Genomic DNA, 144,179 nt, shown 5'->3' on the forward strand with positions numbered 1-144,179 from the left:
ACGATAGCTTTTGACGACTGCTAATCTTTACGCCATGTGTGACATACGTTCGGTCGACTTATATCAGAGGCGCGGCCATCTTTTGTGTGTATGTCTGTAGCCTGGGCCGGGCTGGTTGTCTCTGTTCCCAGAAGGGAAGACGGTTGACACAAGCCGTGTCAAGAACGCTTACGTCAACGTCAACAACGACCCATTCTCCTCATCTTCTGTAATGACCGCCGCAAATTACCTGTCTTAAGTCACAAACGTCCTCTCAGTCTGTCCATCGGTAGATACTCTGTAAGAAAGACCGTGAACATGTGGATGTAAGATATTAATCTAAGTAAACATTCGGTGACCAGTTGGTTGAGGCGCGATACCATCGCCACCTCATTACAGAGTAAATTGAGTTCTGATCCAAGGGTGTGAGAACCACCGTGACCATGGCCCTGACTCGTGACCCAAGGGCAGAAGTCAAGGTTAAGTGGTTCCGAGGCAGTTGAGGCGTCAAATAACTAATACCCGTGAAAGTGAAACTCGTTACTAGAGGTATCGATTAAACATGCACTATAATTACGAGAATCATTTTGATGACATGTTGCGGGTCTCCTACCGAGGCAGACAAACAGATGTAAACTGGCCAATCTCGCGAGCAGGTAATTACTATGCCTGGCGTGGATCTGTTGACGTGCGCGCGCCGTATGTCCTGGATATGTTTGACCCGTAGCACCACCGGGGGATGGGGTTAATACAGGTACTCCACCATGCCGTAACTTAACAATTGACTTAATTCCCTCGGAACTAAACAGGAAACCACTGCAACAGAACCTATCATTTGTCAACAAGTAATTAAGGTAAATCTACCGGTATTAAGGAACGAATGTGTGTCGTACTTAACCTACCTTTCAGAAGGTCACAGTAATTACCTGACCTATGGAATGTTCTGTTCTGATTCATTTGTAAAGTAATTTTCTTCCAAATGAACCCTTTTTCCCAGTGGCGTTTCATTAATGTCTAAAATGGATAAACCAAGTGACGGATAAACTGTTAAGAACAATTTTACGCCACGCATCAAGTCCCCGAAACTAAATGCTTACAGACAGGCAATAGTCAGCAATATTTAATGAACGCCTGCCGGGAAATACATATGGTGGTGATAATGATGGGGACGAGGATCCTGAGTTTGAAGTAAACTACCCTAGTAATCTGAACGTACACACCAATACGGCTAAAAATAACAAACAAAAACTGCAATGCTGACAAATGTTATGGATACGAACTTTATATCGTAAGTGCGACGTTAAGATACAGATTCTACGAGTTAATGCTTACAGACTGATTACAACTACAACAACAACAAAACAACACAAAACAACAACGGCAACGACACATACACCCCCCAAAAACCCTATAAAAAACAAAACCAAAAATACCCCCATCCCCCAAAAAAAACAACAAACAAAAAAAACAAAACAACAACAATATACCCCCCCAAAAAAACAAACAAACCCCCCCCCCCCCAAACCCCCCCCCCAAAAAAAAAAAAAAAAAAAAAAAAACAAAAAGAAGAAAAAAAGAGAAAAAAACCCCAAAAACCCAAAGAAATTGAAACAAAACAAAAAAGTATGACTATACGGAATATACGACTGCTCACTAGCGGGATAGATGATAACTGAGTCAAGAAATTGATCAAACAGATTTATATATAAGTCAAGAGATTTCGTTTTGTTTTTGGGATTCGAGTCCGCGAGATATCAAGATTCGATATTTCCTTCTCTCATAGTATATCTCGAATAAACGTTCCTTTGTTTTTGTTTCCCGATATGAGAACACATACTCATCCACACAAGAATGCGTATTTCAAGAAATATATTGAATGCTATTTTTCTTTCCAGTTAATCATTGTCAACCTAAACATACTGACTTGTGCATTGCTCTGTGTGACTTCAATCTCTTTACGCAAAATGGTAATTGTGGGTTTGTTATTTCGGAGTTATTTATTATTATCATCAGATAAACCTTGGTGCAATAGAAAATCCATTTTGATGGTTGATAAAATGAAACAAATGAGATATCGTTGCTTTATGGTGATACATTTTATACGGGAATCAAAGAAGTGTTTTTGACCTACTGCCTTTCCTCTAAAGCCAGCAACAAGGTCTAAATCATCACTAGGAAACACACCTTACTCCTTACACTCACTAGTGTTGGGAATCTCATAATTGATGAATTACAACCAATCATCGAAAATAATTGGTTACAGTCATTTATCAAATGTTCCTGGTTATGTTTGGTAATGCACGAAACGACAAAAAAAAACAAAACCCGTACAGATCTTTGGGTTTTTTTCAAATTGCACGAAATGCTTTGCAAATTTAACATCTTTGACTGGTATGTTGAGAACATAAATATGTTTCGAACATATATTTATAATTACTGACGTCTTTAAGATTAATTAAATCATTACTTGGAATGTGCGTGTAGCGCTTATGAAATTTTCAAGACAAAACCAACCTTGTGGAAAACATTGTTATTTCATGATCAAACAAGTGATCCAAAATGGTCTATGTTTAATAATGAGAAAACACGACCGATTGCTTGGCTGTTCAGTCACCATGGACGATCAGTAACATTTGCAAGCCAAGGACTGTTCGGTAATGGAATAAACCAAACTCACACTAGATGCTTGACTGGCATTTTAGATGATGCTATTTGATGAACATAAAGAATGTTCTGGGTTTCATGTTCTTGTTATTCCTTGAATATAACGTTTCTGACGCCATCATCAGGTAAAAATGTTACATGTAGTCCTTTTTGCACAAAAACTCGAAAACTAATAAACATGAAATATTCAATGAATCATAATAAAACATCATGCAAGGTCTGTGTTTTTGTCTTCAGAATTTATGCCCTAAAAGTAAAAAAAAGTTGTTTAACAATCTATCGTTAACATATTGACTAGGTTCACTATCTGGCCCAACTCAAATCAACTCACTATTTGGAGGAGGGAGGAGTGCAGACAAAGGGACTGCCAAATGTGCGAGAAAGGGTGGAGCCAGTACTGTTATCATTGAAAGTGCTTCTCGAACACCTGGCTGTCCCTTTCTCTGCACTCCCCCCTCGTAACAAACAGTAATATTAGTTTGCTAAACAACTTTTTCTTACTTTTAGGAAGAAGAATCTGCAAAAACCTCACAGAGTCGGTATGATGTGCTGATTATGATCAGCGTTTCATTGGGTATTCGAAGTTCATCAGTTTTCGCGTTAGGTTGCAACTCATTGGTCCGCTTTTGATCCAAACGGACTGTAGTTACTGATGTCTGGGCCAGAACAAGCCATGGAACGCTGTATTCAAAGAATAAAAAGAAGATGAAATCAAGAAAATCCCATGTGTTCTTCAAACTCATACGGAATGTCAATTTAATGTTGAGTTTAGATGTTTTTGCAGATACAGTATCTATCAATGAATTGACCGCTTAGGGTGAGGTGCAGGGTGAGGTGAGTTGATATGAAGCGAATTATTGCACTTTTTGTGTCTATGTGTTAGTGAATTAAGACATCATCCTATTGGCGGCTGAATTACTGCAAGTAAAACTACTATTTCAGCTAAGCTAAGCTATTTATGATATCAGTCATAGAGCATTTTTAAGTCCGGCGAGTGTTTCAGTGGGACGCGTCACACTGCGTTTTACGTGACAGTTCGTCAGCTTTGCTATTTTGTTTAATTTTTTGCACTTCGGAATAAATATTTCTCTAATTTCACAGCAGAAAGACAGTGAAATGTGAAACTGATTGGTAAAACAAGAGACAACGAAAACAACAAAAACACCAATAATTAAAAAACCCAAAATTTAATTACATTTCTAACCACTTGCGTCAACTGATAATAGAAGTTGCTAAAATATTTAACCTATACTTTATTTCATCTTTCTTTTAAACAATCAACTAATCACACTCGGACATATAACATAAAAGAGATGTAGATCAGTGATGTCTGACAAAGAGCCTGGGGGTGCACTACCATCTGTCCACACCGTCCCGAATCTTGATGCTTACAGCTATGTTCTTGAAACCGATTTGATGGTACAGATAGCACCGCTGGCTACTTCGTAGACCGTTGTTGAATGTTGTAAACATGAAACTAATTAGCCAATATATAATGCTGAATAGAGGCATGTCATCGGTATTTGTAGACGTAAATTAGAATGCATTGCGACTTTACGCTTTTGATTAAATCTAATGCGTTAACCTGATGGAAGTCTCCTTGTCTTCGGTGACACAGAGTGTTTAGCAAGCAGTTACTATTTTTTTTTGCCAGGTGAGCTAAGGTGATGATGAAGACCGCTTCTGATTTATTCCTGCTTTTTGTCAAAACCTTGCTTTAAACTTTCATGTGTAAAACCCATTTTGAACATTATTGTACCTCACCCCGTTCTATCGCTAACAACACAGATATTTGAATTTAAAACTCAAAAGAAGTCACCGACATACGGTTCCCTTATGGAAATTAAACGATGTAAAAATTGTATTTTTAATCACTTGCTTGTATGGAAATATTTATTGTTTTAGTCTGTTGAGCTAAATTGTTGTTATACACGTCTAGGTGTATGACTAATTCATGAATTTAAATCTTCATAGTAAATGTTGAGTTATTCTAGCTCCACATATTATGAGGACGGTGGGGTAGCACAGTGGTTAAAGCGTCCTCTCGTCACACCAAAGACCCGGGTTTGATCTCCCACATGAGTACAATGAGTGAAGCCCATTTCTGATGTCCCCATCGTGATATTGCTGGAATATTGTTAAAAGAGGCGTAAAACTATACTCACTCACTCCACACCAAAACATCGCCATTACAATACACTGGAATTGTTATCGAAACAATTGTACATTGTCCCTCATTTCAGTCAAGCGTTGCAAAACAATACAAAAGAACTCGCCGTATTTCTTCAAATACTTTGTGGAATGTTTCATATTACAATGCAATTAAACCCGTACCTCCATCACTTTCGGCATAAAGTGAATTAAACTTCTTCTGTCTGCATGATCGCTAGTTCAGACTGTGATTTTATAAATAGGTGTGTTTAGTCTCATTATGTTCGATTCCTTGTATTTTTAAAGTACTTTTCCTGTTTCCATCGCTGAGTTCAGAAAATGAAAAACAGTCCCATCAAAGCATGCGCGTATGGTTGCCCGAGAGTACTGGTTGCACTATTCCAGAAATATCAGAAGTGCTGACTAAAGGAGACGTATGTCATATCCATGACAGTTTAATTCCATAGCCCTATTTTTAAAAGATAACGTACCAAAAATATATGTTTTCATTTAGTTTGCCATTTTGACCACTTTCGGTATGGTTTTGAAATGAGTATGCATAGAAAATAAAGTAATGACGATTCATATTTATCGCAAATTCATCAGTTCATATATCAAACATCTGTCACTCAAAACTTTTTATCTAAAAAAGACAATATTGATATTTGAGTCTATAAAAAGTGTAAAATGACACTATCCCGGAAAGTAATGAAATTGATTGCCTCGGGAGTTGCTCTTCAAATCCTGCCAAGCTTCCCAAGCCGTGCTGTTAATCGTTCTGTTCCCAAGTTGTCAGTCAGTTTTGTGGTATGAATTTCTTAAGTTCATTTGTGGCTTGGTCTGAAGCTAGTCGTTATTTTTCTCTCTTGTTCCGATACAAATAATTCGATATTAACCGCCTCCTGATTGATATTTAGATCTGACGCGGGACATTTTTGACGCTAGGCCACCCAGGCTCAAATTTGCCTGACTATGAATATTGGTTATAATTAATGCCAATTTTCGATGTGATATGTACAGACTTTATCAATATTGTCTAGTTATTCCGCGGGAGAAGTATCGCTGTTCTCACGGGGGAGGTGTTCTTGGATCATGTTGCCTCCCAGAAGGCACCGGGGAGCGCCTATTGTGCAGGTTTGTTTGCAGCCTCGGGGAGAAGCAATTATCTGCGATTGACAGGTATTATGATACGAGTTTTAAAAGGCGCGTTGGCGCATCAGATCAAGAGACCGTGAAGAAGTCAGAATCGAGAGGTGCATCACGGGATACTATTGTTCCGGTCATTAGGAGGCTTCGTATGAGGAGATAAGAGCAGTCTCAGACTGTTTCCCCCTCAGAACACTGCTAGAGATCCCACAGAACACATCTTGAGCATGTCTTCTGCTAAGGTTGTTGCTCAGTCGGTTGACAGGTTCGAATCCAGTGAAGATAGATCCAGTGATATCTCTGACTCCATAGACGTGGGGTTTGATGAAACAGATATGAAAACGGAAAAGACTGACAGATCGGTGTACGATCAGAATATCACTTTGGAGATGCTGGAAACGAGGGCGGAAAATTTGACGTCAAGAACGTCGAATAACGTAAACACTTCCAAGTCACGTGTTCCTGAGGAAATCCGACTCCGTATCAACAGCAGGGAACGTGAGCGGATGCACGACCTTAACTCCGCTTTAGACAGTCTCCGACAGGTAATGCCTTATTCGCACGGTCCCACGGTGAAAAAGTTGTCGAAGATGTCGACGTTGTTGCTCGCAAGGAACTACATCGTGATGTTGACGCGTTCACTGGAAGAGATGAGAAAACTCGTTCAAGACCTGTCTATGCAGAGAAGTACCGCAACCATCGGGATTCCTCCTCACTTTACCCCCACGGTGGACCCAGCCCGGCACGTGTTACCATCACCCTACCACCACCCACACCTTACTCTGCCTACAGCCGCCTTCCAGGCCCCGGGGGCCCCTGGATTCCCTTGTGCGTGTCCCGAGTGTCAAGTGAAGCCTCATCCTCATCCACAGCCCCATCGTCAGACCAAGGAGGGTTGGAAGTCGTGAGATTGGAGCACGTTCATTAGACTATATTTCAATCAGACTGAAAGGTCGTAAAGCGATACCGTTAACAACACCCAAGGACGTTGTTTACGGACCGTGCATGATGCACCTCTCAAGTACGTTGTGCTGTTCGATGAGCCACTGTCGTCGTAGACGTCGACGTTCCGTCACGTAATGAACACTACAAAGTGATAAACAGTACAAGTTTCAAACTAGTGTCCTGATCGACCACCTCTTCATGACGTGAAAGAGGAAATGTGTTCCATGATAGTCTGCCATTTGTGAATGTATATATTGGTATGTATTTTGTGCCTGGTTGTTAAATGTTATTGTTATTTGATACTGTGCTGAATAAACAGTATTTTTGTTAAATCTGTGCTTTTTGTATATCTCATTTATCGATTATAGTGGACATGTTACTCCACAGACCATGACTATCGACTCCATGTTGATTGTCATCATTCGGACGCATACAGAAAACTTGCATGAGAGACAACAAAGATGTTCAGTTCTGTTTGGAAACTTTGTTATTCTGAGTGAAAGGAATATGTCTGTGGCCGCACTTTCCCCTTACAGCTTTAAAGATGAAACGTTTTGTTTAACGCACCACACGGATTGAAAGAACTATGTTGTTTTAGTAAGGCATTGGAACACACGTTATTTATAGGTTTTGTTTAATGCACCACACGGATTGAAAGAACTATGTTGTTTTAGTACGGCATTGGAACACACGTTATTTATAGGTTTTGTTTAATGCACCACACGGATTGAAAGAACAATATCCTTTTGTAAGGAATTGGAAACAAGCTGACATGTTTATTTGCAGATGTCGTTAATATTGTTTTGACATTTGTCATAACCCTGTCGACTCAAAATTAATATACATTATGAAATGACCTCAACAAATTGTGTCTCTTTCAATAAGAAAGGCCATGCAAGCAACGCGTTACTCTTCCCAATTCATTTCAATGTAAACAATAAATATTTGAAAGATAGACAATGATTTTGTTTTCACTTTACGCTCTTTTTTGTTTAGGCTCTGATCCTACGTCTTTATTATGCTAATTAACTCCTCAAATCTGTGGTATTCCTTTCAAGTTTTGCTGCATCCCCTACACGTGCAACAATGCTGTAATAATGTATTCGTCATAAGGATTTCGACAGATGATTACAGTGTCAAGCTGGGTCGTAGTTGTTTGGGCTGCCACGATAGGGTAAATGTTTTTTGTCTTACCTCTATTCTCCATGAAGAAAGAAACGACTGAACCATTGTTTGCAATAAATGAGAGGCAATAGTATGTTCCAATAACAACATGCAATACAATATGTATTAGTGGTACGTTTGGCGAAATTAAAATGTCGGGAGAAAGAAAGTTTATATTTTAGGATACAAATTATATTAAGAACTTACGGAAAACGTTTCCAGGAGCAAAGCAGTCGATGAAACTCGCGTGGCATCTTCAAATGTGATTGTGTGTTTCATGGTCTTCTCATGCAAAAGCGCTAGTTGTGATGGGTGGTAGAGCACATGCATTTAAGAAGCCCATTCTGATCAAACAACATTATACACATATGTGAGATGATCACCTTTCATGTATTTTATTGATATCATATTTATTCTATGATTTTTTAAGTGTTACGATAACGTTATTTCGAATGAAATAGGGAGACGTATTCGCTACGAATCGTATTAATATCATCCACTGCTTCAGGCCTAACCCGAAATCTATCAAATATTAAGACTTGATCAATATTTTACTGCAAGCAGTGATGTTAAGTAAAGTTCCACACGCGCTTTTGAATGAAAAGGGGAGACGTGTTCGCTACGAAATGTATTAATATCACCCACCGCGTCAGGCCCAGTCTTCATTTTGTCATCACAAACTGCTGCTAAAGACAGTCTAGGCTCTACAATTAGAACTGACAATCAGACATCGATGTGCTCCTGCTGATTTTGTGTTTTTGTTTTGAAACTCTTCACACATAATACATATCCCTTGGAAAGTTAATTTTGGTGATTTGGGGGTTGATGATCGATTCTTAAACTCTCTCCCCCTCCCCCCATTCTGCTCCTGTGATCAACCCCATGAGGATACTCTACATTACTTCCTCACTTGTCCTAATTATTACAATATCAGATATCACATGTATTTTATGTTTATGGATATAATTCAAATTCTGTCTTAAATGGAAATTCAAATGAAACCGAACTTATAAACCCAATTATACTAAAATCTGTCTATACCTTTATAGTAAAGTCGCATAGGTTTGATAAATAATTAATGATGTTCAGTACTCAGGCTTCCCTATCATGCTGCATATCGTTTAGGATTTGTTGTGTTCATATTTTAATGGAGAGGTATTCAAATAAGCCATTGCGATTTGTTTACCAGCCCTTATTCAAGTGATGTTCAACAAAGATACACTACATCCAATACAATACATGCCGTTTCCTCAATGCGATGTTATGTGCTTTGCGTCCCACTGATCACAGATCTAAATGTCAAGATAACCTTGCCTTTCACAGCTAGAAAAATAATTTACTTATCATTTGAGCAGATGTTCTTTCACATATAAGAAAACCTCATACAATAGAAAGTCAATCATATCATGCTAAATACAAATATACAAGCTTTATACAGATGAATCCCGGGTACTCCGCCTTCCGTGTATTATTGGTACACTTATATGTTATGATGATTCACTGTCATCACTGTTGACTGATGATATATTCGATATACAGTAGAACACGGATATAACGAACTCCAAGGGACCAAGGGATTTAATTCGCTATATCCGTTGTTCGTTATTCACGTTTGACCGCCATATTGGCTTATAGAGATGAAGAGACACGTATATACATGGGCTACATATTTTTATTCTTGTACATTGACATTAAAATTCTGATTTCATTGTTCAAATACATTATCTAGAACATGTTTAACAATCATAACAATTTCAACAATATAACACTTAACTGCGTTTAACATAGTCCACAATTTTGCTCTGCACGCCACGACTAACAGCGTAAGTTTTTCACTTCCAGTCATGTTTGCCGCTACCAACAATGTTATGTACGTGCATGAAAAAAATCACCTTTTGCTTGTTTGATTCAGTTATTCGGGCGTCTCGCTATCCGGACGATTTTCGAGTGAAACCAAAACGTCCGGATAAACGGAGTTCGACTGTACTTTTTTCCTGTACGAGGTTCAGGGGCATGATGACACGCGAAGTACGAAACTGATGATCAGCTGAGGTGATATCTATATGTTCCATGGCAGTCGATGAGTTCATCATTGTCTTCATTAAACTGCACCAGTATCATGAAATGTGATTCAGTACTAGCAACATCTGGAGGAAAATTGAGAAATTTGGCAAATCTGCGTACCTTAGTTACTGGAACCGACTTAATGCTGTCATAAGATGTTTCCGTAGAAGACAAAAAATATCCTGACCCTTTGTTCACCATGACAGAAATGGTGTATGTGTAAAAAACCTTGTAACAATGATGAGATGAAAAGACGTCTTCAGACGGTACATTGACACAGTAAAGTATTTTGAAGTGTTTTTTTTGCAAATACGTTCAAAGACAAGGTTATCAGTTTCAGTACTGTTATTTCTTCCTGTGAATATGGCACGTGTTTATATTTTTGCCTTCAAACGAATTCCTCGCATGAATTACACGTAATTGCAAAACGATTTTATCAAACCAAACAGCATTAAATAAAAGACAAGTATTCAGATTTCTTGGAACATTAATGGCCATAGCTTAAGGCTGAAGCGCCATCTGTCGGGAGAGATGAAGACATGGCCGGCAGATACTATCTCCGTCAGAACACACAGAGGACATTAATCCGAGGACATCACTCTTGTCCTCGAAGCGCCGGGAGGGGTGCCTCAATTCTAGATACACATGGCTAACGCTAGTGGATGTTAATTTAACAGTGTTAACAAAAGGTAGAAGCGCATGTTCATCAATAATGACAAAAGGAGTAACAAAAGCCCGAGATGTAGACTTGTAGGGATGACTTATAAGTATAATAGACACAGATGAAGATCTGCTGCTGGATATATTAACCCCATCCCTGCTGAAGGCGAGATACAACGACAACAGTCGTGATTACGTATTACTATACTCTCATTACGTAAGCTATGCACTGGTTGAATTGGCGATGTTTAGAAAATCGGGTTTCGATTATAATAAAAGGGATTTGTTCACTGAAAATGCAGTTTCACGCTAGGTATGGTGAACGTTATCGGTATAGATTTGCATCTCCTAAAAATCGACCCGTGAAGGTCCCGGGGTAGAATAGGCCTTCAGCACCCCATGCTTGCCATAAAAGGCAACTATGCTTGTCGTAAGAGGCGACTAACGGGATTAGGTGGTCAGGCTAGCTGAATAGGTTGACACATGGCATCGGCTCCCAACTGCGCAGATCGATGCTCATGTTATTGATCACTGGATTATCTGGTCCAGACTCGATTATTTACAGACCGCCACCGTATAGCTGTAACATTGCTGAGTGCGGCGTAAAACTTAACTCACTTACTCTCCTAAAAATCAGCTGTAGTTTGATTATAAATAGGGGTACATTTCTGTAATCCTGGAAAATGCTTTACACAACGCCTTTCCATTTTTACTTTCAACGCTATGTTTGAGAAACATTTTTGCATATAAAATTGATCTCATTTCATACCTCAAAATATTGCTGAATATACAGCGAGTGAATATGTTGCTTTCACTTTGATTACACGTACTGATGCTGAACACTGATGCTGAACACTGATGCTGAACACTGATGCTGAACACTGATGCTGAACACTGATGCTGAAAGAATAAATGATTTCAGTTTTACCGCTTTCTGCCACATTTGAGGAAATGCGGTGACGGACACCAGGAATGGTGTCACACACTGTATCCATATCGGGAATCGAACCTGGATATTCGGCATGGCGAGTGCTTTAAGCACGAGGCTCACTACTCCTCAGCCCCTGAAGCAACTGAGGAATTGCCAATGCCTGCTCTCCTGGAACATTTACAAACTAAATAATTACATATGAATAAGGAGGTTATGTTTCAGAAGGTGTGTGCTACTTTTCTTTGTGTACTTAAAGAAAAAGCAAACGGATGACCTTTCGTACTTGCTTTTTTAGGTCATAATCTTTTCAAGCCATGTAAATTATGAGATGATTTGGTTGCAGTATACATAATTTTGGGTTGGTAGGTCGTTTAACACAGCACTTAGCAATATGCAAGCTATCGGGCAGTGCTCTGCAAATAATCGAGTTTGGACCAATCAACCCAGTGATTAACAACATGGGCATCATTTACCCAACTGGGATACGATGTTTTAATTTCAAGACGAGGCACCAGCCTGTTCAAGTCTTAATATAGTCTATGTTGTGTTGTGTTGTGTTGTGTTATGATGACATGTGTCAACCAAGTCAGAGACCCTGACCATCCAATTCCGTTAATCACATTTTACAATGCCAGTATATTTCGTGTAGTGAAATACTTTCAGCCAGAAATTCTGCAGAAATACACTTTCTGACCCCGTCTGTGTGTGGCCTTGCAGCTTTGATCCTAAGCTGTATCGCCTGGCCTTTCATGGTTTCAAGTACATGCTATGCTATGCTAATATAGAATATGCTGTGGCGGGGTGCGTTGGCGTTGTGCTAGTGGCATGGTGTGTGTGTGTGTGTGTGTGTGTGTGTGTGTGTGTGTGTGTGTGTGTGTGTGTGTGTGTGTGTGTGTGAGTGAGAGAGAGAGAGAGAGAGAGAGAGTGTGTGTGTGTGTGAGTGTGTGTGCCAGTGAAAGAGACTTTGAGTGAATTAGTGTGTATTAAAATACTATTCGTATGAACAGTAGCAACTTTTTCACTTTAGATAACACATGTTCTGCTTCGAAGCAAGTAACTTGGGGAAATACTTCGCAACTCAGTGCACAGTGCACACCATCCACTGCTATTTAGGCTGTCGGGATATCGTGCACGCTAAAAGCTACTCGACATACTGGTAAAAATAAAATACAAAATCATCTTAGTTTTCCATAAATATAATGCCAGTGAATAGTGATTAATCACGAAAGTTCCTGTGTGTATCAAAGTTAGCACTGCTATTTCTTGGTGAATATGGCACGTGTTTATGCTATTACCTTCAAATGAATTCCACGAAATTTCTAAACGATTGTAGTGATAGAGGAATAGTGCGAGGGTACATACAGTTACGCTGGTAATAATGCAAAGAAAAAACATCACTTTAGCTTTTCATAAATGGTTCTAGTAAGCATGGACTAATGGCTAATATATTAAATACAAACAATAATGGCACTTTACGGGTCCTGGTCATGTTTTTTTTTAAAAAATAGATTCTGCTGATATGCAGATGTACGCCAACACTAACCCCCCCCCCCCCCCCCCCCCCACCCCTACACACCACACACGTAAGTAAGTGAGTGGGTGAATGAGTGAGTGAGTGAGTAAGTGAGTGAGTGAGTGAGTGAGTGAGTGAGTGAGTGAGTGAGTGAGTGAGTGAGTGAGTGAGTGAGTGAGTGAGTGAGTAAACAGACAGACAGACAGATAAATATAAAAAATAACCAAAAACAAACATAAAAAACCCCAAACAAAACAAGAAAACAAAAAAAAAACAAACAAAAAAACGAAAGAAAACAAACAAAGCCTGCATCGGTAATGCCCAGCATGTTACGTCTGCATATACAGTATGCAGGGTCAAAAGAAACATCTATAACATATGTTTCCCAATAATTTCTACATCTTATTCATCATCAGTACTATCCTTTGGGCGTCAGGTTATTTTTGGATTGAACTCAAACCACATGCAAAAGGTTATTTATAAATATTAGAACGCACTAAGTAGGTATTTTCATACAGTCGAAAATAGAAAATGTCTAAATAGTTGCTTCGCTAATCTTTCTTTACCTTCACAATAGATATATCTCCCTGGGCTTTACAAGTGTGAGTGGAAGTTCTGATCGGCCAATATTTACCTGACTTATCTGTAGATTTACCTCCGTAAATAGGAAGTGGGCGGGATTGGGATCAGGATTGAATGTGGAACACATCATCACTTTTGTGTTGGAACAAATCACGTGTAGCCTCAAGTACTAATTGTGGAAGAGAAACAAATGTAAATACATTAGTTGGATTGTCACCTCCCTGAGATGTTAACAAGAAGCTGCGAACTGCCCGGGGCTGGGAGAGGGAGGGGACAACCAGCACTTACACTTGGGCGGGACAGTCAGTTACGCGGACGACAGTATCACCACCACCGCCCCCGGCGAGCGACACGGGATCAAGATTGTATCTGTTTATGTTGTTCCCTTAATGCGATCAGCACATCATCGTCCTCTTGTCGCCGTATTCAACGCTGCCTGACCACAACGATTGTCTTCAGAGTGTGTCTTCAGGCGACACGTAGACAATGAAACCGTCAGGCCATTTTCTGCATCAGTTCACACCCAAGGGGAGATAACTCGTTCTACTGTTATCCCGCAGTGTCACGCCCTGTATTACACGCGTGTATTGAGGGTGGTGACACTTGTTACACGAAGATTAAAGTTTGCAATAATTACGGGGCCAGTGAGATAATGAGTGGTGACTGGAATCGGGTAATTTGTGTGTTACTCGGAGATGATACCGAGATGAGGATATCGTCTGCTGGAGTGTCAGCCATCATGTCGGTCGTCTGCTGTCTCCTGCAGCGATACAGACAGTCTGTCAGCGTATTAGATTCAATGACACTCAGGCACATTGAGCAGGACCGTAACGTGTAACGTAACAAACGTCAGCTGCCGTAACGGCTTCATGGACTGGGCTGCAATGTCAGATATACGACACTTCTCAGACAGGTATCTGTATGGGAGTCTGACTGATTTGAAGAGCAGAAACTGGTTTTGCAAAATGAACACAGTCTAAAGCGTTTTCACCCTCACTTACAAACAAAGAATCTTTACACTTGTACATTGCAGATTGCAGATTTACAGGTGTAAATTGACGTATACTATTTATTTTTAGCAAAATACTTAAATGCACTATCATGACCTTGAATTTTCTGGATAATCAACGATCTTGTTTCTTTACAAGTCACCTTCGCTATAAATTGACTCTTTTTATGCAGATTGCATTGTGTGTCATTAAAGATGTGATTGCTCTTTTCGTTACGACATGAAGTCATCATCGATTTCAGTTATAGATCCACATATATTTCACAGTAATTTTACTTTTATGTCCAACGGAGATGTTTTGGGGGATCATTGGGAGCGGCTATTCTTTGGCTTTTGACATTTATAGGTTAATACCAATTTATCAGAATTTTTTAAAGCATATTATTAGCGCTGTTTGGTCTGCACCACCGCTGTTAAAACTGTTTCCTTATTTCGGCGATTATTTATTCAAAACAAACGTTACAAAACAAACATCACATCCCACATACAAAGCACATTCACACCTTGCTCTGCCCACATATGCTATCCTAGCACACCCTACCCCTCACCCCCATCCACAACACACACCAAGATCTCCATGACCATTACACAGACCCTTAACTCCCCCCCTACTACACACCCGACTACATGCCCACCAAACACCACCTTTCACCACCCATGCTCTTGCATATTTGCCCATTTCACTAAACTCACTATCATATGCATGCACTCATCGCATTTCATGAATTTATCATGAATCATTCATTTACCCATTCATGCAGAAATACCTATATAAAATGTTACAAAACCATAAATATAATTGACATTATGCATGTACAGTTGTACACACTATTAAAAGCAATTAAAATAAAATTGAATCAGTAGATTACAGATTAATGTATAAGATCTCTTCTGGAAAACATTGCTAAAGGGGCATCTCCTGACTTTTTGGAGCTTCGCACATCTGCATTGAGAAGTTAACGTTTTTTCGGGTGAAGCGAGGTTTGTAAAATATAGCATCACCGAATTATCGTTGAAAAGTTCATATCTGATATGGTGGTAAGAGGGAGAGTGTTTCGTCGTCAGTCCCTCAGTCCCATTACAGAACTGCAGGAGGCGCTCGTGCAGTGGGGTTACAGATGTGCTATAGCGTTCAGTTTATATAGGGAGACGTAGAGTCCAACATATGAATTTATCTAATACAATTCTTGTATATCTTGGCATTGATCAGCCAGTACATCCCTCTGGTACTACATCTGACGTAAATGTGCGAGATTTCCACAATTTATTACCATCTGTAAGACTTTTATCTGTCCACAGTTCTTTAAACCACATTTCATTATCAATTTTGGCTGGATGACGTTTAATTATTTTGTTGGAATCTTTGACACTATACCCACTGATCAAGTCCATGTTGAAGGGACGTAGTGAACAGGGGAGATAACTCGTGACACCCAGGACGAGACCAGGAAAGAACTCAATTTCGTAGATTCCTATTCTATTGCGTAATGCTTGAATAAAATCTGAATGTTTCAGTTCTTTGCTTATTAGGTCAATTATTCCATCCAATTTCACCTCTCAAGGTGTCATCCAGATGTAGATTTAGCTACACCGAGAAAGAAGAGACAGGCTCGGTTTTGTACTGAGTTAATGCAGCTATGCTCTGTCAGTCCCGAGATGGCTGCTCCATAAAGAAGAACAGATTGTACCCTCATACACCCTCATACAGTCTTGTAAATGTATCCATCGGCCTCTATACACTTAGACTGAATGCATGACAGGACCCTGCTTGCTGACTGAGAACAGCGATGTCCAGGTAAAGATATTCATAAAAATTTGTATTTGTCTGTTACACGGATGGTATATGCGCGTGTGTTTGTACGCGCGTGTACATGTCCGGACGAAGTGGTGATATAGAGAATGCCAACGCTATCCCACTCAGACATGACATACACATCGATGTAGTATCAAATATAAGTTAGTGTTAATTTCCATTATTACATGGTCTGTAGTGTAGTGGACAGAAACTGACCACATCTATTCTCACAGTCTGGCTTTCCGCAGACCTTTCTCATGAACGAATATTACATGAAATAGATTCATTACATGCACAGACATGTCAAATATCCATACATAATTTTGTGTAAATAAATGTTTAGCACATACCATGTGTGTGTATGCTTTTAGAACTTAGTATGATGTTTGGATTAACAAACAAAGTAAAATAAATTAAACAAATCACACCTACAAGAAACATTAATCAATGTCATGCACATTCCCGTGATATCTACATAAACAAAATAAACACCAGCTTATCAATTCCAGTTCACCGTTAAAACACAAACGTGTGTGAGTGTTTTCTTTAATACAGTTGTGTTGTGTTATGTTCGGAAATGCGTTTCAAACGTTTCCTACAAGCAGATATACATAATATTGTCTGCGGCGACCGACAGGTTCGGCGGTTTTCGTATGTGCCATGTCAATTACATTGCCAGTGAGTCAGCGCGAGAACAGGCGAGTGACGCCGAGTGTTTCCGCCTAGACTTGCACAACAACATGGCTGCCACTGACAATGACATATATAGTTTAAGCTTGTCGCTATTTGCTGGGTGAGCCGTGGCATGGTGGGTTGATAACGAATCTTTCCTGTGAGCCTAAAGCATTGGATCTATCCTCGTTGGGGAGACCTCGGTCGAGCCGCGGGGATACCACCATGCTAACTCGATACTCACCTTTTTGTTTTTGTGATACTTTTTCAATACTTTTCAGAAAGAAATTGTATATACATACTTTAATAAACAACAGGAATAATAGAAATCGATTTAATTTTCTTCATTTGATATAATAGTATGATTCAAACTGGCTGTCAACACAAAATCAGTAGCTAATATTTGTGAATTGTTCTCTCAGTGACATGTTTTACTGACTACGGAGTGGCAAATCAACCAACCTAAAATATATCCGTAAATGAACGATGTTTATCATCATCATCATCATCACTGGCATTTAAAGACTAATACCCTTCAACTTAGTTTACATACACTCATTTACTCCTACAAGTATACTACTTTCTGTTCACATGGATGTTTAACCAACAGGAGTATATTTTATTTGCATACCATCCAGACAGCTGGTTTTGAAGACTTTAATGCTCAGACTCAAAATGAGTGCCTTGTAAAGGCACCTTTATAATTGTATCTTTACAGTGGTATTTGTATTTGTAATTTTATGGCTAACGTCTCTCTAGAAACATCTTCAACACAATGGTGTGGTGTCCTACACACCAAAGACCCAAGTTTGATACCTGTTGAGTCACCCAGCCAGGAATATTTGTGTGGTACCCATGAACAATGTACTAAATTCCACAATGTCTCAGTCCCCCAGCTCTGAAATGAATACCCACGAGGATGTGCTGACAAAGTGAACCATTAGCTCCATAAAGAAGAACAGATTGTACCCTCATACACCCTCATACAGTCTTGTAAATGTGTCCACCGGCCTCCATACGCCTAGACTGAATGCATGACAGGACCCTGCTTGCTGACTGAGAACAGCGATGTTCAGGTGAAGATATTCATTAAATATTTGTACACTGTATTTGTCTGCTACACGGATGGTATATGCGCGTGCGTTTGTACGCACGTGTACATGTCCGGACGAAGTGGTGATATAGAGAATGCCAACACTATCCCACTCAGACATGACATACACATCGATGTAGTATCAAATATGAGGATAAGTTAGTGTTAATTTCCATTATACATAGTCTGTAGTGTAGTGGACAGAAACTGACCACATCTATTCTCACAGTCTGGCTTTCCGCAGACCTTTCTCGTGAACGAATATTACATAAAATAGATTCATTACATGCACAGACATGTCAAATATCCATACATAATTTTGTGTAAATAAATGTTTAGCACATACCATGTGTGTGTATGCTTTTAGAACTTAGTATGATGTTTGGATTAACAAACAAAGTAAAATAAATTAAACAAATCACACCTACAAGAAACATTAATCAATGTCATGCACATTCCCGTGATATCTACATAAACAAAACAAACACCACCTATCAATTCCAGTTCACCGTTAAAACACAAACGTGTGTGAGTGTTTTCTTTAATACAGTTGTGTTGTGTTATGTTCGGAAATGCGTTTCAAACGTTTCCTACAAGCAGATATACATAATATTGTCTGCGGCGACCGACAGGTTCGGCGGTTTTCGTATGTGCCATGTCAATTACATTGCCAGTGAGTCAGCGCGAGAACAGGCGAGTGACGCCGAGTGTTTCCGCCTAGACTTGCACAACAACATGGCTGCCACTGACAATGACATATATAGTTTAAGCTTGTCGCTATTCGCTGGGTGAGCCGTGGCATGGTGGGTTGATAACGAATCTTTCCTGTGAGCCTAAAGCATTGGATCTATCCTCGTTGGGGAGACCTCGGTCGAGCCGCGGGGATACCACCATGCTAACTCGATACTCACCTTTTTGTTTTTGTGATACTTTTTCAATACTTTTCAGAAAGAAATTGTATATACATACTTTAATAAACAACAGGAATAATAGAAATCGATTTAATTTTCTTCATTTGATATAATAGTATGATTCAAACTGGCTGTCAACACAAAATCAGTAGCTAATATTTGTGAATTGTTCTCTCAGTGACATGTTTTACTGACTACGGAGTGGCAAATCAACCAACCTAAAATATATCCGTAAATGAACGATGTTTATCATCATCATCATCATCACTGGCATTTAAAGACTAATACCCTTCAACTTAGTTTACATACACTCATTTACTCCTACAAGTATACTACTTTCTGTTCACATGGATGTTTAACCAACAGGAGTATATTTTATTTGCATACCATCCAGACAGCTTGTTTTGAAGACTTTAATGCTCAGACTCAAAATGAGTGCCTTGTAAAGGCACCTTTATAATTGTATCTTTACAGTGGTATTTGTATTTGTAATTTTATGGCTAACGTCTCTCTAGAAACATCTTCAACACAATGGTGTGGTGTCCTACACACCAAAGACCCAAGTTTGATACCTGTTGAGTCACCCAGCCAGGAATATTTGTGTGGTACCCATGAACAATGTACTAAATTCCACAATGTCTCAGTCCCCCAGCTCTGAAATGAATACCCACGAGGATGTGCTGACAAAGTGAACCATTAGCTCCATAAAGAAGAACAGATTGTACCCTCATACACCCTCATACAGTCTTGTAAATGTGTCCACCGGCCTCCATACGCCTAGACTGAATGCATGACAGGACCCTGCTTGCTGACTGAGAACAGCGATGTTCAGGTGAAGATATTCATTAAATATTTGTACACTGTATTTGTCTGCTACACGGATGGTATATGCGCGTGCGTTTGTACGCACGTGTACATGTCCGGACGAAGTGGTGATATAGAGAATGCCAACACTATCCCACTCAGACATGACATACACATCGATGTAGTATCAAATATGAGGATAAGTTAGTGTTAATTTCCATTATACATAGTCTGTAGTGTAGTGGACAGAAACTGACCACATCTATTCTCACAGTCTGGCTTTCCGCAGACCTTTCTCATGAACGAATATTACATAAAATAGATTCATTACATGCACAGACATGTCAAATATCCATACATAATTTTGTGTAAATAAATGTTTAGCACATACCATGTGTGTGTATGCTTTTAGAACTTAGTATGAAGTTTGGATTAACAAACAAAGTAAAATAAATTAAACAAATCACACCTACAAGAAACATTAATCAATGTCATGCACATTCCCGTGATATCTACATAAACAAAACAAACACCAGCTTATCAATTCCAGTTCACCGTTAAAACACAAACGTGTGTGAGTGTTTTCTTTAATACAGTTGTGTTGTGTTATGTTCGGAAATGCGTTTCAAACGTTTCCTACAAGCAGATATACATAATATTGTCTGCGGCGACCGACAGGTTCGGCGGTTTCCGTATGTGCCATGTCAATTACATTGCCAGTGAGTCAGCGCGAGAACAGGCGAGTGACGCCGAGTGTTTCCGCCTAGACTTGCACAACAACATGGCTGCCACTGACAATGACATATATAGTTTAAGCTTGTCGCTATTTGCTGGGTGAGCCGTGGCATGGTGGGTTGATAACGAATCTTTCCTGTGAGCCTAAAGCATTGGATCTATCCTCGTTGGGGAGACCTCGGTCGAGCCGCGGGGATACCACCATGCTAACTCGATACTCACCTTTTTGTTTTTGTGATATTTTTTCAATACTTTTCAGAAAGAAATTGTATATACATACTTTAATAAACAACAGGAATAATAGAAATCGATTTAATTTTCTTCATTTGATATAATAGTATGATTCAAACTGGCTGTCAACACAAAATCAGTAGCTAATATTTGTGAATTGTTCTCTCAGTGACATGTTTTACTGACTACGGAGTGGCAAATCAACCAACCTAAAATATATCCGTAAATGAACGATGTTTATCATCATCATCATCATCACTGGCATTTAAAGACTAATACCCTTCAACTTAGTTTACATACACTCATTTACTCCTACAAGTATACTACTTTCTGTTCACATGGATGTTTAACCAACAGGAGTATATTTTATTTGCATACCATCCAGACAGCTGGTTTTGAAGACTTTAATGCTCAGACTCAAAATGAGTGCCTTGTAAAGGCACCTTTATAATTGTATCTTTACAGTGGTATTTGTATTTGTAATTTTATGGCTAACGTCTCTCTAGAAACATCTTCAACACAATGGTGTGGTGTCCTACACACCAAAGACCCAAGTTTGATACCTGTTGAGTCACCCAGCCAGGAATATTTGTGTGGTACCCATGAACAATGTACTAAATTCCACAATGTCTCAGTCCCCCAGCTCTGAAATGAATACCCACGAGGATGTGCTGACAAAGTGAACCATTAGCTCCATAAAGAAGAACAGATTGTACCCTCATACACCCTCATACAGTCTTGTAAATGTGTCCACCGGCCTCCATACGCCTAGACTGAATGCATGACAGGACCCTGCTTGCTGACTGAGAACAGCGATGTTCAGGTGAAGATATTCATTAAATATTTGTACACTGTATTTGTCTGCTACACGGATGGTATATGCGCGTGCGTTTGTACGCACGTGTACATGTCCGGACGAAGTGGTGATATAGAGAATGCCAACACTATCCCACTCAGACATGACATACACATCGATGTAGTATCAAATATGAGGATAAGTTAGTGTTAATTTCCATTATACATAGTCTGTAGTGTAGTGGACAGAAACTGACCACATCTATTCTCACAGTCTGGCTTTCCGCAGACCTTTCTCATGAACGAATATTACATGAAATAGATTCATTACATGCACAGACATGTCAAATATCCATACATAATTTTGTGTAAATAAATGTTTAGCACATACCATGTGTGTGTATGCTTTTAGAACTTAGTATGATGTTTGGATTAACAAACAAAGTAAAATAAATTAAACAAATCACACCTACAAGAAACATTAATCAATGTCATGCACATTCCCGTGATATCTACATAAACAAAACAAACACCAGCTTATCAATTCCAGTTCACCGTTAAAACACAAACGTGTGTGAGTGTTTTCTTTAATACAGTTGTGTTGTGTTATGTTCGGAAATGCGTTTCAAACGTTTCCTACAAGCAGATATACATAATATTGTCTGCGGCGACCGACAGGTTCGGCGGTTTTCGTATGTGCCATGTCAATTACATTGCCAGTGAGTCAGCGCGAGAACAGGCGAGTGACGCCGAGTGTTTCCGCCTAGACTTGCACAACAACATGGCTGCCACTGACAATGACATATATAGTTTAAGCTTGTCGCTATTTGCTGGGTGAGCCGTGGCATGGTGGGTTGATAACGAATCTTTCCTGTGAGCCTAAAGCATTGGATCTATCCTCGTTGGGGAGACCTCGGTCGAGCCGCGGGGATACCACCATGCTAACTCGATACTCACCTTTTTGTTTTTGTGATACTTTTTCAATACTTTTCAGAAAGAAATTGTATATACATACTTTAATAAACAACAGGAATAATAGAAATCGATTCAATTTTCTTCATTTGATATAATAGTATGATTCAAACTGGCTGTCAACACAAAATCAGTAGCTAATATTTGTGAATTGTTCTCTCAGTGACATGTTTTACTGACTACGGAGTGGCAAATCAACCAACCTAAAATATATCCGTAAATGAACGATGTTTATCATCATCATCATCATCACTGGCATTTAAAGACTAATACCCTTCAACTTAGTTTACATACACTCATTTACTCCTACAAGTATACTACTTTCTGTTCACATGGATGTTTAACCAACAGGAGTATATTTTATTTGCATACCATCCAGACAGCTGGTTTTGAAGACTTTAATGCTCAGACTCAAAATGAGTGCCTTGTAAAGGCACCTTTATAATTGTATCTTTACAGTGGTATTTGTATTTGTAATTTTATGGCTAACGTCTCTCTAGAAACATCTTCAACACAATGGTGTGGTGTCCTACACACCAAAGACCCAAGTTTGATACCTGTTGAGTCACCCAGCCAGGAATATTTGTGTGGTACCCATGAACAATGTACTAAATTCCACAATGTCTCAGTCCCCCAGCTCTGAAATGAATACCCACGAGGATGTGCTGACAAAGTGAACCATTAGCTCCATAAAGAAGAACAGATTGTACCCTCATACACCCTCATACAGTCTTGTAAATGTGTCCACCGGCCTCCATACGCCTAGACTGAATGCATGACAGGACCCTGCTTGCTGACTGAGAACAGCGATGTTCAGGTGAAGATATTCATTAAATATTTGTACACTGTATTTGTCTGCTACACGGATGGTATATGCGCGTGCGTTTGTACGCACGTGTACATGTCCGGACGAAGTGGTGATATAGAGAATGCCAACACTATCCCACTCAGACATGACATACACATCGATGTAGTATCAAATATGAGGATAAGTTAGTGTTAATTTCCATTATACATAGTCTGTAGTGTAGTGGACAGAAACTGACCACATCTATTCTCACAGTCTGGCTTTCCGCAGACCTTTCTCATGAACGAATATTACATAAAATAGATTCATTACATGCACAGACATGTCAAATATCCATACATAATTTTGTGTAAATAAATGTTTAGCACATACCATGTGTGTGTATGCTTTTAGAACTTAGTATGATGTTTGGATTAACAAACAAAGTAAAATAAATTAAACAAATCACACCTACAAGAAACATTAATCAATGTCATGCACATTCCCGTGATATCTACATAAACAAAACAAACACCACTTATCAATTCCAGTTCACCGTTAAAACACAAACGTGTGTGAGTGTTTTCTTTAATACAGTTGTGTTGTGTTATGTTCGGAAATGCGTTTCAAACGTTTCCTACAAGCAGATATACATAATATTGTCTGCGGCGACCGACAGGTTCGGCGGTTTTCGTATGTGCCATGTCAATTACATTGCCAGTGAGTCAGCGCGAGAACAGGCGAGTGACGCCGAGTGTTTCCGCCTAGACTTGCACAACAACATGGCTGCCACTGACAATGACATATATAGTTTAAGCTTGTCGCTATTCGCTGGGTGAGCCGTGGCATGGTGGGTTGATAACGAATCTTTCCTGTGAGCCTAAAGCATTGGATCTATCCTCGTTGGGGAGACCTCGGTCGAGCCGCGGGGATACCACCATGCTAACTCGATACTCACCTTTTTGTTTTTGTGATACTTTTTCAATACTTTTCAGAAAGAAATTGTATATACATACTTTAATAAACAACAGGAATAATAGAAATCGATTTAATTTTCTTCATTTGATATAATAGTCTGATTCAAACTGGCTGTCAACACAAAATCAGTAGCTAATATTTGTGAATTGTTCTCTCAGTGACATGTTTTACTGACTACGGAGTGGCAAATCAACCAACCTAAAATATATCCGTAAATGAACGATGTTTATCATCATCATCATCATCACTGGCATTTAAAGACTAATACCCTTCAACTTAGTTTACATACACTCATTTACTCCTACAAGTATACTACTTTCTGTTCACATGGATGTTTAACCAACAGGAGTATATTTTATTTGCATACCATCCAGACAGCTGGTTTTGAAGACTTTAATGCTCAGACTCAAAATGAGTGCCTTGTAAAGGCACCTTTATAATTGTATCTTTACAGTGGTATTTGTATTTGTAATTTTATGGCTAACGTCTCTCTAGAAACATCTTCAACACAATGGTGTGGTGTCCTACACACCAAAGACCCAAGTTTGATACCTGTTGAGTCACCCAGCCAGGAATATTTGTGTGGTACCCATGAACAATGTACTAAATTCCACAATGTCTCAGTCCCCCAGCTCTGAAATGAATACCCACGAGGATGTGCTGACAAAGTGAACCATTAGCTCCATAAAGAAGAACAGATTGTACCCTCATACACCCTCATACAGTCTTGTAAATGTGTCCACCGGCCTCCATACGCCTAGACTGAATGCATGACAGGACCCTGCTTGCTGACTGAGAACAGCGATGTTCAGGTGAAGATATTCATTAAATATTTGTATTTGTCTGCTACACGGATGGTATATGCGCGTGCGTTTGTACGCACGTGTACATGTCCGGACGAAGTGGTGATATAGAGAATGCCAACACTATCCCACTCAGACATGACATACACATCGATGTAGTATCAAATATGAGGATAAGTTAGTGTTAATTTCCATTATACATAGTCTGTAGTGTAGTGGACAGAAACTGACCACATCTATTCTCACAGTCTGGCTTTCCGCAGACCTTTCTCATGAACGAATATTACATGAAATAGATTCATTACATGCACAGACATGTCAAATATCCATACATAATTTTGTGTAAATAAATGTTTAGCACATACCATGTGTGTGTATGCTTTTAGAACTTAGTATGATGTTTGGATTAACAAACAAAGTAAAATAAATTAAACAAATCACACCTACAAGAAACATTAATCAATGTCATGCACATTCCCGTGATATCTACATAAACAAAACAAACACCAGCTTATCAATTCCAGTTCACCGTTAAAACACAAACGTGTGTGAGTGTTTTCTTTAATACAGTTGTGTTGTGTTATGTTCGGAAATGCGTTTCAAACGTTTCCTACAAGCAGATATACATAATATTGTCTGCGGCGACCGACAGGTTCGGCGGTTTTCGTATGTGCCATGTCAATTACATTGCCAGTGAGTCAGCGCGAGAACAGGCGAGTGACGCCGAGTGTTTCCGCCTAGACTTGCACAACAACATGGCTGCCACTGACAATGACATATATAGTTTAAGCTTGTCGCTATTTGCTGGGTGAGCCGTGGCATGGTGGGTTGATAACGAATCTTTCCTGTGAGCCTAAAGCATTGGATCTATCCTCGTTGGGGAGACCTCGGTCGAGCCGCGGGGATACCACCATGCTAACTCGATACTCACCTTTTTGTTTTTGTGATACTTTTTCAATACTTTTCAGAAAGAAATTGTATATACATACTTTAATAAACAACAGGAATAATAGAAATCGATTTAATTTTCTTCATTTGATATAATAGTATGATTCAAACTGGCTGTCAACACAAAATCAGTAGCTAATATATGTGAATTGTTCTCTCAGTGACATGTTTTACTGACTACGGAGTGGCAAATCAACCAACCTAAAATATATCCGTAAATGAACGATGTTTATCATCATCATCATCATCACTGGCATTTAAAGACTAATACCCTTCAACTTAGTTTACATACACTCATTTACTCCTACAAGTATACTACTTTCTGTTCACATGGATGTTTAACCAACAGGAGTATATTTTATTTGCATACCATCCAGACAGCTGGTTTTGAAGACTTTAATGCTCAGACTCAAAATGAGTGCCTTGTAAAGGCACCTTTATAATTGTATCTTTACAGTGGTATTTGTATTTGTAATTTTATGGCTAACGTCTCTCTAGAAACATCTTCAACACAATGGTGTGGTGTCCTACACACCAAAGACCCAAGTTTGATACCTGTTGAGTCACCCAGCCAGGAATATTTGTGTGGTACCCATGAACAATGTACTAAATTCCACAATGTCTCAGTCCCCCAGCTCTGAAATGAATACCCACGAGGATGTGCTGACAAAGTGAACCATTAGCTCCATGAAGAAGAACAGATTGTACCCTCATACACCCTCATACAGTCTTGTAAATGTGTCCACCGGCCTCCATACGCCTAGACTGAATGCATGACAGGACCCTGCTTGCTGACTGAGAACAGCGATGTTCAGGTGAAGATATTCATTAAATATTTGTATTTGTCTGCTACACGGATGGTATATGCGCGTGCGTTTGTACGCACGTGTACATGTCCGGACGAAGTGGTGATATAGAGAATGCCAACACTATCCCACTCAGACATGACACACACATCGATGTAGTATCAAATATGAGGATAAGTTAGTGTTAATTTCCATTATACATAGTCTGTAGTGTAGTGGACAGAAACTGACCACATCTATTCTCACAGTCTGGCTTTCCGCAGACCTTTCTCATGAACGAATATTACATAAAATAGATTCATTACATGCACAGACATGTCAAATATCCATACATAATTTTGTGTAAATAAATGTTTAGCACATACCATGTGTGTGTATGCTTTTAGAACTTAGTATGAAGTTTGGATTAACAAACAAAGTAAAATAAATTAAACAAATCACACCTACAAGAAACATTAATCAATGTCATGCACATTCCCGTGATATCTACATAAACAAAACAAACACCAGCTTATCAATTCCAGTTCACCGTTAAAACACAAACGTGTGTGAGTGTTTTCTTTAATACAGTTGTGTTGTGTTATGTTCGGAAATGCGTTTCAAACGTTTCCTACAAGCAGATATACATAATATTGTCTGCGGCGACCGACAGGTTCGGCGGTTTCCGTATGTGCCATGTCAATTACATTGCCAGTGAGTCAGCGCGAGAACAGGCGAGTGACGCCGAGTGTTTCCGCCTAGACTTGCACAACAACATGGCTGCCACTGACAATGACATATATAGTTTAAGCTTGTCGCTATTTGCTGGGTGAGCCGTGGCATGGTGGGTTGATAACGAATCTTTCCTGTGAGCCTAAAGCATTGGATCTATCCTCGTTGGGGAGACCTCGGTCGAGCCGCGGGGATACCACCATGCTAACTCGATACTCACCTTTTTGTTTTTGTGATACTTTTTCAATACTTTTCAGAAAGAAATTGTATATACATACTTTAATAAACAACAGGAATAATAGAAATCGATTTAATTTTCTTCATTTGATATAATAGTATGATTCAAACTGGCTGTCAACACAAAATCAGTAGCTAATATTTGTGAATTGTTCTCTCAGTGACATGTTTTACTGACTACGGAGTGGCAAATCAACCAACCTAAAATATATCCGTAAATGAACGATGTTTATCATCATCATCATCATCACTGGCATTTAAAGACTAATACCCTTCAACTTAGTTTACATACACTCATTTACTCCTACAAGTATACTACTTTCTGTTCACATGGATGTTTAACCAACAGGAGTATATTTTATTTGCATACCATCCAGACAGCTTGTTTTGAAGACTTTAACGCTCAGACTCAAAATGAGTGCCTTGTAAAGGCACCTTTATAATTGTATCTTTACAGTGGTATTTGTATTTGTAATTTTATGGCTAACGTCTCTCTAGAAACATCTTCAACACAATGGTGTGGTGTCCTACACACCAAAGACCCAAGTTTGATACCTGTTGAGTCACCCAGCCAGGAATATTTGTGTGGTACCCATGAACAATGTACTAAATTCCACAATGTCTCAGTCCCCCAGCTCTGAAATGAATACCCACGAGGATGTGCTGACAAAGTGAACCATTAGCTCCATAAAGAAGAACAGATTGTACCCTCATACACCCTCATACAGTCTTGTAAATGTGTCCACCGGCCTCCATACGCCTAGACTGAATGCATGACAGGACCCTGCTTGCTGACTGAGAACAGCGATGTTCAGGTGAAGATATTCATTAAATATTTGTATTTGTCTGCTACACGGATGGTATATGCGCGTGCGTTTGTACGCACGTGTACATGTCCGGACGAAGTGGTGATATAGAGAATGCCAACACTATCCCACTCAGACATGACATACACATCGATGTAGTATCAAATATGAGGATAAGTTAGTGTTAATTTCCATTATACATAGTCTGTAGTGTAGTGGACAGAAACTGACCACATCTATTCTCACAGTCTGGCTTTCCGCAGACCTTTCTCATGAACGAATATTACATAAAATAGATTCATTACATGCACAGACATGTCAAATATCCATACATAATTTTGTGTAAATAAATGTTTAGCACATACCATGTGTGTGTATGCTTTTAGAACCTAGTATGAAGTTTGGATTAACAAACAAAGTAAAATAAATTAAACAAATCACACCTACAAGAAACATTAATCAATGTCATGCACATTCCCGTGATATCTACATAAACAAAACAAACACCAGCTTATCAATTCCAGTTCACCGTTAAAACACAAACGTGTGTGAGTGTTTTCTTTAATACGGTTGTGTTGTGTTATGTTCGGAAATGCGTTTCAAACGTTTCCTACAAGCAGATATACATAATATTGTCTGCGGCGACCGACAGGTTCGGCGGTTTCCGTATGTGCCATGTCAATTACATTGCCAGTGAGTCAGCGCGAGAACAGGCGAGTGACGCCGAGTGTTTCCGCCTAGACTTGCACAACAACATGGCTGCCACTGACAATGACATATATAGTTTAAGCTTGTCGCTATTTGCTGGGTGAGCCGTGGCATGGTGGGTTGATAACGAATCTTTCCTGTGAGCCTAAAGCATTGGATCTATCCTCGTTGGGGAGACCTCGGTCGAGCCGCGGGGATACCACCATGCTAACTCGATACTCACCTTTTTGTTTTTGTGATATTTTTTCAATACTTTTCAGAAAGAAATTGTATATACATACTTTAATAAACAACAGGAATAATAGAAATCGATTTAATTTTCTTCATTTGATATAATAGTATGATTCAAACTGGCTGTCAACACAAAATCAGTAGCTAATATTTGTGAATTGTTCTCTCAGTGACATGTTTTACTGACTACGGAGTGGCAAATCAACCAACCTAAAATATATCCGTAAATGAACGATGTTTATCATCATCATCATCATCACTGGCATTTAAAGACTAATACCCTTCAACTTAGTTTACATACACTCATTTACTCCTACAAGTATACTACTTTCTGTTCACATGGATGTTTAACCAACAGGAGTATATTTTATTTGCATACCATCCAGACATCTTGTTTTGAAGACTTTAATGCTCAGACTCAAAATGAGTGCCTTGTAAAGGCACCTTTATAATTGTATCTTTACAGTGGTATTTGTATTTGTAATTTTATGGCTAACGTCTCTCTAGAAACATCTTCAACACAATGGTGTGGTGTCCTACACACCAAAGACCCAAGTTTGATACCTGTTGAGTCACCCAGCCAGGAATATTTGTGTGGTACCCATGAACAATGTACTAAATTCCACAATGTCTCAGTCCCCCAGCTCTGAAATGAATACCCACGAGGATGTGCTGACAAAGTGAACCATTAGCTCCATAAAGAAGAACAGATTGTACCCTCATACACCCTCATACAGTCTTGTAAATGTGTCCACCGGCCTCCATACGCCTAGACTGAATGCATGACAGGACCCTGCTTGCTGACTGAGAACAGCGATGTTCAGGTGAAGATATTCATTAAATATTTGTTTTTGTCTGCTACACGGATGGTATATGCGCGTGCGTTTGTACGCACGTGTACATGTCCGGACGAAGTGGTGATATAGAGAATGCCAACACTATCCCACTCAGACATGACATACACATCGATGTAGTATCAAATATGAGGATAAGTTAGTGTTAATTTCCATTATACATAGTCTGTAGTGTAGTGGACAGAAACTGACCACATCTATTCTCACAGTCTGGCTTTCCGCAGACCTTTCTCATGAACGAATATTACATAAAATAGATTCATTACATGCACAGACATGTCAAATATCCATACATAATTTTGTGTAAATAAATGTTTAGCACATACCATGTGTGTGTATGCTTTTAGAACTTAGTATGAAGTTTGGATTAACAAACAAAGTAAAATAAATTAAACAAATCACACCTACAAGAAACATTAATCAATGTCATGCACATTCCCGTGATATCTACATAAACAAAACAAACACCAGCTTATCAATTCCAGTTCACCGTTAAAACACAAACGTGTGTGAGTGTTTTCTTTAATACAGTTGTGTTGTGTTATGTTCGGAAATGCGTTTCAAACGTTTCCTACAAGCAGATATACATAATATTGTCTGCGGCGACCGACAGGTTCGGCGGTTTCCGTATGTGCCATGTCAATTACATTGCCAGTGAGTCAGCGCGAGAACAGGCGAGTGACGCCGAGTGTTTCCGCCTAGACTTGCACAACAACATGGCTGCCACTGACAATGACATATATAGTTTAAGCTTGTCGCTATTTGCTGGGTGAGCCGTGGCATGGTGGGTTGATAACGAATCTTTCCTGTGAGCCTAAAGCATTGGATCTATCCTCGTTGGGGAGACCTCGGTCGAGCCGCGGGGATACCACCATGTTAACTCGATACTCACCTTTTTGTTTTTGTGATATTTTTTCAATACTTTTCAGAAAGAAATTGTATACACATACTTTAATAAACAACAGGAATAATAGAAATCGATTTAATTTTCTTCATTTGATATAATAGTATGATTCAAACTGGCTGTCAACACAAAATCAGTAGCTAATATTTGTGAATTGTTCTCTCAGTGACATGTTTTACTGACTACGGAGTGGCAAATCAACCAACCTAAAATATATCCGTAAATGAACGATGTTTATCATCATCATCATCATCATCATCATCATCATCATCATCATCATCATCATCATCATCATCATCATCATCATCATCATCATCACCATCACCATCATCACCACCACCACCACCACCATCATCATCATCATCATCATCATCATCATCACTGGCATTTAAAGACGAATACCCTTTAACTTAGTTTACATACACTCATTTACTCCTACAAGTATACTACTTTCTGTTCACATGGATGTTTAACCAACAGGAGTGTTTTTTATTTGCATACCATCCAGACAGCTGGTTTTGAAGACTTTAATGCTCAGACTCAAAATGAGTGCCTTGTAAAGGCACCTTTATAATTGTATCTTTACAGTAGTATTTGTATTTGTAATTTTATGGCTAACGTCTCTCTAGAAACATCTTCAACACAATGGTGTGGTGTCCTACACACCAAAGACCCAAGTTTGATACCTGTTGAGTCACCCAGCCAGGAATATTTGTGTGGTACCCATGAACAATGTACTAAATTCCACAATGTCTCAGTCCCCCAGCTCTGAAATGAATACCCACGAGGATGTGCTGACAAAGTGAACCATTAGCTCCATAAAGAAGAACAGATTGTACCCTCATACACCCTCATACAGTCTTGTAAATGTGTCCACCGGCCTCCATACGCCTAGACTGAATGCGTGACAGGACCCTGCTTGCTGACTGAGAACAGCGATGTTCAGGTGAAGATATTCATTAAATATTTGTACACTGTATTTGTCTGCTACACGGATGGTATATGCGCGTGCGTTTGTACGCACGTGTACATGTCCGGACGAAGTGGTGATATAGAGAATGCCAACACTATCCCACTCAGACATGACATACACATCGATGTAGTATCAAATATGAGGATAAGTTAGTGTTAATTTCCATTATACATAGTCTGTAGTGTAGTGGACAGAAACTGACCACATCTATTCTCACAGTCTGGCTTTCCGCAGACCTTTCTCATGAACGAATATTACATAAAATAGATTCATTACATGCACAGACATGTCAAATATCCATACATAATTTTGTGTAAATAAATGTTTAGCACATACCATGTGTGTGTATGCTTTTAGAACTTAGTATGAAGTTTGGATTAACAAACAAAGTAAAATAAATTAAACAAATCACACCTACAAGAAACATTAATCAATGTCATGCACATTCCCGTGATATCTACATAAACAAAACAAACACCAGCTTATCAATTCCAGTTCACCGTTAAAACACAAACGTGTGTGAGTGTTTTCTTTAATACAGTTGTGTTGTGTTATGTTCGGAAATGCGTTTCAAACGTTTCCTACAAGCAGATATACATAATATTGTCTGCGGCGACCGACAGGTTCGGCGGTTTCCGTATGTGCCATGTCAATTACATTGCCAGTGAGTCAGCGCGAGAACAGGCGAGTGACGCCGAGTGTTTCCGCCTAGACTTGCACAACAACATGGCTGCCACTGACAATGACATATATAGTTTAAGCTTGTCGCTATTTGCTGGGTGAGCCGTGGCATGGTGGGTTGATAACGAATCTTTCCTGTGAGCCTAAAGCATTGGATCTATCCTCGTTGGGGAGACCTCGGTCGAGCCGCGGGGATACCACCATGCTAACTCGATACTCACCTTTTTGTTTTTGTGATATTTTTTCAATACTTTTCAGAAAGAAATTGTATATACATACTTTAATAAACAACAGGAATAATAGAAATCGATTTAATTTTCTTCATTTGATATAATAGTATGATTCAAACTGGCTGTCAACACAAAATCAGTAGCTAATATTTGTGAATTGTTCTCTCAGTGACATGTTTTACTGACTACGGAGTGGCAAATCAACCAACCTAAAATATATCCGTAAATGAACGATGTTTATCATCATCATCATCATCACTGGCATTTAAAGACTAATACCCTTCAACTTAGTTTACATACACTCATTTACTCCTACAAGTATACTACTTTCTGTTCACATGGATGTTTAACCAACAGGAGTATATTTTATTTGCATACCATCCAGACAGCTTGTTTTGAAGACTTTAATGCTCAGACTCAAAATGAGTGCCTTGTAAAGGCACCTTTATAATTGTATCTTTACAGTGGTATTTGTATTTGTAATTTTATGGCTAACGTCTCTCTAGAAACATCTTCAACACAATGGTGTGGTGTCCTACACACCAAAGACCCAAGTTTGATACCTGTTGAGTCACCCAGCCAGGAATATTTGTGTGGTACCCATGAACAATGTACTAAATTCCACAATGTCTCAGTCCCCCAGCTCTGAAATGAATACCCACGAGGATGTGCTGACAAAGTGAACCATTAGCTCCATAAAGAAGAACAGATTGTACCCTCATACACCCTCATACAGTCTTGTAAATGTGTCCACCGGCCTCCATACGCCTAGACTGAATGCATGACAGGACCCTGCTTGCTGACTGAGAACAGCGATGTTCAGGTGAAGATATTCATTAAATATTTGTATTTGTCTGCTACACGGATGGTATATGCGCGTGCGTTTGTACGCACGTGTACATGTCCGGACGAAGTGGTGATATAGAGAATGCCAACACTATCCCACTCAGACATGACATACACATCGATGTAGTATCAAATATGAGGATAAGTTAGTGTTAATTTCCATTATACATAGTCTGTAGTGTAGTGGACAGAAACTGACCACATCTATTCTCACAGTCTGGCTTTCCGCAGACCTTTCTCATGAACGAATATTACATAAAATAGATTCATTACATGCACAGACATGTCAAATATCCATACATAATTTTGTGTAAATAAATGTTTAGCACATACCATGTGTGTGTATGCTTTTAGAACTTAGTATGAAGTTTGGATTAACAAACAAAGTAAAATAAATTAAACAAATCACACCTACAAGAAACATTAATCAATGTCATGCACATTCCCGTGATATCTACATAAACAAAACAAACACCAGCTTATCAATTCCAGTTCACCGTTAAAACACAAACGTGTGTGAGTGTTTTCTTTAATACAGTTGTGTTGTGTTATGTTCGGAAATGCGTTTCAAACGTTTCCTACAAGCAGATATACATAATATTGTCTGCGGCGACCGACAGGTTCGGCGGTTTCCGTATGTGCCATGTCAGTTACATTGCCAGTGAGTCAGCGCGAGAACAGGCGAGTGACGCCGAGTGTTTCCGCCTAGACTTGCACAACAACATGGCTGCCACTGACAATGACATATATAGTTTAAGCTTGTCGCTATTTGCTGGGTGAGCCGTGGCATGGTGGGTTGATAACGAATCTTTCCTGTGAGCCTAAAGCATTGGATCTATCCTCGTTGGGGAGACCTCGGTCGAGCCGCGGGGATACCACCATGCTAACTCGATACTCACCTTTTTGTTTTTGTGATATTTTTTCAATACTTTTCAGAAAGAAATTGTATATACATACTTTAATAAACAACAGGAATAATAGAAATCGATTTAATTTTCTTCATTTGATATAATAGTATGATTCAAACTGGCTGTCAACACAAAATCAGTAGCTAATATTTGTGAATTGTTCTCTCAGTGACATGTTTTACTGACTACGGAGTGGCAAATCAACCAACCTAAAATATATCCGTAAATGAACGATGTTTATCATCATCATCATCATCACTGGCATTTAAAGACTAATACCCTTCAACTTAGTTTACATACACTCATTTACTCCTACAAGTATACTACTTTCTGTTCACATGGATGTTTAACCAACAGGAGTATATTTTATTTGCATACCATCCAGACAGCTTGTTTTGAAGACTTTAATGCTCAGACTCAAAATGAGTGCCTTGTAAAGGCACCTTTATAATTGTATCTTTACAGTGGTATTTGTATTTGTAATTTTATGGCTAACGTCTCTCTAGAAACATCTTCAACACAATGGTGTGGTGTCCTACACACCAAAGACCCAAGTTTGATACCTGTTGAGTCACCCAGCCAGGAATATTTGTGTGGTACCCATGAACAATGTACTAAATTCCACAATGTCTCAGTCCCCCAGCTCTGAAATGAATACCCACGAGGATGTGCTGACAAAGTGAACCATTAGCTCCATAAAGAAGAACAGATTGTACCCTCATACACCCTCATACAGTCTTGTAAATGTGTCCACCGGCCTCCATACGCCTAGACTGAATGCATGACAGGACCCTGCTTGCTGACTGAGAACAGCGATGTTCAGGTAAAGATATTCATTAAATATTTGTTTTTGTCTGCTACACGGATGGTATATGCGCGTGCGTTTGTACGCACGTGTACATGTCCGGACGAAGTGGTGATATAGAGAATGCCAACACTATCCCACTCAGACATGACATACACATCGATGTAGTATCAAATATGAGGATAAGTTAGTGTTAATTTCCATTATACATAGTCTGTAGTGTAGTGGACAGAAACTGACCACATCTATTCTCACAGTCTGGCTTTCCGCAGACCTTTCTCATGAACGAATATTACATAAAATAGATTCATTACATGCACAGACATGTCAAATATCCATACATAATTTTGTGTAAATAAATGTTTAGCACATACCATGTGTGTGTATGCTTTTAGAACTTAGTATGAAGTTTGGATTAACAAACAAAGTAAAATAAATTAAACAAATCACACCTACAAGAAACATTAATCAATGTCATGCACATTCCCGTGATATCTACATAAACAAAACAAACACCAGCTTATCAATTCCAGTTCACCGTTAAAACACAAACGTGTGTGAGTGTTTTCTTTAATACAGTTGTGTTGTGTTATGTTCGGAAATGCGTTTCAAACGTTTCCTACAAGCAGATATACATAATATTGTCTGCGGCGACCGACAGGTTCGGCGGTTTCCGTATGTGCCATGTCAATTACATTGCCAGTGAGTCAGCGCGAGAACAGGCGAGTGACGCCGAGTGTTTCCGCCTAGACTTGCACAACAACATGGCTGCCACTGACAATGACATATATAGTTTAAGCTTGTCGCTATTTGCTGGGTGAGCCGTGGCATGGTGGGTTGATAACGAATCTTTCCTGTGAGCCTAAAGCATTGGATCTATCCTCGTTGGGGAGACCTCGGTCGAGCCGCGGGGATACCACCATGCTAACTCGATACTCACCTTTTTGTTTTTGTGATATTTTTTCAATACTTTTCAGAAAGAAATTGTATATACATACTTTAATAAACAACAGGATTAATAGAAATCGATTTAATTTTCTTCATTTGATATAATAGCATGATTCAAACTGGCTGTCAACACAAAATCAGTAGCTAATATTTGTGAATTGTTCTCTCAGTGACATGTTTTACTGACTACGGAGTGGCAAATCAACCAACCTAAAATACATCATCATCATCATCATCATCATCATCATCATCATCACCATCACCATCACCATCATCATCATAATCACTGGATTTTAAAGACTTATACCCTTCAACTTAGGTTACATACACTCATTTACTCCTACAAGTATACTACTTTCTGTTCACATGGATGTTTAACCAACAGGAGTATATTTTATTTGCATACCACCCAGACAGCTGATTTTGAAGACTTTAATGCTCAGACTCAAAATGAGTGCCTTGTAAAGGCACCTTTATAACTGTATCTTTACAGTGGTATTTGTATTTGTAATTTCATGGCTAACGTTGTTCTAGAAACATCTTCAACACAATGGTGTGGTGTCCTACACACCAAAGACCCAAGTTTGATACCTGTTGAGTCACCCAGCCAGGAATATTTATGTGGTACCCATGAACAATGTACTAAATTCCACAATGTCTCAGTCCCCCAGCTCTGAAATGAATACCCACGAGGATGTGCTGACAAAGTGAACCATTAGCTTTCTAAGTACCTTATAGGAAGAGAGGCTGATGATCCCCAGGAACTTGAAAAAAAGTATTGGAAGGTATAATGGTATCCGAGTACATGGACAGTAATGTGACGTCATGGAAATGACACGTGTCACGCAACATGGCCGGACAAAATGAACTTGAATAAAAGTAACAAAGACGGATTTTGGAAGCTGATCAATTCCAGTAAAACTTATGATGTCTTTTGACCCGGGACGATCCGGGGTAGAATAGGCCTTCAGCAACCCATGCTTGCCATAAAAGGTGACTATATTTGTCGTAAGAGGCGACTAACGTGATGGGGTAGTCACGCTCGCTCAAGCTGTTGATCACTGGATTGTCTTTTCCAGAGCTGATTATTTCCAGAGCCCCGCCATTTAGCTGGAATATTGCTGAGTACGGAGTAAAACTAAACTCACTCACTCACTCACTATGATGTATTTGATGAAACATTGATAAAGCATAATTACAATCATATGTTGCAATACATTGACTCACAGGAGCATATCAAATGTTTGCCCCTGGAATGAAATTCTCGGATAGTAAATAGAGAGTTACTTTTTCTCTGGAGCAAGTGTATAGTTATGCCAGGAATGTAAATACTTACGTGAGTAAATTCTTTTTGCGACGTTTACATAAGCAAATATACTCCTGTAAGTAAATATGTAAAGCGACCTTATTTTCACTGACTGCAACTAAGTAGTGTCTATTAACACTACTCTTTTCCAGCAGACGTTTACACCAGACAGCAAAAAACCTCGGTGACAGGCGATCAATGGAGCGAAGATCGATCGGCTGAAGTCGATTAGAGTCGAGAGTTGCCGAGTGATTCTTTCACAACAAGATGGCGGACCAGTGTATCGATAAAGGGCTGAACTTTCTGTCTACATATCGGGTGAGCCGTAGCATGGTGGGTAGATACAAGTATCTTTCTTATGAGCCAGAAGCATATGATCTATCCTCGTCGGGGAGGCCTCGGTCTAACCGCGGGGATACCACCATGTCAACTCGACACTCACCTTTTCATATTTTTACTTTAATTTTAAATGGTCTGTAGGACAGAAATGAATATCTCTGTCAGGTTTTACTATATGTGTCCTGTATCAAAACTGTTATTGTCGTCTATTTCCATCGGAGTGATTTTACCATCCCGGGCTTAACGTAACATCAGTTCAACGTTACGTTTTTACCAGAATATACCTTGTTACAAGGTGTGGACATACACTCAGATGTTAGACTTTAATATTTATTGACATGTGTTCATCATCACAGTTGAGATGTGACCACGTTACGCCAAATGTCCCATTTGTCGGATATCGCTGTACAGAGTTGCTTCCTTTGGACATGACAGAAAATGAAGTTTGTGTTTTAGATATCATGTTTGCCTGGATAAGTAAGGATTCAAACTTTCATTTCGGGCTGTTCCTGTCCCACAATCCAACACGCAGTGTGGTAACGGGAATAAACGAATGTTTGTAACTTGTAAGTCTTAATGAAAACATCATTCAAAACAATTGCGTTGTGCTTTTGCAAATATTCCCAAAACACTTGAAGTGTACTCTCTTTTGCACGTCATTTCCGTAACTTAAGTGTTTATATGCAAAAGAAGAACATGTGAACTCCCAGTGGCTGTATAAGCGACAGCATGTCTTTTTCATCGGTGAGAGAGTGTATACATTGATATCTGTTGGGTTTAAAATAAATGAAACATGAAATGGTGATGATATGCGATTCCCAGTTGTGTTTTGTTAATTTTGTCAATAATAAGGGTGTATTGATAATTAGCTTCATGGCCTCCGATCTTGTGTCATTTACTCATCAGGATGGATGCGGTGAAACCAAACAATGAATTGATCAACAGGAAAAATGTATACTAATGTATTTATGGATACATTGCTACAGTATACATGTTCACGTGTGCTGAGTAAATACCGTGATTCGATGAATGCATTGATTCAGTGAATGCATTGATTCAGTGAATGCATTGATTCAGTGAATGTGTTGTTTCAGTGGATGCATTGTTTCAGTAGATGCACTTGTACAATGAATACAGTTACACAATAAATAAAGTGATACATTGACGTAATATGAATACGTTGATATAGTGGTACAGCTTCAGTAATACATTGGATACAATGACTACATTTGCACAGTCACTATAGTTACCGGTATGCTGATATTATTGCAAGTGTCCCAGGTCAACATCCCTGTCAAAGATCAATCAGGTTATACGGAAGTTGTCGAGTGCTGAATCTATCATTGCTGGAGAGGCATCAACCGAGCCATGGGGATACACTATGTTAACCTGACATACAGACTATTCAGTTTTAATTTCAATATGCAGAAAAGTTTTGTTCTGAAATTATAATGCGTGCCTTAATTTTGAAGTGGATTATAAAGAATCCGTTTGCTATAAAGATTCAGTGCGTGGAGATAGTGCACTAGCGCTTTGGTTATTTTGGATATCGAATGAGCAATGTATTGCACAACAATGAAGTCTCGTCGAATTTGCCTTATGTAACCAAGTTCACTTATTATGCTAATATTAAGAAGACCCGCGTGGGATCACACAGCATGAAACAAGATCAACCATGTGAACCTTGTCCACTAGATATTGCTATTGAGATTGTGATTTACAAATACATTTGTACATTGAAAATGGCATCACTATGAAAACAGGGATACATCGATTCAGTAGACAAGATGATTCAGCGTTTCGGTGTTAAAGTCACCACAATGATTCAGTGAATACATTAGAAAAGTGAATATCGTTATACTAAATTTTGCTCCAAGTGGAACAAGTCAACTGACTGTGAATGTTCAATCGGCTATCTGTACCGAATGGCCTTGCACAACAACATGTCTGCAGTTCGCTCGTATTGACATTTATAGTTAAAGATTACATTCAGTGATCGGGTGAGCCGTGGCATTGTTGATATCGAATCTTTCCTGTGAGCCTAAAGCATTGGATCTATCCTCGTTGGGGAGACCTCGGTCGAGCCACGTGGATACCATCATGCTAACTCGATACTCTCCTTTTTATTATTTTGACTATTCTGTTTTGCTTTCAGTACACAAAAAAGTTCAGAAAAATAAAAAATATAACGTATCTGATGCGAATATCATTGTGATATAACAGGCGTTACACAAAGTTACACTGGGTCGGATATTTACTTTCCGCAGTAATGATCTCGAAGGGTGGATGTTCAATGTGTTTACTTTGATTTGCTTGGCGGTTCAGAAGGACATCACCTCAATAGAAACATATCGGAGTCTCTCCCTACTTCTGATGTAATCATATGATCTTCATTGTATTTCTGATGTGATTTCTCTCCGATTTGGAGGATAATAAAAGTATATATAATAGTATATATGTAGGGTTGACAGTGTTTAATATTTTGTAATCTCGTGTGAATGTTCTTATCATAATACTGATAGAGTGTCCACTTTCGTCATTGATATACGATACATTGGCCACTCGATACCCACGATCATCAAACTCAAAGGTAGTAGACAAGGATCACAGGGTTTTACGTTTTGTAATCCCGCGTATGTGTTGTTAGCATAATATTAGAAATGAGTTTGGCTACATAAAGGAAATTTAACTGTGTTACGTGTTAAGACCGGTTTGGTAGGGATTTTGTTTTCTTTCTCCGATATTTCACTACAAGGGACCCGAGAAGGTCCCTGGGAAGGATAGGCCTTCAGCAATCCATGCTTGCCATAAAAGGCGACTATGCTTGTCGTAAGAGGCGACTAACGAGATCTGGGTGGTCAGGCTAGCTGACTAGGTTGACTCAAGTCATCGGTTCCCAATTGCGCAGATCGATGCTCATGTTGTTGATCACTGGATTGTCTGGTCCAGACTCGGTTATATACAGACTGCCGCCATATAGCTGGAATATTGATGGGCGCGGCGTAAACCTAAACTCACTCACTCGCTCACTACAAGGCTTAGAATAGTGAACTAAGTGATCAGCAACAAGGTGTCATGTGTGCTTGATGACAACTTCAGTAGACACATACAATTCACTATTCAGCAAGCTTGTCAATGGGTTGATGAGCCATAACTACGATGATTAGGAAAATAATTAAAATATTGCAACGGCCAGTCAGCTTCCCAATAGCTCCAGGCCCATCAATGGACTGTGGCTTCGACCGACCTTGGACATGGGGCTTTCAACAGCCTCACCTTTAAAAAGGTTTTAGTTAGCAATTTGACTGTTTTAAATTTATTCATCTCGAGGTAACATGAATTCGAAGATGTCATTCTGGTTGATTCTGTTTAGGTTCACTGGCAGTGGGAATGGAATCTAACGTTTGTGGCCACAAATTGATGTCACATAACAGGAAAGACAGCGAGTGATAAATGTCATAACAGACTGCCGGGCAAACACATGTCTTGACCTAAAATTGAGTTTAGAATGATAAGTTGACATCTTAAATAGTCACTCCGACTCGAGCATTATAAAAGTGATGGGCTGATGCCCGCGAAACATTTCACTTTTTATTTAGCCTAAGAGAATAATATTTTAGCATATTCATTTAAATAAAACTTAGTTTAAAAACAAAATAAAAATAGTTTATTTCTTGCAGAAATCTGCCGCTGATTTTGAACTGCCGAACAATGAATGAATCCATGCGCACCTTTCAAGCTCATAACTGCGAACAGTGGAAATGCGGCCCCATTTTACTTTGTTAATACTATGTCTCTAACATCGCCAATGATGTTCCTGTCAGTTAGATACGTTTCACTAACGTTTTTTCTGGACGTTTCGGTGTGCCGAAAGTAAAACAGAATGGTCAAAATTAAAAAAAGGTTCTCAGCAATATTTCAACTATATGGCGGCGGTCTGGACAAGACAATCCAGTGATCAACAACATGAGCATCGTTCTGCGCAAATGAGATACAATGACATGTGTCAAGCCAGTTAGCGAGCCTGACCACCCTGTCCTGTTAGTCGCCTGTTACAAGCATGCGTTACTGAAGACCAATGTTCTAATCCGGACATTCACGGTAGCATGACGATCATCACCGCATTGTCGGGTTTCACTGTGTACATCCTGGTGTGACAATGACACAATAAATACTCATGAACATCCTTACATCATATCAGGTTAATGTATGATTAACCCACACATGCATGTAAGGTGAAGAAACTGTGTGGCGAACTCCGAGTTTCGTCTGTAAAATGAAGGTTTTCATACTTAGGATGTTTGCTGCTAGGAGAACTGCTGATTTGTGAACAATCCGTGACCTTTTCAATATATTTCGAATATTCACCTTTACACATACATTTTCAATGATCATTTATCTCGACTACATATGAACAGACATATGTTTGCGTGAAGAAAACGAAAAGGCTATGTCAAGATACCCTTTATTACCTAAATTCATTGACCTCCTACCCTTATAATTAGAACATCATTAACCAACTTAAGAAGTTAAAAGTGAGGCAAAAGGTGAGTGTCGATTTGACATGGTGGTATCCCCGAGGTTCGACCGAGGTCTCCCCAACGAGGATAGATCATATGCTTCTGGCTCATAAGAAAGATACTTGTATCTACCCACCATGCCACGGCTCACCTGCGAGACCTACATAATACTAAGCTTAATAGTTATGGGCTTGTCAGCCATCTTGTTGTGAAAGAACCACTCGGGAACACTTGGAAAGAGTCGTCACGGAAAGGGTTATACTCTTTCTACAGATGTGTAACGTATACATGAAAAACGTATACGTGATATTTTCCTATGCGCAAATCATACCAAAGTCTACGACTGTGTTAATGGCAGTCGCATGAGAGATGTGAATAACAAATTCAAGAGATGGTAGAGAGATAGTAGTCTATCTTTCTTTTTAACATTTTGTAATCCCATATGGTGTTATGAGGATAATATTAAAGTCAGTTTGTATATATTGCTGCACTTTAGAAGAGAGTCCTCTTTCTTCAGTATTGTGCAATACACGTGCTACTCAATATTCAAAATTAAAGAAGCGCACCTAGAATGACCATGATATAATTTCTTCAACCATGAAAGCGCGTCTCTATTCTGTCTAGTTGTCAATCAAGCGCACATTATAATATAAAAATTATGTAATTATAAATGTATATACAAAACCATTTTCTTCATATGTGTTCGACAGAAACATCAGTATAATGTCAAGGATCCTGAAGCGTGTGATCAGAAAGTTGGAATCATGTACATAATGGTGTTCTAATAAAATGATCGTGGTTGCTAGTGATCTCAGTACATTTAATGAAACTCGAGCTCACCATTGAATAGGTTTGAGTCAGCAATAAAGGAACTTCAGTTTGTTTTTAGCTGTTGAGCCATTTGAGTTACGACTCTCCCAGTTTTGAATCGATTCCCAAAACAGCCTTTCGATGCAACATGAAGATTGATATCTAGTTGATTGAAAATGTTTGTCAATAAATCTGATGCCTATATAATAAGAGGGATAATATATTATATGGATAAAGAAACCAATAAAGTGGTTGGCAAAATAATGTGCTCTTGAAAATTGAATTTGACCATAAATATACAAATGTTATCAAATTGCTACCAGACTAAAACAGTTGCTAAACAATACAAACAAAACAGAACTATGAACTGGATACCATGTCAATCTATTTCGAATATGCACCTTTACATATATATTTTCTATAATCATTTATCTCGACTACATATGAACAGACACAGGACTTGTGTGTGAAGAAATCGAAAAGAATATGTCAAGATAATGTTTGTTACATAAATTCATTGAATTCCTACATCACCGAAATTAGAACATCACTGAAAAAGTTAAAAGTAAGGGAAAAGGTGAGTGTCGAGTTGACATGGCGGTATCCTTGAGGTTCGACCGAGGCCTCCCCAACAAGGACAGATCATATGCTTCTGGCTCATAAGAAAGATACTTGTATCTACCCACCATGCTACGGCTCACCCGATATATCGACAGAAAGTTAAGCCCTTTATCGATAGGCTTGTCAGCCATCTTGTTGTGAAAGAACCACTTGGCAACTCCCGGCACAGATCGACCCCCAGCCGATCGATCTTTGTTCCACTGATCACCTTTTCCCGAGGTTTACTTTTGTCTGGAGCAAAAGAGTAACGTTGATAAATACTACTTAGTTGCAGTCAGGGAAACTACGGGCATAAGTCATTTTAAATGCCAGAGCTGACATCAACGCGAACATACTCATAGATGTAAAGGTTAGCCACAGTAGAGACAACTGGCGAAAAAAGGAGTTGTTACACATAGTTGAGGTGAGCATTGAAAATCCATGCACACCCCTCCAGTTCATTACTTGGAGTCGGTGGGGAAAGACTAAAGGTTTAACGCGTTCGCTGAACACGCTGAAGGCCGTGGATCGATTCTCCACATGGGTACAATGAGTGAATCTCAGTTTGGTGTTTCCTTGCGTGATATTGCTGGGATATGGCTCAAAGCGACGTAAAACTCAACTGACTCACCCACTCATTACTGCGAACACTGAAATGCGGCCCCAAGTTACTTTGAGTAATGCCTGTAATATGGGCAATGATGTTTTTCTAAATCGTTACATGAATCGAAAATAAAACAGTACAGTGCAAAAAAGGTGAGTATCGAGTTAGCATGATGGTATCCCCGTGGCTCGACCGAGGTCTCCCCAACGAGGATAGATCCAATGCTTTTGTCTCACAGGAAAGATTCGTTATCAACCCACCATGCCACGGCTCACCCGATCACTGAGAGCAAACCTTAACTATATATGTCACAATACGATCGGCAGACATGTTGCTGTGCAAGGCCATTCGGTATGGGTCGGCCGCACTCGCCAACCTCCGTTAGAAACCGATTGATCATTGATAGGAATGGTGGATTGGGCACTTGTAATAATATTAGTGTATCTGTATTTACAGTACGAACGTATTCATCGTATCACAGTTTTGACTCTACCGCTTTCCACTGTGTCAACATATTCACTGCACCAACGTATCCCAGCGACTTCATATATTGTGTAACTATATTCACTGTATAAGCGCATTTATGCCCTAATTAATGAAACAATGCATTAATTGAACCAAGGTATTTACTGAGTTGACGTGTATATAATATACTGAATCAATGTATTCCCGGCATGTATGTTTAATTTGAACTATTGTAGATATTTTTATTCTAAAGTAATTCCTCGTAATCTTATAAGAAAGAGCTCGTGTAATGGATAGTTTACACGTGTAAATATTTTACATATGTCATACCTGTATGAGGTGAAATTTGGGTATAACATCACTCTGTCTGAATCAATGTATTCGCTGTACCATTGTATCCACACATTCACAGTACGTAATACACAAACATATTTCCTGTATCACTGTATTCACGTTAGCATCACGTTAATCACTGCATTGATTGGTCTCACTGTATCCGTCCTGTTGAGATAATGACACAAAAGTAGCAGACTAGGGAAGTATTTGCTAATTTGTGGTAACTTAAGAAAAGACCCATGACCTTTTCTATCTATTTCGAATGTGCACCTTTATAGATATATATTCAATAATCATTTATCTCGACTACATATGAACATACATATCAGTTTACGTGAAGAAAGCGAAAAGAGTATATCAAGATAATGTTTATGACAAAATCCATTGGACTCCTAAGCCTGTAATTAGAACATGACTAAACCACCTTAGAAAAAGTTAAAAGTAAGCAAAAAGGTGAGTGTCGAGTTGACATGGTGGTATCCCCGCGGTTCGACCGAGGCCTCCCCGAGCGAGGATAGATCATATGCTTCTGGCTCATAAGAAAGATACTTGTATCTACCCACCATGTAACGGCTCACCCTAGATGCCTATACCAAACAAAGCTTAATAGTTATGGGCTGGTCAGCCATCTTGTTGTAAGAGAAACCAATCGGAAACACTCGGAAAGACTCGTCATAGAGAGGGTTATGCTCTTTCTACAGATGTGTAACGTATACACGAAAAACATACGAAATGTGATATTTTCCTATGCGCAAATCATACCAAAGTCTACGAATGTATTAATGACAGTCACATGAGAAATGTGAATAACAAATTCAGAAGATGGTAGGAAGATAGTAGTCTATCTTTCTTTTTAATATTTTGTAATCCCATATGGTGTGATGAGGATAATATTATAACTTAAAGTCAGTTTGTATAAATGGCTGCACCTTCGACGAGAGTCCTCTTTCTTCAGTATTGTGCAATACACGTGCTCCTCAATATCCAAAATTAGAGAAGCGCACCTAGAATGACCATTATTTAATTTCTTCAACCATAAAAGCGCGTCTCTATTCTGTCTAAATGTCAGTCAAGCGCACATTATAATATAAAAATTATGTAATTATAAATGTATATACAAAACCATTTTCTTCATATGTGTTCGACAGAAACATCAGTATAATGTCAAGGATCCTGAAGCGTGTGATCAGAAAGTTGGAATCATGTACATAATGGTGTTCTAATAAAATGATCGTGGTTGCTAGTGATCTCAGTACTTTGAATCTAGTTCGAGCTTACCACTGAATAGGTTTGAGTCAGCAATAAAGGAACTTCAGTTTGTTTTTAGCTGTTGAGCCATTTGAGTTACGACTCTCCCAGTTTTGAAACGATTCGCAAAACGGCGTTTCGATGCAACAGGAAGATTGATATCTAGTTGATTGAAAATGTTTGTCAATAAATCTGATGCCTATATAATAAGAGGGATAATATATTATATGGATAAAGAAAACACTAAACTGGTGGGCAAAATAATGTGCTCTTGAAAATTGAATTTGACCATAAATATATAAATGTTATCAAATTGCTACCAGGCTAAAACAGTTGCTAAAACACAATAAACAAATCAGAACTATAAACTGGATACCATTTCAATCTATTTCGAATATGCACCTTTACATATATATTTTCTATAATCATTTATCTCGACTACATATCAACAGACACAGGACTTGTGTGTGAAGAAATTGAAAAGAATATGTCAAGATAATGTTTGTTACATAAATTCATTGAATTCCTACATCACCGAAATTAGAACATCACTGAAAAAGTTAAAAGTAAGGGAAAAGGTGAGTGTCGAGTTGACATGGCGGTATCCCCGCGGTTAGACCGAGGCCTCCCCAACGAGGATAGATCATATGCTTCTGGCTCATAAGAAAGATACTTGTATCTACCCACCATGCTACGGCTCACCCGATGTATGGACAGAAAGTTAAGGCCTTTATCGACAGGCTGGTCCGCCATCTTGTTGTGAAAGAACCACTTGGCATCTCTCGGCACTAATCGACCCCCAGCCGATCGATCTTTGTTCCACTGATCACTTTTTCCCGAGGTTTACTGTTGTCTGGGGTAAACATCTGCTGGCAAAAGAGTAACGTAAATAGACACTACTTATTTTCAGTCAGTGAAACTGTGGGCATAAGTCATTTTAAACACCAGAGCTGGCATCAAGTCTAGTACATGAAGCCCTGAAATCAGCTTGTGATGGAAATTTGTTATTTGTTGCAAAAACACCCCACTCCCTGCTTTGAAACCGGCTGCTGAATATCTTGCTGTGAGATCAGTTTGAAGTGATACATGTTATCCACTATAGGCTTTTGTGCTCCAGAATTGAAAATATTCTCTGAAACCAGCTTGAATAGATGTACTGTTCATATTATGAAAACTCTGGAAGGATCTGGTCTTGTGTGCTGAAACCTGTTTGTTCTATACGACCATGTAGCAAGTATAATGGTAGTCAAAAAATGACTTACACACAGCGAGATAACTGATTTACGTTTTCAGTTTATACAGTGCGTGAATCTAGTTTTCCGCCGCTTCTAGCGGTATTCCAGTAGTATGACGACTGGGACACCAGAAATAGGTTCCCACATTGTACCCATGTGGGGGATCGAACCTGAGTCTTTAATATGACGAGCAAACGCTTTAACCACTAGGCTACCCCATCGCCCTCCTTTTATACATTGCAGAATCTGTCTTTTAATTATTTAAAAGCTACAACATAAAGTGAACGAGGATACAACTGTAGAAGAAGAGCTATTTAGAAATTTTCATTTGACAGTTTGTGTAAGAATCTAAGTTTTATTCATATGAGCTTTGACGTATGTAATTAATGTTTTCGTTTACTCGAAAATACACTTCTCTTAATTTGATTCGTTCGCGTCATGTCGTTAAAACCAGCATCACAAACAAACATAACATTGCGTGAGATTTCAGATCGATCCTCCAGTTGCCTACGATACCAACTGAAGGGATTGAGGGTAGTCATCAGTATGTATCAAGGTCCGTTAATTAACTGATTTCCCCTCACGCATAGCGCTTAATGTATTGCTGTAGACTTAAAAGAAGCAATCTACTATTTTCCTTAAACAGTATATCGGACAACGTTATGCGAGTTAAAGATTTACCTTCTACGTTATCACAATTTTAAGAAATGTTTATTAACTGGGGTATTAACTTGATTTTGTCTATCTACACGCACACGCACACACACAGACAGACAAACACACACACATAATATTTGTACAGCACTTTGTGTACAGAACGAATAAATGAGTAAACCTAATGAGAAGAAAAAGCATTAGTTTGTATTTCTAAGCCTACCTATGTACAGATAGATATTGAACATAATACGGAAAGTAAGTCAAAATAGTCAAAATAATGAAAAGGTGAGTGTCGAGTTAGCATGATGGTATCCCCGTGGCTCGACCGAGGTCTCTCCAACGAGGATAGATCCAATGCTTTTGTCTCACAGGAAAGATTCGTTATCAACCCACCATGCCACGGCTCACCCGATCATTGAATGTAAACCTGAACTATATATGTCAATACGATCGGCAGACATGTTGTTGTGCAAGGCCAATCTGTGTGGCTGGGCTGAAGTCAGTCTCAACAGCTAGTAGACAAGGATCACATGGGTTTACGTTTTGTAATCGATGTCCCTCCTTGATCTCACTGGGTGATATCAAAAGTGAGTTTGGCGACATAATGCACCTTCGACGAGAGTCCTCTTTCCTCATCGTTGTGCAATACACAGGCCACACGAGATCCAAATCACCAAAGCGCTCATATAATCTCATTGTACTGAACCATTGAAGTTTCTCTTCAGTGCAGTTGAATACAGAAGAAGTATTATAACTTCAGCAAAATATAGAAGTGGTTAAATCCACCATATGTTTTGTAAGGAAAGAGTAAATTTAACTGTAACCTTTAGCATAAGTGTATACATTATTTCAGGAATAAAATAAACAAAAGCAAAGAAATGTAACCTAAGAAAAGAAGTACACACACGGACCCTGGGAAACACTGTTCAGTGCGAAGATGGGTTTGATGGATATTTTGTCTTCTTTCTCACACATCTCAGTAAAAGCCCTAGGATCAACAACAAAGTATCAAGAACAAGGTGGTGATAGTGTGGCGTAATAACTACGTTGGTGGACAGAAGCAATATCGCATTTAGCGAGCTAGGCAATGGATTGACCAATCATGACTGCAATAATTAGGTAAATAAGTCAAATAATAGTTTGGTCAGTCAGACTACCAATACGATCGACCATGGATCACATATACAGTCGCACATTTTTTCTTAAAATAAGGTTTTAGTCAGCAGTTTGATATCGATGTTATTTATAGGTGTTGATCGTAAATTACACCTGTCCAGTCTTTACTTGCATTCCTTTCGATGTAACAGGACGACTGATATTTTTGACCAAAGATTTACAGACGTTATTAAAACGATACCAGACTGAAAACAGTCGCTAAAACCCAGCAAACAAAATTTCATATTGTTCATTTTACAAAAAAAAAAAAAAAAAAAAGAAAAAAAAGAAAAATATTGCACTTAAGTGAACAGACTGACCTTTAAAAGAAAATACACACCTGAAGTTTTAAAAGTATTTTCCAAAAATAAATACATACATAAAAGCATTCTCAAAGAGGACACATGGAATGTTTGTGGCACATGGTAAATATGTGTAGCAGCCATCTGGGGACTAACATAGCTGCATTAACTCAGTACAAACCCGAGTCTGTCGCTTCTTTCTTGGTGTTGCTAAATCTGACTGATGATGTCGCTATATTGCGGCATCGGATTCTTCCTCTGGCCACAGAATCTGGTTGCTTTATAGCAGACCTGTAACCCCACTGGACGAGCGCCTTTGTAAATTATGGGGTGTGACGGAGGACGAAACATATTTTCTGATAGACTGTCCCAAATAAGACTAAATGAAATATCAACGTTTAAAAGGTACTTACGTGATGCTATATATCACAAATCTCACTTCACTCGGAAAACCTGTCTACTTAATGCAAATGTGGGCGGGGTGCGAGATGAAGGATTGGGTATATTTGCAAGAAAGCGTCTGAATGTGTTTTATGTGTGAGATGAAAGATCGAAATGTCGTAGCCCGTTGTGTGGAGACATCACACACAACACACGTGCACACATACTCACAAATGTAAAGTTTAACTGCAGTAGAAGCAACTTGTGGAAAAAATGTTGCATTTAATTGGGGTGAGCAAATGAAAGTAAACTCATTGAAAATCCGAGGTCGTGGTTCGATCCCCACATTGGCACAATGTGTAAATCAGAGTGGGCTTAACAGTTTAGTATAATGTGTGACAGTGAGGTGATGAGTGCTGGGTTGTGAATACAGGGGTGAGGGTAGGACGTGGTTGTATGCGGAATGAGTGTGTGTGTGTACTAACGGCAGGAGTACAGTGATCAAATGGTTGCAGAGTTGTGTGTAAGAGATGTGTATAAGTGTGTGTGCTGGGGATGGGGGACGGGAGATTGTGGATAGGGTGGTATTATTTGCTAGAAGGTCTGTGAATGTGTTCCGTGTGTGAGATGAAAAATTGAAACCTCATGCACGGAGACATCTCACACGCGCACATACTCATAGATGTAAAGGTTAGTCACAGTAGAGACAACTGGCGAAAAAAGAGAGTTGTTACACTTAGTTGAGGTGAGCAAATACATTAAAGATCCATGCACACCCCTCCAGCTCATTACTGGGAATCGGTGGGGAAAGACTAAAGGTTTAACACGTTCGCTGAACACGCTGAAGGCCGTGGTTCGATTCTCCACATGGGTACAATGAGCGAATCTCAATTTTGGTGTTTCCTTGCGTGATATTGCTGCAATATGGCTCAAGGCGACGTAAAACTCAACTCACTAACCCACTCATCACTGCGAACACTGAAATGCGACCCCAAGTTACTTTGAATAATGCCTGTAATATCGGCAATGATGTTTTTCTAAATCTTTAAATGAATCGAAAATAAAACAGTACAGTGCAAAAAAAAGGTGAGTGTCGAGTTAGCATGATGGTATCCCCGTGGCTCGACCGAGGTCTCCCCAACGAGGATAGATCCAATGCTTTAGGCTCACAGGAAAGATTCGTTATCAACCCACCATGCCACGGCTCACCCGATCACTGAGAGCAAACCTTAACTATATATGTCACAATACGATCGGCAGACATGTTGTTGTGCAAGACCATTCGGTATGGGTCGGCCGCACTCGCCAACCTCCGTAAGAAACCGATTGATCATTGATAGGAATGGTGGATTGGGCATTTGCAATAATATTATGTAAATATCATCCAATCATGTGTAATGTAATCACCATTGGCTTCCATCCTTAATCCCCAATCATGTACGTCGTCCTTCATCCCCAATCTGTGTTATGTAAACATAATCCTATCATGTGTAATGTTATTACCATTGGCTTCCATCATTGTTATCATAACTGTCGGCTTCCTATCAGTGCTTGTTTATACTGGCTTCCAGCTTTCGTTAATTCATTCCACTTGTTACTTTGTTATTGTTTACCTGTACATATAAATATAGCTCTGTACCCCATTCTCAATCACCTGATGAAGGAGTAAGCATTAACTCTGAAACGTTGTGTTCCCATAATAAAGAAGTTGATATCCATAAAATCTTCATTCTTATGTATTTCACTTCTAAATGCCCTTTAAAGACTTGGTTATGTTTTTTCTACAGATGTGTAACGTATACACGAGAAACATACGAACATGCGATATTTTCCGATGCGCAAATCATATCGAAGTCTATGACAGTGAAAATGACAGTCACATGAGAGATGTGAATAACAAATTCAAAAAGAAAGATAATAGTCTATCTTTCTTTTAATATTTTGTAATCCCATATGGTGTTATGAGGATAGTATTATAGCTTAACGTCAGTTTGTATACGGTTACATCTTAGACGAGGGTCCTCTTTCTTCAGTATTGTGCAATACACGTGCTGCTCAATATCCAAAATTAGAGAAGCGCACCTGAAATAAGCATGATTTAATATCTTCAACCATAAAAGCGCGTCTCTATTCTGTCTAGTTGTCAGTCCATCGCACGTTACAATCTCAAAATTATATAATTATAAATGTATATATAAAACCATTTTCTTCAGATGTGTTCAACAGAAACATCACTATAATCCCAAGGATCCCAAAGCGTGTGATCAGAAAGTTGGAATCATGTACATAATAGTGTTCTAATAAAATGATCGTGGCTGCTAGTGATCTCAGTACATTTAATGAAACTCGAGCTCACCATTGAATAGGTTTGAGTCAGCAATAAAGGAACTTCAGTTTGGTTTTATCTGTTGAGCCATTTGAGTTACGACTCTCACAGTTCTGAACTGATTCTTGAAAGGCGTTTCGATGCAACAGGAAGACTGAAATCTAATTGATTGAAAATGTTTGTCAATAAATCTGATGCCTATAAAATATGAGTTATAATGTATTATGGGGATAAACAAAACACTAAACTGGTGGGCAAAGTAATGTGTTCTTGAAAATTGAATTTGACTGTATATTAACAAATGTTATCAAAATGCTACCAAGTTAAAACAGTTGCTAAAAGATAGTAAACAAAACAGAACTATAAACTGCGTATCATTTCAATCTATTTCGAATATGCACCTTCACATATATATTTTTTAGAATGATTTATCTCTACTACACATGAACAAACACAGCACTTGTGTGTGAAGAAATCGAAAAGAATATGTCAAGATAATGTTTGTTACATAAATTCATTGAATTCCTATATCACCGAAATTAGAACATCACTGAAAACGTTTAAAGTAAGGGAAAAGGTGAGTGTCGAGTTGACATGGTGGTACCCTCGAGGTTCGACCGAGGCCTCCCCAACGAGGATAGATCATATGCTTCTGGCTCATAAGAAAGATACTTGTATCTACCCACCATGCTACGGCTCACCAGATATATCGACAGAAAGTTAAGCCCTTTATCGATAGGCTGGTCAGCCATCTTGTTGTGAAAGAACCACTTGGCAACTCTCGGCACTAATCGACCCCCAGCCGATCGATCTTTGTTTCACTGATCACCTGTTCCCGAGGTTTGCTTTTGTCTGGGGTAAACCTCTGCTGTCAAAAGAGTAACGTAAATAAACACTACTTACTTTCAGTGAGTGAAACTACGGGCATAAGTCATTTTAAACACCAGACCTGTCATCAACTCTAGGACATGAAGCCCTGAAATCAACTTGTGATGGAAATTTGTTATTTGTTGCAAAAACACCCCTCTGCTTTGAAACCGGCTGCTGAATATCTTGCTGTGAAACCAGTTTGAAGTGATACATGCTATCCACTATGGACTATTGTGCTCTAGAATTGAATATATTTTCTGAAACCAGCTTGAATAGATGTAATGTTCATATTATGAAAACTCTGGAAGGATCTGGTCTTGTGTGCTGAAACCTGTTTGTTCTATACGACCATGTAGCAAGTATAATGGTAGTCGAAAATGACTTACACACAGCGAGATAACTGATTTACGTTTTCAGTTTATACAGTGCGTGAGTCTAGTTTTTTGCCGCTTCTAGCAGTATGCCAGCAGTATGACGACTGGGACACCAGAAATGGGTTCCCACATTGTACCCATGTGGGGGATTGAACCTGGGTCTTTAATGTGACGAGCAAACGCTTTAACTACTGGACTACCCCTCTGTCCTCCTTTTATACACCGCACGATCCGTCTTTTGATTATTTAAAAGCTACAACATAAAGTGAACGAGGATAGAGCTATAGTGTTGCGATCATATACTATTTTGAAACATTCATTTGATAGTTTGTATATGAATCTAAGTATTATCAATATAAGCTTTGACGTGTGCTGTAAATGTTTTAGTTTACTCGAAAATACACTTCTCTAGATTTGATTCGTTCGCGTCATGTCGTCAAAACCAGCATCACAAACAAACATAACATTGCGTGAGATTTCAGATCGATCCTCCAGTTGCCTACGATGCCAACTGAAGGGATTCAGGGTAGTCATCAGTATGTCTCAAAGTCAGTTAATTAACTGATTTCCCCTCACGCATAGCGGTTAATGTATTGCTGTAGCCTTAAAAGAAGCAATCTACTATTTTCCTTAAACAGTATATCGGACAACGTTATGCGAGTTAAAGATTTACCTTCTTCGTTATCACAATTTTTGAGAAATATTTATTAACTGGGGTATTAACGTGATTTTATCTATCTACACACACACGCACACACACACACACACACACACACGCACACACACACGCACATATAATATTTGTACAACACCTTGTGTACGGCAGGAATAATTGAGTAAACCTAATAAAAGAAAAGTAATTAGTTTGTATTTTATAGCTGTCTATGTATAGATAAATATTGAGCAAATTACTGAAAGTAAGTCAAAATAGTCAAAATAATAAAAAGGTGAGTATCGAGTTAGCATGATGGTATCCCCGTGGCTCGACCGAGGTCTCTCCAACGAGGATAGATCCAATGCTTTTGTCTCACAGGAAAGATTCGTTATCAACCCACCATGCCACGGCTCACCCGATCACTGAGAGCAAACCTTAACTATATATGTCACAATACGATCGGCAGACATGTTGTTGTGCAAGACCATTCGGTATGGGTCGGCCGCACTCGCCAACCTCCGTAAGAAACCGATTGATCATTAATAGGAATTTTGAATTGGGCACTTGTAATAATATTAGCGTAACTATATTTACAGTACAAAACGTATTCACCGTAACACTGGCTCTACCGCTTACTATTGTGTCAATGTATTCATTGCATCCATCACTACATCAGTATCAAAATATATCACTTTATGGAATCACTGACTGAAACAATGCATTCATCGATTTAAGGTATTTTCTCGGTCTCTTTTGTGTATGGCCACACCCGGACTTTGAGACATACTGATGACTACCCTGAATCCCTTCAGTTGGCATCGTAGGCAACTGGAGGATCGATCTGAAATCTCACGCAATGTTATGTTTGTGATGCTGGTTTTGACGACATGACGCGAACGAATCAAATTTAGAGAAGTGTATTTTCGAGTAAACTAAAACATTTACAGCACACGTCAAAGCTTATTGATAATACTTAGATTCATATACAAACTATCAAATGAATGTTTCAAAATAGTATATGATCGCAACACTATAGCTCTATCCTCGTTCACTTTATGTTGTAGCTTTTAAATAATCAAAAGACAGATCGTGCGGTGTATAAAAGGAGGACAGAGGGGTAGCCCAGTAGTTAAAGCGTTTGCTCGTCACATTAAAGACCCAGGTTCAATCCCCCACATGGGTACAATGTGGGAACCCATTTCTGGTGTCCCAGTCGTCATACTGCTGGCATACTGCTAGAAGCGGCAAAAAACTAGACTCACGCACTGTATAAACTGAAAACGTAAATCAGTTATCTCGCTGTGTGTAAGTCATTTTCGACTACCATTATACTTGCTACATGGTCGTATAGAACAAACAGGTTTCAGCACACAAGACCAGATCCTTCCAGAGTTTTCATAATATGAACATTACATCTATTCAAGCTGGTTTCAGAAAATATATTCAATTCTAGAGCACAATAGTCCATAGTGGATAACATGTATCACTTCAAACTGGTTTCACAGCAAGATATTCAGCAGCCGGTTTCAAAGCAGGGGGGTGTTTTTGCAACAAATAACAAATTTCCATCACAAGTTGATTTCAGGGCTTCATGTCCTAGAGTTGATGACAGGTCTGGTGTTTAAAATGACTTATGCCCGTAGTTTCACTCACTGAAAGTAAGTAGTGTTTATTTACGTTACTCTTTTGACAGCAGAAGTTTACCCCAGACAACAGTAAACCTCGGGAACAGGTGATCAGTGGAACAAAGATTGATCGGCTGGGGGTTGATTAGTGCCGAGAGTAGCAGACTTTGGAAGTAATTGCTAATTTGTGGTAACTTAAGAACAACCCGTGACCTTTTCTATCTACATGTATTTCGAATGTGCACCTTTATAGATATATATATTCAATAATCATTTATCTCAACTACATATGAACATACGTAACATTTTACGTGAAGAAAACCAGAAGTGTATGTCAAGGTAATGTTTATGACAAAATCCATTGAACTCCTACACCTGTAATTAGAACATCACTAAACCACTTTGAAAAAAGTTTAAAGTAAGCAAAAAGGTGAGTGTCGAGTTGACATGGTGGTATCCCCACGGTTCGACCGAGGTCTCCCAAACGAGGATAGATCATATGCTTCTGGCTCATAAGAAAGATACTTGTATCTACCCACCATGCCACGGCTCACCCGAGAGACCTACACCAAATTAAGCTAAATAGCTATGGGCTTGTCAGCCATCTTGTTGTGAAAGACCATTCTAGAACACTCGGAAAGACTCGTCATAGAAAGGGTTGTGCTCTTTCTACAGATGTGTAACGTATACACTATAAACGTACGAACATGCGATATTTTCCGATGCGCAAATGATATCAAAGTCTATGACTGTGTTAATGACAGTCACATGAGAGATGTGAATAACAAATTCAAAAAGAAAGATAGTTGTCTATCTTTCATTTTAATGTTTTGTAATCCCATATGGTGTGATGAAGATAATATTATAACTTAAAGTCAGTTTGTATATGGTTACACCTTAGACGAGAGTCCTCTTTCTTCAGTATTGTGGAATACACGTGCTGCTCAATATCCAAACTTAAAGAAGCGCACCTAGAATGACCATGAGTTTGTTTTTCAACCATGAAAGTGCGTCTCTATTTTGTCTAAATGTCAGTCAAGCGCACATTATAATCTAAAAGTTATATAATTATAAATATATAGAAAACCAGTTTCTTCAGATATGTTCAATGGCAACTTCAGCATAATGCCAATCCCGAAGCATGTGATCAGAAAGTTGGAATCATGTACATAATGGTGTTCTAATAAAATGATCGTGGTTGCAAGTGATCTCAGTACATTTAATGAAACTCGAGCTCACCACTGAATAGGTTTGTGTCAGCAATTAAGGAACTTTATTTTACTTTTATCTGTTGAGCCATTTGAGTTACGACTCTCCAAGTTTTGAATCGATTCGTGAAACGGCGTTTCGATGCAACATGAAGATTGATATCTGGTTGATTGAAAATGTTTGTCAATAAATCTAATGCCTATAAAATAAGAAGGATAATATATTATGGGGATAAACAAAACACTAAACTGGTGGGTAAAACAATGTGTTCTTGAAAATTGAATTTGACCATAAATATACAAATGTTATCAAAACGGTACCAGGCTATAAACATACGCTAAGACACAACAAGCAAAACAGATCTATGAATTGCGTATCATCTGACCATTTCATATTTCGTTCATTTTAACCGCCACCAGACATCACATCCTTTCTACCGACACGATCGTTTAGGAAAAAATCACATTGTCGCTTGTACAGCTTCTGTGAGTTTACAGTATATATTACGTTAGTTAAAAAACTGACTTACAAAAGAAAGTACACACCTGGTGTGTTTGGATTTTTGTAAGATAAAGCAATGCATTTGTGTTTATTATTATATTATGTTCTGATTGTGATTTACATGTGGTTAATAATTATGCAAATTATTGAGATTATTCCTTTTACAACATGTCGTACCAGCCTATGCGTCAGGAACAACATTTACTGATGGGAATCTAAGAAACATTGAATCCGTACTGTCCGGGCAAATATGCAATCCAAGACACAATCATAGTTTTCTGGCACGTTCAAGGGAGGCAGCTATGCATAGTGGACCGGGGCACCTTTGACCTAAGTTTTTTTCACCCTTCAAATATGAGGGTCAATATATGGCGACACATGGTAAAGACAGAGTAAGTCCATTGTGTAAGAAGGGATGTGGGGGAAAAAGACTATGTTGAGCTGATGTTACGTGACATTCGGAATAGTTCTTATATACAATTCAAAATATTAATCAAATATTTTATATCTGTAAGCCTGAGCGGTTTAAGATTAAGGGAAAAAATGAGAAGAGGTGAGTGTCGAGTTGACATGGAGGTATCCCCGAGGCTCGACCGAGGCCTCCCCGACGAGGACAGATCATATGCTTCTGGCTCATAAGAAAGATACTTGTATCTACCCACCATGCTACGGCTCACCCGATATATCTACAGAAAATTAAGACCTTCATCGATAGGCTGGTCAATCATCTTGTTGTGAAAGACCACTCGGCAACTCTCGGCACTAATCGCCTTCTGCCGATCGATCATCCTTCGATTGAGCGTGTGTCCACGAGGTTTGATGCTGTCTGGCGTAAACGTCTGCTGCCAAAGAATAATATCAGTAGACACTGTTTAGTTGCAGTCAGTGAAACTGTGGGTGAAAGTCCGACAGTGATGATGTTGATGCTGAACATCACACGGACAATTGATTAGCATTTTCAAATGATCTGACATCAGCGGTTGCGAATATAACACGTTATATTATATAACATGACATTATATTATGTTACATATTGTCCTGCTCCGAATCCAGATTTAAATCGCTCACCGAAAACCAGGGTTCGAATCGTATAAAGTGCGAAGCCCGTTTCTGGTGTCCCCCCATCGTGATATTCCTGGAATATTGGTGTATTTTTGTCATAGATATATTTTTCGATAATGTGCATATGACTGTGCCCACTGACGATAAAAACTGCTAATTTGACAGCTGGGCGTGTGTAAAAGTTGTGCCCGTTTACTCTTTAACAAAACGTCTCAAAACACGATTCGCAAACGTCATGTATAGTCAGTTTGGCTCAAAGGCGGACTGATGAATTGCAATGTTACTCGAAAACTAATAAACGTAACATACTCAATGAAACGCTGATGATAATCAAAACATAATACCAGCTCTGCAAGTTTCTTTTGCAGAATTTTTGTCTTAATGATAAAAAGGTTGTTTAAAGTTGCCATTAAAATTATTAAACTATTGACACAGTTCACTGTTCATTACGAGGGAGGAGTGCAGAGAAAGGCACAGCCAGGTGTTCGAGGAGCACGTGCACAAGTGCTGAGAAAGTTATTTGTTCATTAACCTGTGCTGTGCTGCCTCCATGCTTTCTCGCACTCCTGGCTGTCCCTTTCTCTGCACTCCTCTCTCGTAACTAATAGTGCACTGTGCCGATATTTCACTGATAGTTTGTTAAACAACTTCTTTTATTTTAAGGAAAATATTCTGCAATAACCTCACAGAGTTGGTACTGCAAAAAACTCACAGAGTTGGTATTATGTTCTGATTATGATCAGCGTTTCAAAGAGGATGTTATATTTATTAGCTTTCGAACTAGACTGCAATTCATCGGTCCGCTTTTGAGCCAAACGGACTATAGCCAAAACTAATTAATAGCTTTGCCACCATAGACTACATTCAAAGATTATCGGACCGCTTCGGTCATCTTCACTGACAAAGAACATAAGAGTCCTTTCTGTGATACAAAGAAATACATAAAACCCAGTAGAGAAACGAATCGTTTGGATTCTAAACTTATTTTTTGAGGAAATAAACTCTGCATTACTTCTGTCTTGTTACAGTTGTTAAAGTTGTGTTATGAGTAATCACACCTTACTTGTAACGTAAATCATGGCTGATGCTTCTTGTTTTTGCAGCTGACCCTTCTTATTTCAGGATTTCAATTTCACGAGACGTTATACCTCATGACAGAAATATATAATGGTTCTCAATTGTATCGGGGCTGCATGTTCTCGCGGTTGCTGCTGGTACACCGCCGTACAGTGCTTTGGCCACATGAAACATATTCCTTGAAAGCAATCGTTATTCAGTAGTAATTAGTGTGTCCAAATTATAGTATACCCTGGTTATAATGCCGTCGCGTGGAAATCCGTTCTGGAAAACCCATGGCATTATAACCAGGGTGTTATTATAAGCAGGGTGTTAATATGACCAGGGTGTAAACGTCTGTTTAGGACTTACATTGATTCGCTGTGCCAGTCTCGACATGCAGTCATGATATCACTGGCGAGACACCTTATCTATGTCCCGTGTTAATACCAGTTATCGATGTGATATGAGGGTATGTATCATAAGTGTGTGAATCACGGAAGCTTGCCGATGATGCCTTTCAAAAAGGATGACATATCGATGTCATTTGTCTCTCCTCTGGGTGTGCGTGTGCGTGTGCGTGTGCGTGTGCGTGTGCGTGTGCGTGTGCGTGTGCGTGAGTGCATATGTGTGTTGCGTTGTCCGGCAGTGAATTTGGCGTCTAATTGATCTTCACTTTCACAGATTCATGCGTGGAAAATAAATAATATTTTCATCATTTTTTTAATTTCATTTTTTCAGATCTTACAGCTTCAAATATATGTGACAGTCAGGCTGCGAAATCACTCATTTCGTGACGTGGCTAAAAATTTCAGTCCTTTTGAGAAATGGCAAAGAGGGTCAGCTATTTCGCGTCATCTTGTGTACTAACAATCCATACATTTCAGTCATTTCATGAAATTTCATTTCATCTATACGTGGTGGACAGGGGTTGGTGAGGTCTGGCTGTACTGGACACAGCAAATGTCAAACAGGTGTAAATGCTTCAGAGTCAAGCTGAAGTGCAACAGTCGCTGTCACAATAGTTTTAACTGTTAATGACAAAAAGTGATATTGAAATGATGATCCATTACATTTCAAAATAGTGATTCCTATTACACAAAATGACTGACATATATCTTCTCTCTTGGGGGAGATATATATCTGCAACAGATGCTATCTTGTCTTTATCCGATGTTATGATGTTTTAATGTTTCTTTGTTGCTCGGAGTGTCTCAATCCCACTCTTCTCCTGAATCCCCTCCTTTTTCTGTTTTACCCCCAAACCAGACCATTATCCTAACCCTAGAGTTCTTTGTCGCTACCATGTTTTCTCACTTGTTTGTATTCTTTCTTTCACTCGTCTCATTACTTCTATCCTCCCTTCCCCAGGTGCAGATTTTTTCGGCCATGTCTTCAGCCTCTTCCCCGTCCTACCCCTCTCTCTTTCTCTCCTACTTTCTCTGCCTTTATCGTTTGGTTTTCAGTGTCACCTTTCCATCGTCATATCCTTTCTCTTTCAAAATCACCCTCTTTCGAGAGATTTGTCCCCCTAAAATTGATTATAATTCCGAGCTCTAGTTCCAACCTCCTCCCCCTGTCCTCTTTGTACAATACTTCTCTCTCTTATCCCTCTGGCATCAACAGTCCGACCTTTGTCTTAAACCTGGTATTGTTGTCTCCCCTCTACCCCGTCTCCTTTCTCCTTCTCCCTCTCCCTGTGGGTGTGTAAGAGGTGTGTATGTGTGCTGGGGGTGGGGTAGGGGTGGGGAGAGGGGTCCAGGGTGTTACATATTGATTGGAAAGTGTGTGAATGCGTTCCATGTGTGAGTTGAAAGGTGTCTCATAACCCATGTAGGTGGCCGACATAATAAATAAAATCAAAAAAGCATTCTATTATGTATGGCATCGGTTGAGTCTTAAATAAATACCGCGCCCTCCCCCCTCTGTGTCTCTGTCTCTCTCTCTCTGTCCCTGTCTCTCTCTCTGTCTCTCTCTCTCTCTCTACCTATATCCATACTCCGAGTTCTTTCTCTCCCCATCTCTGCTCTATACTGAAAAAGGTAAGTCACTCACTCTCTTCTCTGTCGTGAACAGCCAGACCTTGGTCACCCCGGTGTACTGACAAGCACTTTGCTGTCTCCTCTCCATCCCGCTTCTCTCTCACTCTCTCTTTCCCTTTCTCTGCCTGATAACATTGATTTCCTTGTTCCATGTCGCTCGGGATACGCATCCCACCCACTGTTCTCATTCAAACCTTCGAAGAGACCACTTGAAAAAAATAACGGTCATTAAATAACTTTCACAAAAAGTGTTTTCGTGTCATTGTGCGACACGCATGGTATGCGACTGTCATGTAGCAGTGAACTGCCATGGTGCCTTCCCGAGATAAGCCATATTTTGCTGACATCTGACACAGTTACCAAGGCTGTCGTTGGTCGATCAGGTTAACGGTATCCTTATTTCCTACCAAATATTCAAAGCCATACGTTGATTGCAGATGACATAGTTACCAGTCTCGGTAACCTTACAAATCATAAAATATTCATACTGTTTTCTTCAAAGCATGTATTTGGAACCTTTCTTATTGATCACTTTTATTTTTAATAATAACTTATTATCTTTAATAATACTCTTATGTGTTTTGGTTTAGAAAGTAATCATAGACATTTGACTAATTGGTCGCAATTAGTGGTGAGTCAGTTTTAATTAGTAAACACGACGATGTATAAAATTAGTGGCTACATAAATTTCGGTGTTTATCACTTTCTCGATTATCACTGCTACTCTGGGATAACAGTTGCTTAGTAACGTATATGTAAAGTCTGCCGTCGTGATGATGAACTGTAAGTGTGTGAGTTGAAGTTTATACCGCTTTTAGCAACACTCCGGCACTTTCACCACGGGCGACAACAGAAAGGAGATTTCTACGTGAAAATTACTTCTACAGACCAATTATGCATTTCCATTTCAGTGCATCCTGTTACTGTGTTTGCACACTTTCATAAAGCTTATTGTATGCAGCTTAAAAAGTGCCTATGTATCTTAACCTGATTCGCCATCTGTGACGAGATTCACCCCACGAATCTAACCTAGGTTCATTGTTGTCATTTTAAAGCTGTAAATAGGGACAGTTGAAACGTTTTTATTCTTAAGTTTATTTCCTAATGTTTCCGTTCAATTTAGGTAATGGAGCTTGTTAATTAATTCAATCTTAACAGCAAAGTTATTTGATAACGTCGGTATTAAATCAGTGTAAATTGGGTATTCATGCTAAATCATTCGGCAAATAATTAATCCTAGTTAAAAATAGTCTTACAAAAGAAAATTAAATAAAAATATCTTTTGATTTCAGATAATGGCCGATAAGATCTTACTCGTCGTATTCACTCATGTTTTCTCTTTATTACTTTAAAGTAATTATTACACTAACGTTTTATGGGCGGTTTGATATCTCTTTTGACAATCACGAGAACCATTTCTGACAGCCAAGCCCAGTACGGCCGAATAAAGCTATTCACCCCGGGTAGGCGGCCGATCAATAACTCTCATTGTTAGGTCGCGTGCGGAGCTTGCCATAACAGATGGGTCCGGTCAGCGCATGCGCACTGTCGCTGTGTCCACTCTAATTTAGCACGGAAGATGAAGGGTGCTGTCCAGCTGCATTGTACTCGCGCGTGCCAGATGTTGAGGGGTGGGGTGGGGGGTAGACAGGGGTCGGGAGGGTCGGGCATTGTTTGGTTAATGATAAAAGCCGATGTGTTTGGTGCATCTGAACACCTACAGCAGAGTTTACGCGCTTACGTAACATATGTAAACCCACGCAGTTACACCTTGTTGGGTGAATACAATACCATGACTCCATCACACCTGTGTCCCCGACCAGGTAGATGCAAGTGAACTAATCAACGATAGTGGGAGACACATGCTGTAGACGAGGTGGATCCTTTTGTGTGCTGGTGTAACAGATGGTACGGCAACTTGTTTACAATTTGTTAAATCCTGTTTTCCAAATGTTGACACGACAGCGTATACTGTCACCCGTTTTTTTCAAAGGGGTGTCATTCGTACAAATTAAAGTAAGATGTTTTCTAGACTTACGCTTGGTCTCTGCATATTTTTGTATAGAAACAAGGAATTTCTTTTGAACGGAAAAGTAGCCCTATGTGGGATATTCAGAATCTGAGGACATCTAGAAACGCTTCATATAGTGTTTTGGAACCGTAGAATTGTAGAAAGGACCGGGCAGAAAGAAGGTGATGAGGTTTAGGGACAGTTACGCAGAATGGCTGTTCTCGTTAGGGTTGGTGTGGTGACATCTATGTGTGGATGTGTTTAAATTAGTGATGCGGATACTACACGGATACACTACACCACGAGTGGGAAGTTACCTGATTTTTTATCAGATCTGGGACTGGTCCGATTCAACCCGGAAACACAGTGGATGACACCACGTCGCCCACTCCATATTATCCTGTTCTCCGTAATGTCCATTAATTAACACCCGGTACCGAAACAACCCTATACAGTCTCAGCACTTACCAACATCGACAGCCAGTACAGTCATCCAACCACCACCCACGGGTCAGACTGAAATAACCCAGACGCAACCGACATATCTATCGAATCACCCACAGGTCCAGACACCATTCCCACCTCACCCACAGTCCAGACACCCTTCCACCTCATCCACAGTCCGGACACCGTTCCATCCTAACCCACAGTCCAGACACCCTTCCCGCCACCCACAATCCAGACACCCTTCCCACCACCCACAATCCAGACACCCTTCCCACCACTCACCGTCCAGACACCCTTCCCACCTCACCCACAGTCCAGACACCCTTCCCACCACCCACAGTCCAGACACCCTTCCCACCACCCACCGTCCAGACACCCTTCCCACCACTCACCGTCCAGACACCCTTCCCACCACCCACCGTCCAGACACCCTTCCCACCACCCACAGTCCAGACACCCTTCCCACCACCCACAATCCACACACCCTTCCCACCACTCACCGTCCTGACACCCTTCCCACCTCACCCACAGTCCAGACACCCTTCCCACCACCCACAGTCCAGACACCCTTCCCACCACTCACCGTCCAGACACCCTTCCCACCACCCACCGTCCAGACACCCTTCCCACCACCCACAGTCCAGACACCCTTCCCACCACCCATCGTCCAGACACCCTTCCCACCACCCACCGTCCAGACACCCTTCCCACCACCCACCGTCCAGACACCCTTCCCACCACCCACAGTCCAGACACCCTTCCCACCACCCACAATCCACACACCCTTCCCACCACTCACCGTCCTGACACCCTTCCCACCACCCACAGTCCAGACACCCTTCCCACCACTCACCGCCCAGACACCCTTCCCACCACCCACCGTCCAGACACCCTTCCCACCACCCACAGTCCAGACACCCTTCCCACCACCCACAGTCCAGACACCCTTCCCACCACTCACCGTCCAGACACCCTTCCCACCACCCACCGTCCAGACACTCTTCCCACCACCCACAGTCCAGACACCCTTTTCACCACCCACAATCCAGACACCCTTCCCACCACCCACAGTCCAGACACCCTTCCCACCACCCACAGTCCAGGCACCCTTCCCACCACTCAACAGCCCGAAATTACATGTGATGACAACCTTGAACACAAACAAGCAGGTACCCTGACAACACTCAGTAAATCTTCAGGTAACTGATTAATTCTGACCGCACATACAACTGAAGTCTCCCAGATATTAGAAATTAAATGATAAAGTAAGTCCTGCTAAAGTTTAGATAGACTGAGTGGTCTCGACTGCCTCAGCTCTCGTCTGACATTAGGAAATATTTCAGAGCTTCTATTAATATACATATTGTATACTGGACAAAAATAGTTAGGGATGTATTTAAATTTTGAAATTATAAATAACGGTCTATCAATCATAAAATGCCAATATCCCTAACCTTTTGTCCAGTATATTTGGTATCGTAATATATATTAAAAAGTACTATTACTTCCAGACTTAATGTTAGTCGAATAGTTGAATACAACTATACACCTAAAACCCGCGGACGGGTAAGGGCTAAAGCAAAACCACATCAAAATACCCCCGAGCATCCATCATGTGAGAAACAACGGCACACATTACGGAAACATTTCACCAGGAAGTAATTAATGTGAATTCACCCGTAATATTTGCCTATTACAGGTATATTCTAAACCTCAAAACTAGACGAACATGCTATTCACAGAGGATACGCAGTTAACATCATGCATGAACACGTGTGCAGCAACCAGGTGGGATGTGACAGCATCCTTCCTACAGAGCCCATACATCCGTGTGCATTAGCCACCCTTCAGGCCTCACCAGGGAGCACTTAGTGTACTCAGTGTGTTCAATACATCAAATATGAACATGCGTGTGAACAGATTTCTCGTTATAATGCGGAGCATGTCCAAGTCATGGACATTTCTGTGATGTATTCGGGAGAGGGATGACCGAATACATCAACCCAGAAACGATTTTGTAGAAAAACAGAACTACGTTGCTATAGTAACATTTTAGTCCTATCTCAACAAGTCGACTCTCTCTCGTATATATTCGGTGAAAACACTTTCGACACAAACTGGGTTTTTATTCCGTCGGGTGCTGTTTCACTATGACGATGTGAAGTGAGCATCTGATGATGAATTTGTATGAAATGGATTGCACTGTCGTTGAGGGAAATGATTTATTCCTTTTCAAGGGAACTGAACTTGTAAAGGTGTATTTATCATACGTGCAAACAGTCCTCTTGTGGTTAACGCATTTAACCTGATCATTCTAAGCACATACACACACACACACAGACAGACACACAGACAGACACATAAACACAAAGACACCGAATAGAAGAAGAGGAGAAGAATGAGGAGAAGGACGTGGGGCAGAAGGAGGAGTTAGGAAGGAGGGAGGGACGGAGGAGACGGAGAAGTGAATGGGAAAAGAAGACGGAGAAGGATGGGAAGGAGAGGAGAAGGAGAGAGGAGAGGAGAAAGAATAGAGGAACAGCAGAGGAGGAGGAGAGATGGGGAGGGAGGAGAAAGAGGGGAGAGAAGGAGATGTAGGAGGAGGAGAGAAGGGAGGAAAGAAGTAGAGAAGAATGAAGGAGATGTGAAGAAGAAGAAGAAGAAAAAGGGGAAGGCAGAAAAAGATAGTGGGGACATGGACGAAGGAGGGGTAGAATGAGAATGAGGAGTACTAGGAGGAAGGAAGGGAGAAAGAAGAAGGAAGAACAATGAGGAGGGGAGGGGGAAATCAGAAGGGGGTAAAGATGAAGAAAGGGAGAAGGAAGAAGGGGGACGAGAAAGATGGACGAAAAAGAAAAAAAGAGTAGGAGGAGGAAGAGAGGAGAGAATGAACAGGATGAGAAGATAACCTATAGCTTTCCACCACATCACAAGATATAAGATGACTTCGCTTGGCCGACTAGTACTACTAGTGGACAGCGATGTCCACCTAGAAATGCTAATAATACTAAACGCACTATCTTGCCAAACTCCACAAAACGTGCAGCAGCGGTGATGGCTGGTGTACGTAAATGTGCCCACCCCCATTGTGTTAGGGATAGGACCTCACCTTCAGTTCCTGCTACGACCGTGGAAACATAGTTTCAGTACTTACTTACTTACTTACTTACTTACTTACTTACTTACTTACTTACTTACTTACTTACTTACTTACTTACTTACTTACTTACTTACTTACTTACTTACTTACTTACTTACTTACTTACTATCGACTATCACTGTACATTATGGACAACGGTCAAACGCAAGTACAGTTACACCCTGTACAGGTCCATTGGTCACAAAATACTGCGACACTGTGTGTATGTTGTTTATTTGGCACAGTCGTGGATACAGTGCAGTGATATATCTTCTGACGGGAATACATACCGAGGGAAAGAAATGAGGGATCACATGAAAGCCCCAAGTGCTCCTTTATTTTTTTCCAGGTTTCTTCACAAGTTATGCGACACGAAGCTTGTGGAGAAACATGAAAAAAAATAAAAATAAAGGAATACTTGCCCTTTCATGTGATCCTTTTCCCACCTCAGTATATATTTCAACGTAATTGCATCTGTTCCTTTACACGTTGTTTATGACAGTTCATGCTAGGTGTGTATTCATTGGTTAGTTGTTAGTCCAATGAGCACGTACCGTTCTTACATTGTATTAGCTTGAGTAAAATACTGCTTATTGTGGATATGTGACTGGGGCCACAAAAATACACTTATGGTATAGTCTTGCAGTCCCTGAGCAGTGTTATTTCCCATCTGCCAGGTCACCGAAGCTCTTTTTCAATCTAAAAGGAATTATTTGTTTTTGCGAAACCGATATTTTCAGAGACTAAGTGTTAGTCTATTATAATGTTTTACAACACATTGTATACGTGACTTGAGTCACGCCCTGTATCGTGTTGTTGTATTAATCATAACCATGTATCCATTGTATTCGTACGTCATGACGGGGAACGAACGAACGAACGAACGAACGATTGAATGAATGTCCTCTTATGACAGATATACGTACCAACGTTGACTAACAAAGTAAACTGTATTGTTTGTATCTGCCTGCAAAATAAGGATAAACATGAGTTTTGATTTCGTTCCATTTCAAAATACGGGGGATGATCAAATGTCGATTGTCAGTCAAACAGTCCATGGAAATGAGCCTGCGTCTTAATTTTCCGTGATTATTGACCCAAATCTAAACTGTCAAATATAATTATGTCATAATGAGCGAGCTCGGTGAATTACTCAAGGCAGTGAATTCCTTCAATAATTGCATAACAGCAACATAATGAATCAATTATGCATTTGATTTATTCAGTAACATTGTGCATGAAAGGAAAGCCAGACCTCTTTTATCTCGTGCGCGTCTCATTTTAGAAAGGAAAATGAAAGTAGGAACGAATAAAATATTCAGAATGGAATATGCTGGATACTTGGGGTACTGGGGGAAGGATGAAGGAGGATAGGAGATGAAAATCGATGCGTTCCCCGCGGGGAGGGGCATGTGATGGAGTAAGAAGGGGGAGGGGGAGGGGGACAAAGCAGCTTTGCTAGTTGAGATGCGGGCAATCGATTTACGCGTTCCGTTTCAGGCAGACAGCGTCGACGGTGTATCGCAATATATACAATGTTTCCCGAGAAAATCTAACGCTGAAAGAGTCCATATCTTCAAAGAACGCTATGCTGAAAATGTTGTGTTTATATTTCAGGCATTTGTTTAAAAGTCCGCACATGTTTTGACAGTTCCGCTTGTGTGAGAGACCCCTTACCCCGATGTGCACGTGGGGTGAGGGTAGGGGGGGGGGGGGGGAGATCGGCGTCTGACCTGGCGTTGGCGCTGAAGCCCATTATCGTGCACGCGCTGTAATGCCGGCAGCGGGGTATGGAGAGTGGGCCTGGAACAAAGCAAGGCAGGGTTAGATCAGACCTTGGACACGGTTCACCTGGTTCTTTGTGTCCAGCGCTCTTCTCGCTTTCAACCAATCACAGCGCACTGAATAATTGATACTCGGCGCTGATTGGATGGAATCTGTAGTGGGCTTGCGACGTGAGTTGCGAACCTACTGTGTTCTGCGAGCTAACAACATTGAGATTTTCCAAGCGTATTGATAATAGAAGCCAGAGAGGGCTCGAGCCAGTAGAGAGAAGACCATTGTCAGCTTCAGTCTGAGAGCTTGTGTGAAAGACCTGACTTTAGGGAGCGGCTGAGGCAGTGTTTCTCTCAGTCATTTCTGTTGGGTAACCAGCTTGCAACCGGAATCTTTCCGTATTTTGACAGTTCCCGACGTATTTTCACAAAATCAATATGTCAGATACAGACATAGAACTGTTGACTCCCAGCCCTTTCAATCGCTACTGCGAGTACGGTTTCCGTGAAGACAGCATGGACAGCCTCCCGTCGACGTCCGACACCAGCAGCAACGCTTTGTCCTGCTTTCGTTGTGGAGGAGACATTGTGGATCATATCTACCTCCGCGTTCGCGGGCACGCGTGGCACGTGCAGTGTCTCCAGTGCTGCGTTTGCTTGACGTCACTAGCAGAGCAGACGTCGTGTTTCATCGACAACGACGACGTCTACTGCCGTGATGACTACGTCAGAGAGTGTGCAGCGTCGTGTGAGAAATGCCATGAACCAGTAATGCCGGATGACTGGGTCCGCCGGTCGCATGGATGTGTTTATCACATGGAGTGTCTGTCGTGTGATCTCTGTCAACATCAATTCGCTACAGGAGAGGAATTCTTAATTCACGGAAACAAACTCAAGTGCAAGACACACATCAGAGAGCTGTTCAACGGCAATGTGGGTGGTGTAAAGGTGGTTTCGTCTCCTTTCAACGGAACGTCTTCGCCAGGAGATATAGACGGCGACAAGTCCAAACGTCCTCGGACGGTATTCACGGAGGAACAGACAGCACTGCTGTCGAAGCTGTTCCAGGAAAACAACAGCCCCAGCACAAAGGAACTGGAGAATATCGCCATACTGGCTGGGCTTAGCAAGAAAGTAACGCAAGTGTGGTTCCAGAACGCGCGTGCGAAGAAAAAGAAGACAATGTATAAACATAATCTGAAACTGGCCGAGCTCTAGGGAGAAACGCAAACCTCCACCCCCGCGTCTCCCCCCTCCGTCTTCACCCCTCCCCTCCATTGCCTGGCTAGAGTTGAGTTTGTCCAGACAGTTTCCCTGATATGCATACCAGCCAGCTGTACCTCAACATCTTCAACACGGAAAGTTCAACTCTATCCACTCAAAGAAGTTGCCCTACATCTTCATCTTCACCTCCAGCTGAGTGCAGTATCCTGCGCTTTACGATCCTAGGATGAAGCGCGTGTGAGGTCACGGTGACCTGGCAGTGTTTGAATGGTGCTCTACGTGAAAAACTGAGATGTGACGAGACATATGCCATGTACTAATCAAAACCTACGAAGTCAGCATTTAGTGATATGAATTATTTTATATGTATATACAGCAGTATTTTAATAATATAAGACATTCATAAAAAGCCTAATCTTGTCATTTGTATGTAAAATGTTTAGTTTGCACACCAAAGCCGCTGTGTTCGGCGACAGTCGATGTTTGTGAACATTGTGTGACATTCCATGTGTTTTTACACTTCCTCAGTTCCAGTAGCGAGCTCTCTCGTTTCAAATGGGTATACGTTTTTGTTCATGTGATACTTTTAATTTATATAATTTATATTTACACTGTGGAAATGTTTATTAAAACGAGCTATTTTCAAAATTATATTTTGTCTTTCATTTTACCATGTGTATGGTGATGAACGGTTACTTTTCATGTCATTATTATATTCTGTTCGTGCAACTGTTTTCAAATGATGTGTCTAGTGCTACAAATGCATGAATCTTAAGCACTCGCCCATCTCTCGTACGTAAATGGCCGTATGCAACAATATACGCCAGGAACTCTCAGCAGCATCACGGAATCGATCTGAACTGGATATCACGTGAAACAAGTGGTCGACAGCATAAAAACACAATGCACATTGCCGGGGCAGATTGACCTTCAGAATCAGGCATGACGGGTATTGGATGGCCACAATGACAGGTGAGAATGGATTTAACATGTTTGAAAAGTGTTGCGTTTCACAAAGACTCTCAAATGCTAAAATACCGTCTGTGTTAAACTGCAGTAGCGCTTCGGTCGCTTATTGACGTGAAGGGGGGAAGCTGCTAAGAGTGCCTAAATTCATCTGTCCATTTTCGTTCGTCATTGTGGCCATCCAATAATCAGATAAGATGGCAGAATGATTTCATGTTGCAAAGTACAACGGTTGGAAATGAACGGGTTTATTGTTTTAACGGCCCGAGAAAAGGCAACATATTTTATAATTATTCGAACAGATACTCACATAGTTTATTTTGCATATTAGAGTGTTTTTTTCTTTTTGTTTTTTTTTAAAAAAAATAACAATTAAAGCTTTCTCACTGGCGAATACGTATGGCTCCAGCAATATCATCGCGGGGGACACTAGAAATGGGCTCCACCGTTTGTGAAACGTGGTAATAGAACTTGAAAGTACGCATAAACATTAGACCGCCTCGCCTCCCCGTTTGTGGTCAGTCAAATGAGGGGATCGGAGGGTCAGTCGGCTGACTTGTGTGACATATTTACCAACATCAATGCTCATGCTATTAACCACGGCATAAGTGAATTATGTAGCGGCAGTCGTGAGTGTTATTGTACACTGAAGGGTTAAACAAAAAAGACAACTAAATTTACATCACGGGTCATGTAATGATCGTTAACAGAGCATGTATCTCTCATGGGTCAAAGGACTAACAACATGGGCACAGTTCTTCTCTACGGGACAACTACGGTTTCAGCTAAGTGTATTCCGACTGAAAGTGAACTAGCTTTAAACGTCTGCGGACATTTCTATCATCCCCATTAATCCAGTCCGACTGGATCAACTGGACGTGCGCAACAAACCCCAAACTATTCTTTCAGACTACATAAAGACAGCAATTGTCCGGAACAGCCCCTAATCACTTATGCAATATGGGATTAGGGCAGTAGAAGTTTTTATTTGGATGCATTGTACTCAAGCAATTGAACCAGGATCTTTAGCGTGACGAGCGATTGCTTTAAATTGTCAATTTAGTCTATGTTTATATACATATGTTTGCGTTATCCGTAGGTACAACATGGGTGTCACGGTAACTGACGACGTCGATGTCGTCGTCGGTGAGTGAAACAATGACGATCTAACGTTGACGACGTCAAGGTTGTGATATAAACGGGGAACAATGCTACAGAAAGTAATGTAATGATGCAGAGGAGGTGATAACGTCATGGGGACAACGGGATCGGATGGCAGGCTCGCTGATTTAGTTGACACATACTGTCGTAATCCCAACTGATTAGGACGATGTTCATTCAATTGATCACTGGGTTGTCCAGATTCGATACAGACCTCCGTAATATAGCTGGAACTTTGCTGAGAGAGGCGTTAAACAACAAACATAACGATGGTAATTACACTTCTATCTAAAGGGTTGTGCTGTGATGTCATCGACACAGTGACGATACCTTAATACTGACATCACCAACACAGTGACGATAATCTTTATCATGCTCGAAGGAGACAACAGTGGCGACACCAACGCATTATTAGCTAACACCATAACCGGAGTACAACGCAAGGGTACAATCGCGACGACACCAACACGGTATCGATAGGTTGTCATTTTCCGAAGTGGTCGACAGTGTCGACACTGACGTATTGCCAAATATCTAAGTACTTTCCAAAGGTTCGCGGAGAAGACCCGGGTTCGATTCCCGACGTGGGTACAATGTGGGAGGCCCATTTCTGGTATTACTACAATGTAGCTTACAAGTGGCGTAAACTCACTCATTCACTCACTCACTCACTCACTCACTCACTCACTCACTCACTCACTCACTCACTCACTCACTCACTCACTCACTCACTCACTCACTCACTCACTCACTCACTCACTCACTCAAAGGGAAGAGCCTTGACGTAACAACCACGATGACGATAATCATACCGCTATCATGAAGAGAACAAAAGTGAAGACCTGCACACAGCGACCACATATAATAAGCCATTAAAACTTGACTTGTCGACTTTATCGACGAAGTACGGAGCCAGTGATCTGCATGATAACCTTCTACACAGAATAGTGGTTGCGAAAGCCATGATCCCTAGAAGTAACGCTGATTGGTTTGTTTGTTTAAAACCATACTATATATGTTTATACTCTGGACCAAACAAGTCAGTGATCATGAGCATCGATCATCGATCCAGAAACTGGGGAAATCTAGACTTGTTCGTTAAGGGTGAGTGAGTTTAGTTTTACGCTGCACGCTTCAAGCTATATCGTGGCGGTCTGTAAATAATCGAGTCCGAACCAGACAATCAAGTGATCGACAGCATGACCATCGATCTACGCAGGTGGGATACGATGATATGTGTCAACCAGTTCAGCGAGCCAGGTGTTAGAGGAGCACGTCCCGATAACGGTATCCTTGTCTTTAACCTGTGCTGTGCTGTCTCCTTGCTTTCTCGCATACCTGGCTGTCCCCTTTTCTGCACTTCTCCCTCGAAACAAATAGTGAATTGTGTCAATATTTTAGTGATAGATTGTTCAACAATTTGTTTATTTTTGATTGAAAAATCTGCTAAAACCTCATAGGGTTGAAACTAAAAGTGCTTTATGGTTCAACTTCTTTATTATACAAGGTCACAACGTTTCGAGACAGATTCTAGTCTCTTCTTCAGCTTCTAGTCTCTTCTTCTTCTTCACCTCACCTGAAGAAGAGACTAGAATCTGTCTCGAAACGTCGTGACCTTGTATAATAAAGAAGTTGAACCATACAGCACTTTTAGTTTGATTCCTCCAACTTCTAAATGCCTTTGAAACAACTCATAGGGTTGGTATGATGTTTTAACTATGATCAGCGATTCATGCTATGTTTAATAGTTTGCAATTCTTTGGTCCGCCTTTGAGCCAAAAAGACTCGATGGAAGTCCGGACTTGTACTTTTGGATAATTTTCAAAAATAAAACTACTTGAATACTTTTTAAACATTTAACTGTGACTTTAGAAAGACTTGAAGAACATAATGCTCAAAGATCGACTCTTGTATATCCTATTCCAAAAACTTCTAAATACATTTATTTAAATTGCATTTTTGGAAAATAATCTCAAAACCCCAGGGGTATACTTTCTTTGTGCTTTAGTTCATATGTCGACCGCAACTACACTGACGACGACCACGGCAACCCAATTCCCCGACATAAAGACTACTGTACTGTCGACGGCTGTCACGATCGACGATGACGACATCATCGACGACAAACTGTTTTAACTTCTACGATATAATTGTATCAATAAGAAAGATGACCGTTAGGAAGATGTGGTCATGAACGCTGCTGCTCAGGAAATATGTTGATACAGAGGTATCTCACACGCCGAGTAGATGCAGACATAGTAAGAGTAGCAAGGACGGCGACAGTAACGTCATTACGGCGTGCTTTGCATCGAACTCGAGGCCGTGAGAAGACGGTAAAATTTGATAATGAGGTCTAATGTACAATTAGGCAATCTTTCAATTACTTCTAGGGAAGATGGATCAATTACATCAAACGGTTACAGCTCAGAGGTCTAGCGCAGATCGGAGTCATACATGATATGGAAAGCATAGTTCAAATATGTTTGATGCCTGTCATTGTGTAACGATATCGGCAAACCACGGAAATATTACGAATCTGGTCAGATAAATCACGGGACAGATCAGTATTCAATATAACTAAAATGTCGCCCCGACCCAGACTGTAATCCGATTAAAGGTCGGGTTGCTGACGAACTAAGACAATGGACTAGTCTGCCCTACAGACCCTGAAGCAAATATATTCCCAATAAAGCCCACGCAAGTCTAGAAGATGTAGCAAGTCTACATTTCCTTTGCTTCTGAAAATGAAGAAAGACTCAGGGCTCGTTTTCATTATATTATTTTTTTTACTATGAACTGTTTTTCAGTGAATTATGTTCGTTTCAAAGACTCGCTGTTAGTCTAAAAATGGACAGATCGTATTGAGTGTGGATAATTCACCACACACACACACACACACACACACACACACACACACACACACACATACACCTCCAGTTACAGTTACTATTTACTGTAGTGATACTCAAAGTTACTGATTACTGTAGTGTTGCAATAAGTTACTGTTTACTGTAGTGTTGCACAACGTTACTGATCACTGCAGTGCTGCACTACGTTATTGGTGACTGTAGTGTTGCACTAAGTGTTACTCTTCATGACGAAGTAACTGACTTGAATCAACAGCCTGGAGCAAGAACCGATATCGCGAATGAGGAGAAACAGCGGTGGTTTGATTGACAGAACATATAATTAAATGCCCTTCGCTGAGCAACAGGTGTACGTGAGGTGATGACACCTTTCAAACATTGCTCACTGATGTGACCAGAGACAAATGTAACTCATGGTGCGTGTACTAGACTGGCACTTTTAGTCTCCGAATATTGATGGTTGACACTTCATTGTCTTGTTGTATTTCTCTTAGGGACTAATATTCAATCATTTGAAAGCTTTAGAGACTGACAAGAATTACTTTTTCCAAGGATATATTTGATCATGGGGGACATAACGTAACAGTCTTGTAACGTCAGCCTGTCATGCACTTTAAAATTGTTCTGTATAGCAGAATAAGGTAATATCGACGCCTGTGTCTTTTAGCGAAGTATTTCTTTTGTCTGAAGGAAAGAGATTACTGTACGAAAGGTGAAATCATTTACCTTACAAACTGACAGATAAACTAGAATGTGTTTGGTAGAAATGCAAAACTCTATTTCTGTCCTGGAATAAGGACTATTCGCTGTATCTATTCGTTATATGGCCGCGATATAGTTCCGTTATGTGTGCAATATGTAGCCGTAATATATCCGTTATCTGTCCGTCATATCTGGCCGCTATACCAGTCCGTCACCTGCCCGTCATATCTGGCCGCTATACCAGTCTGTTATCTGTCTGCTATATCTGTCCGCTATACCAGTCAGTCACCTGCCCGTTATATCTGTCCGTCATATGTCGGTTATCTGTCTGTCATCTGTCGCTAATAGCTGTCCGTCATCTGTCGGCTATATCTGTCCATTTTCTGTTCACTGTATCTGCCCGTTATATCTGTTCGTCGTCTGTCTGTTATCTGTCAGCTACATCTGTCTGCCATCTGTCCGTTATCTGTCCTCCATATATTTCCGTTATTTGTATGTTATCTGCCCGGTATCTATCCGCTATCTGTCCACTATATCTGTCCGTCATCTGTCGGTTATTTGTTCGCTATATCTGTTCGGCATATGTGCGTTATCTGTCCTCCATATATTTCCGTTATTTGTACGTTATCTGCCCGGTATCTATCAGTTAGCTGTCAACTCTATCTATCGATCATCTATCAGCTATACATGTCCGTCATCTGTCTGTTGTAGCTCTCTGTCATCTATCTGCTATATCTGTCCATCATCTGTCAGCTATGTGTTACATGTCCGTCATCTGTCCGCTATACCTGCCCGTCATCTGTCCGCTAGATCTGTCCCTCATCTGTTCGCTATATCTGTCCGTCAACTGTCTGTTTTCTGTCCGTTATCTGTCCTCCATATATTTCCGTTATTTGTACGTTATCTGCCCGGTATCTATCAGTTAGCTGTCAACTCTATCTATCGATCATCTATCAGCTATACATGTCCGTCATCTGTCTGTTGTAGCTCTCTGTCATCTATCTGCTATATCTGTCCATCATCTGTCAGCTATGTGTTACATGTCCGTCATCTGTCCGCTATACCTGCCCGTCATCTGTCCGCTAGATCTGTCCCTCATCTGTTCGCTATATCTGTCCGTCAACTGTCTGTTTTCTGTCCGTTATCTGTCCTCCATATATTTCCGTTACCTGTACATTATCTGCCCATTATCTCTCCTCCATCTGTCAACTATATCTGTCCGTTATCTGTCTATAATCTGTCCGTCAGACCTGTTGGCAAGTTTTAAGTGAGTGAGTTTAGTTTTGCTCCGCACTCAACAATATTCCCGCTGTATGGAACCGGTATGTATATAATTAGCTCTGGACCAGACAATCCACTGATCAACTGCATGAGCATCGATCTACGCAACTGGGATACGATGCCATGTGTTAACTCTGTCAGCGAGCCTCACAACCCGATCCCGCTTGCCGCCAAGCATGGGTTACGCTGACGAAGAATTCTAGCCCTCACAGGCTCATATGTGCATGAAAGTAGACTGTCCCACACAAACGTTTCACAGACATGACGTTCGTCACACCGAAGCCCCCTGTTCGATTCCCTGCATGGATGCAATGTGTAAAACCCATTTCTCTTCTCTCCCGCAGTGATTTGCTGGAGTATTACTAAAAGCAGCGTAAAACTCAACTGACGTACTCATTATTTTACATGTCAAGTGTGCCGTAAACACATGGTTGCAGCGCCTTCAAGTGCTAGAATCATATTTTCTTGGGTTCGATTCCAGAAATTGCTTGATTATGTCCCTTTGCACTTCTGCCTCTTGACTGAACCTCTTAGTTTTGGATGTCATGTCTCCCATAGGGGCAAGAAATACAATGTTGAAATAGTGAGCCACGAGAGAGGTAATGATTAAATCCATGAATTAGGCATTAGAGATGTTAAATATTGTTATCATTTAATAATTCCATAAAGTCAAAACCGACATTGCTGTAATTATGTTGTTATCGTGCTTGGCATCGTCATTAACGTCTTCCACGTTCAGCACGTTTTCAGTATCAACCCTTTCCCTCTCTCCGACAAGCGTATTTACTTGGCCAGGCGTCTTGACAAGTCGGTCACGTGACCTAGTCTCAAGGACGCCAGGTATCGATCTATTTCCGAATTCGGAGGCGCACGACCCGATCACGACCCCTAGGAACGCTGCATTCTCCTGGGTAGCGCGGATTAATTATTGCCACTCCCTGACCTGACGATCGCCTTTCATCCCGACCCAAGGCCCGTATCAGGATACAAACTCGGAAGAAAACACTATCATGTAACTTGATATATAATAGTTGTCTTCCCACGTGATGGTGTCGCCTGGCTTCCAGAAAGCTTCTTGTGAAAACGGTACAATGGAATCATAGCGTTCTATTGTAACACAGCGTCTGAAAATAGGTATTCAAAATATTTCAAGAGAAACGACTCAAGGTGACCAGACATGTTTTTAGCTTTGACGACAGTGTTGAAAAAAGACATCTGTAGAGAATAATTAAGAAGGTCTTCGTTGTTTTGGTAGATATTCTGGTTAGATGTGATTTTCAGCTGCCGATGTTTGTTGTAAGAGGCGACTAACGGTGGTCAAGCTCGCTGTCTTGGTTGATGAACGTTTTCGTTTCTCATTACATGTAGATAGACGCACCTGATTTGAATTACACAACTGATCGGCCCAGATTCTCTCATTTGCATATGTAAAACAAAACCCCAGCAGTACAACTCACGTACGTAATATCACTAGCACATAGTCGGGGTTATGCGAATAATATACACTCATACTTATTTCTCTACGACCTGTTAGTTACATATCAATATAAAGTATATTAGGTGCACAGATCTTGCATGTACATGATTAAAAAACAGCCCATACCCCCGCGTCGTAGATCTACGACAGTATCACTTTAAAGACTTGATATTAAGGAAGCACGACATCAGCAAGTACGTGTTCATATAATACGTCCCTCACGACAGAGGAGCACACAAGAAAGTGAGAATCAACGGCACATTTTAAAACTCACAACACATGTCTGACTGACTCGTGAATTATAGATCATAGATGACCTTAGACCAAAATTATTCTTTTCGTTTTTTTGTTTTTATATTCTAAAAAGATTTAACAATTTATTTTCTTGGACAAGGATGGTATCACTGGCAGCGTGTTTGTCGAGGATTCTTGGCCCGCTCAGACGCCGAGCTCAAAGCCAGATCGCCGCGTGCATAGTCTGAAATATTTCGCCGGAAGACCACATCGGTTGCCATGGAAACAAACGTGTGTTCGATCGCTAACCATGCCTTTAGCCCCATTGATCCGCGTTATCCAGGCGGGGAGTGGGGACGCGGGGAGGGGAGGAGGGGTGATGTCTGCTGGTCGACGCTCTAGCGATGGAGTCACTTTATCTCCGTCCACTCCCCTCCTCCCCTCCCCATGAAGCTTCTGTCATCGACGTCGTGGCATTGATCCAGACGTGCCACAGATGCAGTCACCATTTCTCCGAGGATCACACTTCCGACTTGTGTACACGCGTTTCCATGGCAACGGAGAAATCGATGGTATTGCGGAGTACATTTTGCTATGTTCCATCGGAATATGTTCAAGATAAAACCAAGCGAACCAGTTTAGAAGCATTAAATACATTACCAGTTTGCATGTTTATGACCAAAGGACGTTAAATATATCATCTAAAAGACTCGGGAATAAAAATGAATATGCTATTCTATCTATGGACATATGACGCCGTGGGCCGATTACTGAACTTAACATTTTGAGGATATATTTAGGTATTCCATTTGTACCTCATTTAGTCTAACTCCCCCAACTGAGAAGCTGAAAGGATAATGCATGCAAATAATCACTCAAACCCCGATGAGAGGACACTCAAGGGAACAGCATATGGACACATACTACATATAGAGTCTGCCTTGTTTGAACAATGCTGTTTTAGGAATTTACATGAAGCACTTTCATGGAATCAGCCCGACGTAATATATAAACGATGAGCTAACTTTTTCTCCTGGTTTTATATTAATCTGAAGAGTGAGTGAAAGAGTGAGGTTAGTTTCACGCCGCACTCAGCAATATTCTAGCCCCGTGGTAGCGGCCTGTAAATAATCGAGTCTGGACCAGACAATCCAGTGGTCAATAGCATGAGCATCGACCATCGAAGCTGAGAACCGATGACATGTGTCAACCAAGTCAGCTACCACCCGATTCCGTTAGTCACCTCTTACGACAAGCATAGTCACCTCTTATGGCACGTATAAGTTGCTGAGGGCCTACTCTACCCCGGTTCTACCCCTCACTCACTCACTCGCTAAAGGCGGCGTAAAACTAAACTCACTCTTATGTTCGTTTGTTGCTGAACGTCGCACTCATCAATACTGCAACTGTAAGATGGCGTTATGTAGGAAGTGACATCTGGAACACACAATCATGTGATCCCCGTAATTTGTGTATTTGTGTATGGTGCAATCACCAAGGTTACCGAACGTGTCCATCAAGTGAAAATAATCGACTGTATCAAAGAATCACCCTTATACTTATCATGACATACATACTTCTGTCCAGTTCCGTTTCGTTGCCGGCCGGTAATCTGTCTGTTGTTCCTAATTCTGCTCGTTTTATCTTATTAAATTTTAAGGTGTTATGTTTTAAATTTCTGCGTAGGCAGAAGGGGAAACTTGTTGTTCATACAAACACGAATTAAGGCTAGATGAGATTTCAGCCCAAACGCTGACGAGAATGTGTCTTGTATCGGTGGAGTTGTCCCCCTTTACGCATCCAGCCTCCACGGCCGGATGGCGGATCAGTTGCTCCTATGCACCACCAGTCTGAGATGAATACAGTTTACTGTAGAAATGCTGAAAATATCTCCATGGCGTAAAGATTCCACAGACTTCCTTTTGAGACTACATTAATGTCTCCTTTGCATGGTGGGTTGAATGGAAATGGCTTTGGGAAGTGACGGAGCTTATCAAATTCCAGCAATATCATGGCGGGAGACACCAAAAGAATATGATGAAGAAAGTTAACTTCTTTATGAGAAGAGGAACACAAGATTTCGGAGTACACATCCTTTCTCCTTCATCAGGTGGATGGATGGATGGTGTGAGGCAGAGAGGCCTACCTACCTACCTACCTACCTACCTACCTACCTACCTACCTACCTACCTACCTACCTACCTACCTACCTACCTACCTACCTACCTACCTACCTACCTACCTACCTACCTACCTATAACTGGCTTTGATGTGTGATTGGCAAATGGGCAATGAACGCCAACACGTAACAGTTATAATTATCGCTGAATAGAAGCCACACTCAACAGTTAAATAATGTTGATACATGATGAACAGTGCGCAGCTGGAGGCCGATATTAAATTACAGGAATCAACAAAGAGCAGATTGGAGGTAGCGGGTAATATCACTAATAGATAAACGCAACATAGATTGACAAATTGAGACCAGAACCAAAACATGGAAGCTATAACAAAATAATTAGCACCGACATCGAGAGGGCAGTAAGTACAGAAAAACAATGAAACAATGCTTCAAGTTCCAGACGCTGGGCAGGTGGGTTGGGTAGCCTAGTGGTTAAAGCGTCCGTTCGTGAAACCTAAGATCCAGGGCCTAGATTTTCGAAGCCTTCTTAGCACTAAGACAGTCGTAAGTTATTGTTAATGTATGGCAATCTTAGCGCTAAGACAGTCGTAAGTTATTGTTAATGTATGGTAATCTTAGCGCTAAGACAGTCGTAAGTTATTGTTAATGTATGGCACTCTTAGCGCTAAGACAGTCGTAAGTTATTGTTAATGTATGGCACTTACGACAATCTTAGCGCTAAGAGAGCTTCGAAAATCTGGGTCCAGGTTCATCTTCCCACATGGATACAATGTGTCAAGCGCATTTCTGATGCTCATCGCCATGATCTTGCATGAATATTGCGAAAATCGGCATAAAACAATACTCACTCACCCACATACTTGTCTGTGAGTTCGATCCTCGTACTAGATAGGGGAAGCAGAGGGAACAGTAATCAGCGCTAGTATGCACTGTCTATAGCTGTCCTAGCTGACATGCAACTGAAGGTCACGGGCCTGTTCAGTCTCACAAAATCAATACCTTATCGCAGATCGAAATGTGGTTCCTCTATATTACTAATGTCTAAAAATAGTTGTAATACTTGACGAGACAGACAGTTCTAAAGAGCCCGGAGATCGGGGACAAGACAACTTTCTTGTCTCCGAAGTGGCGATGTACGAGAATGCCCGACTACGATGCGAAGAAAAGAAACTAAAGAACAAAATTAAATCGGAATCTCTCTTAAGGAGATGTAGAATAGCGGTTTCAAGGGGAGAATATTCGGGGAATGTTGTAACAATTATATATTAGTGACCATTTGTTTTTGGTTTAAACATATGATTTTAGAAACCTGCGTTGGTAAGCAAGCAGTTTTATGCTTATATATATGTAATACCGCCCCAGGTACATAACAATTTCAAGATCGCGATGGATACATTTAAACGAACCGAAAATAATTGGCAGCTCATGTGTTCATAGATAGATAAAACATGTGTTCATAAGTAAGTGAATCAAAGATGCACTTTGGAGTACAATATGATGATAAGTGCTGCAATAACGGCAGGTAAACATACAGTTCGAGCTTTTAATATTTTTTTTATAGATTTTTCAGTCATAATCATACGAGGCTTGTCTGAGCATTTAATAATCGATTGCTTTTAGCCATGAAGTGCTGAGCAGATTTCAACATATCAATTTCAACATTTTGCTTCGTTTTTTGCTACCAATTAAAACAGTTTCTAAATCATATCCGTGGAAGTAAAAGAAGGTAGTTCGTCTGATTTACTATATTTAGCATAAGTGAAGAAATAGTGATACCAATTCTCGATTTGGTGCCCGCAAGAGAAGACCGGGTTTTTCTGAGAGATGTCTCTGAAATTCGCCCCAGTTGAGATCACTGCATCCTAGTTATGTGTTTTTTTTATTGTGTCTTATATTTTTTTAATTATTTTGCGTCACTTGGAATATGGAAAGGATTTGAAGACTCCCACAAATATTTGAAGACTGCCACAAATATGTTCACACGCAACTAGGTACTCCAAAGTGAGTGAGTATGGTTTTACGTAGCTTATTTCAGCAATATCAAGGCGGGGGCACCAGAAATGAGCTTCATAAATTGTACCCATGTGGGGAATCGAACTCGGGTGTTCGTCGTGACGATCCAACCACTGGGCTACCCCAGCGTCCCCAGGTCAACCAAAGTCTTTCAAAGATACAGGAAGTGAGTAATCCCAGTCGTTAAAGTTCCCGCTCATCTCGTTCATTGTCTGCTGAAAAATCATTCCATGTAGTCGACGGAATAGCGCCAATAACGGTATTGGCACCTGAGAATTCAAATTTTTGCAGATTCCGTTTCTCGACCGACATGCTCACTGTTAGATTCACAGTGGCATTCAGGGTGTCATTTTACTTATTTATTTGCCGACAGATCACTTTGGAGCAATGTTGTAGAGTGTATTACATGCCAGGAAGGAGTTTTCACTGGCCACTCTCTTATACAAGATTAATTAGTGTCCTCGTCTTTTTGTAGTGGTTAAGCACGGTCGTCAGCATGTGGTCTGTGACATTTATTGAAACCAGAACCATCAGTGAAATGATACGGTCTATGCTCCAGGAAGGACCCGTGAAGATCCGTGTTAGAACTGACTTGTATGCAATCATGCTTGTCGTACAAGGCAACTAACTAATTTACCTGATTGAAGTACTAGTAAAATGCCATTCGCTGCCGGCAACAGCAAGTTTAGTTTAGAGTTACATCCCCTATTTCGTGACATTCCTATGTTATTTAGGGGTATTTAGGAGTTGGATCATTAAGGAAGGATGACAATATAAAACTTCTTTATTACTGTGATAGCGACGTTTCGGTGTAGGTTCTAACACCTTTACCAAGCAAGCGATGAACAGACTAAGATTATAGAGACGCTATATTCAAACGTCAGGTGATGTTACAGTTCAGTTGGTGATTAGTCCATTAATGGAACAGGGAAGCAAGTAACAGCAACAACATATTGTGAAGCCCGCAGTGCAAACAGAGGGATAATGAAGCCATCTGAATAAACAAAGGGATAGTGAAGCCTGCTGTATACAAAAGGATGGTGAAGCCTGCTGTATACAAAGGGATAGTGAAGCCTGCTGTATACAAAGGGATAGTGAAGCCTGCTGTATACAAAGGGATGGTGAAGCCTGCTGTATACAAAGGGATAGTGAAGCCTGCTGTATACAAAGGGATAGTGAAGCCTGCTGTATACAAAGGGATAGTGAAGCCTGCTGTATACAAAGGGATAATGGACCCTGCTGTATACAAAGGGATAATGAAGCCACCAGAATAAACAAAGATATAGTGAAGCCTGCTGTATACAAAGGGATAATGAAGCCACCAGAATAAACAAAGGGATGGTGAAGCCTTCTGTATACAAAGGGATAATGAAACCATCTGAATAAACAAAGGGATGGTGAAGTCTGCTGTATACAAAGGGACTATGAAGCCTGCTGTATACAAAGGGATGGTGAAGCCTGCTGTATACAAAGGCATAGTGAAGCCTGCTGTATACAAAGGGATAATGAAGCCTGTTGTATACAAAGGGATAATGGACCCTGCTGTATACAAAGGGATAATGAAGCCACCAGAATAAACAAAGGGATGGTGAAGCCTTCTGTATACAAAGGGATAATGGAACCATCTGAATAAACAAAGGGATGGTGAAGCCTGCTGTATACAAAGAGATAGTGAAGCCTGCTGTATACAAAGGGACTATGAATCCTGCTGTATACAAAGGGGCAATGGACCCTGTTGTATACAAAGGGATGGTGAAGCCTGCTATATACAAAGGGATAGTGAAGCCTGCTGTATACAAAGGGATAATGAATCCTGCTGTATACAAAGGGATAATGGACCCTGCTGTATACAAAGGGATAATGAAGCCATCAGAATAAACAAAGGGATAATGAATCCTGCTGTATACAAAAGGGACAATGAAGCCTGATGTATACAAAGGGATAGTGAAGCCTGCTGTATACAAAGGTATAGTGAAGCCTGCTGTATACAAAGGGATAATGAAGCCTGCTGTATACAAAGGGATGGTGAAGCCTGCTGTATACAAAGGGATAGTGAAGCCTGCTGTATACAAAAGGATGGTGAAGCCTGCTGTATACAAAGGGATAGTGAAGCCTGCTGTATACAAAGGGATAATGGACCCTGCTGTATACAAAGGGATAATGAAGCCACCAGAATAAACAAAGATATAGTGAAGCCTGCTGTATACAAAGGGATAATGAAGCCACCAGAATAAACAAAGGGATGGTGAAGCCTTCTGTATACAAAGGGATAATGAAACCATCTGAATAAACAAAGCGATGGTGAAGTCTGCTGTATACAAAGGGACTATGAATCCTGCTGTATGCAAAGGGATAATGAAGCCATCAGAATAAACAAAGGGATAATGAATCCTGCTGTATACAAAGGGATGGTGAAGCCTGCTGTATACAAAGGTATAGTGAAGCCTGCTGTATACAAAGGGATAATGAAGCCTGTTGTATACAACGGGATAATGGACCCTGCTGTATACAAAGGGATAATGAAGCCACCAGAATAAACAAAGGGATGGTGAAGCCTTCTGTATACAAAGGGATAATGGAACCATCTGAATAAACAAAGGGATGGTGAAGCCTGCTGTATACAAAGAGATAGTGAAGCCTGCTGTATACAAAGGGACTATGAATACTGCTGTATACAAAGGGATAATAAAGCCATCAGAATAAACAAAGGGATAATGAATCCTGCTGTATACAAAGGGGCAATGGACCCTGTTGTATACAAAGGGATGGTGAAGCCTGCTATATACAAAGGGATAGTGAAGCCTGCTGTATACAAAGGGATAATGAATCCTCCTGTATACAAAGGGATAATGGACCCTGCTGTATACAAAGGGATAACGAAGCCATCAGAATAAACAAAGGGATAATGAATCCTGCTGTATACAAAAGGGGACAATGAAGCCTGATGTATACAAAGGGATAGTGAAGCCTGCTGTATACAAAGGTATAGTGAAGCCTGCTGTATACAAAGGGATAATGCAGCCTGATGTATACAAAGGGATAGTGAAGTCTGCTGTATACAAAGGGATAGTGAAGTACACCCATAGGGATTAAATCATGTAGCAATTAAAAGGCAGCTGATTAAAATGCAAAATCTGATTTATTGAAATAGTTATTCAAGATCACATTTAACAATACGCTTTGCATATGTAATTTAGAAACACTCGATTTGACATTCCTATGTTATTTAGGGGTATTTAGGAGTTGGATCATTAAGGAAGGATGACAATATAAAACTTCTTTATTACTGTGATAGCGACGTTTCGGTGTAGGTTCTAACACCTTTACCAAGCAAGCGATGAACAGACTAAGATTATAGAGACGCTATATTCAAACGTCAGGTGATGTTACATTAATGGTGATTAGTCCATTAATGGAACAGGGAAGCAAGTAACAGCAACAACATATTGTGAAGCCCGCAGTGCAAACAGAGGGATAATGAAGCCATCTGAATAAACAAAGGGATAGTGAAGCCTGCTGTATACAAAGGGATGGTGAAGCCTGCTGTATACAAAGGGATAGTGAAGCCTGCTGTATACAAAGGGATAGTGAAGCCTGCTGTATACAAAGGGATGGTGAAGCCTGCTGTATACAAAGGGATAGTGAAGCCTGCTGTATACAAAGGGATAGTGAAGCCTGCTGTATACAAAGGGATAGTGAAGCCTGCTGTATACAAAGGGATAATGGACCCTGCTGTATACAAAGGGATAATGAAGCCACCAGAATAAACAAAGATATAGTGAAGCCTGCTGTATACAAAGGGATAATGAAGCCACCAGAATAAACAAAGGGATGGTGAAGCCTTCTGTATACAAAGGGATAATGAAACCATCTGAATAAACAAAGGGATGGTGAAGTCTGCTGTATACAAAGGGACTATGAAACCTGCTGTATACAAAGGGATAATGAAGCCATCAGAATAAACAAAGGGATAATGAATCCTGCTGTATACAAAGGGATGGTGAAGCCTGCTGTATACAAAGGTATAGTGAAGCCTGCTGTATACAAAGGGATAATGAAGCCTGTTGTATACAAAGGGATAATGGACCCTGCTGTATACAAAGGGATAATGAAGCCACCAGAATAAACAAAGGGATGGTGAAGCCTTCTGTATACAAAGGGATAATGGAACCATCTGAATAAACAAAGGGATGATGAAGCCTGCTGTATACAAAGAGATAGTGAAGCCTGCTGTATACAAAGGGACTATGAATCCTGCTGTATACAAAGGGATAATGAAGCCATCAGAATAACCAAAGGGATAATGAATCCTGCTGTATACAAAGGGGCAATGGACCCTGTTGTATACAAAGGGATGGTGAAGCCTGCTATATACAAAGGGATAGTGAAGCCTGCTGTATACAAAGGGATAATGAATCCTGCTGTATACAAAGGGATAATGGACCCTGCTGTATACAAAGGGATAATGAAGCCATCAGAATAAACAAAGGGATAATGAATCCTGCTGTATACAAAAGGGACAATGAAGCCTGATGTATACAAAGGGATAGTGAAGCCTGCTGTATACAAAGGTATAGTGAAGCCTGCTGTATACAAAGGGATAATGAAGCCTGCTGTATACAAAGGGATGGTGAAGCCTGCTGTATACAAAGGGATAGTGAAGCCTACTGTATACAAAGGGATAGTGAAGCCTGCCGTATACAAAGGGATTGTGAAGCCTGCTGTATACAAAGGGATAATGGACCCTGCTGTATACAAAGGGATAATGAAGCCACCAGAATAAACAAAGATATAGTGAAGCCTGCTGTATACAAAGGGATAATGAAGCCACCAGAATAAACAAAGGGATGGTGAAGCCTTCTGTATACAAAGGGATAATGAAACCATCTGAATAAAGAAAGGGATGGTGAAGTCTGCTGTATACAAAGGGACTATGAATCCTGCTGTATGCAAAGGGATAATGAAGCCATCAGAATAAACAAAGGGATAATGAATCCTGCTGTATACAAAGGGATGGTGAAGCCTGCTGTATACAAAGGGATAATGAAGAATGTTGTATACAAAGGGATAATGGACCCTGCTGTATACAAAGGGATAATGAAGCCACCAGAATAAACAAAGGGATGGTGAAGCCTTCTGTATACAAAGGGATAATGGAACCATCTGAATAAACAAAGGGATGGTGAAGCCTGCTGTATACAAAGAGATAGTGAAGCCTGCTGTATACAAAGGGACTATGAATCCTGCTGTATACAAAGGGATAATAAAGCCATCAGAATGAACAAAGGGATAATGAATCCTGCTGTATACAAAGGGGCAATGGACCCTGTTGTATACAAAGGGATGGTGAAGCCTGCGATATACAAAGGGATAGTGAAGCCTGCTGTATACAAAGGGATAATGAATCCTGCTGTATACAAAGGGATAATGGACCCTGCTGTATACAAAGGGATAACGAAGCCATCAGAATAAACAAAGGGATAATGAATCCTGCTGTATACAAAAGGGGACAATGAAGCCTGATGTATACAAAGGGATAGTGAAGCCTGCTGTATACAAAGGTATAGTGAAGCCTGCTGTATACAAAGGGATAATGAAGCCTGATGTATACAAAGGGATAGTGAAGTCTGCTGTATACAAAGGGATAGTGAAGTACACCCATAGGGATTAAATCATGTAGCAATTAAAAGGCAGCTGATTAAAATGCAAAATCTGATTTATTGAAATAGTTATTCAAGATCACATTTAACAATACGCTTTGCATATGTAATTTAGAAACACTCGATTTGACATTCCTATGTTATTTAGGGGTATTTAGGAGTTGGATCATTAAGGAAGGATGACAATATAAAACTTCTTTATTACTGTGATAGCGACGTTTCGGTGTAGGTTCTAACACCTTTACCAAGCAAGCGATGAACAGACTAAGATTATAGAGACGCTATATTCAAACGTCAGGTGATGTTACAGTTCAGTTGGTGATTAGTCCATTAATGGAACAGGGAAGCAAGTAACAGCAACAACACATTGTGAAGCCCGCAGTGCAAACAGAGGGATAATGAAGCCATCTGAATAAACAAAGGGATAGTGAAGCCTGCTGTATACAAAGGGATGGTGAAGCCTGCTGTATACAAAGGGATAGTGAAGCCTGCTGTATACAAAGGGATAGTGAAGCCTGCTGTATACAAAGGGATGGTGAAGCCTGCTGTATACAAAGGGATAATGGACCCTGCTGTATACAAAGGGATAATGAAGCCACCAGAATAAACAAAGATATAGTGAAGCCTGCTGTATACAAAGGGATAATGAAGCCACCAGAATAAACAAAGGGATGGTGAAGCCTTCTGTATACAAAGGGATAATGAAACCATCTGAATAAACAAAGGGATGGTGAAGTCTGCTGTATACAAAGGGACTATGAATCCTGCTGTATACAAAGGGATAATGAAGCCATCAGAATAAACAAAGGGATAATGAATCCTGCTGTATACAAAGGGATGGTGAAGCCTGCTGTATACAAAGGTATAGTGAAGCCTGCTGTATACAAAGGGATAATGAAGCCTGTTGTATACAAAGGGATAATGGACCCTGCTGTATACAAAGGGATAATGAAGCCACCAGAATAAACAAAGGGATGGTGAAGCCTTCTGTATACAAAGGGATAATGGAACCATCTGAATAAACAAAGGGATAATGAATCCTGCTGTATACAAAGGGGCAATGGACCCTGTTGTATACAAAGGGATGGTGAAGCCTGCTATATACAAAGGGATAGTGAAGCCTGCTGTATACAAAGGGATAATGAATCCTGCTGTATACAAAGGGATAATGGACCCTGCTGTATACAAAGGGATAATGAAGCCATCAGAATAAACAAAGGGATAATGAATCCTGCTGTATACAAAGGGGCAATGGACCCTGTTGTATACAAAGGGATGGTGAAGCCTGCTATATACAAAGGGATAGTGAAGCCTGCTGTATACAAAGGGATAATGAATCCTGCTGTATACAAAGGGATAATGGACCCTGCTGTATACAAAGGGATAATGACGCCATCAGAATAAACAAAGGGATAATGAATCCTGCTGTATACAAAAGGGACAATGAAGCCTGATGTATACAAAGGGATAGTGAAGCCTGCTGTATACAAAGGTATAGTGAAGCCTGCTGTATACAAAGGGATAATGAAGCCTGCTGTATACAAAGGGATGGTGAAGCCTGCTGTATACAAACGGATAGTGAAGCCTGCTGTATACAAAGGGATAGTGAAGCCTGCTGTATACAAAGGGATAGTGAAGCCTGCTGTATACAAAGGGATAATGGACCCTGCTGTATACAAAGGGATAATGAAGCCATCAGAATAAACAAAGGGATAATGAATCCTGCTGTATACAAAGGGGCAATGGACCCTGTTGTATACAAAGGGATGGTGAAGCCTGCTATATACAAAGGGATAGTGAAGCCTGCTGTATACAAAGGGATAATGAATCCTGCTGTATACAAAGGGATAATGGACCCTGCTGTATACAAAGGGATAATGACGCCATCAGAATAAACAAAGGGATAATGAATCCTGCTGTATACAAAAGGGACAATGAAGCCTGATGTATACAAAGGGATAGTGAAGCCTGCTGTATGCAAAGGTATAGTGAAGCCTGCTGTATACAAAGGGATAATGAAGCCTGCTGTATACAAAGGGATGGTGAAGCCTGCTGTATACAAACGGATAGTGAAGCCTGCTGTATACAAAGGGATAGTGAAGCCTGCTGTATACAAAGGGATAGTGAAGCCTGCTGTATACAAAGGGATAATGGACCCTGCTGTATACAAAGGGATAATGAAGCCACCAGAATAAACAAAGATATAGTGAAGCCTGCTGTATACAAAGGGATAATGAAGCCACCAGAATAAACAAAGGGATGGTGAGGCCTTCTGTATACAAAGGGATAATGAAACCATCTGAATAAACAAAGGGATGGTGAAGTCTGCTGTATACAAAGGGACTATGAATCCTGCTGTATGCAAAGGGATAATGAAGCCATCAGAATAAACAAAGGGATAATGAATCCTGCTGTATACAAAGGGATGGTGAAGCCTGCTGTATACAAAGGTATAGTGAAGCCTGCTGTATACAAAGGGATAATGAAGCCTGTTGTATACAAAGGGATAATGGACCCTGCTGTATACAAAGGGATAATGAAGCCACCAGAATAAACAAAGGGATGGTGAAGCCTTCTGTATACAAAGAGATAGTGAAGCCTGCTGTATACAAAGGGACTATGAATCCTGCTGTATACAAAGGGATAATAAAGCCATCAGAATAAACAAAGGGATAATGGATCCTGCTGTATACAAAGGGGCAATGGACCCTGTTGTATACAAAGGGATGGTGAAGCCTGCTATATACAAAGGGATAGTGAAGCCTGCTGTATACAAAGGGATAATGAATCCTGCTGTATACAAAGGGATAATGGACCCTGCTGTATACAAAGGGATAACGAAGCCATCAAAATAAACAAAGGGATAATGAATCCTGCTGTATACAAAAGGGGACAATGAAGCCTGATGTATACAAAGGGATAGTGAAGCCTGCTGTATACAAAGGTATAGTGAAGCCTGCTGTATACAAAGGGGTAATGAAGCCTGATGTATACAAAGGGATAGTGAAGTCTGCTGTATACAAAGGGATAGTGAAGTACACCCATAGGGATTAAATCATGTAGCAATTAAAAGGCAGCTGATTAAAATGCAAAATCTGAATTTATTGAAATAGTTATTCAAGATCACATTTAACAATACGCTTTGCATATGTAATTTAGAAACACTCGATTTGTTTATTTGAATTAACACTCAGAAATGCTATCTACACATACACTAGTTTGTGGCTAAAAGTGAAAGAAAAATATGCGCCTTTTTATGGTGATGCAGGAATCACAGATGTATTTCCGTCCTTACCTTTACAGCGTTACACGAGTTTTTTTTCCGCCAGCTGAGGTTATCAAAACATTGTTAATGTTTTGGCGAAATCCAAAATGAAGTGTATAATTTCTTTCGTACGATATTTTAAGTCGCAATATACAAGAATAACAGACGTGTCCAGCATCCCCGATGTGGTGGTGGTGGTGGTCATTGTGGTGATGGTGGTGATGATGATGATGACGACGACGACGACGATGATGGCGATGACGGCGGCGGCGGCAGCGGCGATGATGATGATGATGATGATGGTGACGGTGATGGTGATGGTGATGGTGATGGTGATGGTGATGGTGATGGTGATGATGATGATGATGGTGATGGTGGTGGTGGTGGTGGTGGTGGTTCCGGCCATGTACTGTCTTTTGTTTGACCTGTTTGTAACTTGGTTATCGTCCTGACAATATTTTTAGATTAATGGTAGATATGCAGTGTTTAACTGTGGAGACGTTTTAGATTAGATGACAATGGACAAATATACCCCAAAATGAATAAAAGAAGTCTCCAAAATACAAACCGGATAAGAGTGGCGTACATCAAAGAGCTTTGTTGTTGATGCAATAATGATAAGGTAAAGGGTTTGTCATCATATTCTCACATTGTTGTCTTAACGCTCTGCTCATCTGAGAAGTGGAGGGTGAGCAGTTGTTTAACGAATGAGTATTGACAGCAGTTAGGAGTTGAATGATACATTAACATGTGGTGAGGAACAAAGGAGACGTGGAGGTTTTACTTTAACAACAGAACTCCCATGGTATATATACAGAGAGAATATAGCGAGATCGTCATCAGAACGACATCATCGAAACCGACTGAAATCGAGAAAACTCAAGCTCTCCATCAACGAACATCAGTTCAGTTACCATAATACCCGAAGAGTTGGTGAGTGGACTTTTTCATGCTTGTTTTTCAAAACAGGTACATATTTGCAGTGTCAGCTGATACGAGCTACATATATATTCCTTGTCATCCATGCACAGTAACGGACAAAAGAAACTCCCGCCGAGGTACGGTTATTCAATGACGTATATCACACAGAGGCTGATCTTCTAACATTTGTTTATATTTTCCATTTGAAAAAATATATTTAACACAAAAGTATGCATTTTCATTTTTGAGCGGTTTATGCAATGTTCTGGATGTTGATACGGTATCACAATAAATGAATGTTGTTTGGGTAACCTGGTATGTGAAAGTAACAAGTATCAACTGGTGTAACATGTATGTTCCGAGACAGAACGTCACTCCAGGCGGTACGATTCCGTGTACTTAAGACCCGTGAAGATCCGGGTTAGAATTGATCTTCAGTAAACCATGCTCGTCTAACAGGAATGGGTTGAATTTACATTTTAATAGTTGCCCGTCTTTTCTGTTTGAAACGTGCTATTTTGGCTGGAGTGCAATTAGAAGCTTCGAATCCCAGTTTGCATTGGACAATGCTCATGTTGTCAATCATGAGATTTTCTGACCCAGACTGGATTATTTACAGACCACAGCCATATTGCTGTGGCTTTAAACAACAACTTATGCAAAAGTTATGTGGACTGCAAACAAATCATTCAATACAATATATGGCCTGAAAAGATTGTGAGCGAAACGAAAAAAAGAAGAAAAAGCAAGAATCACAAGCATGAACGAAAGGTCAGCTGTTTCAGCAAAGTAAGACACAAGCAAACAAACCAAAATCCGTAACTAGATAGATTAGTTAACAACACAGTAACAGTACGTGTACTTCAATTAATTTCTTACAAAACTGTTTTTTTTTTCAGACATGCACAGATCACGTCCATGTCTAGAATACCCACAGACACCGGCTCTTCCACGTTTGGGACACTCATTGCTCCGGACCCCTGCTGTATTTCCACCCTCTGCTGACTCGCTACGTCGCGACCATGGTCATCTACTCCATTTACGTCACCCACCTCGTGACGACCACATTGCTACATACAACCATGGATACTGGAGTCATCCGTTGCAGCCCGTCTCACACGGAATGGATCACAACTTTACCAGCAGATCGTTCTTTGCGTCCGCATGCAATCTGGCTGGCATATCCGTTGATCAAACCAGAGCATTCCAGCACCATAACTTCCGCATTTCCTGCCCGACAATACCCAGCTTCTCCAATACACGGACCAGACCAGAAAGAAGCAAGAATGCCAAGGTTCCAACACCAACAGCTCCAGTCGTGACGAAGAGATTTAAACGAAGCATCACCGCACCATCCTTAGGGACCAAGAAGGTCTCTGATGAACAGCTGACCGCCCCAGACATTGGTAGTGACAAGGCAGTCATGCTGAAATACTACCATGACGATGAACCAAGTGAACCAAAACAAAGGGAAAAAAGAATGAGGAAATCCAACTCTTTCGGGTCATTTCAAAGATGTAACATTGTGAAGAGACTACAAGTGGAAGCCAAGCTCAAGTCGGAATTGGTCACTGTTTCACAGAAACATCAGTCTGGGTCTGGCCTTGAACAACTGAAGCATCTGGGCCAACAGATTGCAGACGCCCAAATTCGTCGAGAACCCATCCAGGTGTGCACTGAACAGGACATTCTAACACGAGATGAGTCAGATGGTACCCCACCTCTTGTCATCGACCTTCCAGATGAACTACCTCATAGAGAATCTCCGCATCCAGACTCGAAGGCCCGCTTTCGACTTACCACATCACCAGTATTTGAAAGATCTGAGGACGTAGAAAATGGCCACGGAAGCAGTGGATCAAGTCTTTCCTCTCCACGGGGTGATACTGATGAATCTCAGCCTCTTGCCTTACTTGGAACAAGCGATAGCAGTAGCAGTCTGGATCTATCAACCTCAGGAAATGTTCACGATTCTTCAGAAACAACGCTTGACGCGGTGGCTGGACAAGCTCAACCGGGACTGTCCAAGCCTACAGCATTTAAAGAAGCTGTCAATGGACAACCTTTGATGGGTATCAGACAGACGACACAATATCCACAAACTGCACAATATACGAAGACATCAGAGTGTGCACAAATAACACCATATTGGCAGACGACAGAGAGTGCAGGAGATACGTTTCAGTTGCAGAGGCCAGGTAGTCCACAGGCTGTACAGATTCAGACGCCAGAGCAAGCGCCGTTTATGGAACAAGAGCACATCATCCAGAGGACCATGTCCCGACCCTCTACTAATTACTGGTCCATCGCGGCGACCCAGCCATCACAATCTGTTCTTGGTTCCATCTGTACTGGAACCACAGCTGAGGACGTCCCCCCAGGGAAATTCAAGTGCATCCGATGCAGTAACTCCTTCCCCAGTGTCCAGGCGTTACTACGTCATCGTATCAAGTGTTTGGCCAAAACATGCGTCACCGAACGCCTCACTTGCACCCAGTGTAACAAAACGTTCACCAACACCAAGGCCAGCTCTGATCACTGGAAGGAGTACCACAGTTCAGAGAGGCAACACGTGTGCCGCAAGTGTGGGAGGAGGTTCACCTTAGCTAGAGCTCTGGAGAAACACTATTGGACTCACAAGTAGATAGAAACTCGCCTCAAACCGGGATTAAGTGTCATATCAGTGTCTGCCCTTCTCATCCAGAGGCGGAACATATCCCTTTTCATCTATTAGGTTGTTAACATGTAGAATATATAAATGTAGTTACGTAGTGGAACTGAGTAAAATTAGTACGGTCTAAAGTTTACCGTGTCTTTTATTGGTCAAAGCCTTGAGGGCCTTGACTAAGGTGCTATGGAAAGTATGCACAGAGTCTGTTTGAGAGTTTGATGGGTTCTTTTTCCTTTTCTGGTCCTCAGTAAGGACGAACAGGATACTTGATATTTTACTGCAAACATGAAACAGGGCTTTCATCGTACCAGAGCTAGTCGTTTCGAATGTATAACCGATACACAATAAACGTTAAAGAGGCCATCCTAACCAAGACCTGTCCTCCCTAAACGGCCTGAGTCCAAAGTAAATCAAGACTTCTTCCATTTCATTACTTTACAGAAATGACTGCATGGAAGACAACAGGTGTGGGGCAGCGTCTAATACACTTGACTTGTGTACAGTTAGGTTTCTGTTTTCTCTCTGGTCACCAACTGCCTTATATCTGTTTTACGGGTACCAACTTTATCGCACACTGCGTCCATAGCTAATAACCCCTGATACGATTCTGTTCGCTGATAGGATTCTGTATTGAAGGAAGTTCTGACTTGGGTGTAAATGCTAAAAGAAAACATGGAGTGAATTCTAACAATTATCGCCACTGAAATAAATCAAGTAGTTGGGTCGGAGTCAGTACAGTGTAGAGGATAAACTACGACACGGTGTCTCAGTTGGCAAGTGCTATAAACCGACTTAGTCTCACTCCATTCACCCATAGGCAAAAACGTATTGAAATATCAAAATTTTCAGCGGCCTCAGAACTCAGGTCACACTTTACCACTTTACTTTATGTGGTTGACGAGTTCTCCCGCTGGTGAACAAATTCGTACATCGGGCAACTTGAAAACTTGAATACGTGCTACACATGGCGAGCGAACTTCAAATGGTATAATGTGGTTATCATAGAAAGCTTTGACATGGAGACCTGGTGCACCCGTTTGGGACTTCGATGATTTGAACCAGTTTTACGGATCCCCTTGTGTTTTTGTCCAGCTACACTAAACAATGACGCATACCATGGAAAAATTGAAAATTTCTACCCTTTAGGTACATCGTCGTTACAGTAGTTGTTGGCGCCTCGGGCTCGCTTAGGAATCGGACGATTTAGAACGAGTTGAATGAAAAGTAACTTTTCACGAATATTTCTGAAATGACAGAATACACAATAATAGTTCAATGCTTCGCGAAGCGCTCGATGTTAAAATAATCATAAATCATGAAGTAATAGCTGATAGCTAAAAGGTTCGTGTCATAGAAACAGTTGAAATATTTTGGGAAGCTCTAGGCAACAAACAAGAAATTGTTATCCATAACGTTGTATGTATCATTTTGGACTTACAAACTTCTAGAATGCCGACAAAACAATTAATGTCAAGTTCAGTGTTGTATTTCCGATTTCAGGTGAAAAAAGAAGGCGAGAATACATGAAATGAAAAGATAAAATCACTTACCCCAAATGAATTATTTTGGACTATTTTCATTACATGCCCATATTACTGTCAAAAACATTCAATGTGCATAACTAGTTACACACTTCACTTTCAGACAAGAATCAATATTTGATGCTGTGGATAAACCATTTTCAGTCACTATTTAACTCATACTAATTACATTTATCACCATTTAGACTGTTGTTGATTTTTATTAATTCTAATTATTGTTTGGCTTGAAAATAGTTTTCAAATGTCAATCTTATCCAATTGTGCGGATGAAACTGTGGCAGACTGGGTAAAATGCGTGTGGTATGCGAAGACTTTAATTATGTTAGAGTTACCTCCCATTTCGATCCACGATGGCTGCCAGGAATCCCGGAGTTGAATTCGGTTAGTACTAATGTTGTGTGTGTCGTTGACTAAATAGGGATTCGTCGTACATTGTGTATGAAAGTTTAGCTAATCGTTATCTGGTATTGCCAATGCAATGAAATGTTAGCAAATTCGAGAGATATGAAGAAAGACGAAAGATTGAACGACCCTGACCCAAGTGGACTAGACCTCTACAGCTGGGGTTAGGTGCGAGTTGAACCTGTCTACAGAAACATGTACTGAAACACACATGGCTATATCTAATCATGCGAACTTTATGTTTCTTTGGAACCACGCAACAGAGGAATGCGGTATGAGTTTCTCTTCACGACTCTTGTCAAACCCCATACTCGACTCATAGACAAATGTGGATATGGACATCTTGAGGCGTACCGTTGTCAATTTGTTTACTGAGAAAAAGTGAGATTATTCTTACTGTCGTTTTTGTAAGTTCGTGAAGATATAAAAGAACAAACACATGAATGTGATTGGCATATACGCTACTCAGGTGACATTCTCTTCTTCGCTGACAGATGCATTTGTTCAAGTAAACGCCGCAAATGTAGGCTTATATACTGGCGTCTCCTATTCTCTCGGTACTTACGAATATCAGCAGAAAAAATAATATAAACAGTCCTTTTCGTATGTGTGCTTGTTGTTTTTAAATGAAGAGATCCCCCCTCTAACATTTGCACCTATCAACTGCTTGATCCATCAAGTGAATTATCTCACTTGAGCTCGATGAAAAACATGGTCGTCCGCCGCTGACTTTTCGAGGCGTCTCCTATTCTCGCTGTACAACGAGAAAGTAACGTTATTGGGTGAAAGGAAGGGGGATCTTATCGGGAAGGGCAGGGAAAAGTTACGATTTTTCCAAGTTGGTTAAAACTCACGAATATTCGTTACACTGCAAAATTTTTATAATTCACAGACTTGGGTCACTTCCTAGTTACTGGTCAGTGATGCAAACAACCGCTAAGTATCACACATCAGTGACCTCGGCAGGAAATGTGTCTACCGTGAGAATAGGAAACTCGTGAGAATAGGAAACGGCCCTATACTAAGCGGCAATACCTTTTGCTTGTTTGTCAATAACTTGAATAAGGGCACATTGTTTTAAAATAAAGAGCAGGGAGGAAGAATTCCAAACTTTAGTGATACTTTACATGTTGTTTTGTTTCACATGGTTAAGAATTCCACCCGTACTCCCCACCCCAATCAAAAGGCAAAATTATAAACTGACATGCATACCTCACCATAAATATACATTCAGTAAACTAGAACAGGTATAAGAAACTATCAGTAAATTTATTTCAGTGCTGGAATGTTACACCGGGGAAGGTGGAAATATTCTATGGATGAAGCGAGTACAGGTGGAACTCTTTCCTTAACATGTTTAATGATACATTTCTACAACTGTGGTGAGATACATCTGTATTAATGGATATTAATTTTTCATTACAACTGAAATGTATTTACTTACTGGAAAGAAAAATTATGCTTTCCAAACAGTATCTAACATTAAGAAATGGTTTAACCTTCATTAGCAGTATATGGCAAAACATATCCCGGTGTTAGGGTTTTATAGTCAATAAGGCAGAAATATAAGTTTTGTCTTTAATATCATTTATAGTTTATATATTACTCAGCTTGAGTGATAAAAGATATATTTGTCTATCAAGTGTTTCTTACAAAAAGCACTGATGACATGGCATTGGCAAAACTTGCCATTGCCATTTCTAGGTATTTTGTATGTTTGTTTGATGAAGATCCATACTTTTCCATCTGCACTGGTGTTTTGATCACATGGCTTCCTATTTTATATATTGCCTGTCACTAGCAAATGTATATTTGATTCTTATATAACTTAATTAACTTCCTGATTCAATTGTCAAAAAAACTTCTCACGACAACATCTGATCATCAGCCATACCAACGTACTGTTTCAGCGCTCTGATCACACACATACTTCCCCCGTCATTAAAACCAGGATATTGCAAAAGATGTTAAACTATTGCAGAGTACTATAATCTGTCTCAACAACAGCCCAACTGATGAATGGTGTCCGAGTCCAAAGTATGATGTATTGTCAGTGTATGACTCAAAGGCTGAATCTGATTCCTTTGACATATTCTCAAAAGGCCACTTTCAAAAGATACTTTCCTGCTCAATATTAGCAGTGTTATGATAATTTCAGATGATCAATGTCAGCAAATTGCTGGGATATAGGTAAATGATATGGAAACATGGGGGAAACCTCCCTCCCTGTATTGTGTTGGATGTGCATACCTCTCTGTTCCAGATGAGAGCTGGTTTCAGAATGTCAACATCAATCTGGCAGCTGTGAAGCGTCGGGCAGATACACTTGGTACAAGAAGGACAGTGAAAAAACAATGGCAGGTAGGTGACATGTAACAGACACTATTCAGTTTTATCTGAACATAGTTAATTATGTTGATCACTGCTTTGTGTGTGATGAACTCGGTTGTGGGATGTGGGATTTTGGGTCTGCATTCCTGTGATATAAGACGCAGTGAATTAGCTTAGGGGGTTATGTTCCTGATATGATGTGATTGCAGTAGGTTTTGTATGATTGCGTACAGAAATAAAATTATATGTATTCCAAATCCAGAAATTTTCAGTACAATCCTGAATCATGTTAAAAGTTTTTGTTTGTCTATATCGTATGTGTTACGGTTTTAAGGTATTTTCTAAAATTATGTTGATCAGAATCTGTATGTGTTTTTTTTTGTGTGGTTTAATTATTTTTTTTGCATGCAAAAAGCATTTTCTATGTTAACACGAACACTGGTCTTTGAACGAAGTGCTACACAGTAAGGGGAGAATTTACAGATGTTGACTTATTTATTTTTGATGTTGAAGGTGATGAAGCAATGAGAATATCCACTGAAATGGCATGTCCCTCAAAATAAAATGTTGACATCCATAAATTATTAGCTGGTCGTAGATTCGAACCTGTATTTGTTAGCGCCATAGCCATTGGTTTAGCCCACTTTGTGATGTAAATGTCTTCAAGTACAAGATACTACCAGCTAGTCGTATATTCGGACCTGTATTTGTTTGCACCATAGCCATTCAGATTGGATTATCCCACTTTGTAATGTAAATGTCTTCAAGTACCAGATACTACCAGCTAGTCGTATATTCGGACCTGTATTTGTTTGCACCATAGCCATTCAGATTGGATTATCCCACTTTGTAATGTAAATGTCTTCAAGTACCAGATACTACCAGCTAGTCGTATATTCGGACCTGTATTTGTTTGCACCATAGCCATTCAGACTGGATTATCCCACTTTGTAATGTAAATGTCCAGAAGTACATTATTTAACCATAATGTTTTCTTTTTCTCTAAGGCTGCCTGGCTGTTGCGGGCTGTCACCTGCATTGATCTGACAACACTGTCCGGGGATGACACAGCCGCCAACGTGTCAAGGCTGTGTTTCAAGGCCCGGCAACCAATCCGAGAAGACCTTCTGAAAGCAATGGACATGCAGGATAAAGGCATCACAGTAGGCGCTGTCTGTGTGTACCCAAACAGAGTGGCAGACTGTGCTTCTGTCTTGAAGAAGTCCAATGCCAAACAGATCCCCATTGCATCAGGTTAGAAGCTTGCCACATCATGTTTACAAAAAGTAAAAAAGTAATGTAGATATCAAAATAGTGGTATTGAAAAGGCCCAGATGAAATATTTTGATGTGCCTTGGCAGCCCGATTTATAATTACAAATTAAGTTTGGTTTATTTTGCGGAAAGTGTCATACAGTTAGTCTACCTGAAAGATTTAAAACTCCATTTTTGAAAACTGTTTACCTGTGGCACTCTAAATCTAAGTCTAGCCATTGTGGCCATTTTGAATGCCAGTGTGCATTAAAGGAAAGCTCATATTGGGTGGTAACATTGTTTCTGGGATATTTTCTGGGTACAGCTGCACTACTCCTGCAACCATGTGTTCAGGTAATCAAACTCGTATCTTGCCAGGTTGCATGTTTACTGAAGTATTAAGCAATAAACTGAAAGGACATAATTATCTGTCTGTATCCTGGTGGCACTCTGGTGCATTTCTGTACGTGTTATTTGGGTTTCCTGATCCACTCCATCCTTGATAATCTGCAGGTTGTATGTTACGATAAATCTCCACTATATCCTGGATGCAGCCAGGACTCGTCCCTATGACTCATTCCCTTGCTAGCTCCACATTCTCACAGTAGCCAATCAGCTAAGCCACCATTAGAACTGAGCTTGCCAGTGCCAACAAAGTTAGCAGTCGCAGCCATGATGATTTGGGGGGAAATCATACAGACAAACTGACTGGTATGAAGTTTGTAATAATACATGCAAGAACTTCTACCTCTCTCAGAGTACCTCTGCATCAGTTGTGTTGCATCAGTTTGATTGGTTAGATAATTTATGAAGTGAGAGTCGGTTGTGATTGGTAAGCTAAACTTTCCAGTGTAGACACATGACTGGATAAAAGGCCAGCCAAGGGAGGTAATGAATCATCATGAGTCATAGATGCATCCAGGGTATAGTGGAGATTTATCAGAACATATAACATGGCAATTATTGAGGATTGCCCTAGTCATTTGACACAGCTTTCAAGCTATTAGTGTTAAATAGGCAAACATATTTAATGGCTTGGGGCTTAAAGAGAAGTAGTCATTTGATCCCAGTCTAAAAAGTCTATCAGTCTAAAAATGATATAATCCTACATTCTTCAGGGCAGTCATAGACTATCTGCATAGTGACATATTGTACAAGTATTTTGAACCCATGCCTTGGTTGTGATGAGCGAACACTTTAACTGCTGGGCTGTCCAACCATCTGAAAATCAGTTTGTCTTGCATACTTCCCAGAGAGTTGAGAGTGAATACATTCCAATTGACCTATGTTATTGATGTGTTTGATTCAGGTGTTTATCACTGCCTGGCTGACTTCATTGCTTGAACGCTTCCAAAATGATCCTTCTCTTTGTTTTCCTCCTCATCTAGTGGCTACAGGGTTCCCCACGGGACAGGTGCCCCTGAAGACCAGACTGGAGGAGATCCGTGTGGCGGTGGCAGATGGAGCATCAGAGATAGACATCGTCATCAACAGACAGTATGCACTTACAGGCAACTGGAAAGGTGTGTAACACATTATGCAACACCATTAAAGTGTTAGATGAATTTATTTACAAGCAGCTGTCCTGTTGCTGAAATATGTCTGAGTGTGACATTAAACAAAAGGCATGGAACATTTTGACTTATTTTCAAGTGTCTACAGGGTATAGTTTTACGATGCTTTAAGCAATATTCTAGCAATATATCACAGTCGGAGACAGAAATAGACTTTACACATGGTACTCATGTAGGCAATCAAACCTGGATCTTCGATGTGACGAGTGACTGCTTTAATCTCTAGGCTAACCTTCCACTACCATGTCATAAAGAACTGAGATCTTACTGTTAATCTTGGTATGTCATCTTTGCTGGAAATGGCGAGTGACCTGTATGTGTGAAATTATTAACATTCAAGAAGACTAGTTACATATCCATGGATCCTACATCTTTTATAGTTATTAAGATGGTCTCTCTGTAGCAGCTAAGTTTACAGGCGAGTGATGAAGTTGGTTTCTATTTCAGGCCTGTACGAGGAGGTGAAGCTGATGAGGGAGGCCTGTGGGGAAGCTCACATGAAGACTATCCTGGCCACCGGCGAACTGGGATCAATGGTTAATGTCTACAAGGCCAGCATGGTGTGCATGATGGCTGGTGAGTGGAGGTGTAAAGGGGGTATGGGTGAGTGGAGGTGTAAAGGGGGTATGGGTGCGTGGAGGTGTAAAGGGGGTATGGGTGCGTGGAGGTGTAAAGGGGGTATGGGTGCGTGGAGGTGTAAAGAGGGTATGGGTGAGTGGAGGTGTAAAGGGGGTATGGGTGCGTGGGGGTGTAAAGGGGGTATGGGTGCGTGGAGGTGTAAAGGGGGTATGGGTGCGTGGGGGTGTAAAGGGGGTATGGGTGTGTGGAGGTGTAAAGGGGGTATGGGTGCATGGTGTAAAGGGGGTATGGGTGCGTGGGGGTGTAAAGGGGGTATGGGTGCGTGGAGGTGTAAAGGGGGTATGGGTGCGTGGAGGTGTAAAGGGGGTATGGGTGCGTGGGAGTGTAAAGGGGGTATGGGTGAGTGGAGGTGTAAAGGGGGTATGGGTGAGTGGAGGTGTAAAGGGGGTATGGGTGCATGGAGGTGTAAAGGGGGTATGGGTGAGTGGAGGTGTAAAGGGGGTATGGGTGAGTGGAGGTGTAAAGGGGGTATGGGTGCATGGGGGTGTAAAGGGGGTATGGGTGCGTGGGGGTGTAAAGGGGGTATGGGTGAGTGGAGCTGTAAAGGGGGTGGGGGTGTAAAGGGGGTATGGGTGCGTGGAGGTGTAAAGGGGGTATGGGTGAGTGGAGGTGTAAAGGGGGTATGGGTGCGTGGGGGTGTAAACGGGGTATGGGTGCGTGGAGGTGTAAAGGGGGTATGGGTGAGTGGAGGTGTAAAGGGGGTATGGGTGCGTGGGGGTGTAAAGGGGGTATGGGTGCGTGGAGGTGTAAAGGGGGTATGGGTGCGTGGAGGTGTAAAGGGGGTATGGGTGAGTGGAGGTGTAAAGGGGGTATGGGTGCATGGGGGTGTAAAGGGGGTATGGGTGAGTGGAGGTGTAAAGGGGGTATGGGTGAGTGGAGGTGTAAAGGGGGTATGGGTGCGTGGGGGTGTAAAGGGGGTATGGGTGAGTGGAGGTGTAAAGGGGGTATGGGTGCATGGGGGTGTAAAGGGGGTATGGGTGCGTGGGGGTGTAAAGGGGGTATGGGTGAGTGGAGCTGTAAAGGGGGTGGGGGTGTAAAGGGGGTATGGGTGCGTGGAGGTGTAAAGGGGGTATGGGTGAGTGGAGGTGTAAAGGGGGTATGGGTGAGTGGAGGTGTAAAGGGGGTATGGGTGCGTGGGGGTGTAAAGGGGGTATGGGTGCGTGGGGGTGTAAAGGGGGTATGGGTGCGTGGGGATGCAGAGAGGGTATTGGGGGAAGTGAGAGAGAGAGTGTGTCTGTGTGTGTCTGTAGGAGGCACAAACTGTTGAGGAAGCTGTAAAGGGGAGTCCCACAACTCTGACAAGCTTAGATTAATAATGAATGTCTATAATATGCTGGGTGCACATCAGGTGAATGGTTGGTGTATAGTAGTGGTGTAGTAGGGAGATAAGAAAGATGGGGGTAATGGAGTATTTAGATATTGAAGTTTTAAGACACAGATGCTGAATTTGGCAATTATTATTCAGTTATTTTATATATGCACAAGTGATCACTCATGCTCTTATGTACATCTATTTTATGATTTGATCTGTGAAGGTCCCGGGGTAGAATAGGACTTCATCAATCCATGCTTGCCATAAAAGGCGACTATGCTTGTCGTAAGAGGCGACTAACTGGATCGGATGGTCAGGCTTGCCGGCTTGGTTGACACGTGTCATTGGTTCCCAATTGCACAGATCGATGCTTATGCTGTTGATCACTGGATTGTCTGGTCCAGGCTCGATTATTTACAGACTACTGCCATATGGCTGGAATATTACTGAGTGCAGCGTAAAACTAAACTAACTCACTCACTCACTCACTCACTCGCTATTTTTAGATTTACGAAATCACCTGAATAGATGTGAGAATGCATAAAATGTTAAGTATGGTGAAAAGTAAAGTTGACAGGCATCTATGCACCCTGTTTCTTGTTATAATGGGTACTGTGTTAGTGTTGAACTAGTGAGACCTTGGTGTCTACAGGTGCTGACTTCATCAAGACATCCACTGGTAAGGAGGGAGTGAATGCAACATTCCCAGTGGCACTGGTGATGGTGAGGGCCATCCGGGAATACCACCAGAGGACCAGCTTCAAGGTACAACACTGTAACACATGGTACCCTGGCAACACTGTACCATCAACACTGTAACACATGGTACCCTGGCAACACTGTACCATCAACACTGTAACACATGGTACCCTGGCAATCACTGTACCATCAACACTGTAACACATGGTACCCTGACAACACCTTACCATCAACACTGTAACACATGGTACTCTGGCAACACCTTACCATCAACACTGTAACACATGGTACACTGGCAACACCTTACCATCAACACTGTAACACATGGTACCCTGGCAACACCTTACCATCAACACTGTAACACATGGTACACTGGCAACACAGTACCATCAACTCTGTATAGCATGATATGTTTTCAACATGGTACCCTGTTGGAATAATATATAATACTGTAACCCTCTACCAAGGTACAATGTGGTACCTTGTCAACACTGGACTACATAGTACTGTTAACAGTGTAAACTTGGTACCTGTCAACATAGATCCTTGAAGATGAGGGTCAGAATTGATGGTCTTCAGTAATCCATGCTCGTCGTAAGAGGCAACTGATGGGGGTCAGGTTGCCAGACTCACTGATCTTGTTTGCCTCATGATGTCACATGCCAGTTAAGTAGACTGATGCATATGAATATCTTCCCTGGACTCAGATATTTACAGACCGCTGTCATATTACTGGAATATTAGGTAAAACAGAACTCAGTCAATCACTCACCTGTCATCATTGTAGAACATGGTACTACATTGCCAGAATGAAAATATAGACTTGTACCCAGATATACATAGTGTGATGTATGTTCTCAAGGGACACAACTCTGGCATGTTTACAGTAGGTCCATTGTGTTCTCTTGCTAAAGGAGTATGTCTAAGATCATATCAAATCCAAATTTTATAAAGGGGCCCAACTCTGTGTAGAGTAACATCAGAAGGAAGCTTGTGTATCCAAGGCAACCACCATTCCTTCATGCCATTTTTAGTCAAGGTTCAACAAGTACAAAAGGACTGTTTGTTTGTAAGTCACTGTCATGTGCCTAAGTGGGATACCTGTGTTTTATTACAGGGTTGTACTTGTTGTACTTAGCAAACCTACTGCAGTGGAGATCATAAATACCCTCCCTTAAAATACACCCCTGACAATCATTGTACAAAGTTTATATGGTTCAAAGGCATAAAGGACTCCATCTCAGTGGACAAGCACTATAAGATCAGCATTAATCCTGACAACTACATGCAGTTTCACAAACATACCACGTGCACAAGACTCACGACGGTTGTGGGGTAGAATAGGCCTTCAGCAACTCATGCTTGCCATAAAAGGCGACTATGCTTGTTGTAAGAGGCGACTAACAGGATCTGGTGGTCAGACTTGCTGACTTGGTTGACATGTCATCAGTTCCCACTTGCGCAGATCGATGCTCATGTTGTTGATCACTGGATTGTCTGGTCCAGACTGGATTATTTACAGACCGCCTCCACATAGCTGGCATATTGCTGAGTGCAGTGTACAACTCACCCACATGCACCAGTGTCACTGTTTACATGATGTTAACCCCCATTTAACTCCCCATTACATCAGCTCTGTTAAGTCTAGATGTTCTGTGGTTGCAGGTTGGTTTCAAACCTGCTGGTGGGATCCGGACAGCCAAAGACTCTTGTACCTGGCTCTCCATGATGAAAGAGGAACTAGGAGATGATTGGACAAAGCCAAATCTGTTCCGTATTGGCGCTAGCAGCCTGTTGGGAGACATTGAACGGCAAATATTCCACTACGTGACCGGACACTATGCTGCAGCTCATGAGCTACCCATGGCGTAGGCTAGATGTGGAGACATCACAGATACACTTATAACCATGGTGCTGGAGATAGTCATTGGGAAAGCACCAATGGTCAGATGTATGGAACAGTAATTTCACTGAATCATGTAAATAAACTGGTTTTGCTCAGTTGTTGAAGGACTAGGATTGAAGGATCAACTTTAGGAGTTTGTTTTTGCAAACTGTCTAAGAGGACTTTTGAGACCTATCTGTCCTCTGCGTTTGTAGCTTGTCTGGCTTGAATGAAACATACCTGTAGACACTTTTTGCACATTCTATGAGGTTTATTCAGCTCAGCAAAACTGGAGCATTGAGATCTGATTGAGAATTACAGCCCTCAAATTGTCTTTTTTCAATTAGGACTCAAACGTTCACATTTTTACATCTCAGGAATATTTCCAGTCCTTGACTAGCAGATAAGCATGAATTTGATTGCTAGATGAATCATTGGTCTGCAAGTGTGTTGGCTGGTGACAAATAGGTACAGTGTTGTATTCAAATCCTGATTATTCTGTAACAATAATGAAGGTGTAAAATCCAATGAACTGAAGGTGTTTTGTTCTCTAAGCTGTTATGCAGTGTCTTCTTTTTATGATTGATCAACCCATCAGTAGCTATGTGCATTGTGAAACAGTGACATGATGGGAGTGTTTATTGTGAGGTCATGTGTTGATATAGCCCGATACAAGTATGTTTGAGACATGCATGTTAAAGTATGGGAAAATTAACTGCACTTCATATGCTAAATATGGTCATTCCTTGCCTCTGAGATAAGCCTGAGTACCTTGGTTTCATTAAGTGGTTGACATGTTCAATCCATATCACTTCAGGCTGTCACCCACATGCAGGGACAAATTAGAACAGAATCCCATTCAAAGTGATATTAAATCCTACTTACTTTGAGCTTCAAATCACCCACTTGCGACTCAGTGCTATTGGACATGATGTGGACAAAGATTATTCAGATAATAGTTGATATTAACCGAATCAGGAGAATATTGTAATTGTCATTCTTTCCATCAAATTCTTGTGATAGCAAAGAGAGTTGATTGTTACTTATTTTGTGAATGTTTTTATTGGAAATATTCGTATTCCATGATATATATTTGAATTGTATAGCATCTAGGTATTATAAAGTTATATGGAGATGTGTCACACCAGATGAAATGTAATACAAATGCTGAGCTAATCACCATGGTTTCTGATGCCTGAGGTACTTCAGGACAAGCAATATGCATGATATAAATGTTATATACACCTGATGCTTCGTTTGATTTGTATGAATGTACAAAGTAATACAAACACAATGCTACATCTCTTTACTTTGTACATCATGATAAAACATTTAATATATGCATGTTATCTCACTGAACATATTTGTGGTTATTGTTTATTTTGTAAAATCTTTTACATGCATACTTATGTATGTAGGACTCTATCCAAGATCATCGATGAAGAACATGCTTACGTGATAGCTGGATTCACTTCATCACTTTTGATAAGGATGGTTTTAGTTTTGCATGTTATTCAAATGTGATTCTCTGGTACTTAAACACAATGCAATATGATTTTTCCAATGAAAAGTTGAATATAAACATGTATAAAGTTCCGAAATTAAAGGTATCTTGTCTTGAAAATATTAAATATTGACAACAGAAAGGAAAAAAATGCTGTATAGCAGCAGTGTTTAAGTTCTTTTAATGTTTACCTTGATGATATAAAGAAGTTCATCTCCAGCCTCAAAGCAGATTTCAAGGAGCTTCGAACACTGCCTGCATTGATCAGTTGAGAGAATGTATGCCAGTATATGTCAGGAAAATGTATGCATTTTTGTAAATGGGCAGTAAGTGAAATACATGTGAATCTAGAGAATGCTGTAGATTGCATTCAGGATGGCAGTTGTTCAGACAAAATAGGTAGCTTGCATTCAGGGTGGCAGACAAAGTAGCCAGCTTGTATTCAGGGTGGCAGACAAAGTAGCCAGCTTGTATTCAGGGTGGCAGACAAAGTAGCCAGCTTGTATTCAGGGTGGCAGACAAAGTAGCCAGCTTGTATTCAGGGTGGCAGACAAAGTAGCCAGCTTGTATTCAGGGTGGCAGACAAAGTAGCCAGCTTGTATTCAGGGTGGCAGACAAAGTAGCCAGCTTGTATTCAGGGTGGCAGACAAAGTAGGTAGCTGTAGAAACATTCTGGAACATGATGAGAGAGAAGAGGTCATGTGCTGATGTTAGGAGGGCAAGATGACCATGTGCTAGATACATGTACAGAGTTGCCTCCTTTTGCTGCAAAATACCGCTTGTCGGCTGATGATATATGGTTAGGACATCCTGGTGAAAATGCAGCTTCGGTTTTCCCACATGGGTTAGTATGAAGCTTGTTCTTGTGTACCATAGCATATGCGTGAAATGACCCACTCACCCAGTCATTGCTGGTTACTTGTGTTCCGATGATCAAAAATAATTGAAAATCGATCTAAAAAAGGATTAAAAATGATTTTGATTGTAGAAAAATATTTTCGATGAATCAGAATTTTGTTGGTTTAGTATAACACACTTGGTTGAAGTAAAATAACCATTATATTTGATGAATATTCATGAATAAACATGCGTATAACGACATAAAACCATTAGCATAGTAAAATTTTAACCTCTTTTATTGTTTAAATAACAATTCCACTGTCTTTCTTGCATGTGATCCTTTCATTGCTTGACGTTGTTAGTTATAAAAAGACATGAATTAGAGAAGAACTGTGGCAAAACTCTTAAAATTGGTGATTACATTTTTAAGATATACATTTCAATTATAATCAATCTTTCACCACAAGTCCTCTGATAATCGATAGTTGATTTGGTTTCTGATTCCCAACACTTCTGGGTTACTTAGGCTGACTTGTAACTTTGTGTTTTCTATACTGTATGACCACTGCCTGGACATCACCAAACTGCGAGGTGGTTTCTCAGCCTCCCCTGTCCCTAGACTGCTATGTAGACAGCACCATGACAGCTTCCACTCTGTCTTCATAGAAGAATGTTCATCTTGCTTTGCTATGCACCGATATTAGCAATAATTTTACATTTTAGCTGTTTGTCATTTTGGTTGGATTGAATGTAGGCTATTTGTTTATGGTTTTGTGTTGGTTTTATTCCTTTTATCATTTGTTGTATGTGTCATGTTGGACCCCCAATTAGCACAGAACCATCCAGGAATTGTGCTTACTGTGCTGCTCAATATTTGCTAAAGATATTGGCAAGCTAACAAGAGGAGTAAATAGAGAGCAAGACCTCCAATGGCATATTTTCATAGTGAAGTTATTCTTTCAACTCTTATCTGTTTCAGTGAACAGTATCAAATCTGTAAAGATGTTTATGAGGCTGTTCAAATAAATGCGTTAATTCTCAGGCAAAGACATTTTACACATCATTTCGGGATATGCAGGTATGCCCATTACCTCATATGAATTTATTATTTTTTTTTGTATTTCCAAAACATGAGTCTCCTGTGAAGTGTGGAAGAGAAACCTTGTATGTTATATACTGGACAAAATGACTTCAGGATATTGGTATTTTTGTTACTGATATTTTATCAGTATGTCACTGAATAAACAAGTTATTCATAATTTCAGAATTTACATATGTCCTTAACTATTTTGGTGCAGTATAGATTGATTCTTTATATGCTTGGTACTAAGTAAAGAAAAATACTTGTATCTTTACAATTGCCATAAGTTCACAGATTAGTTCCTTCATTATATTGATTATATTATATAATATATTGATTTATTAAAATTGTTCCTCTTCTTGATTTCCCTACTCTGCAGAAAATGATGTAATTTACATGAGTGTGATAAGTCCATGTTCCAAAGTAATGTGCTTGTGTTATCTTTTGACCTGTGTACACTTCCATTAAGCTGTCTTTGCGCTAAGAGGATTGAAATTCTCATGCGTTAAGAGGATTTAAGTTCCCAAACATTATCACAGATTTTAGAGATTACTTGGTGGAATAGTATCCATCACAGTGCTCACCTTCATGTGGACTGGGGGCATGAGTGGCCCAGTCGAGGCTTAACGACTCAGTCGGCAGAATAGTGTCCATTTGCACACTGAACCATGTTACCGTGGGTTCTAGGCTCAGCCAGCTCTGATTATGTTGTACGTTTTTTCTACATCTTACTTGTGTTTGGGGGTTTCACCAAACAGGCAGAACTGGACTAATACCGACTTCCATCCCGTGCAGAATTGACATGCCGTTCAAAGGCACGAATACTGTACAAACGACGTTAAGCCCACTCTCTCACTCATTCACTCATTCCACGTGAATCTTTAACCAGTTTGATTCCTTCCAGAACACTGGTTGTATCAGTCGAGTTACAAAACGTGCCAGTTGTAGTGGATATTCCTTTGTCTGTCGGTTGAAACTGTCTCTATGAATCTGTGTTGGTGCCATACATTTGTGTTATTGAACTGGTGTCACGCCACTGTAGTCCAAGGTATACAGCAAGATCACCATTTTTCGCAATGACTACGGTTATCCGACATGGGAGTATGAGGAAGTATTGTGATTTCCTAGTTCATATAGATGATTTTGGAGTACAAATTTCAGGCTCATAACTGTTGTAAGCATAAGCTTTGCCGTTTATCACTCCCAAGATTAGGATTTGGAACCGATTAGTCCTTTCTTTCAGTGCCCTCCCTTAATTGCTCCCGATATTGATCATACCATGGAGTATGGATGTTACCTTATCCGAATGATACAGATGTGTATATTGTATATTATTCTGCCATTGTGTGGCAGCTATTAAATGATTACTTATATGATATGTGTTGATGTGTTTTTCATTTCTGAAGAGTGATTAATCACAACTGGGTAAGTGAAATGACCTGGTTTATTGCCCGTCGGTATATGCCTATTAGCGTACATTAGCCAAGGAGGCACAATAGAATTTCCTGTTATTACCCAGGGAGTATTAGGTTAATTGGACAAGTGCACCACAGCACTTCCACTAATCCCGAGTTAGAGATAAATCTTTGAATAGTAAAGACATTGCAAACTGAGGAATTTGCTTATACTGAGAAGTGGTTCAGAATTTATAGCCGTCAAGCTGTCAATGAGTGCTACGGGGACTGCAGCTTCCCTTGATCCATAGCAGAACTTTTAACCAAGTGTGGATTTATGTGTTCTGTTCTTCGTGGAAACTGACCACATGTTGGTGTTTGGTTCCAATCCCAAATTTTGTCTAATTATGATCCTTGTCCTGCCAACAACTTTTCTTACTTCAGGGATTCACCTTGTGGTGAAAAGTCCAGGACATGGACCTTTTGAACACATTATACTGTCATACTGCCCGACGACTAAACCGATAACACAGTAGTGATTCCGATCCCATCACTTGTGTGTGAGGCGGACACATTGTACTCAGGACCCGTGATCAGAGTAGAGTAGGTCTTCAGTAACCCATGCTTGTAAGAGGTGATCGGATAGTCATTGTATCCCAATTCGATGCTCATGCTGTTTACGAAAGGATTCTTACTGGCTACAGCGATATAGATAGATGCGGCTGGATGCGGCGTTGAACAACGAGCAATCAAGCAAGCAAAGTGCTCATCAGTCTTATGTAAGCTGACTGTTGAAATCTATTCGTATTAACGTGTTCAATAAATGCACGCAAAATCGTTGAGTTTACTACCTCTGTGACGTCGGAATGATAAGCCCTTGCCGTCGGCGCAGATCCGCGTTCACACACATACGCTTGATAGGGTGAAGGTCATTTTATCGGGCATCTAAAGTGATCAATATTGAAGTTTGTTCCATCGTTTAGAGCCATCAGCTAATATGGTATAATGATCGTGAAGGACAATGAATTTGAACAAGAACGTTCCCCTATCTCTGCATTTACAAATAAATACCTTTATAGAAAAAAAAACCAGTAGAAAACGTGGAGGTATTGATTACCAGAGCAGATGATATATAGAAATCTACTTGGCACGATTTTACCGATTTAAATCCGCGTAATCCAGTTGAACTCGCGTATAGCTGAAGGCTAGTGTGTCTCCGTCTTTGATCTATCGAGGACATCAAACTGACATTTGCATGTGTGATTGAAGTAGTGTGAAAAGCCCATTAACTCAAAGGATACAAAGTTGGAACAAGAACGCCCTTCAGTGGTTTACTTTCCTTTGTTAAGAATCACTCTGCAATATCTCAGGTAAATGGCGTCGGCATGCAGATGATTGTGTCTGGACCTGACAACCCAGTGATTAATATCATGCACATCAGTCTACAAATTGTGATACGACCCATCAAACAAGTCAACGAGCCATTCCGATCCTGTAAGTCGGCACAAACATGGGCTCTTTCAGCATTGCTGGGGACCAATTTGAACCCAGTCTGGAAAGATTGCAAAATATACAACATTTTATATGATACAATTGTTATTTTAAGATTTATATTCAACTGCATTTTAAATAATCAATGCTGTCCTGTCGCAGCTTTGATAAGGTAAAATATCAAATAGGTCACGTTTATTAGCTCTTGCAATGCAACGCTCCACATCAAGCAGAATTTTGCACCTAGGCACATTGTGAAATGTGCAAGCAGCGGGGTCATGTCCCACAAAAATCGTTATCACTGCCATAAAAAACGATGTACAAAACAAACCGATGGCATCATGGCAAATGAATTACGACCCTGTGTTTGAATACTCCCAGTCAGGTTTATTGCCGCTTGGCATTTGCCTGTATCTCGAGTGGCGAAATGAACGTGATGCTTTGATTGTGCACAGACACAGCGGCTGACTTGTCCTTGGATCTGGATTCAATCCTTATGTCGTGGTCACGTTCATCACTTAACTTATGTTCATTTGTCACTACTTTATGGTTTGATTCCACCTCCGTACTTTGAAGTCTTGGCTCCGACTCTTTCTGTTTTTGAATGTCAGCCTCAACCTCGTCACTGTCACTGACACTGATAGTAGGTCGAGGTCGGTCCTCTGACCCCGGATAGAGCTCTATGTTTGTGACCTTGACCTCCGAAGAAGACTGAACTTGACTCGCTGTGAACAGAACATCATCATCCACGGGGTTATCTTTTCTAGGAGGACGTTCTCCCCACATTACATCATGTTGTGGACGACGCTCTTTCCCCGCAGCTACAGATGGGACGCTTAGAAGAGAACTAGACACAGGAGACTCATTTCCGTCAGAAAGATGTGCTGCTGGGGCCTGCAGCCTGGAAGTCTCTCCATCACCTTCTTCTTCCACTGTAAACATGGCTGCTGGGTCACTGATGTGTGGGAGCTCCAGGTCATATAGGCCAGCCTCAACACTGGGTGGAGGGTTGGCTACTGATGCTGCTGTACTGACACTTGACGGGGACCACAATCTTTGACATTTCCCAACACCTTTTACTCCCTCCACATCGAATGTTCCTTTTTGTGATTTCTTTGGTTCAGGCTTCTTTCGCTCTTCATCAGACCCCGCCTCATCTTGGTCTGGAGTCCCAGTGATATCTTTGAGTGACACAACTATTTGGCGTTTCTTTTTAATGTTAGTCTTAGGTTTAACCTGCCCGAAAAATGACTTTTTCTCTGTCCCGTACGGGAAGTTAAGTCCTGGCTTATGCTCCTTAATCGCATTGTACCTGATTTCAAACCGACTCTGTTTTTTATCCGTCACATGCTGTTTGTATCGCTCTATTTGGTCATATTTGGCGTTCTTGCTTTGTTTGGGGATGATGACAGGGTGTCGGGGTTTTGGGTGTAGGTCTGAAAGAGATTGTCCAAGGGAAACTACATTGAGGCTGGTTTGGGTTGGTTTTGTTTCCTTAACCGGAGTTCTTCTCGGCGTTCTAACCGGTGTCGTCACTATGGTTGACGATGTGAAAAACTCCACGGACTGGACACTTGGGGTAGAAGGGAGGGCATGGTCAACCACATCCTTGCCATACTTCTCCTCAATCTTTTTTAACATCCGGGCAATCCGGCTCTCGTTTCCAACAGACCTTTCTTCCCATGCGTTCGTCATGTCGGCATTTTGGGGCAGTACAAGAGGTGCCGTTATCTGACTTGCTGTCACTGATCCAGGCTCAAGAACCATGCTTTTGACACCCATGTTCCTAGGAGCCCGTGTCCCATGTCTTTGCCTACGAGGACGGTAAGAGTTAACACCGATTGTAACATGACTTCTTTCACGGGCTAACCTGACCGTATCTGGCATGTTAGCACCTAAAATGTCCCGTCTGTGCATCGCCAGCAGAGGCTCCTTGAATTTACTGATCGAGCTAAGACCTTCCGTGAAATACATGGCTCCAGGTCTGTCAACTCTTTCCAGACTCTTTGTGGTGATCCGCTCCCTCACGGGCACAGCCCTCGCCCCTCCTGACCTCATGGCAATCTTGATGTGTGGCAGAGTCCGGGGCCCCGTAGGGTCATCAACGACGATGCTGTTGTACTGTTGTAGGAGCGACAGAGCCTCGTTCTGGGACAGACGGGCAATATTGACACGAGCAGTGGTTTGATCATCCGTTTTGTCTGCTGCAGATGCGGACATTACTTGGTTCGAGCCTGTGATGTCCTGTAACAGTGGCAGCTTGAGAGGGACGGCAGGGGCATCCCTTGCGTCTCTGGCACTGCGTTGTGTCCGCGACATAACTACAACCTCGCGCCTCCCTCAGGATCGTGAATGACAGGACAACAGCTACGTCATCTGCAACATAAAACCTTTCCATAAACGTTGCACCAATCATGTCATAAAATAACGTTGTAAATATGCTTCTTGTGACAATAAACTGTGGATGCTTTTTTGCTTATCACCGCAGTATTAATCAATATTCCAACTGCAGCACAACAACCTGTAAATAATACGTTTTCTCAGCAAACCTGTGAATATAAGTATGTTCTGACACTCTTTGGCTATACCTTCTTAACGTTGGTTTCTACTCAACAGTATTCCAGCTATATGTCGGCGGTCTGTAAATAAGCGGGTCTGGACAAAACATTCCAGCGATCAACAGCATGACCATCGATCTATGTAATTGGGATACTATGAGATGTGGCCACCAAGTCAGTCCGATCTCGAAAATCGCCTCTTACGATAAGCATAGGTTACTGAAGATCAATTCTAACTCGGATCTTCACGGGTACCTTCTCAATGATCGACGATTTCAAGTATTCTATACCAGGTTCTGCATTCATCTCGTATGCCCATGCTGAGTTTTAATAGGAAGAGTAAATATACAACGAACAAATAAGATGAAAACTATTAAAACCAAGTGTGCATTTCGTTTATGTAATTTTGTTAACAACAAAAACAACAACAACAAAAATAAAAACAACAACAACCTCATCAAAAACTAGAAGTAGAAAAAGATGAAGAACTGGACTGCCTCTTCCAGGACTGCTTCTTCTGCTACAAAACAACGACGACAACAACTACTACTGCTGCTACAATTACTACTGCTACTACTACCTCTACTGCTACTACTACTGCTACTATCAAGACTACTACTAATACCACTGCTGCTGCTACTAGTACTACTACAGAAAACAGTCTTATAAGAATTCATATCGAAAATTCCATTAATGCGCTAAACCAGAAAATCGTTCTTTGTCCTTATCTGTTCACCAATAACTGGAATGTCAGTTCTAATAACTGGAATGTCAGTTCTGATAACTAGAATGTCAGTGCTTCATCGGGCATCAGGTAACCACAATATGCAAATATACGATTGGAAAACTAGACATAAGTATCAACGACCCATAATTACTATTTGATGCACAGGTAAATAACGACTGAGATCTTCTACAGCAGACTTAACAGTTAACTTACTTGTGTGTCTACCCTTGCGGCTGACGATCCAAGCGTAAGCATGTATATGTAAGCGTTAAGTACCTCTCAGGTTGAAGCCTTGATGAAAGTGACGGACCCAGTGAAGTATATGCAAGCTGCTAGCTAATCTGAATAGATCGTGAGCTGGAAGGTAGTGATTGACCATCACAATATATCGACTGCAGGAAAGCATTAACTGCGGTCTCTGTGACGTCGGCTCACTGCGAGACGTGGTTTTCTCTGACATACACGTGACCTTTGCTATTATTGGTTAAATGCCAGACTTTACGTGTGAGCGTTTTCCGTACATTTACTATGTTACAAGCTATGGGATAATGGATAGTGGTGCTAGTGAATGATAATCGACAGTTAAAACTGATGGCGCCGTATCGTGATACTCAAGAATCGAAATTCAACTTTGATTTATTAAGTGTTTCTGTAATCTGAAGTTAGTAAAGGACAAAATAGTTCATATTTCACTGATTGCTAAATTTCATTTAAGGTTAGTTAAATGGCGTTTGTTTAATAACTAGCCGCTTGATGGATTTACGTTTTAATTAGGTTAATGAACTTAATTAATTGTTGTTTGATCTAAAGCTATGTATAACAACAAAAATCAACTGGACATGTGGCAAGATGTCATTTTGGTTATATTGGTTGGTACTGCGGTCTCGTTAATGCAGGCATCGGTGATATATCCGTGATATTGTAAAAATGGTGATTTGTTTCTCTTTACACATAAATTACGTTTTGATCATATTACAGATTCCATTCAGGATTCGAACCCACACTTCTCAGCGTCTGGTACCTAATCGCCAGCACACAAAACCAGCGATCTAACCGAAACAGCTTCAGAGATTTCCACTACCGTTAACTTTGATACAACACTCGTATTTTGTTTGTATTTAGCACTATAGTAAGGCTTACTCTCAGACTGGGTCTGTTATGTATTCCCATGGGAAGTTCCGTTTTGGTAGAAACAGCTTAATAAAGGTACTAGTAACTCCACTGAAGGTAGAAGAAACTAGCTTGAAACTAGCTTTCCCACATTCTATCTCCATTCATATTCACTTATTTTAGTTGAATTAAAAATTGTACGTGCAATTCGATGTAACGTTACCCAGCAAGGTGGCAACTTAAGCAGCTCCCTGCAAAGTCTTGCCCCTTATTACAGTCTTTACACTTTACACAGCCGTGAGAACCGTCCTTATTGTGATTGTCACGGGAGCTGATGTATGCACATGATTTGTCACACGAATATGCTCATGGGAATCGCCATCAGCACTCGCGTCGCATGCATCGATATGCAGAACTAACGATCGGATATTGATTTAGGAATCAATCTCATACTTGAACTCAAAATTGAACTTGTTTCATGCTTTTGGAATCCTGGAAAGTTTTGACTGGGCAACAACTAGCCTGGTTCATTTTGACAGTACTGAACGTATTGAACATCCTCATCGATAAAACAACCCACACTCTGTTATTACTGACCCAATCAAAGACATTGTTCGTATCATCAAAGCCGAAATGATATTGTGATTTGCTAACTGCGATATATTTTTAGCAGTTTGATTGCGAAGGGACAATAAATCTATTGATCCCCAAGAGAACGATGTAGATCTTCACTGTCATGTTTACATGACAATCGTCTATATATACCTTTAATTGTATAGATGTGTCTACAACAACCGTTTGCAATCATCTGGAGATGAAGGGCTGAAGGCATCAATGTTTCAGCTCAACGTGGCATAACTGGCACCATGCAAACCTCGAACTAGTTTACCAAATCATCTTCATGCTCCGTGTATTGTTAAAAACAGCCAAACCCTTTCCATATTCTCATGTTGTCCCAGCTAGATTTTTCAATTCCGATTATATTAGGGGTTTATATGTAACTTAGAAGTGATACACATGAGGATGAAATGTTACATGTGCCTGCTTCTTTATGGTGAGAAACACAACGCTTGGAGTATAGCCTTACTCAATCGTCATCTTTCACCGCTTGGGTGAAATGTGTGAACCACTTTTCTTGTGTGATCTTGCTGTAATATTGCCAATGGAGGTGTAAATGTAAACTCACTGACCTCAGTAGGCTTTCAAAAACGCATATTGTCCAGAGTTTAGTCATTAGTGACAGAAATGGTGTCCAATTCAATTCCGAATTGACCCGAAAAATACGTTTTGTGTTTTTGGTGAACAGACGTGTCTTTGCATGTGTTTGTGACAGATGGCACTGGTAGGACTGAATACCTTTACCCTTTCACGAATACCTAATATCACTAAATGACACTGATTCATTAACACATTCTTATAATAATCGGGTAGCGTAGCGTTTATAACATTCGCTAGTCACGCAGAAAACCCGGGTTCGATTCCCCACATGGGTTCATAGTATGAAGCCCATTTCTCGTGTTCCCCGCTGTGATATGGCTGGAATATTGCCTAAAGTGGCATACAATGACAAATCAGTCTCTCACTTCTAGTTCAGGGAGTGAATCAGGGAAAGCAGCTTGCATAGTGGCCTCAGAACGGCATCATACGATCACTGTGATGCACAAAGCTGCGCTTAAGTTTCTGGTCAAAATTACTTACTTTTAAGGTTTTTTGCAATCCGAGCGGAAATTCCAATACACATGCTTTTATGAATACATGGCAAAAAGGGAGCATAGAGGATCCCTGTGGAGATGCCTATTTCTTACCCATATGTCCCACCCCAAATGTTGCATAGATGTTGATAATGACTGATAACTTCAACACGTCTCAAAGATAGGCACGTCGCTATTTCTATGGCTCTCACGTCTTGTAGTGAGTGAGTGAGTGAGTCAAGTTTTACGCCGCACTCAGCAATATTCCAGCTATATGGTGGTGGTCTGTAAATAATCGAGTCTGGACCAGACAATCCAGTGATCAACAACATGAGCATCGATCTGCGCAATTGGGAACTGATGACATGTGTCAACCTAGTCAGCGAGTCTGACCACCCGTTCCCGTTAGTCGCCTCTTACGACAAGCATAGTCGCCTTTTATGGCAAGCATGGGTTGCTGAAGGTCTATTCTACCCCGGATAGACCTTCACAGGTCCTCACGTCTTCTAACTTAAGATACGTGAATGTAGTTTCTCTTACGTTTGGCATGTTTGGAATGGGTATACAAAGACACAAAAGCTGGAAAATCAAATGTTTAACGTAAACGTAACTACATTCCTATTTTATATTCCCGGTCAAGCATATCAAACCAAGCCATAAACATTACCTCACAGACCCGCGATGTTTGTGGGACAAAGATCGCTTTGTTGATTTGGTTCTAGTTCGATTAAGGGGTTCAAGTACTATAATTATTTCTGTCACAAGTACTACAGCGGAGTGATTGAGCGCTTAGTCACAGAGATTAGTCGCGGAAGGATCCAATAGCCTCAAACATGACTGGTGTCTTAAAACGACACCAGTCACTCCTCACGACTCAATACTGTTGAATGAAGAGTGATTTGGTTTAAAATGCCACCGAACAGCAACTTTAATTTAACGGCAACATTTGTAGTTTAAATATTGTGAGTGCACATATCGTGTTAGATGTAATACTGGCATAATGGTAAGAAATAGACTTCTTTTCTTGACCACTGTATCATTAAAATGGAATGTGAAACATTGATAACACTTTCATCTCACTGGAAAACCTAGAGAAGGACCCGTAAAAACCGCAAGCATGCACTTGTATGTAACCCTAGTAAGGCGGTTTGAACAAACCAGATCAGAAATTCATAAATCTGACTTCGGTTAAATGGCATTACGTACTTGTATACATGCTTATACACGACATAACAGAACATGAGTAATAACGTTCATGTGCACCGTAACATATCGTGAGTTACAATCAGCTCATATCGATGTTTTGTTGTGATGACGTCCGTGTCCTTTTATGTATATATAGATCTATACACAGGACGTCATTGTCTATGACTGCCATGTGATGTATGAACCCCAGCATGGCATGGAGCCAGTTGACGCTCGTAGATGCTGCTGAGTGGGTGATGACGTGAATAATGTAGACGTTGTATTGATGTGGATGTTTCGAAGGGCGGGGCACCTATGCTTTTTCTAGATCTTCAGGGTTCTAACTTCGCCGCCACCACTTCCACCGCCACCACTTCTGCTGCTGCTGCTGCGCCTCCTCCTAATACTATTACTCCTACTACTACGACAACTACAACCACAACGACGACGAAAATGACAACAACTACCACTGCTACTACCATTACTACTGCTTCTGCAAATGATGACTAAAAATTATTTGTTATTATCAGAGAGCTTCAAATTAATGGCTCTGGAAGCAGGAAATCAGTTATTGCAGTTGTCATTAGATTACTCCTGTTATCCGTTGTATGAGGGAACGGGCCGAGCACATTAGCACATGTAACTTTATAGGCTTAAGTGAAAACTGAAAAGTGCACAGTTTACTGAGAGTCGATACTCTACCTTCTGACAGAATTATTACACAGTTAATAAGGCACTGTAAACTCTATTTGATTCATTCGACCTGTGTTGTTTGTCTCGTGTAGGGCTAGTCGGGGCGTGGTCGGTGATGGATGCTAGGCACCGAATCATAGAATAATGATAGATAGAAGCACTGAAGGTGGGAACGTGTGCTAGAAGATGAAAGGAAGTTGGTGATGGAATCATTAGTGTAGTCTGTCTTACAGTCTTTGAGCCACATTATTTCCCTTCTGCCAGGCCTTCTCTGCAATGCTAAAGCCTAAAATGAATGAAGCCTAGATTTCCTCAGGTTTTTAATTTCTGTTCTCCCTGTGGCTCATTTTCAATTCAAAATAGGTTTGTTTGTTACTACCAAAATTAAATACATGTATTCAGAGACTAAGCGTTAGTGTATCATCAGTCGGGAGGCGGGGAATTTAGATTGGCGCTGGCAGCATATTGGACTGAGTGAGTTAGTGAAGGGGTGTGAGTGAGTGAGTGAAAAGCGAGCGAGGGGGCTATCAAGGCACTGGAATGGATCGGAGTTGCCAGTGATAGGGTTAAAGTGATCACGTGGTGCAAGTTTTTACGCATGTTATTGATTTAGATTGTTTTAAAGCGTTTCAGAATGTCTATATTGACACCGACAACTATTTTTGTTCTCATTTCTTTGTCGAAGGACAAGCCTACTGGGACTGCACTGCGAACTTCTGTTCAAACGACCTCCTTTCGCTCCCCAACACTGAAAGAACATTTACACCTAACCTCTGTCCTGTTTCCACTGTCTCGAAAAGCGTACAGGAGGAAAGTCATATCACAACATCAATTAACACCTGGACATATGACAATGACACCCTCCAAGTCAATACCGAGATCACAAAAGATTTCGCCAAGGCCACATAATACTGAATCAGGACGTATATTAATAAACGGAAGGGGATATATGGTGGTAAAGACAGATTAGAATCTAGTTAGATCAGATACTCACCACCATATATGCAGAGTCTCGCTGGTTTCAAAGACTTAAACGTGTTTAGTCCAAGGATTAGAGTAGCCACGGTGCGCCTAGAATAGAAGCTGCCATGTACAGGCGTTTATCAATCCTTTCTATTTATACTGTAACATAATATCATGGTTGGTATAGGAGTATATTCACCTTGTCGTACAAGCTATTCAAGATTGTGTGTACGTATCCAATGTCTCAACAATACTGTACTTCCGTTTTTCAGTTGTCAATGTTCAGTGTCACCTACCCAACACAAAGCAGCTTCAATGACCTCTGAATAGCGCCTTCACACATTCTTCATTGCGGTTTGACTTCAGAAAAAGCTGGCTTTCGCCTTGATCTCTCTGTGTAATTTCTATTAAATATTTAAACAGGACTCATATAAATATGTACTGTAATGAATGATATTGTTCATTAAATGAATATAAAAAAAACCCCAAAACAAACCAAACAAATAAATGACATTTAATGTCTTAGCTTAGAATTAAGTCAAATTATTGTTGATTAAATTTTAAAATGCACAAATATAGGCCTAGGATTATTTTGAATTAAAAGATTAAGAGTTAGTAGACTAATATTAAAGTTTATATATAAAAATATGTAATTGTTAGTGATGTTTCAGCTAACGTATTTGGTGAATCGAGACGTACTCTTTCATGAATTCAATCCGGTTTTCGTGGTTACTGCAATCAAATATTTCTGACTATAACTAATTTTAAAAAGAGTGTTTTAACATGGAACTTGTCTGATATTTATAAAATGGAACAGAAACCATGCAGAAAAATCATATCGCCAAAGGCATATTACTGTCAACTCTATAAGCAGACGTAGTTAATGATTGGCATGTTTATTTTACAAAAAGGAACTTTCAACCCAAACAGCTGCATGACATACTTGGTTTTCATGTTGATATGTATTAATCACAAAATATTCATAACCAAATGTCATACCATATATTCGTGATATGGATCATATTAAGCTCATGGTGTGTTCGCTGCAGCATTGTAATTAACTACATGTATTATCGAACATGAACATTACGAAATCGATAGCACAAAGCTGGTTACTATATAAAAGACAAAACACATGTGTACTTGTAGTTATCTGATTAAGATATGATAAATAGAAAAAAATAAATAAAACTGATTTGACATTATCAACCAGTCGAAACAGAGTCGTGCTAACCCCCGTACATAATGACACTTTGTGACTTCTCAAATCGACTACGGGTCATGTCTTTCCTGAAATGTCAGATCGAACTTTAATCAAAGGTATGTAGTTGGCATTCACAATGATTATTGATAGAAACACGCTGACTTATAGATAACCCTTCTGGTTCAGTTCCAGAAATGACGACATATATTCTACCCCTACCTTCAGTACGAGATCAACGCACCTGTTACTTGAATCACTACGTTGCATGTCAAGCTGTCATTTTGATAGTAATGAAGATTGCACCCCTATTTGTAGCGTTATTTGTGTGGACGAGTGCATTAATAATAAACCTCACGATAACAGGTAACGAAACACGTGAAGTTGGCAGTGCGAGGTAGTCAGGGAATCAGGGTAATCTGGTCGTAGAGAAATGGGTGGAACTAAACAATTTTTCCAATGTTGGCTACAAAGTTAATGTAGTGAATAGCTGTATTACATGTGTGACTGTGCAAGTATGGAACGTGAATGAATGAGTCAGTGAGTAAGACTGGGTGATTCAGTGACCGAACTAATTGGTGACTGACTAGTCTGTGATTGGGTAGAGTGAGAGAGTGAATGAGTAATTCGGTAGAATGAGTGAGATATAACACCATGGTGTTTACTGTTGCACAGCTTATCTTTTGATGTCTTCGATAGCATGAACACATTTCTATGCTATGTTGGCATTCCTCCAATCCTCATTTACCTTTGATAACACGAAAGATTCCTATAATTTGATGCAAGCACACCCTGTTATCCACACGATGGTCACATTGATAGTCATTCGCTGAGAATTGTCATGATGACTTGTATAAATATTTGGCTGGTATTGTTTTCAGAAATACTAAAATTGCCAAGTGATAAAAGATTGGTTATGAAGATCAAAGCACGAAAGTTTTGAAGTCAGTGGACGTGGAAAGTAAGTCTAGCGTATTATCGTTGAAATATAAATATATTTATATGTTACAGCCAGACTGTCTAGTCGATCATTTCATGAAATGACTGAAACTTGCAGTCAATTCGTATTCCCTTCATAATCTACAGCAGAGAAGGATGTTGTGGTAGCTATGTTGCTTCAGAGTCCACTCCCTGCGAACTCGTTCTAAGATTATGCTAATTTGGATGCTTTCATAATTATCAGAATACTCAAAACGAAATACGAGAATCAGTATCACCAACAGACAACCATATCAGTCAGATGATTTAATTCACATGGCCGAATTCAGTCATTTCATGAAATGACTAGAGATTTTATTCGTTTCATGAAATGACTGATTACACAGTCTGACTATGACATCAACACTGTTGACTAGAAAAGATGTGTATTTGAAAAAATAGTCTGAAATAAACATAAGTACATCATTCACGTAAAACTAATGAAATGTGGACTTGCCAAAGTTTCCAAGACTTCACCGGGTTTTAGCGAATATCAAATAAGGAAGGTACCTGGATGACGAAGAAAAAATGATCCACTCACTGGTGTACTGGTCTTGTTAAAGGGTCTAGTTAAGTGATGCTACTTGAGAAACTGAGTGGTAAGATAATGTTGGGAATGTAATTTGAGACTTTATTTCGGGCAGTCACAGTCGTCATCAAATAATGCACAATATGCATGTGTCTTACTATTAAGTGTGTTGTTCAATTGACTTTCCAGTTGTTTACAGCCACTGGAGGCGACCCCTGACCCGGTAACGTAATAGGAGACATAAATGAAGTCAATTTGTTTTGCTTTGAGAGGTGTGTAAATACAGGCAGTGTTATCAGAGTTGATGTGAAGCACATTTTTGAGTAGGTTTAGTGCATTGCCAAAGTGCAAGGCATTGATCGGGTAAATGTTATGTATGTGTGCTGTTGTGAGAGTAGTCATATATAATTATATAAACAACACAACTTTAAACATATTACCCAAAAATTCTCAAATGCAATGTGAGTTCAAAGTTAGGTCAAAACATATTTTTCAGAAGAAAAATGATTGTCATATTTTCATAAAAATAAACCGGCAACAGTGATGTCCAAAAGAACGGTTGAAATAAAATTTTGCTTTGAGACAAAGATAAACTATTTAAAGTCACAATTTTTCAATTATTATATTAAAAAGAACTGTTGTAGAGTGGGTATGATTGTAAAAGAATCATTCCTATTATTTCAGTGTTTTTAAACATACTCTGCTGATTTGCATTAGTGAAATTTGCCAACACCCTCGGATGCCACCCTATCACGGTTATAAGCGCTTCTGACAGACTAGGGTCACTGTGTACAGACCAAGAAAGGCGTCCAAGAATCACAACATTAGCTGGAGAAAGGTACCTCTGTCATTAAGAAAGGAGGGTAACGTTCCTTTTGGCGTTTCGTGACTGTTAATGTGCAATACGTCATTGAAGAATAGAAGCCGTGTGGGTACTACTACTCAGGGCCTAGATTTTCGTAGCTCTGCTAGAGTTAAGATAGTAGTAAGTGCCATTAAGTAACCGCTATCTTAGCGTTAAGAGAGCTTCGAAAATATAGGCCCAGTGCTTTATTTTGGTTTCAGCGTGGTGTACGAGCAGAATATGCAATAGTAACGAATATTGTTCTGGTATTTATGCCCCTGAGTATGTGCCACATTAAATGTAGCGGATACAATCTCCCTGTAAGCGTTCCGGTGCTGGGTGCCCTTGTACACAGCTATCTCACATTGATAGTGATCATGACTCCCTTACCTTTACACAGACCTACGACTGGCGTAGCTCTCAGTTTGCTTCGTACAACGGCACGTTGGTAAGCATTCAGGTGTACGGACAATTTCCCCCATCAGGACAATGCCCCACAAGGACAATGCCCCACATGATGTGGGGAAATCTCATGCGGGGAATTGTCCCAGTGGGGAATTGTCCTCATGGGGAATACTCCTTCACTCAAGCATTCAGGCATGTAAATGATACAGAACATCAACGCTTTCAGGAGTAGATTCAGTACAATGTACTCAGCAGTTAAAAAAGGTTTTACGCAGTCGGAGGCATTATAACGTACAGGTATAGACAAGTATATTTACTTTGCTAGACGGATAAGTATATGGCATTTAAAGGGCGTTGAGCACTGGTTCAAATAAAGGCTTATGCATTTGGATATAGGCCCAGCGTATTTTTTGTACGGCTACAGTTTATAACAGAATTGCTTTCGCGAAAAATGCCGAGAGAAATGAAATGACGATATGATTCATGAATACTACAGGTCAAGCTGTTTGACAAGTTAGATTATAGCACAGTGTTATCAGTCACGTAGGAATGGCTTTGTGAATAAAGTACTTGGTCTGGAGCCCAAAGTATCATTGTCACATTCCATGCAATATTTAAAATGCATTTTACCTGTTGTCATTTGTAGCTTCACGCATTATGACAATTTAGATTTATTTCATTGTTTTAGCAGGAGCTGTGTACACGCAGTTAAGAATGTTTTGTGAGCATGGTTCTTGCCGCTGATTCCAAAGTATTCAACTTACAATCCACATCTTTCAAAAAATATTTTGTTGTTGTTGCGTATGTTGTCATTTGCAGGTCACAAGGACATGGATCAGAATGTTCCGTTCATATTCCGTGTGGCATTTTTTGTAGCCGGTAACCATACTCCCAAGGCACGTTTTGTACAAACAAACTCAACACAGGCCCATGATCGTGCATACAGCGAAGACATGGGTCACCGACGACCAACGCTGCAATCCAGATCGGTAAATCTAAGACCATGAATGCATTGCGCTACGAAGCACCTCCTCTGGTATATTTACACTCTGTGTTTGTATAAGATAAGTATGCTATAGGTCTAGTGGTGGCGTCTCACTGGGACAAATGGAATGTATTACTAAAGGGTCGGCAACTTCCACCCTCTCGACTCTGGGAATTGTCTACCCGGGGTACTTGACGACTACCCCTGCCCCGTCAATACCCCGTTGACATCGCCGTCAATAGCGAGCGCGGGTGATCAGTACATGCTGAGTTGCGGGGCAATCGATGGCATGCTGTATAGCTTATTATAAGAGCACAATACGAAATAACAAACTACCGTCAGTATGTATCGAATGGACGGTCTGTTGCTGACAAAGCCTTAATCAATATTAATTGTGAAGAATGCTTAGTTACGTATTAACAACATGCCATGGTTGTTCTCCGAGACATTTCTTTTTACAATAAACATTACATGTGAATATTGTTATAAAAGTTTTTAACAAATTAATTTTATTTTACACTTTCACTTAATGACAAAGTATTTGATTAACATAATTTCTTTGAGATAAACGTTTTTTCTTGAAATGTGTTTTTTTAAAATGCGACAAATATTCAGTCATTTTTAGAAGTACACTATTCCTTAAATGAAACCTGTGCTGTACTATCTCCGCAGAGTACAGTGAATATATACTTATTTAGATCAAATGAATATAGATTTCAAATAATACAAAGTGGACTGAAGAATGACCTAATGGTAACGAACAGCACACTGCATATTTTGACAAATTGAGAACCTGTGTGGAATTGAAAGGAACCCCATCCAATAACACTATGGCAAGTTCGAATATATCCATTCCCAGATTATTGGTAGCTTCTTGCAGTAACGACACTTTTACTTTACACAATAAAGTACGTTTACTACCATCGCGCTTATGAGCAACTGAGGGATAATATATAAAGCAAACTACGATTAAATCGAACTAAAATGAATGGCCCCTTTGAGTTCGTTATAACCATTGTCTACCGTTCATCTCCAAAAGTGATGTCCGATCACCGGAATTTTATTTTGAGGCATGTTTTTAACTCCAGCAAATCCTCATTTACAAAACAACGTACATACATGTTCTTATATAGCTGAAGGAAGTACATTATGCAATGTAAAGATAAAAGTAGGAAATTAGGCAAGGTATTCTAATTGTGATGGGTCTATCTCTGAATAAATACACTTAAATCTGACATTTTACCAAAGGCGTACTTACTTGTATGCTTGATCAGTTGTGATTCTTCAGTTAATTGTAATACAGGGGGGTCTCCAAGTTCAAGGAAAATTTGTGTGAAATTATAAAACACTGTCTCCTTTCATCTCATCAAGTCATGCTGGTTTTGCAGGCAAGTGCTCTTTAATCACGTAGCGGAAACCGGTAGGTCACAGGTCTATATTGTTCTAGAATATATCCCAACAGACGGAGCCTCCTCGCTGCCAGAGCCTCGTTCACACCTCCAGATTGAGTGTTCAAGCTGTCGTCTGCTCCTCATAGAGATTTATTCCACTTGAGCAGACGACTTCCCGGCTTGAGTTGAGAGCAGATCTCACTTCAGCCACTCTGCGCACGGTATCTTAAAACTCATACAAACACGCGGCTGTGCCGATTCTTTTGCCAGTGAGCAATTATTTACGGTAAAAGAAATTAGTGAATTTGCATTGGGAGAGCGCGTTAATCTTTACTGACATGGTCGAAAGCTATAAATGTTCTGTGTAAATGCCAGTCTGATATGTTTGAGCTATAATGTTTGAGAATTGCGGAACCTTGACGGCGTTATATGGAGAAATTATGGGTGTTTACGCTACTGACGAGTATATTTGGGTACATTACTTACAAATATTGTTTTGGTAAAGAAGGTATTTGTCTAGAATGTACTTGACAGGTGTTTTGAACGGACCTGGCGACCTGTCAAGTGACTGTTGACTTGACCTGACAGCGACCAGATGGCGTTGACGGTGATAAATGGCTGACGACCTTGACATTTAATTTGATAGGCAACGCTAATATAAGCCCTTGTGCAATGGAGATGGACGATATTTGTATAGATCTCGAAGATATTTGTGGACGTATTCAGTTTCTGGGCGTTGACACAGTGGATGACCAGTATTTGACTATTCGTTTGTCCCATATTTTAAGGGACAGTTGAGGACTCAGAGGATAAGGAGTTTTCTCGTAGCGCCGAAGACCTGGTTTCGGTTCTCAACATCCACAAGCAATAGGTGTTGCTATATTGACTAATATAAGTAACCGATTAAAAGTACCATATTACCTTCATACATGAAACGCAGGCTAATGTCGGCCATGACGATAAAATGACGTCACCATGCTGTTTGACGTGCCGTATGCCATTACATTGTTGCTGTATCCAGTGACAGTGAATAGACATCACCTTGCTGCTTGAGGTGCCTTATGGAGTTATATTGTTGTTGCTTTTAGTGGCGATGACGTGACATCACCTTGCTGCTTCACATGCCTTATGGAGTTATATTGTTGTTGCTGTTGATGACGATAACATGACGTCACATTGCTGCTTGACGTTCCTTATGGTTATATATTATTGCTGTATCTAGTGACAATGAATCGACTTCACCTTGTTGTTTGACGAGCTTTACATTGTTGCTGTATCTGGTAATAATAAATTGACGTCACCTGGCTGTTTGACGAGACTTATGGTACTACATTGTTGTGACGATGACGTCAATGTTTCGGGTGTTTCAGTGACGGTGATGCGACATCACCTTGGTGCATCATATGCTATATAGTTGTACAACGCTGCTATATTCAGAGGAGAAAGCAACATCATATTGCTGTTCGAGGACCATGCTTATGACTGTATTATGTCCTATCCTGCGGAGAATGCGTTCAGTATTTCATAGCTATACCTTATGTATGTATTTTATGCTACTACCATGCTATAAAACTGTACTATGTGTCCTCATAAGCCAATTTGACTGGGCATTTACTCTTATACTGTGCTTTTACACTGTACCAACATGCTGAGTTGTGTGCGTGACACATTAATAAACTATTTATCTCTCTCATCTCTCCATCAAATTGATCGTCCCAAAAGAAAGGTGTTCAACCGCCTCAAGCCAGATGCTGAGGCCCCATTTGCTAAACCTACTGCTTAAACAAAGGCTATATTACCTATATTATATGTGCTTGTAATTATATGATGTTGTTAATTATTAGTACCAATATAGCCTCTCGTTTAAGGGCGTTGTCATGCTAATACATTATTGCTTTAGTTCGTGCACTATCTCCATTTCTGCGATACAAACTCTTCAAGCAGAATGGGGTTGAGGATGAATTACTTCCGTGGTTGCAAATGTGTCACGTGCATATAACATCACATTCTGCCCACTGTCCGTGGAGATAAGTCATCATCATCATCACCATCATCATCATCATCATCGCTGTCGTCGTCGTCCTCGTCCAATTATCATCAACAACAACACACGTTGAAATGAAGTTTATACCAGTGAGACAAGGACTGGAAAACGTGACCCATATTAATTGATTATTTTACAAATACAGGCACAGAAAGACAAAAAGAACTGACAAGAAGCCCCAGACCTCAAAGAAGCCCTGCAAGAAGCCCTGCAAGAAGCTCTAAACTGTACTGCAAGTCTCAATACATTGACATTTTCGACTCAGCAGCAATAGCCGTTGTGAAAATTACAAGAGAGTACAAACAAGAGAATAACATGCAACATGAGCAAATGAAACCGAGATCAAGATGAGGAAACAACAATGCAGAACAACAACCATATGTTATGCATTATCAGTAAACAACGTTTACTGAGAAAAGTTGCATTGTCAGCAGAGTGTCATGAGATCTGAAGGAATCTGTAACATTTAGCAATACGGTACCACCGCCACCAACAACAGAATCTGCAACATTAGCAACGCGGCAACAACAAGCAGCACAGCTACACTCCCAGGAACATCTCGGGGGCAGCAACATCAGCCGGTGTAGGAGTTACAACATCAGGCGAAACAACCACAGCAATAATTATACCACTAGTAACAGCAGCACCTTAACAAAACAACAATAATAGTAAAAATAACAATCTATACCTATGAGATTAAACCTTGACCGCGTATATATTTAGCTTGCTTGTTAGGTCGTCCGGGGTTTAAAAGGTTCTCCATGTTTAGATTAATGCTATGTATATTTCACGTTATATTGGCAAAGGGATGTGGCCCACATGATTGGCTAGCCACTGTCGACCCTGACATGCTAGGTATGACGCAAGTTCATGCATAATGTACACACCCACTCCGAATTGATCAACAGGGAAGGAGGAAGCTCAAAGACATACAGGGAATAAATATTGTTTTAAATTGACATGTACCTTCGTAGGTATTTATGAACGTAATGACATTCCCTCTGTGACGTTCGACTCCGCGCTGGAAAAACGCCAATAAATACCTAAAAATAGTTACATGTTATATAAAGCTGTTGGAATGTGGTTACGTTGAATGTGCATACGTGTACAAGGCATATTTTTCTAGTTAGCTTATGTTTTGTGTGAGGAAATAAAATAAAGAGTTTGAGCAGAGTAAGCCAATTTGTTAGAGAGCGGATATCAACTCTGTCAGTGAATCAGCTGATAGATGCACAGAGACAAAATATGATCTAAAAGTAGTGTAAACTCAAGACAGCATTTGAATGTTCCTTATGTTCGAGATATAGTGGAGATTGACTGACCGCTTCTTTACGTCGTGTTCGCATTTTAAGGGTACGGTTTCTGTTTTCAACGAAGTGAGTGAATTAAGTTTTACGCCGCGCTCAGCCATAATCCAGCTATATGGCGACGATCAATGCCAGACAATCCAGTGGTCAAAATCATGAACATCAAATCATCTACGCAATTTCATACGATGATATGTGTCAACCAAGTCAGCGAGCCTGACCACGTGCACCTGATCCCATTAGTCGCCTCTCACAAGTATAGGCTACTGAAGATCTAAAAAAATTCTAGCCCGGATCTTCACGTGTCTTTGACTGAAGTAAAACCTTCACATTGTAACGTATCGGCGTTATTTAATGTGCAACGATGTTCGAGCGGTATATAGAAAGGAGGACAGCACTGTGATTTTCTACTCAGATTTTCTGAAAGCTACTACAAGATAGAATCATCCCATGGGCTTTTCCACTAATATATTCTCTTCAAGGGAGTGGATCATCTTCTGGAGTCCTTTCGATACCAAAGTGCGTGGTAACTTTTGTCGGTCATCTGCCACAGTTCATCTGAAGTAACAAGAAGACCAGCATTGTGTCGAGACCATCATTACTAGATTATCTATATACTCAGCCTGTTGAGTGAAGTTGAGATGAGATGTGTTGTAGGGATGGGCGGTGAGTTGGGTCTGTGTTGAGTTGAGGGTGTGTGTGTGTGAGGGGGAGTTGAGTTGAGGTAAGGTGAGGTGAAGTGAATATCCCTGAGGTGAATATCTTTTTTGCTATGATAACTAATTTTGTTTTCTGCAGGCTTTGTATTTGTGCAGTCAGTGTTGTACCTTTGTTATGCTTTATACAGATTTGTAAACATAGCTAATTTGGAATAAAATTATACAGTTGTGAATTATGTCACATTTCCTTCTTATTTGTTGGTTTTAGACAAATGCTTTCCCCGATAATTTACTAATTACAAATCGGGAATCAAAACATAAGAGTGATTACATGTTTAGGGCAATGTTTCCGTGATTTAGATTCTGTATCCATCCTGGCTCTGTTGTGTTTCAAGCACAAAAGAGACCGTTTCGAGTTGATATAGAATATTTCAACGAATTAGCGAATAACAACGGAGTTGGCACGCTTCACGAAGCTAAACTTATGACATCTTACAACCTAGCAATGAGTCTTCAGACTGCAACAAGAATTAGGTTACCTGTGTATGCCCATGTCGTGAAAGAGAAACGTTTGCTTTTGATATGGAAGGAATATGAGCGTGAACTTTTTTTATGATGTCAGCATGTAAAGTCAATACTTTATAGTGTTTGGTTATGCAAATCTGAGTATATATTAACAGACTTTTATGGGTTTCTTTCAAACATTACTTCTGTAACAGGGCTGGATTATATTGTTTTACAAAATGATGAGCTTGGACATGTTTACCCTCTTTGTAAATGGATATGCTATTACTGAACAGTTACCTGGACTTGTAAGTTGTGAGGGTGTGACCAACATGTCTCCTGTCACTAGTCATGAAGAGCAGGCCATCACTCACTCACTCACTCACTCACTCACTCACTCACTCACTCACTCATTGTGAATGCACAACGGTTCGTGATCCTTAATGTCAAGAGAGAATGCAAATGTTAAATGACGACAGAGTATCTGCATCCATGTCCATCACGAAAAGATAAGAGTCCATTGTACGATTCTGAATATATCGTAAACAGGAATTGCTATAAAAAGTGTAGATGGCACAAGGTAGTCTCGAAATGTCATGAAGACGTTCTTGTTCTTGCAATCACGTGGTAATAATAATCATAATGTAATAATATAGCGATCACATCCGGACACGTTGCCTGCTCACGGCACCACATGCATTACTATCCCCGGTCGTAGGTCACATCGTACATTCCGACACTTGTTTAGCTCCCTGGGCATCATGCAGCGATGCTGCCTGTTAGGTACAGTGAAGCAAACACTCACATTGCAAGCACATTCTCACGGGTACCCGTTTTATAGCTGGGTGAACTGAGACAATGTGGATCTAATTATCTTGTCCAAGGATGCAAGGCAAATGTGCCAACCTCCATCGGGGATCAAACCCATGTCTTTAGCGTGATAGGCAAACACCATACGACTATGATGTAGGAAAACCCCTAGTTCTGTAAGTAGAATAAAAATGCTTTGATTTCCCAATACCTTTATTAACTCTCATAATCTAATAAAAACGCAAGTCACATTCCATCCCTTTGAATGGTTTTGGAACTGGTGGGATTGCTACCAGGCGCCATGCAGCGATTTCCTGTGTTGTACATTCTCTGTGTGAGGCATCATTCTCTGCTGTGGCTGCATCGATGGGGACATGTTATGTATATTCTGTACTGTGGAACACCGTTAATTTCTTTTGGGCTGTATATACACATATGTACATGTATGCATGTGCATATCTCTCTTTCTCTTTCCCACTGTATTCATTCAGGAAAACCAAATTGCACATGTGCTTGCGTGCATGACAGTATGTGTGCGTGTGCGTTCGTGTGTGTGTGTGTGTGTGTGTGTGTGTGTGTGTGTGTGCAACCCCTAGTATTAATTTGCAGTACACGAAGAGCTTCCATAAAAATAAAGAAAAAATAAATAAAATAAAGAGAAAAAAAGACATTTTCTCATATGTGTCCTGACATTTGCTACTCTCTGTAATTTCGACACACAATTCCTGCAGTGTAAATCATGTTAAGCTGCGAGTACTTCGCGAGGACACTTTAAATATGTTTACTTAGAGAAAAAAAGGGCCAGATAAGCTCAATTTTCACTCAGCTACAAAAATAAATCAAAGTTCAAAAGTACTTTTGACACTTTAACAGTTGACGCTTTACAATAATGTTCTTTGTTGTTATACACGATCAGTAACATAAAGCAAGAATTTTATTCTTGTCATACAATATAGGGTAGTGTAGTGAGATCAACTTTAGAGTACAGATATCTCGTCAATCTTGTCTACTAAGTAAGGTAATGCATTGTAACCTTCCATATCTGATCAAACAGACAAGTGTCACATTTTATGCAGGTATGTAGTCTCCTGTTTGGCTGCCAGAGTTTCTTTCTTTAAATAGAATGCATTTTCCTTCATAACAAAGGTGACAGGAAGCTAATAAACCAACACAAGCCCCGGGAAGATCACGTGTTCAATATAACGTTACCAGAGTATTGTGCTATACTTAATCTAATGTAGTATAATTGGATAGTGTTAGTTTCAGAAACATTTTATTATTCGATCAAACAGCGAGAATCAATTTCGAATATCTCTCAGAAAGAGATATACAAGATTTATTAAACTTTGTCTATCTTGGAAGGTTTGCCAAAACAACACACTTAAATCTCATCTCTGACATTAACTGTAAACACACGGGGCACACATAGTTACACACAAAACACACATTTAGATGTACATCCTACACCCAATCTATTGTGAATAGCTTGTTCGGGTGTAAGCGGTATACCATACACAATCCAGTTGGGCGGGGAAATCATCATAATCCATCGATTCCCTGTCCAGTTCAAATGTTTGGATCAAAACACATGTCCGGAATAAAACGTTTCCTGATTTATATGTCCTGCTCTACACTTCCACTCTACACATGGCGGTTACCATACCTCTACCACATGGATGTGACAGTAGTCCGGGAATTATACGTCAAATGGACGCTATATTTGTCCGAAATGGAAAAGAAAAACAACCTAATTGTATAAATACTGGCCTTGCATTGAAATAGTCACAATGCCGTACACGTAATAGACGCATGGCTATGCATTAGCAATAGGTTTAGATAATGACATCAATATTCTGTCAATATTCTGTTCGTATAATATTATTTGCTGATTATGGTACAATTTTCAACACATGTAGTACCAAAGCTCCTCCTGAGAATGGATCATGTAGCCGATTCCATTTGAGTGTTCCATTCACAACAGCAGATATTTGCTTATTGGTGGATACAAATCCCAGGTTCGGAGACAGTTGAAGACAATGTGCAATGCCCTATTGTAATCACGAACTTGATAAAACTGGGGTGTCTCGCATCGACATCTGTCCATTGGTAGATACAAATCTCAACTTGACCACTCAAACATTTTTCGAAGATGGCTGAAGGCAACGTGCAATGTCCTAATCAGTAGCTTGACAATACGGGTGTGTCTCGCATCGACGTCTGTCCAACGGTCCCTTCGGACTTGACCGTCCTTGAGGTGTGTGGGTCGCCTGTGTTCTGCACTTTAGACAGGATGGCATCACCATCAACGACGCTGAGCGAAATAGGGTTGTTGTCCGCTCCGTGTATTTCTTGGTGTCCTTCAAAATTAAGCAACGCCTGGATCATGTTCCCTTGGGGTGGGTAGTTCTTCATGTCCAGCTTATACAGGGGCGGGTAACATTGGGGCAGGTATCGACTTGAGGGAGGTGACTTTGTGATAATCTTTTGGGTCCTTTCGGCAGACTCATGTTTAATTTCCCCGAACACCTCCAGTTTCTTGAAGCCAGTTAACACCGATTTCTTGTTCCTTGGGTCATCGTGCGGTTCATCATCTTCTTGGGGCACTGGTTCTGAGGTTCCTTGAATGGCATCATCCTCAGTGACACTCCGTGTGGTGTCAATACTTGCTTCACTCTTATCTACCAATGAATCTAACACGGAACCTTTGCAACAAGGTGTGACCTCGCTTGTTCTGGTGGAGTGTTTCTGTTTCTCCAGGTTCTTTTCAATGTGTCTTGGTCGACGTCGGCGTGGTGCAGGATGGTCTATAGTCAGGTTCACGACAGATGTCGGAGGCATGTACTTTGGTCTTGGGGTACTCACGACCTGTGTGTATTTGGGGAAACGCGTCATGCTATCAGGTAATGGGTCCTGGGACAGAAGGTAGGGGAACATATGACGATTGGTCTTTCTGGAATTTGGAGGACCTGTCACAGAGTCCGTGTCCTGATGACACATGCCTGCAGCTTCCGCAACAACAGGTCCAAGCATCAAATTGGTAAAAGGACTTAAGCCAACTGCTTCATCCTCAAATGATTCCATGTGGTTTTGTCTGGGCTTTGGGTTAACCAACCGTGGCAAAGGTCGGTGTGTTTCTCGTTGAGTGGTAGGTGAAGATGAATCGGAGGGTGAACGCTCGCCCCTTGCTCGCGAATCACGGTCCATCACTTTCAGCTTCAACACTGACTTCTGCTTCATCCTGTAATAATCTCTATCAATCATATCCGACTCTAGGTCCTGAGGCTGCTGTACGGTTTCAGCTCTCAACTCCCAGTATTGAGCTGGGTACATGTCATAAGCCTTTAGATCAGTCGATTTGCCTGTTTCCCTTGGAAACAAGTTCCGGTTCCTGTTGAGCCCAAGAACACGAGCTCGCAGTTGTTCCCTGTACGTCTCTTCCATAAGTATCTGCCTAGCGCGGCTAACAAGCTCAGGAGGAACACCAACGAGACGGCGATCTACAGCTGTCTCCTCTCTCTCTGGTTCTTGTTCGGGGTCCGGTCTCGCTGCGGCCTGAGCTATGGGTAATGTCTTTTCAAGGACCTTTGGTATTTTAGGGAGGACAATTCCAGAGTTATGGTTCTTATTCTCAAGATCATTCACATCTTCGCTGAATGCTACCTTTGGATGCTTTAAACCTGGAAGGATTTCAGATGTGTTTGTAGAAGTAAGATTTGTCCTTTTCTTATCTCGTCGTTTTAAGGTCGAGAGATCTTCAAGACTGGAAGCATGTCTCATTAACGTCAAGGTAGGTAACTCTCCAGATGCAAAGTCAAATAACTCAAGAGAACTCTGATGATGAAAGGGAGGCGACTCTGGTCTCTTCTCTGGTCGATAGCCCTTGACACGAATATTCATTTCATGATTAACTTTCTGTTGTAGCGTGGATTCATTAACAAGCAGAGGAATGTTGACACCCGCCCTGCACCTCTTTGTCTCTGCTTGGGACAAGATTGTGTATAACTCACGGGGGTTCGTTACGTCTTTCCCATCACCATGGAAACCCGTGAGACGCTGCACCAACACAGCCCCTCTCTCCACCGAACGCTGGTTCAAGTTCTTGACGCCGGACATCATGGTTAGACGAGTATTCGTACGTCATCGTGAGGGTTTTGTAAGACACACAGAGAAGCTGCAGGGTCGCCAAGACCAGCCTGAAATAAAAACAAAAATATAAACATTAATGAAATGCATACATACTTTATGAGAAATGGCATTGAAAATATTGAGTTTTATTGAAAATATTGAAGTCCCAAAGAAATGTTTGTTGTGATTTACCCGCACGCAAAGAGCAACATATCGATCCACAAATATGAAATGCCTTGTCTCCAGATTGTTTGTGCGAGAACTGACCCAAACAGTTCATGTTGTAGAGCATTGTCAACACGGTGAGTATCGATATCCCCCTGCTTGATTACCTGGACTTACAACTGATTCCTTTATAAGCAATGGGGTTCCTGGTCCTCCAGGCCGTGTCAGTCTACACCACCACACGTGGGGAGGCTATTATATTTATGTATAACAGGTGTTCGATTTACCTGTGGAACGATCACTCAAGTGTGCGTTGGCGGTCAACGTACTTGTCTCTGTCCTCACAGTATGGCTTAGGGTAAAAGGTTGGGTGTATCGAAGACCATGGGAGGGTGTATCGCAGACCATGGGTGGGTAATCGGAGACCACGGATGGGTGTATCGGAGACATGGGTGGGTGTATTGGAGACCACGGATGGGTGTATCAGAGACCACGAATGGTGTATCGAAGACCATGAGTGGATATATCGGAGACCATGGGTGGATATATCGGTGACCATGGGTGGATATATCGGTGACCATGGGTGGATATATCGGAGACCATGGGTGGATATATCGGTGACCATGGATGGATATATCGGTGACCATGGGTAGGTGTAGCGGAGACCATGGCTAGGTGTATAGGAAACCACGTTGGGCAAAAGAGGGATGTTTTTGAGACTGTGTGGTTTAAAGTGTTTTGAGGTAATGATTTTACCACAAATTGACCTGAATGGGACTTGGTGGTATTGCGGTGAGGAGACACACACCGCTTTAAGTAGGGACTTTTAACCTTGCCTTACAGACAACAATGCTAAACCAATTCCCAGATCAGTATCTCATGATGCGAAGGCCAGTGTTTGTGCTAAGTGGACGGAAGTGTTCAATGCCTCATCAGTGCCACAGTGTGGAACACAATCACGGGGATCACACACAGTTCAGAAACGCCCGAGGTAGCGAGCTAAAAGATTATAAGGGCTAGGTATTACATCGATATAAGTGAATGAATGTGCTCTAATGCCGCTGTTACAATATAACTGAGTGAGTGAGTTTGGTTTTACGCCGCTTTTAGGAATATTCCAGCAATATCACGGATGGGGATGCAAAAAGGCGCCTCACACAACTGTCAAATATATGGAGTATAACAGCTGTTGGTGCTCCATGGTTACATTTGACCACTTTCTTAACAGCATTGTGGGGCGATGCGCAACTCATAGTTAAAACGTCCGCTTGTCATTCCGGAGAAACGGGTTTGATTCCACTCATGGGTACAATGTGAATACCATACCTGGTGTTTCACGCTGTGAAATTACTGGAATATTCTTAAGAGCGGCGTAAAAACACAGTCACTCACTACTTTGGTGTATTCAAGTCAGAGAGACAGTAATGCTTTAAGCACAGACATCAGATAGCCCGTCACTCGGACAGATTTGCTCTACACACACATACAGAGAATACCACCAGTATCTTGGGGTAACCAATCAATGTTTTGTACTTCATTGACTTTGTACATACACACACACTACTTTAGAACTATTTTGCCAGGGAAGTTATTGAAGTTTTATTACTTGCCAACATTCCGGTGATACCGATAGCTCAATGCGACGCGGCTTATGGTAAAACGGCCCGGTCGTGATATGAAAAGATTAATTTAGCGAACACATACAGCACCGATTGATATGATGTTCTTTGTGTTCCGCAGGGCTGAGGACCTTTGATTGAATAACTCACAGGGCACGCACTGGGTCATAGGGACTCTTGTGTGACTTGTCGCCCGTGTGTTGGAAGGTTCAGGTTGGCGTCAGGGCTTTCGCTGTTTTATAAAATCCTGGTCTGACACTCAGATAAGACACAGTTGTTAAAGTCGAAATGATTATTACTTTTAGAAGGAGGGGGAGGTTGAAGGGCTAGAGAGGGGTGGAGGGTGGTAGGTACAGAGGGGAGGGTGGAGGAGGGACCAAGAAATATTCATGCACTGGTATATACTGTTGTGTGACATTTATGTATGTACCTCTCTGCTACAGTTATGTATACATATGATGCAGTGTGACAGGTCTGTATGTATTACTGTGTGACAGTTTTGTAGATGTTGTTGTGTGACAGGTCTGTATATGCTGTTGTGTGACAAATCTGTATGTACTGCTGTTTGACAGTTCTATAGATGTTGTTGTGTGACAGGTCTGTATGTGCTGTTGTGTGACAGATCTGTATATGCTGTTGTGTGACAGTTCTGTAGATGTTGTGTGACAGTTCTGTAGATGTTGTTGTGTGACAGATCTGTATATGCTGTTGTGTGACAGTTTTGTATGTGCTGTTGTGTGATACGTCTGTATGTGCTGTTGTGTGACAGGTCTGTATGTGCTGTTGTGTGACAGATCTGTATATGCTGTTGTGTAACAGTTCTGTAGATGTTGTTGTGTGACAGATCTGTATGTGCTGCTGAGTTCTGTATGTGCTGCTGTGTGACAGATCTGTATGTACTGCTGTGTGACAGTTCTATAGATGTTGTTGTGTGATGGCTATGTATGTGCTGCTGTGTGACAGTTCTGCATGTGCTGTTGTGTGACAGGTCTGTATGTGCTGTTGTGTGACAGATCTGTATGTACTGCTGTGTGACAGGTCTGCATGTGCTGTTGTGTGACACGTCTGTATGTGCTGTTGTGTGACAGATCTTTATATGCTGTTGTGTGACAGTTCTGTATGTGCTGTTGTGTGACCGACCTGCTCCTTGACAGATGTCTACATACTGCTAAGTGACAGCTATGTATAGGCTGCTGTGTGACTGTTACGTATACGCTGCTGTGTGACTGTTACGTATACGCTGCTGTGTGATAGTTATGTATACGCTGCTGTGTGACAGTTATGTATACGCTGCTGTGTGACAGTCATGTATATGAAGCTGTATATGAGGGACTGTTCTTCAATACATGCAGGTGAGTGACATTCATCCATATGCATCCGTGCGACATCTAATTATACGTTTCTATTGACCATTGCTGTGACATGTCAGTATAATACCGATGCGTTAGATTCTGTGTATATGCTGCGGCGTGTCATTTTCATACATTTTCTTGCACGTGGCAGTAAATCACAGCCGCTGAATGGCAATATATGGTTCACATGTTTACATACTATGACATCAACTACGACATACGTCTCTCTGTGCACAATCTGACTGGAACAAAACACTATACTGTGTACTCATTTCGTTACCACTCAAAGTTTCATAGCAATTTTCAAACCATGGTCATCAGGAAATATAACCGAATCAGTTGCATGTATCGTGTCCTATTAGGACAGTCCAACCATATGTTGAGTAATATACTTGTAAATCCCATTCTTCTTATTCTAATTCACTGTAAGCTGATTAAAAGAGAGATTTACCTGTGAGCTTGGCCTTTCAATAGTCCTGATAAACCACTTAGTGTTGCAAACACCTTATATATTTCTATCTAACGTGCGCCAGAGAGACACATTATCTGTATTCTGACGTGGAGATTTGGCAGGGGAAAGAAGGAGCGGGAAGGGGTTTTTTGGGGGTGGGGTGGAGGGGTAGCAGGACTGAGTTATGAATCCTTAACGTCCCAGAAATGAACATTTGATATACCCCCCGAAGCCTGTATCTACACGATCAGTTCTTACTAATGATTTAATATTAACCATATACACAGAGCTTCCGATCACAGATAGAACCAACATTGAGTCCAGCATGATAGATACCCCCTTCCTCCAACCCCTCTGTTGATTATTAGATATCGATACAAATAGAAGACTGTGGTAAGATATTGAGAAAATAATTGATTCAGTTAATCAAAGGCCAATCTGGATCTGTAACGTGACGTTAGCGACAGCTGTCTGGCGTCGGGTTACATCCTGGGCAAACGCCTCCAACACTGTGATACACACGTTCCCGGGGACGTGTGATAAGCATTTGCATGACACACTAAACATATCACCGAAGGAATTTACGGTATCACTATAATCATCCAAGATTACGATGTCATGCACAGTTGTGGGATGCAGAAAATAAAATGTCTGAATTCATCGCCTACAGCGGTCATCGGGCTGAGCATATAAAATGCTACTAATACATAATTTGACAAGGTGAGCAACTGAACTCACTTCGTTAACTTTTATCAGTAACTTGTGATAAAGGGGATAGGAACATATTCTCCCATTTATTTTCGTAGCAACGATTAAATTTATAAGCAGATAACATGGGCGATATCGGTTATACGGAACATTGGTTTCTCAGTTTAACTAGGAAGCTGTTGTTTTATATCGTACCTTGAGTTGTTATCCGATGAATATGGAGAGGTGTTTGTGAAGTTAAAACCAGTGTCCGAACCTTGGATGTGTCTTGCACTTCTGGACTATACTACCTCTCGGTTCACAGGTAACATGACGAATATACAGTAAAAGTGTGAGACAGGTTTTACACCTGTTCCATCGACCTGTAGCCCTGCTGGCAATATCTCCCAATCACTGTAGTCCTTCAGGTCACCTCTTGTCGCACACTCAACTCACATTGATCATTTCGTGTGGGAGTCTCCTCTCGCACTGATCATGTCGTGTCGGAAGCCCTCTGTAATAAGGGTCTAACCCGGGACAGAACGAAGTCCAATTACCTAACCGTGGATCTATAAAGCGTAAACAGACCCGCAAAAACAAGCCATTTAGTCCGGTCGGTTTGAGATTAGCAAGCC

The 144,179-nt window shown here is 40.6% G+C and overlaps 6 protein-coding genes across 8 annotated transcripts in view; 4 read left to right on the top strand and 2 right to left on the bottom strand.

The window, feature by feature from the left end:
- The first annotated feature begins 6,167 nt into the window (after positions 1-6,167).
- LOC137286231 (oligodendrocyte transcription factor 2-like) lies at positions 6,168-6,848 on the top strand. The gene has a single exon (XM_067817959.1). The coding sequence runs from the start codon at positions 6,168-6,170 to the stop codon at positions 6,846-6,848; it is 681 nt and encodes a 226-aa protein (XP_067674060.1).
- A 7,657-nt stretch (positions 6,849-14,505) lies between these two features.
- Positions 14,506-66,294, top strand: LOC137286809 (uncharacterized). The gene is made up of 2 exons (XM_067818811.1): positions 14,506-14,626; positions 65,648-66,294. The coding sequence occupies exons 1-2, from the start codon at positions 14,506-14,508 to the stop codon at positions 66,292-66,294; spliced, it is 768 nt and encodes a 255-aa protein (XP_067674912.1).
- Positions 66,295-69,458: 3,164 nt separating this feature from the next.
- Positions 69,459-71,902, top strand: LOC137286600 (LIM/homeobox protein Awh-like). Its single transcript, XM_067818548.1, has one exon. It carries the CDS (start codon positions 70,469-70,471, stop codon positions 71,246-71,248), a length of 780 nt encoding a protein of 259 aa, XP_067674649.1. The 5' UTR covers positions 69,459-70,468; the 3' UTR covers positions 71,249-71,902.
- A 26,590-nt stretch (positions 71,903-98,492) lies between these two features.
- LOC137287185 (deoxyribose-phosphate aldolase-like) lies at positions 98,493-113,049 on the top strand. The gene is made up of 7 exons (XM_067819360.1): positions 98,493-98,537; positions 100,822-100,919; positions 101,897-102,143; positions 103,531-103,665; positions 104,164-104,292; positions 106,320-106,432; positions 108,032-113,049. The coding sequence occupies exons 1-7, from the start codon at positions 98,507-98,509 to the stop codon at positions 108,236-108,238; spliced, it is 960 nt and encodes a 319-aa protein (XP_067675461.1). The 5' UTR covers positions 98,493-98,506; the 3' UTR covers positions 108,239-113,049.
- Positions 113,050-114,425: 1,376 nt separating this feature from the next.
- On the bottom strand, positions 114,426-130,025 carry LOC137287137 (uncharacterized). 2 transcript variants are annotated; one of them, XM_067819294.1, is made up of 2 exons: positions 129,689-130,025; positions 114,426-116,937 (listed from the first exon to the last, which is right to left on the bottom strand). In XM_067819294.1, the coding sequence occupies exon 2, from the start codon at positions 116,878-116,880 to the stop codon at positions 114,949-114,951; it is 1,932 nt and encodes a 643-aa protein (XP_067675395.1). In that variant the 5' UTR covers positions 116,881-116,937; positions 129,689-130,025; the 3' UTR covers positions 114,426-114,948. The 2 variants fall into 2 exon arrangements, with proteins under 2 accessions (XP_067675395.1, XP_067675396.1); XM_067819295.1 differs by lacking the exon at positions 129,689-130,025 and adding an exon at positions 123,520-123,633.
- A 5,317-nt stretch (positions 130,026-135,342) lies between these two features.
- Positions 135,343-144,179, bottom strand: part of LOC137287277 (uncharacterized) — an 8,852-nt gene continuing 15 nt past the window's right edge. The window contains exons 1-2 of one of the 2 annotated variants that reach the window (XM_067819510.1): positions 143,761-144,179; positions 135,343-139,338 (exon numbers count right to left, since the gene is read on the bottom strand). The exon at positions 143,761-144,179 is cut by the window's right edge and continues 15 nt beyond it. In XM_067819510.1, the coding sequence (XP_067675611.1) occupies positions 137,324-139,261 (1,938 nt within the window). In that variant the 5' untranslated portion in view covers positions 139,262-139,338; positions 143,761-144,179 and the 3' untranslated portion in view covers positions 135,343-137,323. Of the gene's footprint in view, positions 139,339-139,462; positions 139,535-143,760 lie in introns of those variants that run through there. The other variant, XM_067819512.1, reaches the window with a different exon arrangement.

Source organism: Haliotis asinina, chromosome 6 (genome assembly GCF_037392515.1).
Source record: "Haliotis asinina isolate JCU_RB_2024 chromosome 6, JCU_Hal_asi_v2, whole genome shotgun sequence".
Classification (NCBI taxonomy): Eukaryota; Metazoa; Mollusca; class Gastropoda; order Lepetellida; family Haliotidae; genus Haliotis; species Haliotis asinina.

Excerpts from the sequence above, each read along its gene's own strand:
- LOC137286231 (XM_067817959.1), top strand. The coding sequence starts at position 6,168 with ATGTCTTCTGCTAAGGTTGTTGCTCAGTCGGTTGACAGGTTCGAATCC.
- LOC137286809 (XM_067818811.1), top strand. The coding sequence starts at position 14,506 with ATGAGGATATCGTCTGCTGGAGTGTCAGCCATCATGTCGGTCGTCTGC. Across the intron at positions 14,627-65,647 it reads CAGGCACATTGAGCAGGACC|TCCAGACACCCTTCCCACCA; the intron begins GTAACGTGTAAC and ends CCTCACCCACAG.
- LOC137286600 (XM_067818548.1), top strand. The coding sequence starts at position 70,469 with ATGTCAGATACAGACATAGAACTGTTGACTCCCAGCCCTTTCAATCGC.
- LOC137287185 (XM_067819360.1), top strand. The coding sequence starts at position 98,507 with ATGGCTGCCAGGAATCCCGGAGTTGAATTCG. Across the intron at positions 102,144-103,530 it reads ACAGATCCCCATTGCATCAG|TGGCTACAGGGTTCCCCACG; the intron begins GTTAGAAGCTTG and ends CTCCTCATCTAG. Across the intron at positions 104,293-106,319 it reads CATGGTGTGCATGATGGCTG|GTGCTGACTTCATCAAGACA; the intron begins GTGAGTGGAGGT and ends TGGTGTCTACAG.
- LOC137287137 (XM_067819294.1), bottom strand. The coding sequence starts at position 116,880 with ATGTCGCGGACACAACGCAGTGCCAGAGACGCAAGGGATGCCCCTGCC.